The sequence below is a fragment of the Harmonia axyridis genome, chromosome 7 (genome assembly GCF_914767665.1).
Source record: "Harmonia axyridis chromosome 7, icHarAxyr1.1, whole genome shotgun sequence".
NCBI lineage: Eukaryota > Metazoa > Arthropoda > Insecta > Coleoptera > Coccinellidae > Harmonia > Harmonia axyridis.
Window position 1 is genome coordinate 6,352,598 of NC_059507.1, and position 144,179 is coordinate 6,496,776.

At 34.7% G+C, this 144,179-nt stretch overlaps 9 protein-coding genes and 1 long non-coding RNA gene across 17 annotated transcripts; 5 read left to right on the forward strand and 5 right to left on the reverse strand.

Moving 5' to 3' along the window:
- Positions 1-319: 319 nt before the first annotated feature.
- Positions 320-7,703, reverse strand: LOC123684625. The gene is made up of 3 exons (XR_006748163.1): positions 7,617-7,703; positions 7,310-7,546; positions 320-489 (listed from the first exon to the last, which is right to left on the reverse strand). It is a non-coding gene; the product is annotated as an uncharacterized LOC123684625 (long non-coding RNA).
- On the forward strand, positions 3,623-6,750 carry LOC123684624 (cytochrome b5-like). Of its 2 annotated transcripts, none has more exons than XM_045623942.1 (4): positions 3,623-3,792; positions 4,985-5,113; positions 5,452-5,528; positions 6,487-6,750. In XM_045623942.1, the coding sequence occupies exons 1-4, from the start codon at positions 3,673-3,675 to the stop codon at positions 6,530-6,532; spliced, it is 372 nt and encodes a 123-aa protein (XP_045479898.1). In that variant the 5' UTR covers positions 3,623-3,672; the 3' UTR covers positions 6,533-6,750. The 2 variants fall into 2 exon arrangements, with proteins under 2 accessions (XP_045479898.1, XP_045479897.1); XM_045623941.1 differs by lacking the exon at positions 3,623-3,792 and adding an exon at positions 4,121-4,396 and having other exon boundaries at positions 6,487-6,747.
- A 726-nt stretch (positions 7,704-8,429) lies between the features above and the next one.
- Positions 8,430-50,937, forward strand: LOC123684627 (prothoracicostatic peptide). Of its 4 annotated transcripts, none has more exons than XM_045623947.1 (5): positions 8,430-8,572; positions 49,093-49,220; positions 49,663-49,830; positions 50,198-50,378; positions 50,473-50,937. In XM_045623947.1, exons 2-5 carry the CDS (start codon positions 49,098-49,100, stop codon positions 50,562-50,564), a joined length of 564 nt encoding a protein of 187 aa, XP_045479903.1. In that variant the 5' UTR covers positions 8,430-8,572; positions 49,093-49,097; the 3' UTR covers positions 50,565-50,937. The 4 variants fall into 4 exon arrangements, with proteins under 4 accessions (XP_045479903.1, XP_045479901.1, XP_045479902.1 ...); XM_045623945.1 differs by lacking the exon at positions 8,430-8,572 and adding an exon at positions 9,869-10,118; XM_045623946.1 differs by lacking the exon at positions 8,430-8,572 and adding an exon at positions 16,499-16,631.
- Positions 50,868-53,728, reverse strand: LOC123684626. Its single transcript, XM_045623943.1, has 4 exons — positions 53,472-53,728; positions 52,288-52,496; positions 52,111-52,227; positions 50,868-51,053 (listed from the first exon to the last, which is right to left on the reverse strand). The coding sequence occupies exons 1-4, from the start codon at positions 53,580-53,582 to the stop codon at positions 50,888-50,890; spliced, it is 603 nt and encodes a 200-aa protein (XP_045479899.1). The 5' UTR covers positions 53,583-53,728; the 3' UTR covers positions 50,868-50,887.
- A 646-nt stretch (positions 53,729-54,374) lies between these two features.
- Positions 54,375-87,841, reverse strand: LOC123683955 (phospholipid-transporting ATPase VD). 2 transcript variants are annotated; one of them, XM_045622970.1, is made up of 12 exons: positions 87,581-87,841; positions 84,771-85,166; positions 82,381-82,830; positions 63,819-64,023; positions 63,226-63,412; positions 60,855-61,099; positions 58,694-60,772; positions 58,336-58,459; positions 58,010-58,272; positions 57,765-57,952; positions 57,623-57,705; positions 54,375-56,020 (listed from the first exon to the last, which is right to left on the reverse strand). In XM_045622970.1, exons 2-12 carry the CDS (start codon positions 85,154-85,156, stop codon positions 55,986-55,988), a joined length of 4,245 nt encoding a protein of 1,414 aa, XP_045478926.1. In that variant the 5' UTR covers positions 85,157-85,166; positions 87,581-87,841; the 3' UTR covers positions 54,375-55,985. The 2 variants fall into 2 exon arrangements, with proteins under 2 accessions (XP_045478926.1, XP_045478925.1); XM_045622969.1 differs by having other exon boundaries at positions 57,568-57,705.
- Positions 87,842-88,130: 289 nt separating this feature from the next.
- LOC123684268 (rab GDP dissociation inhibitor alpha) lies at positions 88,131-91,718 on the forward strand. Its single transcript, XM_045623453.1, has 4 exons — positions 88,131-88,596; positions 88,847-89,201; positions 89,315-89,583; positions 90,646-91,718. The coding sequence occupies exons 1-4, from the start codon at positions 88,246-88,248 to the stop codon at positions 91,000-91,002; spliced, it is 1,332 nt and encodes a 443-aa protein (XP_045479409.1). The 5' UTR covers positions 88,131-88,245; the 3' UTR covers positions 91,003-91,718.
- A 1,288-nt stretch (positions 91,719-93,006) lies between these two features.
- Positions 93,007-94,265, reverse strand: LOC123685251 (charged multivesicular body protein 2a). The gene is made up of 3 exons (XM_045624892.1): positions 93,984-94,265; positions 93,620-93,930; positions 93,007-93,486 (listed from the first exon to the last, which is right to left on the reverse strand). Exons 1-3 carry the CDS (start codon positions 94,149-94,151, stop codon positions 93,276-93,278), a joined length of 690 nt encoding a protein of 229 aa, XP_045480848.1. The 5' UTR covers positions 94,152-94,265; the 3' UTR covers positions 93,007-93,275.
- Positions 94,266-94,306: 41 nt separating this feature from the next.
- LOC123685248 (beta-alanine-activating enzyme) lies at positions 94,307-99,272 on the forward strand. The gene is made up of 6 exons (XM_045624886.1): positions 94,307-94,602; positions 94,844-95,164; positions 95,216-95,718; positions 95,934-96,759; positions 96,821-97,133; positions 97,207-99,272. Exons 1-6 carry the CDS (start codon positions 94,433-94,435, stop codon positions 97,852-97,854), a joined length of 2,781 nt encoding a protein of 926 aa, XP_045480842.1. The 5' UTR covers positions 94,307-94,432; the 3' UTR covers positions 97,855-99,272.
- Positions 99,273-101,641: 2,369 nt separating this feature from the next.
- On the forward strand, positions 101,642-108,062 carry LOC123685250 (venom allergen 5 2-like). The gene is made up of 5 exons (XM_045624891.1): positions 101,642-102,026; positions 104,236-104,400; positions 106,605-106,695; positions 107,395-107,545; positions 107,604-108,062. The coding sequence occupies exons 1-5, from the start codon at positions 101,886-101,888 to the stop codon at positions 107,935-107,937; spliced, it is 882 nt and encodes a 293-aa protein (XP_045480847.1). The 5' UTR covers positions 101,642-101,885; the 3' UTR covers positions 107,938-108,062.
- Positions 108,063-108,314: 252 nt separating this feature from the next.
- LOC123685249 (WD repeat-containing protein 26) lies at positions 108,315-120,966 on the reverse strand. 3 transcript variants are annotated; one of them, XM_045624889.1, is made up of 10 exons: positions 120,379-120,966; positions 119,806-119,959; positions 119,564-119,748; positions 119,215-119,449; positions 118,180-118,339; positions 117,938-118,113; positions 117,685-117,863; positions 117,411-117,627; positions 109,593-109,764; positions 108,315-109,268 (listed from the first exon to the last, which is right to left on the reverse strand). In XM_045624889.1, exons 1-10 carry the CDS (start codon positions 120,558-120,560, stop codon positions 109,210-109,212), a joined length of 1,719 nt encoding a protein of 572 aa, XP_045480845.1. In that variant the 5' UTR covers positions 120,561-120,966; the 3' UTR covers positions 108,315-109,209. The 3 variants fall into 3 exon arrangements, with proteins under 3 accessions (XP_045480845.1, XP_045480843.1, XP_045480846.1); XM_045624887.1 differs by having other exon boundaries at positions 119,803-119,959; XM_045624890.1 differs by having other exon boundaries at positions 108,315-109,370; positions 119,803-119,959; positions 120,379-120,965.
- Between the last annotated feature and the right edge of the window lie 23,213 nt (positions 120,967-144,179).

The window sequence follows — 144,179 nt, forward strand, 5'->3', positions numbered from 1 at the left end:
TGAACCCATTTTGGATACTTCATTATTTTGCCACCAGAGGACGCACTAGCTTTACCCACTTAAAAACTTTGAGCTTTTCCCGCAAGAGGGCACTCTTAGAAAAACCCATTTTGGGAGCTTTAGCCTCTTGTCAACAGAGAGCAGTACTATAACTTACATTTTTTAAAGATCAGCTTGTAAAATTTCAGGCGTTTGGATATTAGTATTTTGTGGGATAAACTATACTGTTGTCCCATGATCTCTCAATTTTTCTTTCATTTATTTGATTCCAGAAGAACCTTAATTTACTTATTTCTAGGGATCAAATGATAAAATCGAATTAACTAAATAATCAATTTTATTTTCAAATTGTCATTAATACACAAAAAATAATAATAATGTTCACATTTGTTTTATGGAAGTACTTTTGAAGCAAGAGGAACAATTTCGTCTTTGCTGATGAGCTTGCCTCTTGAGTGATGGTCTGACTGAATATTTGCATTGGGCTACCTACAATGAAAAAAAAACAGCATGAGAGATATTAAACAATATCAGACAAATTTATAGCACCATTAGAATGATATGAATATTTTAAACTGGCAGATCAGGGGTCAAAAAGAAAAATCTTCCAAACAAGATATGCATTCAATTCATTTGTACACCGCGTCACTGAAAGAGTGAAAGAAATTGAAGAAGCCAAAATGGGTAAATAGAAAATTCCAACAAATCTGATAAAACTGTTCTGGATTGTCTGAAATGCTTTTTGCGGCGAGCGGGAATGTTGAAATCTGACACCAAAAATTTTTTCAAAAGTTGTTCCTTCGGTAGGACAAGCTATCAACTGAATCCATCTTCAAAACGCATTTTGTCTATTTTGTTGTTGATTGTGCTTATTTATTTCATTCATAATGAGAATCGCGGACGTCATTGCATTGCTAACTTAAATGTAATCATACTCACACAGTTTCACCACATATAGTGGTATACCTATGTGACTCTCGATTCAGCTTGAAGAAATTGAATATAAATCCAGAATCCAGCCTATGTTGAAATCCATAGAATAATTTCTAGGATAATCTTATACTAGGAGCTGCGACAAATCTGAATAACACCGTGTAAAAATACGTGAGGCAGAATAATGGTTTATTTACCTCCGAAGGATTCAGTAAATATTGAACCATGGAATTCTCAGAATGTGAATTACCTACTCTCTCTGGATATAATCCGAGAGAATGCATCTAGCAACGTTTGTGGTATGACAGTGAATAATTTTCCCATGATTAAAAATCGATGCGAATTTTACCCATACACGTGGTATGAAAACGACACTATATAGATTCATATCTACAGTATGACGTGCATAGGGTTGGCCAAATTGGCCACTTTTGAATGGGAAGTCATATTTCTATACTAGATAGATAAGAACTGATGTCGGTGTCTAAGAACCAATTTTCATGAGGAGCTCATTCGCGACAATCACAACTGCATAGTTATTACCGTTACATAGTTATACAGGGTGTTTTTAGAAATATTGCTGAACCTTTTTTTTTTTGAAAATTTTTCATTTCTGTAAAAATATTCATGCAGTTACTTTTTATTTAGAATTCGATGACGTTCATTAAATTTACCGCAAACTGATATTTCATGAAATATCACTATGAAAATATTTTTTCAAAATATGTAGAAATATATGGGATGTCCCATTGAAAGAATATTTTCATAGCAATATCTCATAAAATATCAGTATGCGGAAAATTTAAAACGTCATCGAATTCTGCATAAAACTATAAGAATGTTTTTACAGAAAGGCAAAACTTTCAACAGAAAAAAAGTTACAGCAATATTTCGAAAATGAATATTTTCGAAAAACACCCTGTAACTAAGTAACGGTGATAGGTATGGAGTTGTGGTGTTCGAGAGTTTCTCTTGAAAATTGTCCCTCAGACATCGATATGAGTTTTCGTTTATCTAGAATAGAAATACTACTTCTCATTCAAAAGTGTCCAATCACCCCACGTGAGTCAAAATTTGCATTTGAGAGTAAATGTTCATTGTTTTAGCTCAGTGTACATTCAAGAAAAAAAAACAATATTGAAAAATTATAGAAAGAAATTGTAGAGCAATATGGCTTTCAAAAAAGTTGATTACATGATCTCAAAAAAAACTTCCTGGCAGTCCTTGTATTTTACATTTTTATTTCTTGTTTTTACACAGTCGGGTTCTCCTTTCCTGACATCCTCTACGCCACTGCATACAGAAACTATGGTGATAACAGAATCGGACAATCATTTATCAAACTACGTGAATCAACTTATTGGTTCATAAATATTTTCTAGGAAACCTCGATTCATTTGGTCAAAGTGAACTGCAGTTATCGGATATGTGTCGATTGCACACAAAACAGGATGATCCCTGATTTTTCGAAATCCTATTAATAAATTCAATTGTAAACGAACGTGTCTGATTATTCTAATGTAATAGTTAGAATGATTGCGGCATATTTAGATAACCATAAAAAAATTGTACTTCCGAGTCTATACGATAGGTTGAGGAAGCATTGGAATCCCTTTTGGGAATGAAAAAAATTTTTGGTATTCGATTTTAGAATTTTCATTAGCGAATTGCATTTCAGACCAAGCCGAACAATTTTGGTTTGGTAACAGGCTAATTGAGAAGTCCCCGGTCTACCATAGTAAAACACATTTTTTTTGGCAAAATTCGATTTTATTATTCAACATAGTTGCCTTCGAAAGCGATACAGCGATTATAGCGATCTTTCAACTTTTCGATACTATTTTTGTAGTACGATTTGTCTTTCGCTTCAAAATAGGCCTCAGTTTCGGCGATTACTTCTTCATTGGCGTTAAATTTCTTTCCAGCGAGAATTCTTTTGAGGTATGTGAACTGGAAAAAGTCGCTGGGGGACAGATCTGGCGAATACGGTGGATGCAGAAGCAATTCGAAGCCCAATTCATGCAATTTTGCCATTGTTTTCATTGACTTGTGACAGGGCGCATTGTCTTGATGAAACAGTTCTTTTTTTTTCAAATGGGGCCGCTATATAACGCTATATAATAATCGCTGTTGATGGTCTGGCCCTTTTGGAGGTAATCAATAAATATTATACCTTGTGCATCCCAGAATACTGATGCCATAACTTTGCCAGCTGACTGTTGTGTTAGTCCCTACTTCCACTATTTTACCTGTCATTGTGTTATAGATGGAAATTTTGAAGCAAAAATTCAGGATCAGATAGTACTCGATGAGATCTTCAAAATGATGTATCGCAACACCCCTCACCCCTTAAAATCAACGGGTTGTACTCGCCCCCGTTAGGGGGTTGCAGTTACAAGGATGCGAAAAGCGGAAAAGTTGTTCCCCCTCGAATCAGAAATTGACAGGTCAGAGCGATTTTCCAAATTTTCATTTTAAAGTCACAAAATCGAGGTGTAAAGTTTTCGTTGGACCACACTGTATATCTTTATTCTATAACAAATTTAAATCGATCTCATTGTTCTTTGAGGATTAAATATATTTTTGACAATTTGGGATCATTTTTTTGAGTAGTGTAGATTATTATCATCTTCCTCGTAAGATTATTATCATTATCTTCAGTTCAAATATATGTATAAAGAATAAATTCAATTGTTCTGAAATTCAGTATCCGCTCAGTTTATTCTGTTATTCTTCTCAATGACTGCAATAAAATTATTTACTAAAGAAGAGGTGTTGAGGCATGATGGAAAAAAAGAAAAAGATGTTTGGTTGATTATTGATAAAAATGTTTATGATGTGACAACATTTTTGAAAGATGTGAGTAGTGCTTTTTTGTTGTCAATTTTAATTTGGTTTGCATTTTAAAGGGTTCATGCAATATGCTAATTTTGAATGCAAATCTACAGGGTGATATTTTTTGTAGAAGAGTGCTCGCTTCTTTCTTCCAGTTTTTTATTTTCGGTGGACCACTGGTAGTTCAGAAAAAGATAAAAAGAAAATTTGGTCCAGTACTATCAGTACATTAATTAATTATGATATGGGGGAATAACCCAAGAGCAACGTTCTTGGTAGTAGATATAAGTATGTTGGATCACGTATTGGAATTCCCATTGAATCCAAGTTAGGAATAACCAATCTTGTCTTCAGACAAATGAATTAGTTGCTACGAGGTAGACGAATCAGATAGACAATAAATAATCTTAATCTTCTCTTGTGCGAATGTCTCGAAAATTGTGTTATTTTTCTGTGAACAAATTCGAGAATTAGTACTTGTTGTATTTTACGTTTGATAAGTTTTCACATGGAAGAAATAACGTATTATAAATTAGACGATATAGTAAGGAACAATGGAAAAACAACTGATAGGACGTGGATTCTTGTCAAGACTGATGTATACGATGTGACCCATTACATGAAAGATGTGAGATAAATTTCAATTTAAGATAAGCACGTAAGATACTTCTGTAACGATTCACTCCTGAAAATTTGATGCATTGCTCTAGTAACGAATTCATTAAGAACTAAGGTTGGAAAACTCAATTTTATCTCACGAAGGCTAAGTTACTGTTTTCATATGCCACCTGAATAGGTATATTTTTTGTTTATTACAAATTTTACAAACGAAATTTTGCGACGAAATGAATTTTTCGAGTTCTTTTGCATTTTATATTGCATTTTGATTTATTTTCGTGTCTTTTTTTTGTGAATCGAATTACTTCCACAATTTTCGTTGGTTTATCCTGAAATTTTTCTGCGAGTGCAAAATTAAAGAATGATTATGATTTTTGCTCAATTAGTTCCGAAGAAAATCAATAAAATCCCCTCAACTTTGGAAGGCTGTTCATTCTTGAAAAAAATTATTCGAACATCTCCGTATATTTTTCATCGCAAAATAAGGTGGTAAATTACCGATTAGAAATTCTGTGATACCCAGTATGTACTCAAATATTCGACCTGTTATTAACTGGAATGTCGATACGATTGCTAAATTACCCGAAAATTCACACAGCATCCTGGTGGATCTGAACTTGTAGAGGAATATGCAGGAAAGGATGCAACCTCAGCATTCCACGAAGCAGGACATTCCAGTGACGCACGTAAGCAGTTGAAGGCATTGAAAATAGGCGAGCTACATCCTGTAAGTAGTTTATGTCAGCTTAGAAATGAGGAGTTTTTTGTGTTTTTCACTCTCAAAAAGTTCTATCTTAGCCTAATCTTCTGTATCTACCTAACTAAATGTAGAGATGTATAAAATGCAAAATACTAAATGTTTTTTCATTTTATATTTGAAATACGAAATGCAAAATAGTATTTCCAAAATATTTCTCATTAGAATAATATATTTAGGCGTACAACTTTTCTTCCGCCTTTTTTTTTTTGTGTTGAAATCGAAGAGGAATTAATATAAATAGTATGGAATTTATTCCGTTTTTCAATATTTTAATTCAGCTTATGATTGTGTTGAATTAATTTCAGGATGAGCGAGGAAATAACGTCAAAAAACCTACTTCAAAAGTTAAAAGTGAAAATGAGCCACCATCAGAAAAAAACAGGTGAGTCTTCAATATTCATGCATGGGATCGGTAAACATTTTTCTCTAATTCTGTGGTTATTCCGTTCATTCTTCCACATCTTGTAGAACAAAATCGTGCGAGAATATATCAGAAACGCACAGTTTTCATGGTTATTTTTTATTATTCTATGTTGGCACTCCGAACTTTCCGCTACGGCTTTATCTGTCAATTCATCAAATTGCCTTAAAGAAATCAGTTCTGCCAACCAACATTTTTCAATGCAAAAATCACTAAATTATATTTATGGAAATATTTCATTAATTTCAATGAAAATGCAATGAATTAGAGAAAATAATGTATAATACTCGTACAGAAGGCTCATTCTACCACTCGTTCATTCCAAAACTCGCCACTTCGTGGCTCGTTTTTGAATTTTGAACTCGTGGAAGAATATCAATGCCTTCTGCACTTGTATTATAAATTACTATTCTGGTGTAATCTTTCGCTGTTGGGTAAAACATTTTAATAGTGAGGTTCCTGAAGAGGCACAATTCTAATTCGCACAAGTCTAGCTATTGAAGGATTGTGGTGGTCATAAAGAGAACATGAGGATTCATCTGTCAAAATACGTAAATTTGTAAATTCGTTATTGTCTAGTATTTTTTCTCTTTTCTTCTGGGAAATTTTTTTGGGTAGGTTCTTTGGGGGTTTGCACTCTGCAAAGTGTCAGTCATTTGGGAAAACGTCTCTTGTAGTTATCGAAATATCATATAACAAATATATTAATTTTTTAATGACCATTTTTACTTAAGCCTCTATTGGGGAAGTTGAGTACAGAAATTTTCAGCTTTTATACAATGAAGTATCTAAGTATAAGGTCCACGGGCTCTTTGATCAATACTCGGCATTAGATTAGAATAAAAATAGCAAAGTTGACTTTCAACATGAATTCGAATATATCGCCGATATGGTATGACTTTTTATTTCTTTATTTCAGAAATTTTCTGGATATTATATCATGTGGTTTGTGTGGAAGAAACTGATATCCTACGATATAGATAGTTTTTTTTTATGTCTCCACTATTTCTTGGGATTACATAACTCCAGGAATTAAAAGGAACTAAATTGAGTTCCTAGGATTGAGAATGATTGATTGAGAATGAGAAGATGATGGAAAATAGAACATACTAATCGATTAATTTCTAAAAATGATAACTTTTTATACACCTACATAATAAAGGACAGTTTTATATTAAATATCCTTTTTTGATTTTCCTCCCGTTCTGTTTGTTAGTGGATCTAGTTACAATTATGGGATGAAATTAAAGAAGGCTCCATTAGAACTACATTCTCAAATCTGTTTGGGAATACACAGGATGTACCAAAAATGTATATAAATGACCAAATAGGTTTCTTATTATGGGACACCCTGTTTTTAATTGAATTTTCTGCTTCTATTGAATGAATGAACCCAAATTTTTCATAGTTTCGAAGTTTCATATGCTTAAAACATACCGTTTTTTGAGATATCTCTATTTATCATAAATTGGAAGGTCTTTGAAAAAAGGTAATAATTTCGAAACTAATGAATTTATTTTAAAAATATTTTGGTAGTGAATTCTAGAAGAACGGAGGTTAGTATTGACTTTTTGTTAATCATTGAGAACTCTACTGGGTGTTCAAAATTGGACGATACATTGATGACTTAATCAAACATTAATATCCATAAATTTCAGCTTTTAACCGTAATAGAGAGTCGCGTCAATAGTGGAACACCTGTATATAAATATCTATAGTACACAAGGAAAGATTCGTCCTACCGAAGTTATTCCCTGTATCCTATTGCTTGCCATCCAGCAATTGCCAGTAATCCACTTGTTGGCAATCTTTGCTCCGAATTCCATTTTTCGGCGTAAATCCACATACGGAAAATTCTTCAGGGAATTGAAATAGCAACGAATGGAAAGAGGGACGTCTTGAGGTAGAAACCAGAGTTCCAGAGGATGTAAGTCATCTTGGATAAATCTCCATAAGAACTATTCGGACCCTCTCAAGAACTGCAAACAAATAAGTTGTTGATATTTCATAGAATGAAACGATGTGAGATGTTTTATTGTTTCCGCTGACCTCTTAATAATAGCTTAGTAACTAACCCGAATTCATCATTTTATGACCCCTTGTAATGTCATGATTACTCATTAATGAATGAATTTCATAGACAACCGAACATAGAAATATTCAGCAGCATTACCAATGATGTCACTTTACTGAAATGTGTTTCACATTTACAATTTAAGCTCTATGTACTCACAATATTTCACTATGTAATTTCATAGAACGATTAAATTCCTAATTCAAATCAAGGCTCCATCGAACTGTCAAGTTTATTTATTTACTCTATGGTGCTTTCGATTAGATACTGATTGTGACGACTACGTAAGAGAAAGACGAATTACAAGAAAATTCCTGATAAATATGGCATAATCTATTTAAACCGCATCCTTGAGTTTGCTACCCGAAAAGTGCCAGAATTTGTACGAGAAAATTCAGAATTCATAGCGTGGTGAAGGGAGAAGAATGTTTCGCACTATTCTGAGTCAGTATTTTTGGCATACTTAATTTACGAGCATTGCAGAAAATGGGCTAAATACTCTATGCTGAAAGTATTGAACATCAAGGACAATATTGATGTTAGCAGATATCACAAACTAGTAATGTTCATCAAACGACAAAAAGTGGGATATAACCCAAAAAAATCACAAGTGCTCGAACAAAAACATATAAAAGAGTAAAGTTTATATCGAATGATCCTGATAATACATTCCTGATGAAGAAATGTTTTTATAAAATGGAATTAAATCAATCGTTCAACATATTCAGATCAATACATAATTTATTAATATGATTTAATGTAATAACTATCTTTATTTGATTTGTAGGTCGCATTGATTTTCGGAGTAGCAGGCGCACTGACAAAAGATGAATTATATAGGCTGCAGAGAAAAGGTGTACAAAATAATATAGGATCGAAATTTTTGATGTCAGTCAATTCTCAATTAGGATATTCAGTGTGGTGGATAATGGTGAGCATACACTCTAACTCGAGAGATCACACCTCACACGAAAGAGTTTTCGTTATATATAGAAACTATAAATGTTCAGTACAGCCAGCAGGCATAAATACGTTTTCTAAATTACTATCAATAATCGTTCCCCATTGGAGCAACAGCATCTTTATTATACTGGTCATTGCTTTCGGCGTTTTTCTCTGTCTATTCTTTCTGACAGTGAACCAGATTTTTCAGCCTTCAAACGATTTGGCGGTTGCCCGGTTGGAAATCCACTTCTGTATCTGAAGGTTACATTGAAAACTCATTAATAAATAAAGTAGAAACTGCTGAAAATTCACCTCAACACACAGCTCCAACATATATCGTAAGGAACGATATCAATGTGAATTGTAAATTACTCAAAATGTCAAATGTCGATTATTCCGTCTATGAGCTTCTCGAATTGTTCAATCAGCAGAATAAGTATCAACCTCAGAGTAATAAACATAGATAGATAGATAGATATGTTTATTCTCATTGAAATAAACAGAGAGGGAGCATATGTCATTTTCAATAGGCAAATTTTGTCTCCAACATGAACTATCAAATTTAACATGAAGCGCGCGGAAATGAAAACATATCAGTGATACGATATTTCACTCAATTCGCGAGTTTCTCCACAAAGAACGCATTTCTTATATCCCATAGTGAATCAATGTTTCATATTTACACAAAATATATTGAAATAAATACCTAAATATATCAGAAATTCAGAAAACAAACTTCAAGCGCGCCAAACGACGTGAAACATCCGATGACACTAGGAGAGCAAAAGTTGCCAAACCTTGGTTTTCAGAAGGTAAATACAGAAATTAATAAATATTCTGCTTATTATAAATTCGACCAGTAGGAAAAATATCGGATCCCAAATATTCAAATTTGCATATTTAATCGGGAATCACTCAAATAAATATATTTCATTCAATATATTATATTCATTCATAACGATATAGGAAAATTGTGGATTTGAAAATATATCACAATCCGACAACGTAATCTAACAATGTTGGGGACATATAAAAATTGCGTATACTTCCTCTATCTACGTTTATTATTCTATGTTTCCGCCTGAGAGTTACCGTGTTCACGGCCGGCTGGACAAAATTAGACCCTTTTAAGCTCAAAATTCGAAAAATGCAGAAATCGTGTCCAAATAATAAAAAATAAGTCATTTTTCCACGTGCATCTCTGTCAACCGAAAAAAACAAAAGGAAGATTGGAAGGAGGGGCTTTTTCGGGAAGCAACCTGTGCGTAGGCCATCGTGAGTATCCTCCATAAGCTGTGTGCGGCCATACCGCCCTCTCAACAATTCCCTGGCGGGGTAACAAGTATAAAACCGGAGACGGAACTGATCAGAGCCGCTATATACGCTAGCAGCCTGTTCTTTGGTCCTGATCAACCCTTACGCCGGTTCCCCGTGTTGCGTTTTTGCCCAACAGCCAACACACCACCGTCTGGCTTGACCGTGCTACCGGCAAAGTTGGGAGAAGTTCGGAAAAACTGTGAAAATTCGAAACGGTGAGTTTTGATTTTCTTAACAAATAATAATAGTCCAGTTTTCACAGGAAAGTTTAGGGGTAGTTTTGATTTCTTCAAATTTATATGATTTTTGGGGGTGTTGAATCCAAATCTGAGGTTTTCCACCAAAATTTCGTGACGAAAATTTGAGAAAAATGAAAAAAAAAAAGAAAAAAATTTTTGGTGCTTTTTTGCATATAACTCGGAAAATATCAATTTTTCGTGAAAGACCCTTCCATACAAAAACAAAGCGAATAAAATTTCCTACAAATTTCTCCTATTGAGTTTTTTGTACGACAAACCATTCTGGCTCAAACGATAGTTCAAAATTGGTGTATCCCACTTTCTTCACAAATTATAATGGTCCAGTTTTTCATAGGATAGTTTTGGGGTTGTTTTGATTTTTCCGATTTTACATATTTTTTGGGGTGTCGAATCCAAATCTGAGGTTTGCCACCAAAATTTCGAGACGAAACATTGAAAAAAATGCAAAAAAAGTAAAAAAAAATCATATTTTGGCGGTTTTTGCATATAACTCGGAAAATATCAATTTTTCGTGAATGACCTTTCTATACAAAAACAAAGTAAATGAAATTTCCTACAAATTTTTCCTATTGAGTTTTTCTGTCCGATAAACCGGTTTGGCTCAAACGATAGTTGAAAATTGGCGTATTTTATCTGTCCCTACAAAAACCCACTTTCTTCACAAATTATAATCGTCCAGTTTTTCACATGAAAGTTTTGAGGTTGTTTTGTTTTCTTCGATTTCATGTCTTTTCGGGAGCCGAATCCGAATCTGAGGTTTTCCACCTGAATTTCGAGATGCAACATTGAAAAAAATGCAAAAAAGGTTAAAAAAAAATCATTTTTCTGCAGTTTTCTGCATATACCTAACTCAGGAAATATCAATTTTTCGTGAATGACTCTTCCATATAAAAACAAAGTAAATAAAATTTCTCTAATTGAATTTTCTTGTCTTTTGGCTCAAACGATAGTTGAAAATTGGCGTATTTTATCTGTCTCCACAAAAACCAACATTTTCACTTCAAAACTTCAATTTATTATCAATGGCATGTCGTCTACTCGAAAATTACCTCTTCCAATACAGTCCAGATAGATTTAAATTATAAAGCCATCTTCAGTTTAGAAAAAAAAAAAGTTTATTTCTTTATATTGGTTTCAATTTTCAATTAATATGTTGATGGAATAATACCGTCATAGTATTTATACAACAGAGTACTGAAATTACAATTGTTGTTGAAAAAGGTCAACCAGGAAAAATTGATATTTTCTGGGTTATATACAAAAAAACCGCCAAAGATCAAATTTTTTACCTTTTTTCGCATTTTTTGAAACTTTGGTGGAAAACTGGAGATTCGGATTGAGCATCCCAAAAATATATAGAATAGAAGAAATCAAAACTCAAAACTACTTCAAAAAGTGTTTTTTTTTCAGAGACGGGTAAAATAAGTAAATGTTCAACTATCGTTTGAGCCAAAACGGTTTATCGGACAAAAAATTTCAATCAAAGAATTATGTAGGGAATTTTATTTACTTCGTTTTTGTATGGGAAGGTCATTCACAGAAAATTGATATTTTTCGAGTTATATGCAAAAAACCGCCAAAAAAATTAGTTTTTTTACCTTTTTTTGCATTTCTTTCAATGTTTCATCAGGAAATTCAGGCAGCAAACCTCAGATTTGGATTAAGCACATCAACATACATATGAAATCGAAGAAATAAAAACTATCCCAAAAATTGGGTTTTTGCAGGTAGATAAAATACGAAAAATTTTCAACTATGGTTTGAGCCAGAACGGTTCATCGGACAAAAAAAATCAATGATAATAATTTGTGTGAAATTTTATATACTTTATTTTTGTATAGAAAAGTCGTTGTTGAAAAATTGATATATTCCGAGTAATATGCAAAAAACCGCCAAAGAATGAGATTTTTACCCCTTTTTTCATTGTTCCGTCACGGAATTTTGGTGGAAAACCTCAGATTCGGATTCAGCACTCTAAATAACATATTAAATCGAAGAAATCAAAACAATCCCAAAACTTGTGTACCCTTATGAGCACAAATTGACTGGACTATAGAGGTTATATAAGTCTACTTGATGAAAAAACCTTCACTATTTGATAAATACTTTTTTTGTCTAGAAATAAAATTCTAAATTGACAAAATATTGAAAGCCAACCAAAACAAAAATCAAATTATCCAACACTGTATAGGGTGTCCCAAAATTCGAAGCTCACTGTAAGCCTAAAATTATAAGTCTTATAAAACAAATCTTCAAGCCCGAGCTCACAAGTAGATTTAGAAGGCTATGGCCTAAAAATCCCTTCTGCGAATAAGCAACACTTCTAAAGTCTGTATATTATTCGATTCCTAGAAAGTATATGTCATAAATACATAAGACGTTTGGTGTACAATTTCGATTTTATTGCAGATGACATAAAAGATCGCAACAACAATAGTCTGAAAAATATTCCGGAAGAAATTCTATCGAAGTATAGAGATTTTACGAGTTCATTCAGAGCTTAAGTTTTAGCACACGTTTTTTCTTGGGATTGAAACATTTGATTTTATTCCTTCTTTCATTTCGGGGTATTTGTTCACCGAGTTTTGTTATATTGATTTTTTACTTATCTCACCGAATTCAATGGCCATTGAATGAAATAGCAACAGAGAGGATAAAAAGGATACATTTCTTTTTATTTGTAATGTTCGTAATGAAATGAACTTTATAATTTTCTGAGAAGGCAATGATTTCGAGGTACCTTTCTTGGGATTGGCATGGAATGTGCAGAATTATTAATTTTTTGAAAAATTAGTAAATCCCTGACGTGAAGCTTTGAGGCGCTCGTTGCGCTAATTGCAATCTTGGGGACCACATATACATATTTAAAGTTCTGCGAATGTAATTGGAATATGAATAAAGCGCTCAAAAGTCAAATCTATTGTTATAACGGGTGTTTTTTTTAAGTTTTTTTTTTTAAGTTGGCATTACTGTTCAAGATGGCGACCGATTAAACAGCTGTCAAGTGATTTGTTCTCAGTTTGGTTTGGGAATTCATCATGAATAGACTCACGCCTGAACAACACTTGCAAATAGTGCAATTTCATTTCGAAAATAATGGTTCTGTGCGGAATACGTATCGCGCACTAAGTCCATTTTATTTTGTTTAGCGATGAAGCGCACTTCTGGTTGAATGGCTACGTCTACAAACAAAACTGCCGCATTTGGAGTGAAGCTAATCCTCAAGTGTATGTCGAAACACCGTTACATCCAGAAAAACTTACTGTTTGGTGCGCTTTATGGGCTGGTGGAATCATTGGTCCGTTCTTCTTCAAAAACGATGATGGTCAGAACATTACAGTCAATGGTGATCAGTATAGAGCTATGATTACTAACTTTTTCATTCCTGAATTGAACAACCATGATGTCCAGGAGCTGTGGTTCCAACAAGAGGGCGCAACATGTCACACAGGTCGCGCCACAATCGATTTATTGAAAGACACGCCTAATTTCACGTTTTGGACCTGTGAACTGGCCTCCAAGATCTTGTGATTTAACACCTCTAGACTACTTTCTGTGGGGCTATGTAAAGTCATTGGTCTATGCGGATAAGCCACAAACCCTTGACCATTTGGAAGACAACATTCGCCGTGTTATTGCCGATATACGGCCACAAATGTTGGAAAAAGTCATCGAAAATTGGTCGTCTAGATTGGACAACATCTGAGCCAGCCGTGTCGGTCATATGCCAGAAATCATATTTAAAATGTAATGCCACAAGATTATCTTGCGGATAAATAAAATTCATGTCAATCGAACAATTCATCGTTGTTTTACTGCAATTTAAAGTTCTATAGCTATAAAAAAAACACCCTTCAGTTTTGACTTTGAGCGCTCTATTCATATTAAAAATCTTTGGTTCATATTTATTGTTTATATTTATTTTTATCAAATCATTTCAGTTCAATTACGGTTTTCTATCAATTATCATCAAAATCCTTTCAATAACTATCTGGTTTGCGATCTGGCCGAGCGAAATAAATACAATAATAAACTTTATTATTGTATTCATTATAATGGAGGACATATTTAATATGTCCTCCATTATTTTCCCAGTTATTCGTGTTTTCCATTAGGCCCGCAAATTTTCGCAGGTGTTTCCGTATTCAGAAATAATCGTAGGTTCGAATTAGAATTTCAATTTGGAATTGCAAATCGAATTAACATGGTAGGTATACGGATACGTCGAATGAGACAGCTTAGAGTTTGAAGCTTTGATTCGGCAGGATTTGGGATTAGAGCCATCGGCTCAGAATAAAATAAACACGCGAAAAGCTGATTCGACAGCTGGTGACATTTGTTTTTTCGATATTACGCCTTCGTCTGGGAAAAATCTGGAATTTTGTGATAAATCAAGGTATTCAAACGCAATGGATATGATTACCTTGATGGACGATTCAAGTTTGAAGTTGTTTCAAACGAGTTAAATCGTTATTTGCAAGGGGTTCATTTAAAAGGCGTTTTGGACATGCTCAACTCGAAGAATAAAGATAAATTTACACTGGTGTTTTGGAAGGTATAAAATTACTTGTTATTTATTAGGCGTGCAACTTTGCTTCCGCCGTTTTGCAATAGATGGCTGTAGCGGTAAATGGTGGTCGAAATAAATAGATCGTAGATGTCATACAATAAGCTTAGGTATTTGTAAACATAACGCTATCGAATATTAGTCGAATTGTGTCTGCATCATGAAGTTATTCTCGATAAAATATGTCAGCTTACGAGGCGAATTCTCGTCATTTGCGGGAGGTTTTTATTTTCTGCTTTAATATGAAGAAATCTGCTGCTGAGGCTCATCGAATGCTCTCAAATACCTATGGTAAGGCCTCTATTAGTGAATGAACGTACCGAGAGTGGTTTCAACGCTCCAAGAACGGTGGTTTTGACGTCGAAGACCAGCATAGCGGTGAAAGAGAGAAGGTTCTCGAAGATGCAGAATTGGAGGCATTACTTTATCAAGACTTGTGTCACACGCAACAAGAATTGGCAGGATCATTGGGAGTGATACAACAAGCCATTTATAAACGCCTGAAAGTCATGGGAATGATTCAGAAATAAGGAAATTGGGTGCCGTACTAGTTGAAGACGAGAGATGTTGAACGGCGTTTGTTTGCTTCTGAACAGCTGCTTGCAAGGTACATATGCAAGGAATTTTTGCAACGCATTGTGACTGAAGACGAAAAATGGGTTCATTACGATAATCCCAAGCGCAGAAAATCATGGGGATATCCTGGCCATGCTTCCAAGTCGACGGCCATACCGAATATTCACGGTTTTAACGTCATGCTCAGTATTTGGTGGGATCAGCTCGGCGTAGTGTATTATGAGTTGTTAAAACCGACTGAAACAATCACAGGCGATCGTTATCGAACGCAATTAATGCGTTTGAGCCGAGCATTGAAAGACAAACGGCCGCAATACAATGAGAGACACGATAAAATCATTTTACAGCATGACAATGCTCGACCCCATGTTGCAAAAGTGGTCAAGGCATACTTGGAATCGTTGAAATGGAAAGTTCTACCCTACCCGCCTTATTCTCTAGACGTTTCTCCCTCGGACTATCACTTGTTTCGATCAATGGCACTCAATCTGGCTGACCAGCACTTCCAGTATTATGAAGAAGTAAAAAATTGGATCGATTCGTGGATCGCTTCAAAAGATGACCAGTTTTTTCAACGCGGGATTCGTACGCTGCTCGGAAGATGGGAGAAAGTAGTGGCCAGCGATGGACAATACTTTGAATCATAAATGTATAATCAATTGTTTTTATAATAAAGCTTTGAATTTCGAAAAAAAAATTACGGAAGCAAAGTTGTTCGTCTATGTAATTTGCTGTTTCTGAATTTCAATTCACTATTCTGAATTACAACTTGGTTCTTCTGGATTCCAACTTCTGAAATTAAAATAACCATTCTCAAATCCAATTTTTACTGTCTGAATTAAACTTTTCTATTCTGAAATACATGTTTCTGAAATTGAACTTTGAATTTCTGAACTACATTTTATGAAAATGTGTAGTGTTTATAAGCATACTTTTTTGTTATCAATAAATAAGAATACATTTTTTGAAGCCATTGATTTCCTGAATTTTTTTGTTAAAATTACATGACCTTTCAATTGGCGCTTGAATGAAAATTGGCTCAAAAGCTCCGTAATTCACGTCAGTGCTTTCGTCAGCTATTTTTGGGAGATTATTATTATCGTGAAGTCGTCGTTGTTCATTATTTTATCTTGCTGATATAGAGTGTGGTTATGGTGAATAATTTGATAGTTATTTTATTTCTGGCGCACGTGATCCTTTCCAGTCTCCCTGGAATAGTTTGAATAACGTTCCATACGGTGAAATAGTTGAGGTTCGGGATTGAGACAATATTCTGCTAGAATATTCCGAAAGTTTAACTTGGTGGCGCTGACATTTTTGTTATGGTATGAGAGGGTTTTGAACTTTTTGGCTGGAATATTTCAATTGTTATTTAATATCAGGTTATACCGGAAGTTTGATATTATTTTCTTATTTAATAAATTATTTGAGTATGGAGTAGATAGTTTTAAATCAATGGGGTTTTTATAAATTTGAACATATCGGGCCCTACATTTAAGGAGGATTTTACACTTACATATTTCTTCAAGGAAATTAACGCAATTTTACATCCAAATTCGAATTTTCATTTCAATCTTGAATGGTTTCTGTCAAAAGATCAACTGAAACCTTGGCATCTTCAACAACACACATACTTTGTAATTTGTTTATACCGTAACCGACTGGTAAAATTTAAAGTTTTGATATTAACAGAAAAACAACTTCGAACGGTCATAACTACAGAACCCCTAGTTGGATTTTGCCCATTATCGACCTCATATATTGAATTTGAGATTTGAACCTAACCTGAAAAATTCAGATTTCTACGTCCTTCAGTTCGATATTTATCAATAGTTATTATGTGTATGAACGGCCGGAAGGACCGAGTCGAATTTGTCAAACTCTCAAGAGTAATAAACATAGATAGAGGGAGCATATGTCATTTTCAGAAAGCAAATTTTGTCCCCAACATGAACTATCAAATTTGACATAAAGCGCGCGGAAATGAAAACATATTAGTGATACGATATTTCACTCAATTCGCGAGTTTCTCCACAAAGAACGCATTTCTTATGTCCCATACTGAATCAAAGTTTCATATCAACTCAATAGATAAATAAATACCCAAATATATCAGAAATTCAGAAAACAAACTTCAAGCGAGCTAAACGACATGAAGCAACTGATGACACTAGGAGAGCAAAAGTTGCCAAACCTTGGATTTCAGCAGGTAGATACAGAAAATAACAAATATTCTGCTTATTATGAATTCGACAATTAGGAAAAATATCGGATTCCAATATTCAAATTTGCATATTTAATCGTGAATCACTCAAATAAATATATTTCATTCAATATAATATACATTCATAACGATATAGTAGAATTGTGGATTTGAAAAAATATCACAATCCGACAACGTAATCTAACCATGTTGGGGACTTGTAAAAATTTCGTATACTCCCTCTATCTATGTTTATTATATTCGGCACAAACCTGGTTTCCTTATAGTCATAACATTTATCATGTTATATCTTGAAGGTTTGATGTTATTCGAAACATTGTCAGATTCATTCAAACAACGTACGGCATAACACTTCTCGATATGCTTCAACTTTGCGACTTTAAACGAATATACGGAGAACTTTCAATTCACTTATAAGTTTACTGTGGCAAAATTATGCTCCATTCATATTTTCCTCAACATATCCCTCGGCAAGTCGAGAAGTTGCAATGTGTAGAATCACGTTGATCTCTATTCTGCACAAGGAAATTGTTTTACCGAACTACATAGATAAGAGAAATATTTCCTTGAATCGTCGAACACAATATGTGAATCAACTTGTTCTATGAACTTATGCGTTTCAGCAACTATTTTAACTCGAATAGTTCACTGAATAGAGCGGCTTTGATTTTGGATAGGTAGAAATACGTGTAGAAATTAAATTAAGTAGTTTCTGCTTCATTTCTTGTTGAGTGCATCATCAGAATTCTGCCTGTAGATGTATCAGTAATAATAATGCTTCATAAAAATTTTCACATCATTTTATGTTGATAACCAGGATAACAGGGATTGTCAATTTTGGCACCCCTCACCTATTTTGCGTAGACCTCATAGTTTTGAGAGAATTATTTTTTTTTTCAATTTTCTAAGGGTTAGGTATGGAAAATTTTACGAAAATTTTTGGACAAAAAATTTTTTCAGGTGAGATCGGAATTCGGCTCATCAGATACCATCAATTTTCGCACGCTCACCGATTCTTCGTAGTGCTCACGGTTTCGAAGAAAATTGAACTCGAAATTTGGGAAAATATTGAATTTGCCTCCAAAAATCGTTATATCTCCTGAATTATTCGTCATAGACCCCTCAAATAAAACGTTTTTTGAACATCAATTTACGATCTAAAACATACTGAGGTTTCAAGGGCGTAGCTTACGTCCAGGAGAATTTCATCCATTTTCTTCTCGAAAATTTCAGATTTTTACGTATTATTTCTTAAATGATGTACTGATCGCCCAACTGCAAGTATTTTCGTGATCTACATGGTCGAATCAAGCAATAAAATGATACAATATTCCCCTGAAGGAACTTTTATTTTTTTTCAATTTTCGAAAATTTTACGAAAATTTTTTCAGGTTAGATCGAAATTCGGCTAATCAGAGATCGTCAATTCTGGCACCGCTCACCGATTCTCCGTAGAGCTCCCGGTTTTGAGGAAATTTGAAATCGAAATTTGGGAGAAAATTGAATTTGCCTCCAAAAATCGTTATATCTCCTGAATTATTCGTCACAGACCCCTCGAATAAAAACGTTTTTTGAACATCAAGTTACGATCTAGAACAAACTGAGGTTTCAAGGGCGTAGCTTACGTCCTGGAGAAGTTGCAGCCTCGGGAATTTCATCAATTTTTTTTCGAAAATTTCAGATTTTACAAAACAGATCAGATTTTTAACAAAAGTAGTTACACTCACAACGCCATATCTCACAAACTAATGGTCCAACTTCTGTCAAATTTTGACACGTATCGTTGGGTGGTACTAACTAAAAATCTTATATGGATTTAATACTAGCACCGCCATCTGTGGATCAGACCGGGGACTTTTCAATTGGCCTAATATGTCAAAATGAACTAATTTGCCACAGAATTGGAGAAATAACTATTCTAAACTTTATTGGAGCGTGTATCTATCTATGATTTAAAGGCATAACCTACTGAACACAAATGCCATATGAAATGTCAAAAATAATGAACAGTGTTGCCATTTCAACCAATAGATCCTGCCTTCAATAGATCATCTCCTTCTTTCGACGCTTAGCCAATGGACATCTTATATATCGAGAAAAAAAGTGGACCAAAATGGAAATAACCACTAAATTCAATTTCCTTTATTATCATTTCCTTCCGCAGTTCGCAAAGTGGATGTTGCAACTCATTTAATTGTTCCTATTGTTTTGTTAACCTTTCCCGACACGGAAAATCAATTAAGATATTCAACCCTAATGGAAAATGCATGCCGTTTTGCAAGAATCAAGACCTATTCTGTATGCTGCGGATTTCTTTAGTTTTTCTCGAACGACACTCGGACAGAATTGTCGATCTGCAGCAGCTTTGAATGAAAATTAGGGTTTGTTACGAATTGAGGGTTGAATTCTTCGGGGCATTCGAATTTCCTCGTAGTCCCTTGTTGAACGATGTGAATCTTATGAATTTTCAATGAGAGAAAATTCGTACTTAGCAGTTGGGGGTTGATGTTACAAAGACTAGGTGGCCAGGCGTGAAAAAATTTTTCGATTGGGAAAATTCAATTTTATTGGTTTAATATTTACAATGATAAAACTTTGCAATCGTTTGAGGAAAAAATAGACCCCTTCTGCAAATGATTCTCTTCGGTCAGTTTCAAATTAGCCAAATTTATTTATTATTTGGCTTTAATTCTTGCACAAGCTGTATTTTATGGGCACATAATCCGAGATCCCTACTGAAATTATCCAAGTAGTCAAAGGACAAAGGCCAACAAGTTGAGAACAGCGACGTATCGATATTTCGGCGTCTTCTTCAACACTTCGCTCTACAGAAGCAATATTCTCTTCGGTACTCACATTTTTTGTCTTGTTGATAGTTTTGAATCGAAAAAAGTAAAATTAGTGCGAAAACGATCAATACGCTGTATTAGTAATGACGTCACACACCGCCATTTTAGTTCTCTTGTCAGTGTTCGGAATCCAAACAAACAAATTGTCATTCAAATTAGTACGTTGGCGTTGAAGAAATTGGCTTATTTTAATAAATAAGATTATTCAAGGAACGATTTTACTATTAATTGATAGACAGAAGGCACGAGATTAATGCCAGTAAGTTCGAACTTGAAGTTCAACTAATAAACACGGCTTTTTACAAAATCTGAGGAATGATACAGTATTCAAACTTACTGGTATTAACCTCGTTCCTTCTGTCTATCAATTAATACTGAAATCTTTCCTCAAATACTCTTATTTATGAAAATAAGCCAATTCCTTCAACAACACCGTATTAATTTGAATGACAATTTATTTGTTTGGATTCCGAACACTGACAGGAGAACCAAAAATGGCAGTATGTGACGTCACACTAATACAGCGTATTGCTCAACCTTACTGAACAGAATTGTCAAGTCATATTGACATTTTCAACTGTCAAACCATAGACACTTTTCATGCAGCTAAAGGAACAACAGTTAGTTTCTAAGTTAAATTTCTATGGACAAACCCGATGAACAGTTTCAATTTTACAACTTTCGAAACGAAATCTATACAGGAGGGCTTCGAAATTTACTTCCCAAGCTTTATTGTCTGAATTAATAAACCAATACATTCCGATATAATAAGCTATAAAACGAAGAATCATTAAACTGAAAAAGTGTACCTGAGATAAAGCTATACCACAGCATCCCATAATTGTGTAGGAGTATGGAGTAAGAGAGTTACATCGAAATGCAAATAATGAAGCTCTTTGTTTGAAATTTGAGGGTATTCTTCTCGTTCTGATCCAAAGAAAAAAAAGAGCAAGACGAATGAATATGCTGATCGAAGATTATATTTGGAAAAATGATATTGATCTCCCACGATGTGGAAATATACTGCAGTCAGTTGATTTTAACGAAGTACAAGTTATCCCAAATCCCGGATATTTGATAACGAAGCAATATTTCCGGTTTATCGAATCATATCGAGAAACGTACTATATTCTATCTGGCCTATAGAATAGTTATTTATAATTCAAGCAAGAGCGGAAGGTATTGATATTTTCCACGAGCTCAAAATTCGAAAAAGTGCCACGAAGTGGCTAGTTTTTTAATCAACGATTGTTAGAATGAACCTTCTGTACTAGTATTATTATACATTATTTTCTCTTATTCTCTGAATTTTCATTGAAATTAATGGAATGTTTCCATAAATATAGTTTAGTAATTTTTGCATTGAGAAATGTTGGTTGGCAGAACTGTTTTTTGAGTCACAAATTTGACATATAATAGAAAAATCCGTGAAAGAAGACTTCCAAGTACCAACATATAAAAATGAAATAAAGAGTGTTTTTTTAGAGCTATAGAACTTTAAATTGCAATAAAACAACAATGGATTATTCGATTGACATGAATTTTATTTATCCGCAAGATAATCTTGTGGCATTACATTTTAAATATGATTTCTGGCATATGACCGCCACGTCTGGCTCGGATGTAGTCCAATCTGGACGTCCAATTTTCGATGACTTTTTCCAAGATTTGTGGCCGTATATCGGCAATAACACGGCGAATGTTGTGTTCCAAATGGTCAAGGGTTTGTGGCTTATCCGCATAGACCAATGACTTTACATAGCCCCACAGAAAGTAGTCTAGCGGTGTTAAATCACAAGATGTTGGAGGCCAATTCACAGGTCCAAAACGTGAAATTAGGCGGTCACCAAACGTGACTTTCAATAAATCGATTGTGGCACAAACTGTGTGACATGTTGCGCCGTCTTGTTGAAACCACAGCTCCTGGACATCATGGTTGTTCAATTCAGGAATGAAAAAGTTAGTAATCATGGCTCTATACCGATCACCATTGACTGTAACGTTCTGGCCATCATCGTTTTTGAAGAAGTACGGACCAATGATTCCACCAGCCCATAAACCGCACCAAACATTCAGTTATTCTGGATGTAACGGTGTTTCGACATGAACTTGAGGATTAGCTTCACTCCAAATGCGGCAGTTTTGTTTGTTGACGTAGCCATTCATCCAGAAGTGCGCTTCATCGCTAAACAAAATTCGTTTATGAAAATCGGGAACAACGGCACATTGCACTATTTGCAAGTGTTGTTCAGGCGTGAGTCTATTCGTGATGAATTGCCAAACCAAATTGAGAATAAATCACTTGACAGCTGTTAAATCGGTCGCCATCTTGAACAGTAATGCCAACTCAAAGTTATATACCTTGAAAAAAAACACCCTATATAACCATGAAATCTGTGTGAAACTGAGATATTCCGCACGATTTTGTTCTACAAGGTATGGCAGATTCAACGGATCAGCATGAGTATATTATGATCTAAAAATGGATAGATTTGAATGTTTTAAATGAAGAAGTTGTGGTTGTTCGAAGAGATCGCATTTTCATTTCGTCACATTGTCTTTAATTTTCGAATTTTGAGCCTCAGTTCAATAACTTTTGAACGGGAAGACAAGAAACCTGAAATTTTCAGGTAATAAGGAAAATTTCCATTAAAAAAAATCCAATAGAGTTGAGATTTTGCTTGAAGATAGCATTTCCAAGTTTGATGCAGATTGAATGTTTCTGTATCGATTTAATTTCTAATGGGACAAAATTGATATTATATTATCTTCATTTCGAGATTCACTTAGTTTTATCATTTATCTTAGTCACATTTGGCACCTAAGAAAAATAGCTATCTGTAATACGCTCTCACAAATTAATTCAGAAATCTGCTGAGATTAATGATTTTCATTTTCTTGGCTATTTTTCATGGGGATTATTAAAATTTTGTGAAAACAATATATTTCCTCGGTCTTGATACCAAATACATCTCGAGTAATCAACGTTATCTTAAATGGTTACGCTGAAGCATAATTTCAAATTAGGGAGAAAAAATCTCGTTAAACTCGATTCAAGTTAATTTTCTGTGGCGAAAATGAATAAATTATAAATTCCGATGAATTGTCCAGGGCTTCAGATTTTTTATTGTTTGTTTACGAGTTTGAGCAAATGTTGGTGTTCCTCCTAATAACAATTCAGAAGATTCTAGGAGTTATAGAGATATATCGTAGATAATATGATGAAGAACATAGTTTATTTGTAACACACAACTATTAATTATATTTTTCAGAATAAAATTTTCCAAAATACGAAATAGTTCACGTGGTGTTGATCAAATCACAAAAAAAAAGATTGATAATAATCAATCTTCTTTCAATCATAGAAAAAGTGCTTATTGCTTATCAACCACATCAACAAGATATTAGAGAAAAACATAGACATTCTATATTTCTGTTCATAGAATTCAAAAAAGCATTTGACTCTATGAATATACAGTTACTTTTAAATAAACTACATCAAAATATGTTCCAGACGACTGTGATTTGGTTTATTAAGTTCATAGTCAGAATTGTCACATATTATGTATATGTGGATGACTGTGAAAATGAACGGATTGTAATAAATACTGGTGTACCACAAGGTTCAGCCCTGGGTCCAATCCAGTACCTCTTCTGATCTTAGGTTTATATATTTTAAGCTGTGAATATACCTATAAAGGTATGTCCACATATTTTAAACTGTGAACATACCTTTATAGGGAAGATTCATTTCTAGATTCACTTGTGAATCACAGTGAACTAGAGTAAATAATGTATAATACTCGTACAGAATGCACTCTAGAAGGAATTTCAATGCCTTCTGCACTTGTATTATAAATAATTATTCAACAATTTACTATGAAAGTTTAGAATGTTGAGAATAATTGATGAGAAGCCTATGCTTGTAAGTAAACTATGTGTACATTTTGCAGCCATATTTTGTGCAGAAAACTATTGAGCAAAATCGCTTCAACCAATGTAATTCCATCGTAGAATTTAATTCCCAATACGATCAAACTTTTTAAGATTTAAGGGATGGAAAATGTCTTGCAACATGGGGTGTATCCGATGAACTTCTGTTATTTTCGCGAATTTATAACGAGTTGAGAAGGAACAATCTCATCAGTTCTCAGAGAGGATTGAATTAATTTTGGCAGGATAAATCAAAAAGTTTCGAATTTCGATGGAACTTTGCTGTAGTTACTGCAGTCCTCGACCCTTTTAAATCTTTGATTTAATAATTTTAATTGAACTTATCGCATGAAAATATGGAGGATTGGTAGATATTATTACAGAGATATATTGAGCTATATTTTAAACTGTCCATGGAAAATTGTTTAGAAGAGTCTTATTTTCTGCAAATGCTTGTTCTCCATTTTCACTCAATGATTTTCAATGGGATTATTAATGAGATTCATTGCGAATTATATTTTTCTGAGTCGTTCCTCCCAGTTTTTTAGGATCTTAACACAAAGAAAATTTGAAAAATACTTACGTTTTGACAGAATTTCGAAATTTCATACCTTCAAACTGTTATTTTACCATTGAATAGTCAGTATATTTCGTATATACCTATCTAATAATTCAAAGTGACCTGCCTTAAAAACAAAGAAGTAGGGAATATATCCCTCAAAATTTTCTTCTAACTTGAGCATTTGAAATAACATGAAATTCTGTACAAAAATGAAATACGAACTCAAATGAGATTCATCCACGTTTTTCTGCTGCTTCAGTAATATAAGGATAAGATATATGAATTAAGGTGACAAAATATATACACCTGGAGCACTTACCACATAATGTATTGTAACATTACATTCTGTTGTACAGTTTGACAAATCATCAGGTACTTCAGCAGGCTCTCTCCAGACAAATTGTGGGTTTTCACTGGAAGATGCATGAGAGTTCAACGAAATGTGTATAATAACTCATGAAAGGGATGATTTGGATGTAATCCATATGCTTTTTTGGGGAGAGGGTTTATTTAACAAAGATCTAGAAAAATTCGGCAGGTAAGAACCTTGAAGTAATAAGAATTCCAACAGAATACTTGTCCCAATTCCTGAAAAACTTATCAATATAAAGGGTGTTTTTTTTAGAGTTATAGAACTTTAAATTGCAATAAAACAACGACGGATTATTCGATTGAAATGAATTTTTATTTATCCGCAAGATAATCTTGTGGCATTACATTTTAAATATGATTTCTGGCATATGACCGCCACGGCTGGCTCGGATGTAGTCCAATCTGGACGTCCAATTTTCGATGGCTTTTTCCAACCTTTGTGGCCGTATATCGCCAATAACACGGCGAATGTTGTCTTTCAATTGGTTAAGGGTTTGTGGCTTATCCGCATAGACCAATGACTTTACATAGCCCCACAGAAAGTAGTCTAGCGGTGTTAAATCACAAGATCTTGGAGGCCAATTCACAGGTCCAAAACGTGAAATTGGGCGGTCACCAAACGTGTCTTTCAATAAATCGATTGTGGCAGGAGCTGTGTGACATGTTGCGCCGTCTTGTTGGAACCACAGCTCCTGGATATAATGGTTGTTCAATTCAGGAATGAAAAATTTAGTAATCATGGCTCTATACCGATCACCATTGACTGTAACGTTCTGGCCATCATCGTTTTTGAAGAAGTACGGACCAATGATTCCACCAGCTCATAAAGCGCACTAAACAGTCAGTTTTTCTGGATGTAACGGTGTTTCGACATACACTTGAGGACTAGCTTCACTCCAAATGCGGCAGTTTTGTTTGTTGACGTAGCCATTCAACCAGAAGTGCGCTTCATCGCTAAACAAAATAAAATCGACGTAGTGCGCGATACGTATTCCGCACAGAACCATTATTTTCTAAATAAAATTGCACTATTTGCAAGCGTTGTTCAGGCGTGAGTCGATGCATGATGAATTGCCAAACCAAACTGAGAATGAATCGCTCGACAGCTGTTAAATCGGTCGCCATCTTGAACAGTAATGCCAACTTAAAGTTATTTACCTCGAAAAAAAAACACCCGTTATTTGGTTGAAATATGCTACCCAGTATCCTAGAGTTTGTTCCATATATTGTTCCCACGCTGATTACAAACCGAAAAAATTTTTGAGTTGAAGAAACATTAGTTTTTATTTATAAAAATATCCAGAACATGCTTGCCCAATAACACATTGGAAGTGGACAGGTTGATATTTCCACGATTCAACAGTGATACAGAAAATACGATAGAATCGGACATACGAGACTAGCGGCTACTTTTGTTTCTTGTTTTATGGCCCCTGTCGAACTGATTTACGATGGGATTACTGCCGTGAAAACATGTCGATCTGGAAGTTTTTAGATGCGGGAAATACAGAAATATGATGGCTTGCAACTCGTTCATCAGATGATGTTTAATCTCCCCCTTTTTTGTTTGATCGGATATAATTTACAATCGAGCAATTTGGGAAGACTCACATAAGTGATACTTATGAGAGTCAATTTCGAATAATTTTATTTTTCCCCATAATGAAATGAACTAATCAGATGACACCAATTTGGTTTTATTTTAAACAATAAACATCTCGAGAAAAGGAATTCCTCCTTTTTTGTTGGATCGGATATAACGGGTGGTTTTTTTTGAGGTATATAACTTTAAGTTGGCATTACTGTTCAAGATGGCGACCGATTTAACAGCTGTCAAGTGATTTATTCTCAGTTTGGTTTGGCAATTCATCATGAATAGACTCACGCCTGAACAACGCTTGCAAATAGTGCAATTTTATTTCGAAAATAATGGTGCTGTGCGGAATACGTATCGCGCACTACGTCCATTTTATTTTGTTTAGCGATGAAGCGCACTTCTGGTTGAATGGCTACGTCAACAAACAAAACTGCCGCATTTGGAATGAAGCTAATCCTTAAGTGTATGTCGAAACACCGTTACATCCAGAAAAACTGACTGTTTGGTGCGCTTTATGGGCTGGTGGAATCATTGGTCCGTACTTCTTCAAAAACGATGATGGCCAGAACGTTACAGTCAATGGTGATCGGTATAGAGCCATGATTACTAACTTTTTCATTCCTGAATTGAACAACCATGATGTCCAGGAGCTGTGGTTCCAACAAGACGGCGCAACATGTCACACAGCTCGTGCCACAATCGATTCATTGAAAGACACGTTTGGTGACCGCCTAATTTCACGTTTTGGACCTGTGAATTGGCCTCCAAGATCTTATGATTTAACACCGCTTGACTACTTTCTGTGGGGCTATGTAGGTCATTGGTCTATGCGGATAAGCCACAAACCCTTGACCATTTGGAAGACAACATTCGCCGTGTTATTGCCGATAAAAGGCCACAAATGTTGGAATAAGTCATCCGAAAATTGGACGTCCAGATTGGACTACATCCGAGCCAGCCGTGGCGGTCATATGCCAAAAATCATATTTAAAATGTAATGCCACAAGATTATCTTGCGGATAAATAAAACTCATGTCAATCGAATAATCCATCGTTGTTTTATTGCAATTTAAAGTTCTATAGCTCTAAAAAAAACACCCTCTAGTGTTCAATCGAGCAATTTGGGAAGACTCACATAAATGACACTTATGAGAGTCAATTTCAAATAATTATTTTTCCTCATAATGAGATGAATTTATCAGACGACACTAATTTGGATTTATTTTCCACAATAAACTTGTCTGGAAAAAAATGTTTTTTACCCTCTATGGATATTTTTAAAATTCTCAAAATCCATATTTTGATTTTTTCTTCACGTGTCGCGATATTTTGCGTTCAAGGAGTTGATAATAATCCGTAGACTTGAAATTTTACATAACAATTCCATTTTATCTTCCTTGAATAGGATCCTCACTAGATTCTGCATGAAAATTCGCTCAACTATTATGGAACATTATCTCAATTAAAGTAATATAATCAAGAAGAGAGCATAGGAGCTAAACGTGGGTTTCATCCGACAAATTTAGACAAACCCAATTAATATAGATTGCGAGGAAGCTCTGACAATCTGCATTCATTTGCATGTAGATTTCAGTGTAAGAATTAAATGATCTAATGATTCACAGTGCTTGATGCTGTCAAATTTTAAATTTAAACTGACATACAGCTAGTTAATTATTACATTCCCGGAATTTTTCTCTGCGCCCTTTGAAAGCGCAGGCTTGTTATTACAATTTACCACTGAAAAACGTTGAGGTGGTTTAGAGTGAGTTTATGCAACATCAAATAGCACAATCAACAAGTATAATTTGGATGTGGAATAATTTTATAACAACCAGAGCCGGACAAAATGTATGCTCGGCTTTAATTAAAATATAAATTAGGTACACACACAAAATACTATTAATCTGCTAAAATTTATTATTATGGCAACGAGATCAATACAAAAATCTACATCAAGTTTGAAAATGTTATCTTCAAGCAAAATTTCAACTTATTAGAATCTGTTGTTACTTGAATATTAGAAATTATAACGGGTGTTTTTTTCGAGGTATATAACTTTAAGTTGGCATTACTGTTCAAGATGGCGACCGATTTAACAGCTGTTAAGTGATTTATTCTCAGTTTGGTTTGGCAATTCATCATGAATGAATAGACTCACGCCTGAACAACGCTTGCAAATAGTGCAATTTTATTTCGAAATGAGATTGCCGTTGTTTCCGATTTTCATAAGCGAATTTTGTTTAGCGATGAAGCGCACTTCTGGTTGAATGGCTACGTCAACAAACAAAACTGCCGCATTTGAAGTGTAGCTAATCCTCAAGTGTATGTTGAAACATCGTTACATCCAGAAAAACTGACTGTTTGGTGCGCTTTATGGGCTGGTGGAATCATTGGTCCGTACTCCTTCAAAAACGATGATGGCCAGAACGTTACAGTCAATGGTGATCGGTATAGAGCCATGATTACTAACTTTTTCAATCCTGAATTGAACAACCATGATGTCCAGGAGCTGTGGTTCCAACAAGACGGCGCAACATGTCACACAGCTCGTGCCACAATCGATTTATTGAAAGACACGTTTGGTGACCGCCTAATTTCACGTTTTGGACCTGTGAATTGGCCTCCAAGATCTTGTGATTTAACACCGCTAAACTTAACTTTCTGTGGGGCTATGTAAAGTCATTGGTCTATGCGGATAAGCCACAAACCCTTGACCATTTGGAAGACAACATTCTCCGTGTTATTGCCGATATACGGCCACAAATGTTGGAAAAAGTTATCGAAAATTGGACTTCCAGATTGGACTACATCCGAGCCAGAAATCATATTTAAAATGTAATGCCACAAGATTATCTTGCGGATAAATAAAATTCATGTCAATCGAATAATCCATCGTTGTTTTATTGCAATTTAAAGTTCTACAGCTCTAAAAAAAGCACCCTTTACCTATCCTGAAAATTTCAAGTTTCTAGGAAAGTTATCGTGTATAACGTATGAGGTTGCTTCTTTAGTTTAAGAACATTTTAAGAAATTACAGACATTGTGACGAAATGATAGATACAATGATGATATAATATCCTTAATTGAAATACATTCCTTATGTTAGCAGGTACTTATATTTTATAACGTAAATTATTGAATCAAATTGACGTCATGGTATGTTAGCCCAATCGTGTTTCATCACGTGATAATAGGTATAAATTATTATGAGAATATCAATCAATATCCATTCATACCGCCAAATAGTCTATTGAATTAGTCTCCTAGGAACTATTAATATGTTTGTTACAATAATGCCTGTTTATATCTTCGCATAACCAAATCTCATTATCATCCACAAAGAGGAACAACGAATAAAATCAATCTTACCAATCAATCACAAAGCCGAAGATAGCTATCGATTAGGAAAACCAGAGGGTCTTCATATCTCAGATTAATCTCATAAAATTTTTATGATCTACAAACAAATCCACATATCGTACATAAGTGTTGGTGGAGAAAACTCCCATATTCTAGAAATCAAATCAGATATAAAAACGAATGTTGCAATTTGCCTTAAAGGACATGTCAATATTTTCCCCAATTCTATTTTGTGAAGATTCAATCTGAGCGATTGGTTTTGTAGTTTGCTGAGGATTTCAGTATCTTCTAAGTGAATTGAGGGGTAAATTATCTGTGAAGTTTATTCTCGTTGCAAATTGTATCGTATATTCTGTGGACAAGTGAATTGGATATCCTTATTCGAAACAACTCAAAAACTCTGAAAATTTTATTTTACACTATTGCACATTATTTCCACTTACCTCAAAGCATACAAACATTGAGAAGAAGGCTTTATAAAATGAAAAACTAGATTATTCTGGACCACGAAGTAATAAACATAGATAGAGGGAGCATATGTTATTTTCAGTAAGTAAATTTTGTACCCAACATGAACTATCAAATTTGACATGAAGCGCGCGGAAATGAAAACATATCAGTGATACGATATTTCACTAAATTCGCAGGTTTCTTCACAAAGAACGCACTTCTTATGTCCCATAGTGAATCAACGTTTCATATTTCCCCGAAATATATTGAAATAAATACCTAAATATATCAGAAATTCAGAAAACAAACTTCAAGCGCGCCAAACGACTTGAAACAAACGATGACACTAGGGGAGCAACAGTTGCCAAACCTTGGACATCAGCAGGTAGATACAGAAAATAATAAATATTCTGCTTATAATAAATTCCACAATTAGGAAAAATATCGGATTCCAAATATTCAAATTTGCATATTTAATCGGGAATCACTCAAATAAATATATTTCATTCAATATAATATACATTCATAACAATATAGTATAATTATGGATTTGAAAATAATCACAATCCGACAACGTAATCTAACCATGTTGGGGACATGTAAAAATTGCGTATATTCCTTTCTATGTATGTTTATAACTCTATGGTCAGAACCTTATGAGCTCTTGTTTATTGATATGCCAATTGCACTGTCGGACCACCTAACTTTAAATAACTATATGTGGTCTCCAATTTATTTTTTGTTATTTTTCGAAGAGGTGAACACAATGGGCCACCGAGATCTTGTCATTTAACACCTATAGAATTTTTTCTTTTGGACCACGTGAAAAATAAGGTCTAATCCAATCCTCCAAAATCAATTCAATACCTTAAACATGAAAAACCCCTAACTGAAATGGTAAATATTCTGATGAACCTTTGAGGACATTGATCTCAAAATCCGGAAGCCTCTCAAAATTTCAATCAAAATTCACAATCTAGATTTGGTTTCCCTACAATCCAGTTACCCTTATTTTTCTTTTACTCAAATAAACCTCACCTATAAGATCTCTTGAAATAAATTGAATAATTAATGGATGCTCATATTTTCATGAGAAAGACCCTTTTCTCATTCTGAACATATTTCAGCAACTGCATGAGAATTAATTAAAGTCTTCATTCAGCTCGAACGAAGAGAATCAATTTGACAACGGTGGTCACTTTTAGGGTTTCTTGTTCCCTTCTTGATTGTAATTACCCGAGAGATGTTTCATCTAAAGCCAGATGGATCTCGATTGTCTTCTTCAGGGTCATGTTTCCCGAGCGGTACTATATTCCTCCACAATTAGGAGGTCTTTACTTTCAATATTGCCTTTGTACATGGCCTGCTTGCTTTTACGTTATGTTTAATTCGAGTACAATAGCAACTCAAGCCTTAAGTTGAAACCTTCTCAGAAATAATTGCTCTTCTTTTTTTCTAGCCTAGTATTGTTATTTTCGAAGGAATTTAAGAATGTACATTGTGCAGTAAATATAATTTCAGTACATCTATATCTCATTAAAATTTACGGTTTCACAAGAAAGATAATCAAATATTCTACTTTCTGCACTGATTGTCCACTTTCGGCTGGTTTGGTTTGGGAACGATCTATTGCTGGAAACAGAGTGCTATGATTTGAAGTATTGTCTATCGCTGGCCAGCGTACGAATCCCGCGTTGAAAAAACTGGTCATCTTTTGAAGCGATCCATGAATCGATCCAATTTTTAACATTTCATAAGACCGGAAGTGCCAGGCCGTGTGCCATTGATCGAAACAAGTAATAGTTCGAAGGAGCAACGTCTGGAGAATACTGCGATTGGGATATGGCTTCCCATTTTTGTTGTAAAATTACTTTATCATTTCTCTCGTTTCAATGCTCGGCCCAAACGCATTAATTGCGTTCGATAACGATTGCCTGTGATTGTTTCAGTCGGTTTTTAAAACTCATAATACTCTAGGCCGAGCTCTCCTTACTAAATACTCATGGAACCGTGAATATTCGGTTTGGCCGTCGATGTGGAAGCATGGCCGGGATATCCCCATGATTTTCTGCGCTTGGGATTATCGTAATGAACCCATTTTTCGTATCCAGTCACAATACGATGCAGAAATCCCTTCCGTCTTTGCCTTGCAAGCAGCTGTTCTCAAGCAAACAAACGCCGTTCAATATATCTCGACTTCAACTTGTCCGGTACCCGATTTCCTTGTTTCTGAATCATTCTCAGACTTTCAGGCGTTTCGAAATGGCTTGTTGCATCACTCCCAATGATTCTGCCAATTCTTGTTGCGTTTGACACGAGTCTTGATCAAGTTATGCCTCCAATTCTGCAACTTCGAAAACCTTCTCTCTTTCACCGCCATGCTGGTCTTCGACGTCTAAATCCCGTTCTTGAAGCTTTGAAACCACTCTCGGCACGTTCATCACTAATAGCGGACTCACCATAGGTATTTGAGAGCATTCGATGAGCCTCAGCCGCAGATTTCTTCATATTAAAGCAGAAAATTAAAACCTCCTGCAAATGACGAGAATTTGGCTCGTAAGCTGACATGTTTAATCGAGAATAACTTTATGATACAGACACAAATCGACTAATATTTCGACGACGTTATGTTGACAAATACCTAAGCTTATTGTATGACATCTACGATCTATTGATTTCGACTACCACTACAGAGACTTAATACACCACAGTGGCAACAAGCGTGGTCTCGTTTTTGATTTGCTGAGACTAAATATGGCGGATGTTTATTTACATTCTCCATTTACCTGATTTTTGGGATTTATTCAAAATGTAAGGCCCATTTTATTTAGTCACTGTAGTATTCTTCAGTTAAATAAATTTGTTCTATATAGAATCAAATACTATAAGGCCCAATAATTTTGATTTTGACGTGTGTCAGTTCAGTTCAGTAAATTTTATTCTTAAAATCTATGGTTCTATGTCCCCATTCGCCATCATTAGGCTCAATTTGAACCAATTGTCGCCACTATGTTTAATTAAGTCACTATAACTACAACTATAATGACTTAATTAAACATAGTGGCGACAATTCGTTCAAATTGAGCCTAAAAATGGCGAATTGGGACATAGAACCAGAAAATTTGAGAATACAATTCACTGAATTGAGTGAATTGACACACGTCAAAATCAAAACTATTGGGCTTGATAATATTTGATTGTATATGAAAGAAATTTATTTAACTGAAGAACTTTACAGTGACTAGATAAAATGGGCCTCACATTTTGAATAAATCCCAAAAATCAGGTAAATGGACAATGTAAATAAAAAGCCGCCATATTTAGGCTCAGCCAATCAAAAACGAGAACACGCTTGTCGCCATTATGGTTTATTAAGTAACTGTAATTTCGACTACCGCTACAGCCTCTTATTGCAAAACGACAGAAGCAAAGTTGTACACCTAATAACACAGATGATTTTTCGTGGAGCGAGTCCGGACCTGCACCGGTTGTAAGGAAAGAAGCGGAAAATGCAAACACATTCCTAAGGGGTAAACCGGCGGCAACAAATCCGTTTCTCAAACTTGACAACTTGTTGGATTCCTGTCAGGTTTGGCGTGGTAATTATTTTCGAATACGCTGCACCCTCCGGTAGAAAATTGTATCGTTAACTCGGAATTGATGGGGGCATTATTTATGAGGCAAAAATGGGAAGAATCCTTTTTCCGCGCCGGCCGTATGGACGGGATATATTTCGCTGGCGATTGGGGTTGATTTTTTTATTATTTCTATTGGTCTGTACGTGATCTATCAAATCTTGATCGCGCATTGTCAGGATTTGATTAGAGTTATAACGGAGACGATAGGAATAGAATTGTGGAAGGGGTTCATGCACGGGAATTTGATACTTGGAAAACGTTTTTATGAGGTTCAGATGAAGTATGGACCCCTCATTATACTAGGTCTATTTTGATGCCGACTTTCATGACTATTTCTGGCCTGATTCCTGACAAATGTCTAGTAATAACTTATATCTCCAAAGTTCCGGCACAAATATGTAGTCCAATCATTTTGTAGTTTTACCTGGAAAGTTTTCCGGAAATTTTGAAAATTCTTCTTTTACCATGTTTAACAAAATTTTACCGAACGTCATCGTCGAAATCATTAAAAACCTCTCTCATTTTCTCGATGACTGTAGAATACTTCATCGGTGTTTGATAAAATTTTCTGAAATGACTCTTAACAACTCCCAAAACTAGTCTCTGTTGAAGATGAGCACAACAGAATACAATAAGAGCGATCAAATTGCCACGCAGCAGCACGTGTACTATTTCGAGCAATGAAAGTAAACAAATCGACACATACTATTTCGATATACGATCAATTAACAAACTGTAATTCTTCAAAAGGACTGGTAAGACGATAAATTCCCTGCTCCCTAATAAATTTCTTTGAACCTGGAAAATCCCTGTATTTTAGATATATTTTGGTATACTTCAAGTAATCAGTTACAACCTCAGAGTAATAAACATAGTTAGAGGGAGCATATGTCATTTTCAGTAAGCAAATTTTGTCCCCAACATTAACTATCAAATTTGACATGAAGCGCGCGGAAATGAAAACATATCAGTGATACGATATTTCACTCAATTCGCGAGTTTCTCCACAAATAACGCAATTCTAATGTCCCATAGTGAATCAACGTTTCATATCAACTCAAAATATATTGAGATGAATACCTAAATATATCAGTAATTCAGAAAACAAACTTCAAGCGCGCAAAATGACGTGAAACAACCGATGACATTAGGAGAGCAAAAGTTGCCAAACCTTGAATATCAGTAGGTAGATACAAAAAAATGAATAAATATTCTGCGTACTATAAATTCGACAATTAGGAAAAATATCGGATTCCAAATATTTAAATTTGCATATTTAATTGAGAATCACTCTAATAAATGTATTTCATTCAATATAATATACATTCATAATGATATAGTAAAATGGTGGATTTGCAAAAAATATATAACAATCCGACAACGTAATTTAACCATGTTGGGGACATGTGAAAATTGCGTTTACTCCCTCTATCTATGTTTATTACTCTATGGTCACACCGAGATGTAAAAATGCTAATTTTATTAAACCTCCTATGGATCACACTAGTCTGTGTGAATCATAAATAAGAAGTGATAGATGTGCGTAGCTTCAGCCAATGAAAGTAACCGAATCGGCGGAACGTGGACTATTTTAGCCAATAGAAACAACCATCTCGACACATTCTGGTTCCAGAAACGATCGGCTAAATATCTGGGTTTATTTGAAAGTACTCTTAGGCAATAAATTTCCTGACCCCAAATGAACTGCTGAAAACTTATATAACCGAAATATTCTGGCTTCCTCCAAGTGACTTTAGATATACTTATACCATATGAGAGGTCTTCATAATTTGAAAATACTTAATAGCCAATACATTTCATACGTCATTTTTCATCCCTGTAATCCTTTCCATACACACATAAAGTAGTCCCAAAAGTAGGGATCATGCATGAAACTGTCTGCGTTATGCACTGTACGTCCGAGCTGAAGATCCATCGAACAAAGGGAACGTCAAAGTGGAAGCTTCCTGTCTTTTTGCAGATTAAATACGCAGACCAACAGAAATTCCGTGAAAATCCATCATACATACGTGCATATAGCTTTCCCGGACATGTGTGGCTTTATCGAATCCAATGTCTATACGAAATTGTTCTAGCGTGAGGAATTTTAATAGAAATGATAATGAAGGATCTTGCCAACGATGATGTATTGAACGAATGCTGTATGTTGGAACTAGACAAAGGAAATGTCCCAACTCAGTACAGCATTCATTCCACTGAATGTTGAAGGTTTGAGACAGAGTTTTAAGACTTTGCTAGATTTTGAAGTTAGAGGGCAATTTATCGTTTGTTTATTATTTGATAAGAGCGAATCTTTATTGGAAATGTTACATCATACTATTTATATATTAGGCCAATTGAAAAGTCCCCAGTCTGATGCACAGATGGCGGTGGTAGTATTAAATCCATATCAATGAAAATCAATGAAAACAATGGAAAAATTGCTTGAATTGGGCTTCGAATTGCTTCTGCATCCACCGTATTCGCCAGATTTGGCCCCCAGCGACTTTTTCCTAATCTCAGACCTTGAAAGAATGCTCGCTGGAAAGAAATTTAGCGCCAATGAAGAATTAATCGCCGAAACTGAGGCCTATTTTGAAGCGAAAGACAAATCGTACTACAAAATGGTATCGAAAAGTTGGAAGATCGCTATAATCGCTGTATCGCCCTCGATGGCAACTATGTTGAATAATAAAATCGAATTTTGCCAAAAAATGTGTTTTAATATGGTAGATCTGGGACTTTTCAATTGGCCTGTTCTGGAAAATTCGAATCACCATCATCATCATCATGACTTCTCCGTATGTACTACATTCTGATGTAGATCGAATTCTTCATCACTTTTTCATATAAATCTGGCTGTTCAATGTTGAATTTCAATTGCAAAGTTCATTATTTTGTGGAATAATTCACTAACATTCAAAGGAGAAGATAACGATAAATACCAAGTCTTTCAGTACCTACTCGTATATTCGATGGGGAGCAGAAGCATTCTCCTAGAATGACAGAAAACTGACTGGGAAAATTTATGGTTGCAGTAAACGCAGTCATTCGACTAAGAACTTAATTTCAATCTCTCCTTCAATTACGGCAAATTTCACTCTGACTCGAAATTTACTCTTCCTATCGTCATAAAAATTATGTCTCTCATGAGCAATTTCACACTAAGCATTTCTGGAAAAGTATTTATTTTAAGTGGGATAAGTGTTCACTTTTGAGGCATCTCACAAAACTTGTTGGAAGATTCATAAAATATTTCTCTAATTCTGTGGTTATTCCGTTCATTCTTCCACATCTTGTAGAACAAAATCGTGCGAGAATATATCAGAAACGCACAGTTTTCATGGTTATATTTTATTATTCTATGTTGGCACTCCGAACTTTCCGCCACGGCTTTATCTGTCAATTCATCAATTTGCCTTAAAGAAATCAGTTCTGCCAACCAACATTTTTCAATGCAAAAATCACTAAATTATATTTATGGAAATATTTCATTAATTTCAATGAAAATGCAATGAATTAGAGAAAATAATGTATAATACTCGTACAGAAGGCTCATTCTACCACTCGTTCATTCCAAAACTCGCCACTTCGTGGCTCGTTTTTGAATTTTGAACTCGTGGAAGAATATCAATGCCTTCTGCACTTGTATTATAAATAACTATTCTAGTTCAGGAATAGAATATTTTTTCATCAATGAACTCGAAGAGCAGGTTTCCATTGGTTACTGGGGTGTCGAGGGTGTTTTTTAAGAGCTTGAGAACTTTAACAAGACAAGAGGAATATTGTTGGAAAAAATTTATTATTATAATATGGTAGATAATTTGATGGCCTTCATTTTTTGTATATGTTATATAGTTCATTCGATCAGTCCAATTTGTCACTACTTTTTCCAATAAATCTGGCCGTATGGCGTTGATGGACACTTGGATATTGACTTCCAATGCTTCAAGAGCTGCTGGTTTGTCGGCATACAACTTAACATAGCTCCATAAAAATTAATCGAAAGGAGTTAAGTAGCAAAATCGAGGGGGTCAGTTAACAGGACCACTTCTTGAAATAAAGTTGTCACCGCAATGAATTGATAGTTGAGCTCGCTACATAACAAGTTGAGCCATCTTGTTGGATCCAAATATCGTCGATGTTTAGCTGAGTAGTCGGAGGACAAGGCCAACAAGTTGAGAACGGCGACGTATCGACCTTAGAGCGTCTTTTTCAACACTTCAAAGAAAGAATTATGATTAATAACCTTACTGAACCGAAATGTCAACACAGTTTGCGACATTCTCTACTGTCAAACTATAGAAAACAATAATCGAAACTTCCTCAGAGAAATAAACATAGATAGAGAGAGCATATATCCCTGACGCAACATCCCTATTGTTCACTCGGCAGAATGAGTATCAACCTCAGAGTAATAAACATAGATAGAGAGAGCATATGTCATTTTCAGTAAGCAAATTTTGTCCCCAACATAAACTTTAAAATTTGACATGAAGCGCGCGGAAATGAAAACATATCAGTAATACGATATTGCACTCAATTCGCGAGTTTCTCCACTTCATATGTCCCATAGTGAATCAACGTTTCAAATCAACTCAAAATATATCGAGATGAATACCTAAATACATCAGAAGTTCAGAAACAAACTTCAAGCACGCCAAACCACGTGAAACAAAGGTTGACACTAGGAGAGCAATAGTTGCCAAACCTTGGATTTCAGCAGGTAGATACATAAAATAATAAATATTCTGCTGATTATACATTCGACAATAAGGAAAAATATCGGATTCCAAATATTCAAATTTGCATATTTAATCGGGAATTACTCAAATAATAATATTTCATCCAATATAAAATACATTCATAATGATATAGTAAAATTGTGGATTTGAAAATTTAACACAATCCGACAACGTAATCTAACCATGTTGAGGACATGTAGAAATTGCGTATACTTCCTCTATCTATGTTCATTACCCTATGGAAACTTCTAACGCAGCTAAAAAAACACTGGTTATATTATTAAAAAAAAATAGTCGAACCTCATAGTTTGAGAGCTAGAATTTCGAAAAATACATTGTGATGAAAGGATAAATTGGTAGCTTCGGTAAACGAGCCCCTAAAAAGTGCAAGATTTCAAATTTAATGAATTTATCTTCCTTCCAGTGCCTGTGTTATTGATTCGCTCGACTGTCATATTATAATATAGTTGGTCATCACCGAGAGACACTTTAGCTCCTATTCATGTTAACGTGTTACTATCAGCTTGACAGCACCATTTACATCATTCCATTCACATATCCCCTGTCACCGTAATCGGGTTTATTGAAGCTGAATTATAGATTCGAACGATATATGAGATTGAACAGGAAGAGAACGTCGTGAGTATGGCATTTAATTTGATTTGTTGTTGATGAACATTAGAAAATGAAATATCGGTTTTACCAAGACCAAACAGTGATTATTTTCAATAGAAAATTCAACTTGAGATCAGGGCTGACGTTAGAGGTGAAACAGTGGAGTGATCGATTCAGGTGACTCTATTTGAGGGGCGGCAATTCGGCTCAGTTTGCTAGCCGCTTAATCATCCTTGATTCTTTGAAACAACTAAAGTTGTTCCGCTCCGCTGCGTTTGTCAACATTCCCTGCAATAAAATTTCCAAACCGCCTTTACTAAGCCACCTGTATAATAAATAACAGATGGCAGCCCAACCAATATGAACAGAAATCCTTTTTATCCTCATTGAAAGAGGGATAAAATTATTAAATAACGGGTGTTTTTTTTCGAGGTATATAACTTTAAGTTGGCATTACTGTTCAAGATGGCGACCGATTTAACAGCTATCAAGTGATTTGTTTTCAGTTTGGTTTGGCAATTCATCATGAATAGACTCACGCCTGAACAACGCTTGCAAATAGTGCAATTTTATTTCGAAAATAATGGTTCTGTGCGGAATACGTATCGCGCACTACGTCCATTTTATTTTGTTTAGCGATGAAGCGCACTTCTAGTTGAATGACTACGTCAAAAAACAAAACTGCCGCATTTGGAGTGAAGCTAATCCTCAAGTGTATGTCGAAACACCGTTACATCCAGAAAAACTGACTGTTTGGTGCGCTTTATGGGCTGGTGGAATCATTGGTCCGTACTTCTTCAAAAACGATGATGGCCAGAACGTTACAGTCAATGGTGATCGGTATAGAGCCATGATTACTAACTTTTTCATTCCTGAATTGAACAACCATGATGTCCAGGAGCTGTGATTTCAACAAGACGGCGCAACATGTCACACAGCTCGTGCCACAATCTATTTATTGAAAGACACGTTTGGTGACCGCCCAATTTCACGTTTTGGACCTGTGAATTGGCCTCCAAGATCTTGTGATTTAACACCGCTAGACTACTTTCTGTGGGGCTATGTAAAGTCATTGGTCTATGCGGATAAGCCACAAACCCTTGACCATTTGGAAGACAACATTCGCCGTGTTATTGCCGATATACGGCCACAAATGTTGGAAAAAGTCATCGAAAATTGGACGTTCAGATTGGACTACATCCGAGCCAGCCGTGGCGGTCATATGCCAGAAATCATATTTAAAATGTAATGCCACAAGATTATCTTGCGGATAAATAAAATTCATGTCAATCGAATAATCCATCGTTGTTTTATTGCAATTTAAAGTTCTATAGCTCTAAAAAAACACCCTTTATTTGACAAAGATGAAAAACAACACTATCTTGATTGGCAGCAAAATTCCACTAGGTGTAACATCATTTCAAACTTGAAGACTTAAAATGAATATATCTTTCAGAAATTCAATATCTACACACGATTATTCGTGGAAATTTTCCATACGAAAAATTTGAGATAATCAAACATGTCCACAACAATGGCTTCGAATATAACAAAGACCGTCCAATGCATCAACCTCAATCTCTTGCTTCCATTCTCGTCTGATTAAGGCCTCTTTGAGTTTGCTTTTCATGCAATGAAAGGTAATATTCTGATATTAGGAAAAATTTGAACGTGGTTTTGCCTAGAGATTAGAAGATAGTTATGTGTAGATTTAGGTTTGTCCTTTGCTACGGTTATAGCAGAGTTGTTAATTAATTTTTCATCCCAACTTGAAATTTTAGTGAATAGAAGCCCAGTGAATCCCGAATGAATATAATAAAATTCGCATATTCCAATGAAAAAAAAAATCATGGTCGAATTCAATTCTGCCTTCATAAAAACATTCTGTAACACTTGTGATCTCTTTTAATGTAAGGTTGTAAAGTATAAGACATATACACCGAGATAACTGAGATTCCTCTAGAGTGGGATGTAAAATTCTCATATATCCAGAAAAAGAACACAAAGTGCACATTAATAATGCAAGAAAGAGGTAACAAGGGGAAATATCACATCAGGCCATCACATCGTATTACCCCAGTTGTTTCAATTGAAAAGCATACGTAACTTGAAGGATTGAATTCTTCAGAATTATGTATAAGAAGTGTGCCGCATTGTGGTTTGTCACTTTTACTAATGAAACTTTCAAATCGTTCCAAAAAAATTATCTACTTGTAAAGGGTGTTTTTTTAGAGCTATAGAACTTTAAATTGCAATAAAACAACGATGGATTATTCGATTGACATGAATTTTATTTATCCGCAAGATAATCTTGTGGCATTACATTTTAAATATGATTTCTGGTATATGATCGCCACGGCTGGCTCGGATGTAGTCCAATCTGGACGTCCAATTTTCGATGACTTTTTCCAACATTTGTGGCTGTATATCGGCAATAACACGGCGAATGTTGTCTTCCAAATGGTCAAGGGTTTGTGGCTTATCCGCATAAACCAATGACTTTACATAGCCTCACAGAAAGTAGTCTAGCGGTGTTAAATCACAAGATCTTGGAGGCCAATTCACAGGTCCAAAACGTGAAATTAGGCGGTCACAAAACGTGTCTTTCAATAAATCGATTGTGGCACGAGCTGTGTGACATGTTGCGCCGTCTTGTTGGAACCACAGCTCCTGGACATCATGGTTGTTCAATTCAGGAATGAAAAAGTTAGTAATCATGGCTCTATACCGATCACCATTGACTGTAACGTTCTGACCATCATCGTTTTTGAAGAAGTACGGACCAATGATTCCACCAGCCCATAAAGCGCACCAAACAGTCAGTTTTTCTGGATGTAACGGTGTTTCGACATACACTTGAGGATTAGCTTCACTCCAAATGCGGCAGTTTTGTTCGTTGACGTACCCATTCAACCAGAAGTGCGCTTCATCGCTAAACAAAATAAAATGGACGTAGTGCGCGATACGTATTCCGCACAGAACCATTATTTTCGAAATGAAATTGCACTATTTGCAAGCGTGGTTCAGACTTGAGTCTATTCATGATGAATTGCCAAACCAAACTGAGAATAAATCACTTGACAGCTGTTGAATCGGTCGCCATCTTGAACAGTTATGCCAACTTAAAGTTATATACCTCGAAAAAAAAACACCCGTTAGTTCTTGATGAAGACAACTTTTTTTACAACATGTTATACAGTGCATTCAAATGCGTTCGAGATATGGTGGAAGGAGTCTACTTGACAAAGGTTACTCTATTCCTTGTACACTCCTTTGACCTTTGTAATGTAATCAAATATCGATAAGTAACTAACAAGTAAAAGAAAAATTCAAATTTTCGAAGTTTCTTATTTCAATCTGTAAAAAATTATTTGCATATTCGTTTCACAGGAGAGTAAGAGAGTCAATTTTTGACTTTCCTTGATGGGGAATTAGTGAAGTTAATAATTTCGTAAATTCAGAGAGTTTTTGGACTATTAGACCGACGAGGAGAAATACTTCTATTCAGTCTCGTGTAAAATCATGTTATCTAGGAATTTATCTCTTTGCCAAGGTTCCTTCCTCTAGAATTGGGTTTGTCTCAATTAAATTGCTATTCACCCTTGGGTCCCTTGGGATAGTAATAGATTCAAAATTATAAGGCAGGAAATAGACTAATAATTTAAAGGAATTTTATGCTAAACCACTTCATATATCAAAATTATATCCTTTCCTAGAGTTGCCCTAATGTAAAGTTACATGAAATTGCTAGTGGAAACAACTATATCATATTCTCCTCTCAAGATCTAATATATTCCTGGAGTGGCCACTTCAATGTTTATTTCCGGCAAAATGAACTCAAGACAACTCCAACCAAAAGTTATTTCCAGAACTAGCTGAGGAAAATATGAAGGAAAATTGTTGCGTTGGTTACAGGATACGATAACTTTCTTGGAATTTCCAATTTGGAAATTGAAAAAATTTAATCAGAGCAGTGACTTGGTATTCGGTGCTTTTGAGGGCTTCATTCACGCATCTAACGGGTGTTTTTTTTTTGAGGTATATAACTTTAAGTTCGCATTACTGTTCAAGATGGCGACCGATTTAACAGCTGTCAAGTGATTTATTCTCAGTTTGGTTTGGCAATTCATCATGAATAGACTCAAGCCTGAACCACGCTTGCAAATAGTGCAATTTTATTTCGAAAATAATGGTTCTGTGCGGAATACGTATCGCGCACTACGTCCATTTTATTTTGTTTAGCGATGAAGCGCACTTCTGGTTGAATAGCTACGTCAACAAACAAAACTGCCGCATTTGGAGTGAAGCTAATCCTCAAGTGTATGTCGAAACACCGTTACATCCAGAAAAACTGACTGTTTGGTGCGCTTTATGGGCTGGTGGAATCATTGGTCCGTACTTCTTCAAAAACGATGATGGTCAGAACGTTACAGTCAATGGTGATCGGTATAGAGCCATGATTACTAACTTTTTCATTCCTGAATTGAACAACCATGATGTCCAGGAGCTGTGGTTCCAACAAGACGGCGCAACATGTCACACAGGTCGTGCCACAATCGATTTATTGAAAGACACGTTTGGTGACCGCCTAATTTTACGTTTTGGACCTGTGAATTGGCCTCCAAGATCTTGTGATTTAACACCGCTAGACTACTTTCTGTGGGGCTATGTAAAATCATTGGTCTATGCAAGATTATCTTGCGGATAAATAAAATTCATGTCAAACGAATAATCCATCATTGTTTTATTGAAATTTAAAGTTCTATAGCTCTAAAAAAACATCCTTTATTTGAGACCACAAAACTATGTTGTGTTTACGCAAAATCGATACTATGGAATTTGTTTATATTGAGATATTAGCTATTCTTTTCTCCGATATTTTTCTTGAATTTCTTCTGGTTCTCATTATGCGATCAATGTGAAAATTTGAATTGCACTTCAAACTGCTTCTTATTCCTAACTGCATTCACATGATTACATATTTGAACAAACTCACAAGGAGATGCTTGAACTCTAACTTTTAATTGAGAATTAAAACATCCATTCAAGGTTCTTGTGGTGCCTTCAATAATATCGAATTCTACGTTTATTTTTGGTTTACTCTCTTAGAGGAATGTCCTTTGTCTATAAGCTTCTCATGTTTCCGAAAATCCACTCTTTACGTTCGAAGAGGGATATAGAATGTCATGATTTTCTTTGTAAACCTCATCATCCTTCTCTTCTTTTTTTCGTCATTCAGATTGAAATGAGATATCACTCATTATAGGTATATTTCTCTAGGTAAGTATACGAATATAAGATCATATCTACGAGGCTATTATAATTCTTTACATCCAATCAGGACCGTTGTTCTCAAAACAAATAGTCATTTTTACAATGAGAATATAAAGGATTTTTGCACGCGTTACAGAAAAAGCCGTAGGCGAGTTGGGAAACCTTACAAGCGCACAACAGAAGCTTTGAATTCGTCTTGTATACCTACACGTGATTTTTCCAATTATTTGGTTGATTTAAATAAAGTATATTGCCTACCAATGTGAGTCCCTACATTTTCACACACCTACCGAAATAGTTATTCATAATAACTAGTCTGTAAAGTGTGTCTTTTTTCCGAGTGGACTTTCAATCATATATGTTGAATAAAATTTTTTTCCTGTAGGTATAACAAAAAATGAAAAATTTTCTTCTATAGGGTTTTTTAATAAGGGGTTTCATTTTGATATCGAAAAAAAAACAAATAAAGATATTTCAAAAGACATCAATGGATGTTTATACCATTGTAAAGAGCAAGGCAAGCCATTAACGATGTTAAACGATATCACCCACGATAAGTTTACGAATTCTATCTTTAAGGTCTTGAATCGATTTCGGACCTTATCTTTTACATGGTCGCAAGGAAAAAAGTCTAAAAGTGTTAAATCACAAGATGTCGGTGGCCACCTCTTCGCGGAATATCACGGTCAAAAAACTTTCCTTGTAAAAATTCCATTGTTTCGTTGCTTGTATGACACATTGCGGCGTCTTGTTGAAAATAAACGTCGTTTGCATCAATGTCTTCTAATTCCTCATTTAAAGTTCTTCTTCGAAAACTCTTGAAGTATTCATTTTAGGTATAGAGTTTGCTTAGGTAACCCCCACTATTTTCGTACATAGGATCGACTGAAATAATAAAAAATATAGGTTCTAATTTGAAAATCATGAGTTTCGATGAATTTGAGTTGTCCAAGTTCAGGATATGTTTATAAGAATGAACACACTGTACATTTTTGGTCCAAACCGAAAACAGTCTTACGTATTTTCAGAATCGAAAAAGAAGAACATTTTTTCTAAAAAAGGGTTTTTCTGCTGTAATATTCAAAAAAGTCCTTATAGCCACAATTTTTTTCGTAAGAATACCATTAACTCATGAACCGTTGAGTTTTTACCCAAGGTATGACATATCGCCGAAATTGTCGTCAAAAAAGCTATCTAATGATGCAATAATATACTGGTTGTGCCATTTCAAATAAGGAAGTAGTAGTCGGTTTCCGGTATAACCGGAATTTGTAGAGATCTGAAAATATTTTAGGGAGAAAGATCATTGTCTCAAACCCCAACATGCAAATTTGCACTACAAAATTGAGATCAGTTTTCCATTAACGTCTAATATAGGGTGTTTTTTTTTCGAGGTATATAACTTTAAGTTGGCATTACTGTTCAAGATGGCGACCGATTTAACAGCTGTCAAGTGATTTACTCTCAGTTTGGTTTGGCAATTCATCATGAATAGACTCACGCCTGAACAACGCTTGCAAATAGTGCAATTTTATTTCGAAAATAATGGTTCTGTGTGGAATACGTATCGCGCACTACGTCCATTTTATTTTGTTTAGCGATGAAGCGCACTTCTGGTTGAATGGCTACGTCAACAAACAAAACTGCCGCATTTGGAGTGAAGCTCATCCTAAAGTGTATGTCGAAACACCGTTACATCCAAAATAACTGACTGTTTGGTGCGGTTTATGGGCTGGTGGAATCATTGGTCCGTACTTCTTCAAAAACGATGATGGCCAGAACGTTACAGTCAATGGTGATCGGTATAGAGCCATGATTACTAAATTTTTCATTCCTGAATTGAACAACCATGATGTCCAGGAGCTGTGGTTCCAACAAGACGGCGCAACATGTCACACAGCTCGTGCCACAATCGATTTATTGAAAGACACGTTTGGTGACCGCTTAATTTCACGTTTTGGACCTGTGAATTGGCCTCCAAGATCTTGTGATTTAACACCGCTAGACTATTTTCTGTGGGGCTATATAAAGTCATTGGTCTATGCGGATAAGCCACAAACCCTTGACCATTTGGAAGACAACATTCGCCGTGTTATTGCCGATATATGGCCACAAATGTTGGAAAAAGTCATCGAAAATTGGACGTCCAGATTGGACTACATCCGAGCCAGCCGTGGCGGTCATATGCCAGAAATCATATTTAAAATGTAATGCCACAAGATTATCTTGCGGATAAATAAAATTCATGTCAATCGAATAATCCATCGTTGTTTTATTGCAATTTAAAGTTCTATAGCTCTAAAAAAACACCCTTTAGTAGTCTGTTTCCGGTATAACCGGAAGTTGTAGAGATCTGAAAATATGATCAGTTTTCCATAAACGTCTATTAGGTCATCGCGGTGAATCACCCTGTATAGAGGAATTTAGTGGTGGTGTAGCTCATTATCACCTAAAGAACGAGAATCACACGTAAACGTATAATAGAAATAGTTTACCTTATTCGTTATACCTACATTGAAATATAAAGTTGCTCTGAAACTTCATCATAGCACATCTTGAGTGAAGAAATGATTTCATTACTTCGAGAAGATATATTTCAACCTCGATTTCAACAAAGAACCTCATTGGAATGCCTTTCACATAACTTCGAAACGATATGCCCTCTTCAAAGTGAAAATTACGTTTCGTTATCACAATATTTCTTCCCCATTTCATGCCGTTATTCAGTCTTTAGCGGGAGAATCGTTCTTTGATGGGGAATCGTATAACATTCCAGATAAGAAAATTCTGCGACTTCAGCCAACTATGAACAACTTTCGGTAACTTTCAGTCAATAATCAACTGGAATGCGAAGAAAATGCAAATTTGAACAAGAGTATTTATTATTTTTTAATTTCATGATATTGTGATTGCTAGTTTTTTCATTTTCAACCTCGCAAGTTATTTGATCAAATAAACTCATTTCATCGAATTAAATTTTCCTATTTAGGATTTTCTAAACAAAAAAAATATTTGGAGAGTAGGGATTTTTGTTTACTTACACCCAGAAGGATCTGTTTAAATTTAATTTTTTTTTTGGTAAAACATAGATAGTATAGCAAAGAGTAAATGATTGAAATTTGGAGAAGAAACGAAAGGTCTACAATTTTTTTTTATTAATTTGTTAATTTTGTGTTTATTCACCGCGATCATCTATACAATCCCCAACAAATCTCGGAATTGATACAATAAGATGGTTTATTTCTTCTTGAGGTATACTATCCCAAGCTACCTGTTCTTCAGTCTCGGAGTTGCCAAAGTGCGTGGAGGCTGGGGTAAATATCCAAGCCTTATACCCATGATGTTCCAAACATGCTCTATGAGCGAAAGATCGGGAGATCTGGGCGGCCATGCCAAAAGATTCACATGGGTCGCTTCGAAAAGGTTTAAACTAACCCTGGCAACTTAAGGTCGGGCATTATCTTGCTGAAATATTAGATTTTCGAGCCGGTTAAGGTGATGAAGAACAAATGCCTTCACTATTTCTTGAAGGTAACGCAGCGGTCGCAGCGCTGTCATTTTACCTACCTCGAATAAAAACTAAAGGTGACCTACTTTCATGTGCAATAGCACCCCATACCAAAACGTCTGCTGTTCGGTGTACTTGACGCTCAACATCAAACTGAGGTTCACGTCTTTCTCCCCGACGTCGTCTAACCCTTCTTCAGACATCATATGCACCCAAGGAGAATCGAGATTCATCAGAAAAGACGACCTGATGCCATTCCACATTCCAAAGTTGACGTTCTTTGCGCCACTGTAATCGTTGCCGGCGATGCTCAACCGTCAGAGGTAACACAAAATGGGGTCGATAATGCTGCAGTCCAAAAGACCTTATCCGGCAGTAATACTTTTCTCTCTACTATGAAATAAACAAACATTGTATATAGGTATATATATGTGGTTTCCAAGGACAAAATTGAAGTAGTGAAAAAAATTAACGAGTGCTCAAAAGCTCCAGACTTCACTTCAGCGGTTTCCTCATTCTTTTTTCGATATTCCATTTGAATTTTCTAAAAAACGATTGTGTAAATTTAAGACGGTCTTCGAATTTACTTACCATCTTCAATATTTCATATGTATTCTGTGACAATTTTTTTTGTCTAATTCTATCATTCTTTTCAGCAATAATGCGACACTTTTTTGCTTCAATCTCCCATAAACTACTAGGAGCTGCATTATTCGCATTTTACCTTCAGGCAAGTTTCGCTTACACCTTACCCGAAGAAGAAGCTGTAGATGACAATCTCAAAGTGAGTTTATTATAACTGAAAATTTAAGAATGTCACTCATAACTTTTTTGGAATGATTTTCTTGAGAAAACGAAAAAGTATTAAAAAAATAAATGCATGATTAGCAGAAACAACTTTCTCCTATTCCATATACCTTTATATTCCCCTTTTCTGATCAAATCAATATTTTCATTGGAATTTACAAGTTTTCTAAAATACTGGGTATATTATTCATTTAGAACAATCGAGAAAAAAAATGAGAATATTTTTCTCCAAAGTAGTCGAGATTCCATAAAACGTCCATTAAAGACCAGTTTATCTCAGTTATCATTGAATCATTAATTATTGTTTGCAATTTGAAGAATTTTTGAATTGGGAAATTGGGAATTGCTTAAAATTTGAATTCGTATTATCTTGTAACATTGTTTCATATAGATTATACTGAAAATTGAAATGTTTCTAGCAGATGGATTCAGACATGATAAAAAGGAATTGGAATAAAAATCTGAAAATGTGGGGAAAAAGAGCTTGGTCAAACTTACACGGAGGCTGGGGTGTAAAAAGAAGCATATCAGATGATTTTGGGCAAGACGATTTAGTAACAGAAAAAAGGGCTTGGGAAAACTTTCGGGTAAGTTGGTCATAAATATTTCCGAGTAGAATGAATAACATCCTTCTAAAGGTACTTCACTTCGATTTACTTTACTTCGGTTTACTTTACTTCGATGTACTTTACTTCAATTTACTTTACTTCGATTCACTTCACTTCGACTTACTTTACTTCGGTTTACTTTACTTCGATGTACTTTACTTCAATTTACTTTACTTCGATTCACTTCACTTCGACTTACTTTACTTCGATTTACTTTACTTCGATGTACTTTACTTCAATTTACTTCACTTCGATTCACTTCACTTCGATTTACTTTACTTAAATATACTTTACTTCGATTAACTTTAGTTGAAAATTATTTTTGAGTAGACTATAAATCTTACAGAACGGATGGGGAAAGAGAAGAGTTCCTCTTGAAGATTTAACACCTCAAGAGCTGTCCCTTCTAGAAAACGAATTGCAATACACCGATTTCGACAATCTCGAGGAGAATGATGATGAAAAACGGAGCTGGAACCAATTAAACAATGGATGGGGCAAAAGGAATAAGTGGTCAGAATTCAGAGGTAAGATCTGAAAACATAAGTCGTAACAACAAAAACTGTTCGATAAAATTTCTTGACTTTACCACAACGCTTGTTATAAATTAACATTTCACAGGTTCTTGGGGTAAACGCAGTCCCAGCCCAGCCTGGAACAACCTCAAAGGCATTTGGGGAAAACGAAGCTACAGCGAGAAGGCCGTGCTGTAAACATTTTAGATTCCTGGACTGAATAGGGTGCGCTATCAACTTGATTTCATTTGGAACTACATATACTTACCTTCTGTTCACCCTTACGAAGTATTCAATTGTATTTATAACTTATAGATCGAATGAACATGATATAATTGTAATTTTTGAGATTTGTTATCTATTTTTGAGAATATTTGTAAGTGGAAGAATCATATTATCAGATCACTGACGGTTATGTAGGTATTGAATTTCGTGGAGAAAATTATATTGTAAGCAGTAACACTGGTTTTCATTTGACCTAAAGAAAATAAAACACCAAAAAAAAATAGAAATAATTCGTTTTAATCAATGAAATACGTGGTGAATAAAGATGCCAAAGAAACTTCGCAAAGTTTGTATTTTCTTTCACATGGTTCCTTTCTTCTTCCATCTTTTTCTGCCGTTAACAACTTTGAATGAAATGTAGAATCATCAGCATCCATATCTTCGAAATTTCCATGAGATGGACTGGAACAAGAAAAATCAATCAATCAATCAACTCTAACTTTTCAGCTTTTTATCGTCTTTTACTACGCTCGGATTTTTGTAATTTTCGAGAGTAAACAATATTTTGCAATAGCTTGATTATAGGTATACTTTTAAGCCAAACTTTAATAAAAGAAATGTGTAGCAAGCGTAATAAATTGGGAAAAATATATTTTAGGAGTGTCGAAAAAAGAATCATTTTGCACGTTATTGCCAAGGCGACGGAGATGGAGTCTTACAGCTGTGATGAAGTGGATCATTAAGACAATAAAGATAATTGAAGGGTCAAAGTGGGCGAAATAAGGGTGACATCTTGAGTATTTGGGGATACGAATCGCAGAAATCATTAGCAAAAAATATCTAGATTCACGATGAGGTTTGGAAGCTCTATTTTGGAAATTAATTCAACTTACTGTGGAAAGCATTTTCAAATAAAAGTTTATATACAGGGTGAGTTTTAGACTTGTACATATTTTAACAGCAGATTCTTGGGTTCAGAATGGAATACTTTTTTCCTTTACAATTTTTTTCGATTCGGCTTAGATGAAAAGATATTTTATAGCCATTTCAAATTTTCATAATGAGCTATGCCGCCCCTGGAAATCTGCACACCAAAATCTAGAAAAATGATGCGATCCGATTCAGAGACAATTGAGGCATTTCATACTTAAAACCCACTCTGTAGAATAACAATACCTAATACCATAGAAAATTGAAAAAAGGAAAGCAGTTATGTGAAGTCAGTAGCTTTTGAGCGCTCGTCATTCGTGCGACAATTACACCCTCGGATAGTACTTATACCTATTATGTGGTCTTTAAAAAGCGCAACTGCGAGGGACCAAAAGCTCCTGCTCAGTGCTTTTCTCGTTTTAGCATTGTGAAAGCTGAAAAATGATATAAATGGATCATGGAAATTGAAATTATTCAGTTTTTCGATTGTAAAGTTTCTGTGTCATCTTGTCGTCAACTTGGCCCCAACAAAAATTCCTCAAATTACTTATGTACTTCTTCAGCAGAATGTTTAACTTTCAGTACTTACGTTAATAAGAAGTGCGCAATTTTTTCAAGCACGTTATCTTCTTTCTCAAAATCCAAAGGATACTTTGCAATTTCGCACACCATCCTAGCTAGACATTCTTCACCATTAAGATCCAAACTGAAAAAATCTCCAATAAAAAACTAAAAATAGGCCATATAGAGCACCTGAAATCTTTACCTTCTCAAGTAATCAAGAATATAATAGTAAATCTCAATTTTGCTTAAGTCCTCATTGTGAATTGCTTCCCTCTTTGTTAGATCGTGTACTTGGAGATCGGTAGCTTTCTTCGGTAAGTCATAGTTGCCTTGAAGACAGGCACTTAATAATATAGTGGTGCCCCCTTCAGCACCGTCTATGGTCAATGGTACACTCAAGCCATACGTAAACTGGAATGTGAAGTACCATTATACTCAGTGGGATGACGAGTGTTATAGCAGCAGAAAAAATAATTTCTTCAACTTGATGTTTTTGCAACAGAGTACATTGCTCTACCAAAGGTAGAGAGAGCTAAGGGATGACATCAATTTAGATTTTCCAATTTGAAAAACTTATTTCAGCCCATTCTGAACAACTTTGAATTAATGTCGGCCCTTGTCAGTAAATACTTGTAACACCCTTAACTTCTACTGATCTGCATTTGATGAACGTTCATAGCAGATCAGCGAGGTGCTTTTTCTGTATAAGGATTGGGTTTTTATTCCAAGCGGTGCATGCTGCGACATCTCTCGAGCAAACATCAGTCACCGACAGAATAGGCTAGATAACAGCATATTAATTAAAGAATTCATCACATTGGCAGAGCATTATGAGTTATTGATGGACCTCCATCAAAATAATCAAATTACAAATTGATGAAATTTCTTACAAATTGCAAAAACATCAAGTTGAATCAATTTTTCCTTCTGGACGTAACACGATTCAGATCTTTTTGAGTAGGTTGAGGTCAGAAGAAGCTGAAGTAGAACTTGTTAATTATATTCCAACGTTATGATTTGAAGTTGATTCTTTTGTGAGTAAATAGGTATAACAGGTTAAAGAAGATTTAACTCACTCAAAAATAAATTACTCTAAATGATCAGTAGATGAAGATATAAGAAGTCTAGAAATTGTGGTGTGACCACTCACTCTTGTAAAAGGGGAAAGATAAAATTGGCGATTTGAGAAGGGCATGCTTCTTGGAATTTAAGCAGTTTGTCGCTATTTCACTTGATATCTGCATCATTTCATATGGCAACAACTTTTTCATCCATTTTGGACCGATTTAAAATGCTCTACAGTATACACTATACATTAATGAAGGGCTTTTTTTCAATTTGCAAGCTTTATCTTATCGAAATTCGAATTTGTTGCGATCTACTCACTTGTAGAACAGTTGTGGTAGGAAAGAACAAAGATCTTTTCGAAATTTTTCCTCTGCACTGAACTTGTAACAAGGTACACAGAAAACACATTACTAACTTCAAACCCGTCATGATCACCCAAATGTCCGCATTTTAGAATATCGACGAAGACAAAAGAATTCTACACACGTTCAAATATTTGTGTAACATATTAGCGTTAAACGCGTGTCCAGGTCAACGGTTTGTCACGTGAACTCGCAGTTACTTTGTACATCTTATGGTTGGTTCAAAAGCAGAACGAAAAATAATTCAAATTTGACCCAATGATTTGTATTATTTTGTCTAGACTAGCTCTGATTCACTCATGCGCAAATCATATTCAAAAGAGCTTCAGTTCAGACTTCAGGATGATCTAAAATGCATCTAACAGCGGAAATTCTGCAACCAAACATTTTCCTTTATTCCGAAAGTGATCACAATGCTCTGTTAAACTTGGAATCAATTTTCAACAATTTATAACTTTGAACCTATTTGGACTGAATCTTCATGATTTTTTCTGTATGGTTGTATTCTATGCAGTATTGGCGATCATACATCTTGATATTGTAGAAATTCAATGCAAGGAACAAAGAGACAAAATCCCAATATTCAAATAAAGGTAGTAGATGCCGTAATTCGAACAATTCCTCCTCAACATCGCTTTGAGGGAAGGGGGTTAAACGTAGGCGTGTTTGAAATGATTTGCTCTAGTTCAGAGACAACTATTATTATGAAGCTGACACGTTTTCCTGGAAATTTGAGCAGGTAAAGAATGGTCCTTCACTTCTTTCTTATTTCAATTTTTTGCTCTGTCTGGAAATAGAATAGGACTCTTGTGGCAAAAAGTAGACACTCCGAATAGCATGAAATAGAAAAACACAAAAGACAAATACAAGATTTTTATTTTTCTGGAAAAAATAATTATTTTAATTGACCAATTATTAGAAATTGGTAACTTTTATAAAATTTACCTAAGTACACAGTAGTTTACAATTATATAATTTAAATATTCAATAATTTGAATAATATTCTTTTTTTAATGGCACTCACACATTCTATTAATCACATATCGGGTATATTTAAACAATTCCGCTAACAAGCATGTTACTAATTTTTCCTATAAAATTAGAGATGCATAAAATGTGTATCTATAAGAAAAAAAATTGATTTAAAATAAAATTTCGTACTTAGGTCGAGTCAAAACAGCTCAATAATTGTCATATAAATAAGAATAACATGTCATTAACGATTTTGTTATAATGCACAATCCATAATATAAAATAAAGATTCAGAGAACTCTCCATATAATTCGTCTGTGAGAATTACAAACAACCATAAAGAATTTAAAACAATTCATCATCTGGTTTCCTGATAAATAATTATTAAAATAATATTTGCTTAAGTTGAGGGAGTCGAAATCGGGGCCCTTCGTACAATATGACTTTTCATAGAGGATTATTGTGTGATGATTATAGTATAATTGTATATAAAATAATTTCAGGAAAATTTTTATCTACATATTGTACATGTACTGCTAATAGAAGCTACATTTTTACATCTACAAAAAATATTTAACAAAAAAATTACAAAAATTAAAATAAAAAAAAAATCATGTCAGGAAAAATAATTGAACAATATGTAATTATTTCTCTGAAAATATCTGAAGTTGTATAAATGAAAACAGGAGCAAATAACTATGTTATATCCACAAAATAATATGAATTAGATATATGGAAAATTCATGAAGTAAAATATAGAGCCGAAAAATGAAATTGTCATGCCTGACTCACACTAACTAAAAACAATTGAACTTGGTAATAACAGAAGTGCTTTTAAAAAAATTAGTATCCCAATTCATTACATGTTGAAAATAATAATTGTGGAATTATTTAATCTTTTCAAGCATTTTTTCAAAATCACCGCATTGTGCACCTTACTTCATCGAAGTGGAACCCGTAAAAAAAGTTAAAATCATAATAGCTCGAAAACCCAGAATGAATATAAAAAAATGTTTTCAATTAAAATTTGGAATAACCTTTCAATTGCACAGTATGGGAGACAAACTTTAGATGGAAACAGTACGAAGAGTTTCAAATTTGCTTATAGTTGAGCAATCAAGAGTTCATACAAATGAGGATGTATAAAATTCTGGAATAGGAATTTAATATGGAAAGTTCGTTCCATTTGATCACTTAAATTTGAAATAAATTTAATACATTTAGAATAAGGTTTTAAATTATAAATACTTCATTGCAACACTTAATATATAATTTTTTTTCTAAATAGTTTTTTTGTGCAGGCACATTACCCATAGAGAACATTGTACCATAATATGAAAAATGGCGGAAGAACTAAAATAGTATATGTAAAGGGCAATAATTTTAATACGTTGGTCCCTTACAATTGGATCACAGCCTTTAAAATGCAATAATTGTCGCGCACGTTTTGCAGTAATTGGCGCTAAGGTCACTTGTGTGTAACTTCAACCAACTGCTGTCAAAGTTTGATGCGTATGCCTGTAATCGGTGGCCCTAAAATGGAAAAGAATAATATACACATTGATCAAGCTTAGTATTCAATCGTCTTGTTCGAAGCTGCATAATGTTATCAATATGTTCTAAAGATTTTCTAACAAGAAGATTTAAGATGAAAGATATATGAATTTAATTAACACATAAATCGCCATGATATCAAGCCAAGCAAATGACGAAAGAGGTTTGGAGTAGTTCAGCTATTCAATAGAATATTTACACTCGGTTTGAACGAAAAGTTTTAAGATTCACTCAAGAAATCAATACAAGAAAAAAATGCATTAAACTTTCTCTTCTCTAAATAATTGTATGGAAACATTAGGAAACAATATATTTGTTAAAAACTAATTTATCTTTGTCTTAAGAAAAAGAAACAAAAGAGATTTCATGGTACTTTCGGTACAACTTTTAGGCCCAGTTTCACCAAATGCTTTAATCTTGACTTGGCTCTTAAGTGAGGCCTTAGATCACGATTAATGTAATGTAGCGTTTCACCACACTCCAAAGCGCCATTTAATCGACCAATCGCGATTTAGCACTAATCGGCCATTTTTGGAGGATTATAACCTTTTAAGTTGAGATTAATAATTATTTATCAGATGGAACTCTTGTTTATGTAATTATTTTCCCGGAAATTTCTAATTTTTGGGCCAATTTTATCAAAATATGACTATATGTATAGGCTCAATATTTCCCGTTTAAAATACACGTAAACTTTGTTTTTGTGTTTTATGAAATTTATTGCAAAGAATAATTTATTGATATGTTTGATTGAAATATTATTTAAGAAGCAGTTAAACTTGTTAATAAAAATAAATAAGTTAATAAAATTACTTATATAGTTTTTTTTCCAGAATGTGTGGTTTTATGAAATGGGATAATTTCTTTTTAACTTCTGCAAGTTTCCGACTTTTCGAAGCACATCACTCGACATTTTCGGCAAAAATTAACTTTGTTTTTTGTTTACAAGATGACAAATGATTTGAAATGTTATGAGTTATGAATGAATGACACCTGACACCTAGCGCCAATGGTGGTCATCACTGCTAATACGATACAGAACACTATAATAACTTTTTGTTCACAACGTTGCCAAATGGTTTGAATATTTAATCGCGATTTGGTTAATCGCGATCATCTTCGGACGGGTTGATGCATGGTGAAACAGAAAACACTGTTAAGCCTGCTTTAGTAACAAGCGGAGTTTAATCAATCTGGGATCAAGTGCTGTTTGGTGAAACTGGGCCTTAGGATGCCCAAATATAGGTTATACAAGTTTCATTGTCTGAGATGAAGCCCCAAATACTACTGGACTAATTGAGATATCGAAAAATACAAGAACAAGCACATAAAATTTCAAATCATCCTTCAATAAAAACCTAGAAATCCAAAATCCATCGATAGATATGAAACAACTGAAGAATGAACCGATGAAATGAAAATATAGCGATTTCTAATGCGGTAATGAAGGAATGAAGGCAGGAAATTGAAGTATCTTCAAAGCGTAAAAGTTTCAAGAACTACCCAAAACATCTTTCAACAGCTACCTGTATATGGACGAAGCAGACGTCGACCTTGACCAAGAAACAAGAAATCCCTCACCTCTACCTCGTCTTTTCATGGAGATCAGGGCTCTGGTGACATCATTGGGTGAAATCATGGTCTGTATAATCCGAATTGTGAACCTAGCAGAAAAATTCAAAAATAAGAAACAACAGTTACAGATAAAATAAAAAGTTACTACCTGGGAAGAACTGCTGCAACACAGGATAACAAAGTGACCAACCAATATGTAGGTCTCAGCATGGCTGTCTGGATAATCCAGTATGTACTTGGCAAGCCAAAACAGTTAACACACAAAGAATTGTATAGGAGAGAGTAGAAGTAGAATGCACCTATCGATAATATCACAGAAGCTGCATGTAAAATGGTCTGAAAAAACAATCATAAGTCAATTCTGCAGATGAAGGATTTATTTTGAAGCTTTACCCAAGATCTAGTTTCAATGGACGCATGAAGTAGCATTACAAACATACAACAAGTCGTCATTGTTGTACCGAATTCGAACATATCTATGTCGGTATCGGCATAAGCCCCTTGGCAAATGAAAAATATGCAAATACTTTGGTATATTGCATCTAGGGTAGTGAGCCAGAAAGAATAGGATCTGTAAACTTTTCCAACTCGGCCCTGTTTATACAAATAAGGCCTTTCTTTCAATAATTCCTCAGGGGCATCTTGATCATACACACCTATAATGAATAAAATGAAGATAACAACTGGTGTTTGATTACAAGGCAGTCGATTAGTCTTACCTATAGCTAAAGGGGGCAGTGACGTAAAGAGGAGGTTATAAAGCATAAGATACATCTGATCAATCATGACTGAGCCGGAGAAACCACAATAAAACTGATACCAAAGAATGAGGAACACAAAAGCCTGAAATACAAAAGAACATCTGATAATTTCAAATTAAATAAGAGAAATAATAATCAAACAAATTTTGCATACAGATTCAATAATTTTCACATCAAACTTCACCTACTATCATTGAGTATTGAAGTACGGCCTACTTCAATACTCAATTTGTAAGAAAAAGTTACCCCTCTGAATTTTTAATGAAAACTTATTCGCAACTAATCCTAAAATAATTCGCTGACAGCTCCTACTTACAGCATTTTTATAGAAGAAATATAATACCATCCTGGACAGTCTATCATAACTCCAGTGACCATGCACCAACAAGAACTTCTCCAAATATTTGAACCTAGGTAGAGAAAAATCTGCCGCCATTACTGCCTGCATACCCTCCTGTCCGGATATACCAATACCAACATCAGCAGTTTGTATCATAGACACATCATTCGCACCATCACCAATTGCCAAAGTTCGCATTTTTAATTCTTCCTTAACTACCTTAACTATATACGCTTTCTGTAAAGGCGTGGCCCTACAACAAAGCACTGAATTGCACAACGTAGTCAGTTGAAGGAAAGGCTTAGTTAATTTAGATCTACGATCCAAAATGAAGGTGAGCGTCTTTCCATCGACAATCAAAGCACGTCCGGAGTCTTGGTGGACACTTCGAGAACACGCGGCTGAAGAACTTGGGCGCATGTAGAGCATGTCTCGCAGTGACTCCGTTCTGCTTCTTTGCTTTTCGATTTCGCCCAAGTAATATAGGATCTTTTCTTCCGCTGCTTCTCTTGTCCGGGTCATGAGATTAAGCAGTTCCATTTGAGGGGAGAACAGCTTCGCCGAGTACGATACATTGACAGCTGTTTCCGGTTTATCACCTGTTAGCACCCAAACTACGATACCAGCCGAAATCAAAGCCTGCAAAGTTTCTGGGACACCTTCCTGAAGCCTATCTTCGATTCCTGTGGCACCTAATATTAGCAAATTCGTTTCTATAGAGGAATAACTATCTCTGAGCTTCTTCTCTCTCTTTTCGAAAGCACTCATTGTTTTTTCGGTGTCCAAGTGTTTTTGGTACCACTCGTTGTATTCTCTTTGACTCAATACTCTTTTTGCCATCACCAAAACCCTTAAACCTTCTCTGGCATAAGCGTTCAAGTGTTGTTGGGTTTTGTTTATTAATTGTTTTTGTTCCGAGTCATCTTCAGCCGGAGCTAAACAAGGAAGTATTGTACTGTCAGCTCCTTTACAATATAAAATGATCTCTTTAGTCACTGGGTGTTTCACGATAACTGACATGCGCTTTCTACTAGAATCGAATGGTAATATGTTCAGAATTTCGAAACTCAACCGCTCTTCGTCTGGTAGATCGACTGTTACGCTTGTGGGAGTACGGTTGATAAGTCTGCAATTGTAATTGTAAGCAGCATCGACTAGAGCTAATTCGTCTGGACTCTCTGCTTCAAATATAGGTTTGAATTCGTACGGCGAAGGAGTAGCAGTCTTGTTCAGTTTTACCTTCTGCTCATCAGTCAAATTGCTACCACCAGCGTTTTTTCTTGATAAAAAGTTTATTGTTGGCAAGTTCAAAAGTTTGGGTCTTGTAGTTTTGACCTGAACCGGATATATGTCAGAAGAAGGGGAACTATCTACAGAATCTATAGGTGTAAGTGTTGAAACGTGTGCGGTATATTGATGAGACTGAAGTGGAGGTGAAGGTGTAACTGATCTAGACTCCTCTAACCTCAAATATTTATCTCTGTGTGATGTCATTGTGATGTGTTCGCTGCCTACTACGTCTGGTTTAGGAGCTTCTTGGTTGTCCTTCTGGGAGGAGGAATACATGCCTGGCATAGACTCGATTATCCCACTGGCATTCATGAGATCGTGGTGTGGATGCTGAGAACAAACCACGGTATTGCATATGGCCAAAAGTAACAAGAACTCCTGTACTCTATGAGCATGTATTTGTCGAGTTGAATACATGTATTCTGTGAGTGTATCTTGGTGGAGGTCACTAAATAGCTCGGGGTTTATAACGACGCTCAGGGAATTGGCGGTATTCCCCTTTTTTATACTTTGCAATTCGGGATGGTTGTAGTCTACCCCGTTTATTGTACACCTACGAAATATCATCTTATTCTCAGTCAAGGTCCCCGTTTTATCTGAAAAAATGTACTGGATCTGTCCTAGTTCCTCTGTGATATTCAACGCTCTACATTCGACTCGTTTACTGAGAGTAACGTCATACAGGTCGACATCACGATGGATATGGTATATTTGCATCATTTTACACAACTCTAAGGTGACATAAAGAGATAAAGGTATCATTATCTGAAAAAAAGAATTCGGTTACTCCACACAAATTTCAAGTTACATATTTAATTTGTTTGGATTAAGAAGATAGATCACTAACCTGTAGTATTATCACAAAAGTGAAGAAGGCCAAAATAGATTCTGTAGTATCACTATAAATAGATTTAAAAGGTTCGGGTATATTGGGATAGGTATTCAACCATAATTTACATCCAATAGCTCCAATAATACATAAAAATATCAGGATGAAGACACACCAGATCACATCTTGGTTCATTTGTCGTTCTAATGATGATCTTTTGTATCTGGGACCACCGTTATTCAACATTGCTTTCGTTTCATGTCCTAAAAGGAACAATTAATATAATCAAATGAACTAAACAACATTTTATAACATAAATTCATTTGCTTTTAACTAGAATCTAGACTACAGGTGCTTTTAACTAAGTTTATTGTTGGATTAGTTGAGTAGGCGCCCTTTTATATAACAGCCATGGAACAAAATATAGGTCAATCACTCTATTAGAGCCCGTTCACATGACGAGCGGTTTACGCGCGGTTTGAAACCGCGCGTTTACAAGTACATGAATTTTCTTCGAAGCGTACACATGCCTCCGCGCGTTTTTATGGACCGCGCGTAGAGCGCGGTTCTAGAGCTTGCCCGAAGTAACCGCGCGTTGGCGCGCGGTTTGAGATCATAGGTTTCTAATGTAACCTTTCAGATGACCGCGCGGGCACGAACTGATAGATGCCAGAGACGTATTTACGTATTTTCCTTCGATCCGTTCGGTAAGAAATATTTCAAAATGGAACCGGACGCTCCTAAATTATTCATAGATGAAATTGAGAATTTTCCTGTAATATGCGACATGACAAGTAGTGTATATTCAGATAAAACTCAAGGAGACGGGCTTGGGAAGAACTCGTCATCATATCCTGTGAAGGAGATGCTAATGAAGAAAAAATATTTATTATGTGACCACATAAAAATGATAATAGCTCTTTATTTAGAAATCATGAGATACACGTAGAACAAATACAAATGAAGAGAAATAGTATCAAAATAACATTCACCTACCACTTAACAGCAGAAATCTACTATACTAAGTATATGGTTCTAATTATAATTATTCAACAATGAATTAAATATTATATTCTTAAATGGTTTATAATTATTTATTTCTTTGATTTCATTAGGCAGTCTATTGAAAAACCTTAAACAACTGTATTCTAGCTGCTATTTGTGTTGAATTTAATTTACTTTTTTTTTCTGTCGAGCCACGTGTCCTGCCCACTGCCACTTCAATTCTGCAACACGCGCTATAATATCTACGACTCTAGTTCTTTGTCGGATTTCTTCATTCCTTTTTCTGTATCTGAGACTGACATTGAGCATAGTTCTTTCCATCGCTCTCTGCATCACCCTCAGCTGGTTTGCGGTCTTCTTAGTTATTGCCATAGTTTCCAGGCCATATGTCGCTACCGGTAATATGCAGGCATCGAAAACTTTCCTTTTAAGGTTTATGGGATGTCGTTATTCCTGAATATATATTTCATCTTTCCAAAAGTCATCCAAGTTAGCCTGATTCTTCTTTTTATCTCTGCTGTTTGATTTTCTTTGCCGATTCTTATTGAGTGTCTTAAATATTATATATTCATCTACATTTTCAAGTTGTGTGCCGTCAATGTTTATGTGTTCTGTGGTGTTGTTGATAAGATTGGTCTTCGAATCATTAATTTTCAAACCGACTTTATTCAGAGCATCAATAAGTTGTTTTAACATCTCGCTCAATTCCTGCATGTTGCTACTTATTAGGACGATGTCATCGGCAAAACGAAGATGATTTAAGTAGGATCAGTTTTAATTGATGAATAATAGAAACTATTCGATCTATAATTACCTATCAAAACTTAAAAACGTTTAATTCTCACCTAAATCTGATACTGAATCCAGATTCAAATCAAAATGTTGAATTCAAACTGAATACGGGCCGTTACGGCAACGCGCGGTCACCGCTTGGCAACCGCGTTCCATGTGAACGGTATCCAATTATCAACCGCTCATTCAACCGCGCGTAGACCGCTTGTCATGTGAACGTGCTCTTACTCTTTATGGCTTCTCAACTTCAAATTGAATATAAACAACCCCCAATGTACACATTGGAAGAAGTCCATTCACTATATTTAAGTTGTTAAAAAAGTATAGGGACGTGAGTTTCAGAAAAAAAATCCTACAATAATTATAAGATGACTTTAGGAATAAAAATTTCAATCATTGTTTTAGAATCCAATCTTATTGATATTTATTAATGTAACATTTGACATTATTGGTTCTCAAGGTGACAAGACAGATAAAATTCAACATTTTATGTAAATTTTCCAATTTAAGTTTTAAGAACACTTTCATTTATGCAATTTTTCAATGTTATTTAGCCAACTACCTAATACTGTAATAATAATGAATTCATTACCTGCATATACAACAATTCCCTCAACATAGTCAGTATTTTTTAGAAGGCACTCTCGCAGTATAAAATTTTCTGTACCTACAGGCACTGTTTCTCCAGATGGATGTATAATGGTACCTTGAAACCTATATATTTTGGTTGTTGGCGCATCAACCTCGATTGTACTCTTGAATTTACAAGGGGAGAAATCCTGAGGAAAAATTATTTCGTTAATAAATGTTTCAGAGACGTTTTTATTATCTAAGTTGAACAAAATATAAAGGGCGACTATATTTTCGAAAAAAAACATTCTATAAAAGAAGATGTGCATTTTTTTGGTAGGTTGATATGTGTTTTGACAAATAGTGAGAACCTACTTATTCTGAAAATGAATTTGAATTAGCTGCAGGTTTCCAGGGGTGGCATAGCTCATTATAAAAATTTGAAATGGCTTTAACTTGTCATCTAGGCCGAATCGGAAAAAATGGTAAAGGAAAAAAGTGTTTCTTTTGACCTCAAGAGTATACTCTTGAAATATAGGTATAATTCAAAGGTTCGCCCTGTATATTCATAAGGACAGAAAGAAATTGAAAGTGTCGACTAAATTTAGACTTAACCTTTTCAACGAAACCTCTGGCCACTTGACGCTGCTTGAGGTTGGTCTCTCCATCCAAGTGGCCTGTGTCGATGTAGCAACAGCCACTTGGATCGCTGGATTTCAAAAGCAAAATGTCAGCAGGAACCACCTCGTTGTTTGAGAGGTGAATGAGATCTCCGACGCGCACATCTTTCCACAGCACCTTTCTGTATCTCATGTCCTCACTGAAAGTAAAAATAGGTATTAAATTCATGATCTATCCAAATGATAGCAATAGTAGTGAATATATGCTCATAGAATTTTGTTTTATTTTATAATTTATAAGAGTTTGTAATTGTTGTTACCTACTTCTGAATAAACTTTTTCTTTCTTTTCAGTAAATTTTTTTTCGGGTATTTTGGTCGTCTGGTATCTTCAAGAGTGATTTTTTATTGCTTATTTCCAAGTAGCTAGTTGGTTAAATGAGAATATTCCAAATAAATGAATATGCCAAAGGGGCTAATGCCATGGCTACCTCATTCACCAGATCTCAATACGTTAGATTTTTATTTATGGGTACATACTGCTTCTCTATGTTGAAATCACATCTCATCAACACTTTAACGATTTGTAAACGTCGTTGAAGCGTGTATCTTTCCATGGTAATGGCATAACCTTCTGAACACAAATGACATAAAAAATGTCAAAAATAGTACACAGCGTTGCCATTATAACCATTCTAATAAATGTATGTATGTATTCAAAAACCCTTTATTACCGGATTTGTCCTGTCGATGAAGAAATTTTTGACAAATCACATACCCAAAAGTGAAATGAATTCAGCACCTCCACGAAGCCAAGTTCAAACGAAATATCACACAGATGATTAAGAATTATTTTTATGAATTTGACCTCATCATTTTTAACCTTTTGAATAAATGGATCATATTCTCGATCTATAAATATCAATTCGGTTTAGCACCAGATTTCATGCAAATAACTCTTTTGTTTGGTTTCCGGTGAGATAATAACAATCCAGATCCTACATAACAATTGATTTGTAGATAAGCTGTGATCTGTTTTACTGGATACGTATATACCAAAATTCGAATGAAGACACTTTGTGAATTTTCAAGACAATATATAACACAAAACAATTTTTTCAATAACTTAATATCATAATTCGAAGAATATTCTCAAACTAATCGAAACATAAAAATGAATCAACTTAAAGCTATTTTTATATGCAAGATATTTATGAAGCATAAGTTACTACAAGTATTTCTCAAGATCAGCTGAGTTTTGAGTACTGGACATAAATCTCTTCGTGTGTTTTTTTAATGGAATATTATGAAGCGAGGGAACATTTCCAATAACTACATCAATGCATAAAATTAAGCATTAAATCTTTAAGGGTACTTAATTTGATTTAAGTAGGTACATAGTTACTCAACTCTTGATGTTTACAGTGTATTCATTAAAAATGAAAATAATGAAATAAATCCTGGTTCATTGTTCACTTAAATCTTTGCAAAATAGAATCCTGGGTCCAATTCAGTAGACAACCTTCACAATACATTTTAGAATGTATATCCGAACTACTTTAGACTATATAACTGGTGGCCTTCAACTTTTCACCAAATATCTTTGACATTTTAGTCAAAATATAACTCAAGAAACAAAGGATACCTAGGAATCTTAACGGAACACAGAATATTCATATGATGAAGTTGTGTTCTACTTTCGAAAGTTCTAAGAATTCTTGACCTCATTTTTTAACGAAGTCTTCTTATTACAATAATTTGTCTTCAGTCATACAACTGAATATTTGATCTAAAAATATAATGGTAATGATCAATTAAACGAGCAAAATGTAGATTTGCTTACTATTATATTTCTAAACAAGTTTATTTGTACATAGAAAGCAGACGTTTTGTGAATTATAGAAGAAAAAAGTTGAAATTTAACATGATGGTTTATCGAAACCAAAGTCAATGTTTGGGCTGTATTGAGGTATCAATAATTATTAAAACTGAATAATATTATATAATATCACCTGAAATATTCAAACAATAGAATATTATTAATCACTTTTATAGGTAGTGGACATTTTTCAATTATGTAGTTCCAAGAAATATATGCAAATGAAAGCGAATACTTTTGACTGATAAAATACAGCATTATGCATTATACGTATAAAATTATCTTCAACTATTTATTAGTTCCATCGTAGGTTATCTGAAGGATTCATGAATAAAATCTATCCGTTATTTGTTCATGGTTTAGGATAATGAACCTTAGGAAATCGTTCGAGGAAAACATCTCAACATACACTGCTCCATCTCAAGTGTTTTGCGTTTTTTCAACCGATAAAAATATCAGCCGAAGAATCTGTTTGACTATGTTAGCGCAAGGTTTCCTTAAAAGAGCATTTTTCGTGAAAACAGTTGTTTCAAGGCAATTCAGTGTATTTTGCCATATATAGTGTTGCAATTTGTAGAGCCTTCATTTGTGCATCTTATGAATCGAAAATATACAGGGTGTTTAATTTGACATATGGAAGATTCTGCAAATTTTCATTTACAAAATTTGGCAACCTGTTAGTCATATCCTGTATATCACTGGTCCAGTTCAGATATACCGCTTATTCATGTATAATATCCGACTAAAAATAAATTCCAATGTGACTCACCATAACTTTGTAATATCAAATATACAGAGTGACTAATATTGAAAAAAAAACCTTCCATGTTAAATATCTCGAAAACCATCAATATTTTCGAAGACAAGGTTGGTATGAAGTATGAAGTACACTGCGCAAAAAAATTAACGCACATTATGGAAATCTTAAATTTATTCTACAACTGAAGGTGTTCTCAACGATTATTATTTTTATCAGAATTATGCATGCATATGTTATCCACTTTCAACGTTTTTCTTCAATACAGATGTTTTTTCCCAGCAGGAATAAAAAAAGATGAGATTATCAGATTTTGAATGTATTGGCTATTGGCTCCATTCTGCAATCAGTTGTTCTCGATCAATTCTAGTGATCAATAGTTTTTCTTTCATTTGATTTTCTACACTCGATCGCTATGCAACGCGAAACACGCAATTTGACCCAAGAGGAATGTGCCCAAGCGGTAGTTTTGCGAGAAGAAGGGTGAACATACACAAGAACTGCAGAAAGGTTTGTAGTTTCCCATACAAGTGTGTCCAGAATGTTGCAGCGATTCAGGGAGACAGGTATGAATGTCCGAAGACCAGGACAGGGTAGACCACGGGTAACAACTGCCATTCAAGAACGTTACTTGAGAGTTTCTTCGTTGAGACAACGGTTTGCAACCGCTCGCCTCCTTCAAAATCAGCTTGAGCAAACTCATGGGGTGCAAATTAGCACTCAGACAATAAGAAATCGCCTCAGAGAATATGATTTAAGGCCTCGTGTCGCGGCAAGAGGCCCTGCTCTTACCCCAGCCCATCGAAGGGCGTGTTTGGATTTTGCGAGAGAGCATATCCATTGGGAAGAGGCTGATTGGGAAAGAGTTCTCTTCACAGATGATGAGTCTAGATTCTGCCTCTACTATTCTGATCGACGTTCCCTTGTATACAGACGTCCACATGAAAGATATGCTCAGTGCAATTTCCTGAATACTACTGGTTTCGGGGGAGGATCGATTATGGTATGGGGTGGAATATCTTTGACTGCTCGCACAGACCTAGTGGTCGTTTATAATGGAGCTATGAATGCTGATAGGTATATAAGAAACATTCTTGAAGAGCATGTAGTGCCATTTGCCCCATACATTGGTGAAAATTTCATTTTTATGGACGATAATGCCAGACCCCATCGTGCGCGCATCGTTCAGGAGTACTTTGAAGAGGTTGAAGTCTCTCGAATGGAATGGCCAGCAAGAAGTCCAGATCTCAATCCGATTGAGCAGGTTTGGGACAACCTCAATAGAAGGCTGACAAGTTCAGAAAATCATCCAGCTACTCTTAATGACTTAGGAATCCAACTCGGAGAAATCTGGGAAGGATTAGATCAGAACATTTTAAGATCACTCATTTTGAGTATGAACCGTCGTTGCCGAGCTGTAATTAACGCAAGGGGTGGAAATACCAAGTATTAAATCACTTATCAGCATTCCAGTATTTTGAAAATTGTTTATTTCTCTTCTTTCACATAAGATTCGGTGAAATCCTGAATTTTTCTTCCATTTAATGTCTCTTGTTTCATTCAAAACCTTCCCGAGAGAACATAAAAATTAAGTTATAAAGTCAATGTAGAGTTAACTTCCATTAAAATTGAGATTTTCAGAATGTGCGTTAATTTTTTTGCGCAGTGTAGATAGATGTTATTTTTCATGTTTATTGTTTTGACAATCTGATTTTCTTTTGAACCCTGACGTTATGCCATTGCTAAAATAAATTAATTATATTAGTTATATCAAACCAAACCTATTCTGAAAGTATTAATTGAAAACGTCAAATAGTAATTATGATCAAAATGATACATCGACAATATCTTAGAGAGATTTGAAAGCGCTTCAAACAGTAACAAGAATTTTTCGGTTGCTACCGAAATAATCTCACCAGCTGTGACATTATTCCTTACTTGAAATGATTCGACTATAACAACTTCAAATGTCACTTTGATCGATGCAGAAAAAGATAATTATTTTTTTCACTCAACCCTGATGATGAGTGATGACTATCGAGCGTAACCATGATGCCATTGAAAGCAATTGCAAACGGTAAATCTAATTCATATTATTCTTGGTTATCGCACTCTACAAGGATCCCGAATATAATATTACACTCCCTATGCCAATCGCAAAAAGAAAAACCCAAATAGATCTATATTCGACAAATAGATCTATTTTGAGATGAAATTATTTTCGCCTTAGTCTAGTCTACGAAAAATATCGGCTACCTTGGTCGTTTTACAGGAATCGTAAAACATATATTGATGTTTTAGTAAGTATAATCTAAATATAATAATACGAGTTTCATTGCCTAACTCGATAATTTCAGAGACATTGTAAAATATACATCAGAAAATATGGGTAGATGGACGCAAATGAAATTATACAGTGTGTTTCAAAATAATATCTCGACATTCAAACATCGAATTTGAAGAGCGATTTTACCAAAAAAAAATCTAAGATACAATGTGTTGAAAAAAAATTACTGGTGGATCATTAACATTTCATTTTGTTCTTGGAACTACTATAATTCAGCGATTATGTCAATCGGAAAAAAATTCAAAGTGTCATTTTTATGAAAAATATTAGTGTTGTAGAGAGATTATTATTTCAATAAAATTATAGAGAAATCTGCGTGGGATTTACTTATTTTTCCTGGAAACCAATGTGCCACTGTGTAGGTTTATAAATACAGATAACAATGAGAGAACAACTACAATAGGTACGTGTTTGAGGAAGAAAGTTTGTAAGAACTTTTTTTTAATAGAGACTATTGAGACATTATTTCGAAACAACTTGTACTTAGTCACGTATTAACACACATGATATAAATAGGTTAAGAATTTTTCCGAATTATATTCACATCTCCAATCAACAAGTATGTTTCCAAAAAAAACCTATCTGGAATAACAATGAGAATTCTATAAAATCTTTTCCAATTTATCAGCAGACTCAAAATTCTATAATTCGAGAAAACAAATCAAATTTCACAGTTTTAAATTATTTCCAACAACGCAAAACATTGGAATGAACGAGTGGTAGAATGAGCCTTCTGTACGAGTATTATACATTATTTTCTCTAATTCATTGCATTTTCATTGAAATTAATGAAATATTCCCATAAATATATTTTAGTGATTTTTGCATTGAAAAATGTTGGTTGGCAGAACTGATTTCTTTAAGGCAAATTGATGAATTGACAGATAAAGCCGTGGCGGAAAGTTCGGAGTACCAACATAGAATAATAAAATATAACCATGAAAACTGTGCGTTTCTGATAATATATTCTCGCACGATTTTGTTCTACAAGATGTGGAAGAATGCACGGAATAACCACAGAATTAGAGAAATGAATATTTTATATCATCGTGATTTTATATCGTATGGGTGTCCTAAAATGATCTGCTTTCTTTGTTTCTTATTTGCAGCCCTTGAAATTATAGATGGGAATCTAAAAATTGAAAATTCAAGAAAAAAAAAATTAAGTCAGTACAACTAAAAATTCAATTTACAAAAGATTGCAGATTTTCTCATGTTGCTATAATATAAAGATCGTTCCTGAGTTACATATATTTATTTTGGAAGTTAACATTCGAACACGGAAAATACTAAAACGAGGACTAACAATATTAAATTATTATATGAATACATAAGGAATTATCCGATCTCATAACTATTATATTCAAAACATCTAATAGATTGAATTCCTTCAGTTCATTCAACATTCACAAAGCCGCAATACCTACTTTATGTAATATGCAGTGAATAATGAAGTATCGCAATACAGATTTTTGTATAACTTTCTAGGCATTTTCTCCGATTCCATTCACAAGTTCCTCATCCATGCATACTGATTGTAATTCAAATTTCGAGCCCAATGAAGAAAATAGTTTTGCTCGAACATATCAGTTTTTCGAAGCGTATTCAACCCACACTCTGTTGAACACATGGATTTATTTTTTATTTAACGAAATAATCTTATTGTGTTCAGCCATAGAATTGGATAGTTATTGAATGAACGAGTGTTAGAATTTTTTTTCTCTAATCCGCTGGTTTTTTATTGAAATTGATGGAATATTTCCAATTAATATCGTTTGGTGATTTTTACATTGAAAAATGTTGGTTGGCAGAACTGTTTTCTGTATTACTAATGTGACAAATAATAGATAAATACGTGACAGGAGAGTTCCGAGTACCAACCTATACTAATGAAATATAACCGTGAAATCTGTGTGAAACTGAGATATTCTCTCCCGATTCTGTTGCCATAGAATTAGAGAAATAAAAACAGATATATCATTACGGGAAGAAATCCAATAAAGAATCTTGAGATTCTTCTTGCGAGATTTTTCTTATTCGGTGGAGCGATGAGGACCTTTACCGAGACAACCGATGATATCCGGGTTCCTACGCAAGAAATTTCAAAAGGTTGAAGTGTAAGAACAAGAGGAAGTAAATTCGGTTACTCGCCCAAGCAGGCTGCGTAGAAAAAAAATCGATTTGACATTCTGGACAGCCTTACGAAACGAATCTCTTCATGCAAAACAAAGGTGATCGAACTAAAGTTAGGTACACACTACGGGACTTCGTATTGATCATATTTTAACCTGCGTTGAATCTTTCATTCTTGTTGCATCGCACAATAACTTTACTACTACCAAATAAAATTAATCTCTCAAGAAAAAGACGGGTGATATTTTTTCTGGTAAAGTGTCCGCTTCTTTCCTCCAGAACTTTTTTTTGGTGGACTACTGGTAGTTTAGAAACATGTAAAAAAAAAAAACTAGTACTACACTACTTGATTCCTTGTTGTTGTATTCGCTTTTTGAGAAAAAAACAATTTTCTAGTAATCCTCAGAAAATTCCAAATTATTATATAGACCCAGTTATTAAGCTGTGATGAATAAATTAATTAAAAGTTTTGGTACTTATTTAACCAATCTGTAGCGAAGATTAATAAAGATTCGATAAACTGGGTGTAATCTTTTCGAAAAATAGGACCACAAGAGTCATCCTGTAACAAGTAACTCTCATTTTCCTTTGTAAAGGGTGTTTTTTTTAGAGCTATAGAACTTTAAATTGCAATAAAACAACGATGGATTATTCGATTGACATAAATTTTATTTATCCGCAAGATAATCTTGTGGCATTACATTTTAAATATGATTTCTGGCATATGATCGCCACGGCTGGCTCGGATGTAGTCCAATCTGGACATCCAATTTTCGATGACTTTTTCCAACATTTGTGGCTGTATATCGGCAATAACACGGCGAATGTTGTCTTCCAAATGGTCAAGGGTTTGTGGCTTTTCCGCATAGACCAATGACTTTACATAGCCCCACAGAAAGTAGTCTAACGGTGTTAAATCACAAGATCTTGGAGGCCAATTCACAGGTCCAAAACGTGAAATTAGGCGGTCACCAAACGTGTCTTTCAATAAATCGATTGTGGCACGAGCTGTGTGACATGTTGCGCCGTCTTGTTGGAACCACAGCTCCTGGACATCATGGTTGTTCAATTCAGGAATGAAAAAGTTAGTAATCATAGCTCTATACCAATCACTATTGACTGTAACGTTCTGGCCATCATCGTTTTTGAAGAATGATTCCACCAGCCCATAAAGCGCACCAAACAGTCAGTTTTTCTGGATGTAACGATGTTTCGACATACACTTGAGGATTAGCTTCACTCCAAATGCGGCAGTTTTGTTCGTTGACGTAGCCATTCAACCAGAAGTGCGCTTCATCGCTAAACAAAATAAAATGGACTTCGTGCGCGATACGTATTCCGCACAGAACCATTATTTTCGAAATGAAATTGCACTATTTGCAAGCGTTGTTCAGGCGTGAGTCTATTCATGATGAATTGCCAAACCAAACTGAGAATATATCACTTGACAGCTGTTAAATCGGTTGCCATCTTGAACAGTAATGCCAACTTAAAGTTATATACCTCGAAAAAAAACACCCGTTACATTAAATTTAGGAACACCCTGAATAATTGTTTGAAAACTATAACTGGTTAGTTTAAAACTGCACTCTTCGAGAAACTTCAACTCGATTTAATCAGATTTCAGCACCTCTGACTGTGGTTAATCTTCAATCTACCAAAAGCATGCATCAAATTCTTTTTCAATTACCAAAAAAATCTCCTTTCTCCAGGTCATGGACTAACCGATCTATCGTACCACCTGAAACTGTCCCGGCGACAAGTCCGAACGTGGGTGACCCGCCTTAGCCGAACTTGAAGAAACTGGGGCACCTGCTTACCCAGTGCTGTAATGAGGAACCGATTTCGTTGCCTGCTCGATTAACAACGTTGTGCAAACCGGTGGGCGTAAATTTACCATTTTTTTTACGTTGCATGACGTACATGACACATCGATTAGGTCCGTGAAAATGTTCTGTTAGGTCTTTGTCCGCCTGCACTGCCTGTCATACCAGCGTATTTATGTCATCGGTTGTAATTCGAACGAAGATAACGAGGGATTTCGTTTCGATTGTTCTGAAAGAGAGATAAGTTATTGGCGACCAAAGGTCGTCTGCAAGTATTGTCGTTTTGTTGAATTTTTAAAATATAATAGAGTCGTGCTTAAGCGTTTCGTTTTTTTAAGGCCAAGAGTAATGAAGTTCAAGGATAAAGAAGATGAGTCGTTATTCACCGTGATTTCGTCTATGATCGCAGAAGAGTAACGTAATCATTGGAGATCTATGATCAGGAAAAGCATAATAGTTACTGCTCTAATTCTGTGGCAAATCCGTTCATTCTGTAGAACAAAATCGTGCGAGAATATGTCAGATTTCAAGGTTATATTTCTTTATTATATGTTGGTACTCGAAACGGATTTCTGTTCGGGGAACAATGGCTCGAAAATTATACCTTGAAATATAGTTTGATTTCGCCAAATCTATATTTATCACCGGAAATTTCCTCTCGAATTGATTTTCTTGTTTACCCATCGATGCAATTCGTACTTGAGAAACTTTATGCTTCATCGAAGGTGTATTGGAATATTACTTGCTTCCGATGATATTTACTATTGCGAAATTTCAACGCAAGACGGCAAATATCAAAGAGGCTTATTATTTCCTCTATCTCGTGGAATATCTCAAGCAATAAAAAAAGGTTTTACCAACCAAAGTTTTCGTACTGCATCCTTGACGGTCAAAACTTGTGAAAGACGACCTGTTGAAAAGTCCCATAAAATAAAATGTATCGGTGTAACTTGAATTTGAAGATACAACGTGGGATATCAATTGATTTCCTAACAAACTGCAGAAAAATTTTCTAATAAAAGACTACAGTTAAACTGAATACTATATATTTTGTAAAGTTTCAGAGTTATGAATTATTGAATATAATATTTTCGACATCATCATAATCAAAGAGCTGTGATTTTGACTTTTGAGATATTAAACTGAGTGTTTTTACTTTATGTTTTGCTTACAACTGCGGTATGTTCCTAGAACCTATAAATCGGTAAATAAACAAGTGTGCCCAAATTGCTGACCACATGTCAGTTCTTTTGGTTTATTATTTCCGATACCAAACTTTTGTCATCGTTCTAAAAGAATTATTTGCTTTGCATAGTTTTATTTTCTGAATCTGTAGAAATGGAAATTCCAATAAAAAAAAAGTCAGTTCGTTATCTAGAATTTTTCTTGGAAACTATGGGCTATCTATCCTACTCAGAACTAGATATCATCATGCAATCGATCAAACTCTTAATAGGAACTCATTGACGATGGATTTTCCACCATGAATTGGATTTATTGATACTTATGTTGATATATGTATTCTATTCCAAGCTACATGTTTATTATGAAACATGTAGCTGTGAACTAATAAAATACGATAATTCACACATCAAATTAGTAATAATGTTTTTCGTTAATTTATCTCAGATAAGGTACTGTTTATATTCGATCTATCTGTATACAAAATCAGATTACCCGGCCTGGCTTACGAACTGACATAATTCAATGACTTTCGATTAACAGATAATATGTATAAACATAGGGTAAATCGACATGAATTTGATATTTTCAGTGTATGTCCATCATATTGCTCTTTGAGTAACTTACGATAGAATCAAACTTTTAGAAATCATTTCAGTGTTCCTTAAAATCATTATGGTATAGGGTTTTCAAAAAGAGATTATTATTATAATGGCAACACTGTGCATTATTTTTTGACGTTTCTTATGTCATTTGCATTCAGTAGGTTATGTCACTTAAACATGGATAGATACCCCCTCAACAACATTTAGAAATTGTTTTATCGAAATCGGGACTCATTTGTAAATATTAAGAAACATTTAAGAGGAAATACTCAGCTAGTTTTTTAATGGACGAGTGTTAGATTGAGCGTTCTGTACGAGTATGATACATTATTCACTGAAATTTTATTGAAATAAATGCAATATTTCCATGAATATAATTTAGTGATTTTTGTATTGAAAAATGTTGGTTGGCAGAACTGTTCTCTGTATGACAAACTTGACAGATCATAGAAATCCGTGAGAGGAAAGTTCCGAGTACCAACATATAATAATGAAATATAACCATGAAATCTGTGAGCAACTGAGATAATCCCGAACAATTTTGTTCTACAAGCTATGGGAGAATGAAGGGATTTGCCATAGAGTTATAAAGAAAATATTTTTTCCACTTTCTGGGTTACAACAGTATTTATTCACTAGTTGATTTTTATCATAATAAGAACCGAAAATAAGGAAATTTGCGATATATTTATAGACGAAATAACCTACTAAAACGTGCAGGTAGTGCAATCGTTTATGGGAATGCATATTATTCACGAAAACTGATATAGCAGAAATATAAATCTCTTCATAAATACACTTTTGAATTTTGAGTAATTAGGCGAGAATTAATTCATTCAAATCAGGCACCATGCAAAAAATGAACCTCAGTTAGCAATCACAGACAATGAATGGAATCGTAGCACCTTCAACCAGTCTTCGATCTATAAAGTGGGATTACCCTTCTTGACACTTAATATACTATTTACCTCCATAAATAAATAACATAGAATTCACGGAATCGAATTCGTTATAATGTCGAGTTCAAACGCATATTATGGTTTGTTTCAATTGCCTGATCGTTGATTAATGGAACAATCGAAGTTTTTCCAATATAAACTTTTATTGTAGATGGACTGATAAGGAAACAACTCCAAATTGCGTAGTCATTCTATTCAGACACATACAATTCTAGTCCAAAGCTCATCAGGAAGTTCTTTTAAAATCGATAGCACAATTCGAACCAAACTGGAACAAAACCATAGCAAAAACGTGCTTTCTTAGAGATACCTATACTCATACTATATACAAAATACAAATAAATTTGTGGACACACTAGGAGCTTTTGATTTCAGTGATTCAATGATTCAGTGATATACTCATACTCATACTATACACTGTGTCCGTAAAGTATGGAACAAATGCAATTTTAGCTAAACAGACCATTTTAAGAAATAATCCTGAAACACGTCGATTTTTGATTTTAATTTACCGTATTTTAAAATAATAATCTAATAAACAGGGTGAATTACTTTCGAGTAATGACGTTACCGTCATTTTTTTTTAATGGATCAACCCCATTTTGTCTCAATTTTCCGATTACTCTAGCTGAGCTGATTCCAAAAATGTATCACATGTTGATTCCAATTGGTACAGGGTGGACAAAAATACAATAGTTTTGTGTGTGCTCATGAAGTAACGCGTAACATTCTTTATTAGTTAAATTAGCAATATTATCAAAAATACTTATTGTCTAGCGGCAATTAGTTTGAATGGAACACATTGTAGTTTGTTACATTTTTAGATTAATAAAAAATGTATCAAAATAAGAAATAATTTCTTTCATATTCCGTCTGCTAGACCACAAGTACCAAACCAAACATGTTTGTAGACAGCTCATTTTTATTGATCTAAAAATGTAACAAACTACAGGGTGTTACATTCAAACCAATTGCCGCTAGACAATAAGTATTTTTGATAATACTGTTAATTTAACTAATAAAGAATGTTACGCGTTACTTTATGAGCACACACAAAACTATTGCATTTTTGTCCAACCTGTACCAATTGGAATCAACATGTGATACATTTTTGGAATCAGCTCAGCTAGAGTAATCGAAAAATTGAGACAAAATGGGGGTGTTCCATTTAAAAAAAATGATCGTGACGTCATTACTCGAAAGTAATTCACCCTGTATATTAGATTATTATTTTAAAATACGGTAAATTAAAATCAAAAGCGACGTGTTTCAGGATTATTTCTTGAAATGGTCTGTTTAGCTAAAAATTAATTTGTTCCATACTTAACGGACACAGTGTATAAACAATTCAAATAAATTTGTGGATACATAAGGAGCTTTTGATTTCAGTGATTAACCTAGTTTTGCAATAATTTGTCATATTTCAATGTCGTGAAGATAATAACGTGTGAAATAGGTCTTGTATTTCCACTAAGAATACATAATTGGAATCTTTGTCAAATTTCACAAATATTTCTTATTTAAATGAGTAATCACTGAATGGTAATAAAAATAATTGAAATAATACTCATGAACTACAAAAGAATGTTTGTCGACTATCAATATGGTGTTCCGTTGCAGCTGAGCTCGAATTAAAAGATTAACCAAATTCTTATTGGAAGAATATTAAGAAATTGTTCGTCTAAGAGACCAGCTCCCAATTTGTCATTTAATTATTATTCATACAAATGACGTAATGATTATTTCGGCACTATTTGAGAAAGGAGAGAGAGATGTGAACAGCCTTGCTTCGAATGTATATCCTTTGTGGGTTCTGGTTATAGCACAATAGAAACGAAAGCAGTGTTATCTTCCATTTCGTCACTTTATATTTCCCAACCGATGTTACAAGTAAATGGACTATTTATCTCTTGGGCAGATACCTTTGTTGTTGCGGTTATCTATTTTGAGACGGAGAGGAACCCTAGAAATTGAGACAATGTGAATAGAATAGGAAGAAAGGCAACTCGATACCTGTCTTCATACTAAATATACCGAATATCATTTGTACTCAATAAAGTAAGAAAAATAATAATATGGATACCGGTATAAAAGTTTCAATAACCAAGATTGACTTCATCTATTGGGATTATATCTTCAAATTATCATTTAGCGAAAGATTACGAATTTTAGACCGGAAATATCGAAAATTCGAGCAAGAGGGCGAATTTGCTGATAAAGTTCTAGATTGGTGCGCGATATCAACAGATGGGATTCCCAGACTATCCGGGAGAAGTAAGCGAAGCTGTGGACAATCAAAGTAACATTCAATGGTAAACATTAAACTGATTAACAAAAATGATAAATTTTATCCAACATAATCATTCTCGAAAGGAAATTATGTTTTGAATGGACTAAACTTCTTGTTATTTTATTGAAAAAAAAACTCTCAATTAAACCTGTTCTGAGAAGGTGCGGTGAAACCATGCTTTATTTTTAAAATTTATGAAAAACTTTTAAGACATAACAGACCAATTGAAAAGACCCCGGTCTACTATAGTAAAACACATTTTTTTGACAAAATTCGATTTCATTATTCAACATAGTTGCCTTCGAGGGTGATACAGCGATTATAGCGATCTTCAAACTTTTCGATACCATTTTTGTAGCACGATTTGTCTTTCGCTTCAAAATATGCCTCAATTTTGGCCATTACTTCTTCATTGACGCTAAATTTCTTTCCAGCAAGCATTCTTTCGAGGTCTGAGAACAGGAAAAAGTCGCTGGGAGCCAGATCTGGCGAATACGATGGATGCAGAAGCAATTCGAAGCCCAATTCATGCAATTTGGTCATTGTTTTCATTTTCATTTGTTCATTTTAAACGATCCGATAACACTATATAATAATCGCTGTTGATGGTCTGGCCCTTTTGGAGGTAATCAATGAATATTATACCTCGCGCATCCCATAATACTGATGCCATAACTTTGTCAGCTGACTGTTGTGTTTTTCCTCGCTTTGGATTCGGTTCATCGTGTGCAGTCCACTCAGCTGACTTTCGATTAGACTCCGGAGTGTAATGATGGAAAGATGTTTCATCCATTGTCACATATCTTCGCAAAAATTCAGGTTTATTGCACTTAAACAGCTTCAAACACTGCTCAGAATCATTAACACGTTGTTGCTTTTGATCGATTGTGAGCTCGCGCGGCACACCTTTTGCACACAGCTTTCTCATGTACAAATATTCGTGAATGATATGATGTACACTTTCAGATGACATCTTCACAATGTCTGCTATCTCGATCAACTTCACTTTACGGACATTCAAAATTATTTTGTGAACTCTTTTTATTTTTTCGTCGGTGACAGCCTCTTTTGGGCGTCCACTGCGTACGCCGTCTTCGGTGCTCATTTCACCACGTTTAAACTTAGCATACCAATCAATGATGGTTGATTTTCCTGGTGCAGACCCCGGAAACTCTTCATCAAGCCAAGATTTTGCTTCAACTGTATTTTTTCCCTTCAAAAAGCAATATTTTATCAGCACACGAAATTCTTCATTTTCCATCTTTTTTCAAATAACAAAAGTAGTAACACTCACAACGCAACATCTCACAAACTAATGGTAGGACTGCTGTCAAATTTTGACAGGTATCGTTCGAAAGTTGGTAGTTGGTACTAACTGAAAGTCATATGGATTTAATACCAGCACCGCCACCTGTGCATCAGACCGGGGACTTTTCAATCGACCTAATACGTTAGTAATGGCTGAAACAGTTCAATATTCCTAATTATGATAGGAAATGACATTCCGAAATGGAACCTAATGGAAAATTATAAACCGAACGAATCAACTCCCATATAAAATTCCAAATAGCCTCAATATTCGATTGAACTTTCACTATCCGTATGTGGTATGTCCGTTAACGAATCTAGGGTGTATTGAATCGATTATGATCAATATTTATGTAGGGCATACTAGAGCCCAGAGCACGCTCTAGTCATGGATTGCCTGGATATTTGATGAATGAGATAATGGAATAATTTGTGTGCGTCGGGATTTCACTTCAATACGTATAGCTTCAGAAGTGATATTTTATTGAGTTTATGTAATAGATTTTGTTTTATTGATGAAATGACGGTCAAGGTGAAGCGCGATACGAAGAATTTTCACCTTGATTTTTATGTCGTGGGATTTACAGGTTAGGTCAGATTTTCATGGTTAGACTCAGAGATGTATGAAATTCCATTTTTTGTTTTTGTGGGCTTGTACTAGAGAATAAAGTACCTAAAGAGAAGGGGAATAACGGCTTGACTTGATATTCAAGCTTCTTGGTTGAGCTTAACTTGAAATAAAGTCAAGTAGTAGTTTTTCAATGTCAAGTCAAGTATTTATTTATTGAGTTTTTTTTTCGAGGTATATAACTTTAAGTTGGCATTACTGTTCAAGATGGCGACCGATTTAACAGCTGTCAAGTGATTTATTCTCTGAACAACGCTTGTAAATAGTGCAATTTTATTTCGAAAATAATGGTTCTGTGCGGAATACGTATCGCGCACTACGTCCATTTTATTTTGTTTAGCGATGAAGCGCACTTCTGGTTGAATGGCTACGTCAACAAACAAAACTGCCGCATTTGGAGTGAAGCTAATCCTCAAGTGTATGTCGAAACACCTTTACATCCAGAAAAACTGACTGTTTGGTGCGCTTTATGGGCTGGTGGAATCATTGGTCCGTACTTCTTCAAAAACGATGATGGCCAGAGTCAATGGTGATCGGTATAGAGCCATGATTACTAACTTTTTCATTCCTGAATTGAACTACCATGATTTCCAGGAGCTGTGGTTCCAACAAGACGGCGCAACATCTCACACAGCTCGTGCCACAATCGATTTATTGAAAGACACGTTTGGTGACCGCCTAATTTCACGTTTTGGACCTGTGAATTGGCCTCCAAGATCTTGTTATTTAACACCGCTAGGGATAGGAAAAATATCGGATTCCAAATATTCAAATTTGCATATTCAATCGGGAACCACTCAAATAAATATATTTCATTCAATATAATATACATTCATAACGAAATAGTAACATTGTGGATTTGAAAATATTTCACAATCCGACAACGGAATCTAACCATGTTGGGGACATGTAAAAATTGCGTATACTCTAAGAAGTCTAAAAACATGGTGTATGCACTAGTCAATTTTTGAATGCAATGACATTTGACCAAATTGAAAATATTAGTTTTATTTCGTGGCGGCGCCGCAATGTCATACTTGTCATTTCGATCTTTTTTCCTTTGATTTTGATAGGATACATTAATTAAAACTCGATCCTGGCCGATCAGAAGCGATGTGTAACCGAGTATGATCGTGCAAAGTCGTGAAACAAAACACAAAACGTTCACTAGAATGAATTCGAATATGTATTTGAAATAGAGAGAGTTCATTGGAGTTGAGGTGTTCATACAATTTCAAGAATTGCTTACACAGGTCATAACTATAATGCAAGATACATAGGTACAAAATTTCGTAAAACTCATAAATAATAAGAATCTGTCATAATTTGTGAATAGCGCTACCTACAGTTGACTTAACGAAACTTAACTAATATTTTCAAAATTGACAAAACAAAATCTAATCAGTCTATACACCAGGTTTTTAGACATCTTTGTATACTTCCTCCATATACAGGGTGTTCTGATTTGTTTCCGACAAAGTGAAATGGGTGAAAGATCACATCATTTTAAGCAAAAAAGTTCCTATGAACATGGGTCCGGAAATGCTTCGTTTCCGAGATATAGGGTGTTGAAGTTGAAAAACTAATTCGCGTTTTCTTTAATATGTTTTGACTGCTTCGAAATCCTTTCATGAAATTATTCCTATTCAAATATTTAATTCAAATTTATTTTGAAAATTTCTAAGGCGAAATGCATGCGGATTTTGTATTGCCCACTAATAAGAAGAAGTGGTATTCTATGTAATTGTTGTTTTTAAGTGTTCTGAATATTCTGTTTCTTGAAATATTGAGTTGTTTGGATGATTTACGAACACTGAGTTTTTTTATTTTCTTCGAAGGTCTGTAAAATCCTATTTCTCTGTAGATGATTTCTTCTTTGTATGCTTCGTTCGGGCCTTTGGTAACCAAAACCATTTTCCTGTATTTGTTGATAAGCTATTGACTTAGTTAACTATAATTATAATTAATGACATCTAAATCTGACATGATTATTCTGGTTTTCCATGGCAACCACAATAGATTTAAAATGGCTATACACAATGACAGATTTAAAGTGCGTTAGGTTTAGATGTCATTAATTATAATTATAGTTAACTAAGTTAATAGCTTATCAATAAATACAGGAAAATGGTATTGGTTACCAAAGGCCCGAACGAAGCATACAAAGAAGAAATCATCTACAGAGAAATAGGATTTTACAGACCTTCGAAGAAAATAAAAAACTCAGTATTCTTGAAACATTCCAACAACTCAATATTTTAGGAAACAGAATATTCAGAACACTTAAAAACAAAAATTACTTAGCATACCACATCTACTCATTAGTGGGCAATAGAAAATCCGCACTCATTTCGCCTTAGAAATTTCCAAAATAAATTCGAATTAAATATTTGAATAGGAATAATTTCATGAAAGGATTTCGAAGCAGTCAAAACATATTAAAGAAAACGCGAATTAGTTTTTCAACTTCAACACCCTGTATCTCGGAAACGAAGCATTTCCGGACCCATGTTCATAGGAACTTTTTTGCTTAAAATGATGTGATCTTTCACCCATTTCAGTTTGTCGGAAACAAATCAGAACACCCTGTATGTTTATTACTCTACGATCCAACCGAATTGAAAAATTCGAAAAGCGCACATACCTGTTGTAAATCCTGCACGTCGAATTGTTGATCCTCTGGTCGCTAGCCCTCCTCCTCCTGTCCTCGAACAGATCCTTGACGGCGGTCACACCGAGCACAAACAGAACTGGTATCATCGCGATCTCTTTGCCGAACGCATTGATCAACGGGAACCAATTGAGCAAAACGATAAATATAAAATACAGGTTGGCGACCCGATGGAACTGTTCCAGGAGGTTCCTGGGCAAAAACGACAACAGCGTATATTTCGTCGTCCTTATCTTATTGTCCATCCGTCGACCGTTCGGGTGCTCCTTCCTGGGGGTCTTCGGGGGCACCACGTGGTTGGGGACCACTATCCTCGAGCGTTCCTCCAGGTCGTTCTTCGGCTGCCGACGCAGCAGCACGCAGAGCAGTCGTTCCCAGATGGGCGGAGGTGCCGTCCTTCTCAGGGTGTAGATGGACTCCGTCCTGGAAATAGATTGAGCCTTCAGTATAACCCAGAAGGTATTGTGAAAGAAGTCAAGAACCAATAGCCTCAGAGAATAATATATTAGGCCAATTGAAGGGTCAGCTGGCAAGGTTATGGCATCAGTGTTCTGGGATGCGCAAGGAATTATATTCATTGATTACTTCCAAAGGGGTCAGACTATCAACAGCGATTATTATATTGCGTTATTGGATCGTTCGAAAGATTAAATCGTTAAAAACGGCCCCATTTGAAGAAAAAAAAGGTGCTGTTTCATCAAGACAATGCGCCGTGTCACAAATCAATGAAAACAATGGCAAAATTGCATGAATTGCGCTTCGAATTGCTTCTGCATCCGCCGTATTCGCCAGATCTGGCCCCCAGCGACTTTTTCGTGTTCTCAGACCTCAAAAGAATTCTCACTGGACAGAAATTTAGCGGCAATGAAGAAGTAATCGCCGAAACTGAGGCCTATTTTGAAGTGAAAGACAAATCGTACTACAAAAATGGTATCGAAAAGTTGAAAGATCGCTATAATCGCTGTCTCGCCTTCAAAGACAACTATGTTGAGTAATAAAATCGAATTTTGCCAAAAAAATGTGTTTCACTATTATAGACCGGGGACTTTTCAATTTGCCTGTTAAGGTTGGCGAAAAAGTAATTTCGTTTTTTCTGCTTTATTTCATTGATTCATAAAAAGTGTAACAATCATCAAATTTAAGCCATTCTATTGGATAACTAGCTGCCAACGAGAATCCAATGACATTCTCATAGAAACCTTTATTCCTATTGGCAAAAACCTCAGACAACCAATTTTCACAGGCCTCTATTGAGGCCAAATTTGTACCCCTTAGCGCGTTTACCATGACAAGAACAGTTGGTAGTCACTTGGTGCCAGCTCCAGACTATGAGGTGGATGCATAAGAACTTTCCAACTGAGCTCCCGGAGCTTCTGCGCGTCACCAAAAATGTGTGCAGCCTAGCGTTGTACTGATGAAACACGATTCCTCTCCTTTTCACCTATGCTGGTCATTCAAACGGTCGAGTTGTTCACAGTAGATGACAAAATTGAAGTTTGACCGTAGCTAATATTCATTGTCAATCCCACCAAACACACGACAAGACCTTCTTAGCCTTCAATCCTGGCTTGATCACGTTCTGGGCCACTTCGTTGGCTTTCGACCATAATCTCTGTCTTTAGACATTGCCGTAAGTGGCCCATTTTACATTTCTAGTCACCATCCGCTTCAGAAATGGGTAAATTTTGTTGCAATTCAGCAGAGATCCGCAGATGGAAATTCGGTCCATGAGGTTCCTCTACATCAGACGTGTGGCACCCAAACATAGAGATTTTTGTTAACTAGGCCTTCAGCAAATGGTTGAAAACGTTTTTATGATCGATGTTGGGCTCCTGAGCGAAGCTATGACGGCTGACAAAGCTGTCTATCTCGATGTTTATCATGCTTTTATCTACATTCGCCTAGAGCAGACTCTCCCCTACTTCTGAGTAATTGCGCTGAATCTGCCCTCGCTGGAAGCTCACTCAATTCTTGTCCGTGCATCAAAGGATTTCGTTCATCCAGATTCGCTTAGTGTAAACATGGTCCCCATAGTTGCGCGAGGAATGAACTGAGAAGAGTTCTTGCAGCTCATCGAGGTCTTCACAGACCGGGATCTTGTGGTATCAAAAAAAGACATAAATTATTTAAATCGAAGTAAAACAGAAGATGCGTGTACGGAAATTAGTTTTCAACCTAGCTTTCCTATTTGTCCAATAAGAGGAAAGGCGCACTAGCGCAAGTTTTCGCCCTGAATTGCGCTCTGTTATGGGTTGCGCGGTTTCACTCAAGGCGAGTATGTTTCGCGAGGGAGTTTCGCTAATATTAACACAGGTGAAAATATCTCTTCTGAGCCAGTTCGTTCGTGAGCTGGCCGAACCTACCTGGAAGCCTGTCTGGAATGACCCTTGGCGGACGACCTCGCAGCTATAGCTGCTTCCCCCTCCACCTCCTTGTGCCCTGGCGGTAGGATGAAGTCGGTCTTCGAACCCACCCGACTGTGCGTAGGTTTTATGGCTCCAGAGTCCGTGATTTGGCCTTGGGAGAAGGCCCTCTGGTGGCCACGGCCACCCTTGAGGGCTGACGGCCTGGAGCCCGGTCCGAGCTGGCCCGTGAGCGAGGTGGCGCCACCATGACTCACACTACGGAGATGGCCTCGGGGCTCCGCTAGTTTCAAGTCTGGAAAGGTATACGTAGAGCATTCGGCGCCGGTTGAGGCACTTGCTGGTTGATCCATCGTTGGATTTTCTGAGTTTGCTGTATTGGACATATTGGGAATCCTGAAAAAATACGATCTTATCAGATATAACGATTTTAAGTAACCTCAAAAAAGTACCGAGAATGAATCATGAAAAACTTCGACTGCCAAGCTAGAATTACGGGAATGTATCCAAGGGCAAACTCTTGAATGCAGAAAGCACTGTGTAGTGAAGTAACCAAGACAAAGACCAAAATTAAATGTGCATTTATTTATAATAAAAGCGAAGAAGGCGTTTTCCACTAGTTCAAAATTCGTTCCTTATATCTTCTCTTTGATTATACATTATTCTCCCTAATTCATTGAATTTCCATTGAAATTAATGAAATATTTCCATAAATATCGTTTAGTGGTTTTTGCGTTGAAAAATGTTGGTTGGCAGAACCGTTTTCTGTATCACGAATTTGATAAATAATTGATTACTGATCCTAGTAGGTCGAGAATCAGATCTAAAATATCGAGGAATGAAATTCCAAAAAAATTATATTTACAGAAATTGAATAAGCAAAATTTAAAGAAATTGTTGTACTTAATAAAATATTATCACTGCGTTTTTTTTTAATATGACCATTTTACTACATTATCACCCAACAGCGCTTGCTGCCCAAGTGGTCTAGCAAGTGGTAGGCACAGGTTAGAAACTGAAAGGCAATAAAGATTTTTTTTTCATTTGCTAAGGCACTTTTGCTCCATTATTTTCGATAATAAATCTCTCATAAGTCCTCCATAAGCATTACTTCAAGGGGACACCATTATGTATTTCAATAAAACCTATACAGATATAAATAACAAACAATTATGTTACACATGTACGGTAAGTTAGGGGTTCTCTGACAATTACCAGATGTTTGACTTATTGGTTCAGGATTTAACATTTAACGAATATCGGTTTAGTTCTAAAGACTTTCACAAATGAAGTATTTCGGAATATTAAAAAAAATGAGGGAAGCACTGACTTGATGTCAGGAGCTTTTGAGCGCTCGTTCATTCGCGTTAAGATGCAAAAGATGGATTGAAGAAAATATCCACGCGCGGATGCAAACCAGCCTTTGTCATAACTGAAATGGAATTTAGGGCACAAAGCATTTGTCCATTCAACAAACCATTTGACAATCTATTCTTGCTAGATACCTACATAACTAATAATTACATATAATAGCCTTCCTAATCTGTCCAAAGGCGAATGGACTTCGAAAATTACTTATAATTGTTCAACTGACGTTAGAGTCTCATCTTCAAATTCATTGTTATAATTATCAGCTAACTGTACTTATCTAAATTAATTACTGACTATTCTTTTTTTCATATTATGAAAGAGGCTTGCAACAATTGATAGTTGCCACAACAAAAATACAGTAATTGAAAATGAAGATGAAACCATATTTGTTATTCTTAAAAATAAAAGTTTAGAATCTATGGAGGAAAAAATGTTCATTTTCCTTGTAATAAAATAATCGAAATTCGAAATATCGTGAAACTATTTGAGTTTCTATATCGTTTGAAACTAATGGAATAATATTGAAAACTGATCTTAAAAGAAAAGCTTTGGGAGATTAAGAAAGGCGGAAGGATTGTGATTTATTATTTCTAATAATAAACTGCAGAATGGTTGAACCTAATAGCGGGCTTTTAGTTTTTTCTTGTTCGTTTTTAAGAACAATAAATCCAACCCATTTTTGAAAGATGTGCTTAAAATTTATGAATGTACAAATTAGAAATTTCGTTTTCAATTAAAAAAACACTTGGTACTTCATGGCAGCCCGAAAACATTAAATTATTAACTTTAAGTATTCTCATTTATTTGGATCTTGATTATATTTTAAGATGACGATAAAATTTTTCAAAATTTATTTCTAAAACAAAAATAAGAAATATCTTTATATACATAATTTAGATCTTTATTGTACCGTTTTACATTCTGCATTGAATAATATTATGGCTAAAATATGGGCATAACTGTACATGAGGGTATCAAATGTTTACCAGAATTGATTGTTTACCAAACATCGGTTCAAAAGAATGAAAATCAACAAAATAAAATAACAATTCCCATCTTAAGAGTAGGTATCAGTAATAGGGTATGTATACTTATTTCCGAATATTCTAATGAGGTCAAAATGAAATGAAAACAACTATGTAGTCTGCAAAATTAAAAACGTTCGCTCAGTAAAAAGATTTTATAATGGTCTGGGCAAATCTGGTTTGAAATCAGTTCAATCTATGTAATTAATTTTACTACTTGATCATAATAGTAGTAAATTGATAATATTATTTTCGGCCAATGAGGATTTGATCCCGTAGAAGGGTTCAACGGACTATAATTCATTAACTATTAAACACAGATTGCTCTAGAATTACCTGAGATTCATTCTTGACCTTTAAGAGTGCAAAACAGTTCGAAAAATACTTGCTCCGTTATTACAATCTCCGACTCACCTTATGTCTCATAATCCTCGAGATTTCAGGCACAATTCTCTATCCAAATTGAATTGAAACATTCACACCAACCTAGACTTCTCAGAAAAACATTTCTAGCAAAAGTATAACCACCACACTGCGAGCTACACATCGAGATAAAACGTTACCCCGATTCAAAACACAAAGCTCGAGGAAAATACTAGTAAAGGCAGGGAGTAGCACGATATTATAACACCAAACAAGAAACGAGTAATGTGGATTGAGGAATTCAGAAACTGTCAGTGTCAGATTTGTCAGAATGCAATGACAGCACTGATCCAACTGAACTAAATCGATTGTTTTATCAGAACTACGATAATATCATCAGTCAAATATTTTACTGCCACTTTGAAAGGATAAAAACTAGATTCAGATCGAATACATTTTCGTGCACCATTCTAAATGGTTCAAATATTGAAAATTATTTATAAATATTGCAATATTAATAAGGAAATTTATGAAATGGATTATGGCAGTTGGCAACATTTTCATGATCCCGTCCGCCCGTCCCCGAACGTCATTTCATTGACTTGTCATTTTCCTATTAGAAATAGGAGTCGTCAAAGAGCCAACCACGCAGAGGTCGCAAAAAGACAAAGTGTTATAGTTAATTTGTGGCATATTTAACCCGTTAGATCAGAAATATGGATGAAGAATACGACGCCATTGTTCTTGGTACCGGTTTGAAAGAATGTATTATCAGTGGAATGCTTTCAGTTTCTGGGAAAAAAGTATTACATGTCGATCGAAACAAATATTACGGGGGAGAATCCGCCTCCATTTGTCCTCTTGAGGAACTCTTTTCTAAATTTGGGGCACCGGCTCCCGACGAATCTTATGGACGTGGTCGGGATTGGAATGTTGATCTCATTCCCAAATTTCTAATGGCAAATGGGTCATTGGTTAAATTGCTAATCCATACAGGAGTTACCAGATATTTGGAGTTCAAATCTGTTGAAGGAAGTTATGTATATAAGGGAGGCAAAATTGCAAAGGTAATGACGTTTTCTTTGCAATCGTGAAATATAAGAATAATTAACTGTAAAATTATTTCCGTCAAAATGTCATAATCTCATTCCTTTGACGTGAATTGGGCAAATGAGAAAGAAAGACAAGTTAATTATTCTTAAACAAGCTTAATGTCAATATTGGAGCTATATAATATGTCAATGAATTACCTTTCTGTATCAAATAGAAAAGGAAAACTGACGCTCTCAATTAAAACATTTTTTATTTCCTTCTAAGGTCCCTGTTGATCAAAAAGAGGCTTTAGCTTCAGACCTAATGGGTATGTTTGAAAAAAGACGCTTCCGTAACTTCTTGATCTATGTACAAGATTTTCAAAATGAAGACCCCAAGACTTGGAAAGATTTTGACCCTAATACTCAAAATATGCTTGCTCTATATACTAAGTTTGGTCTAGACAAAAATACTCAAGACTTCACAGGTCATGCATTAGCTCTATATAGAGATGATGACTATTTGAATAAACCAGCTTTAGAAACCATCAATCGTATAAAACTGTATTCTGATTCATTGGCCAGATATGGAAAGTCTCCATATCTGTATCCCATGTATGGCTTAGGTGAATTACCACAGGGTAAGTGTCACAATTTCATGTACTTTCCATTGTAATAATTTTGAAAGCTTTTACTTTACATACGATAAATACAAGGTTATAAAAATAATGGAAAAATTGTATTTTTCTGTTAGGTTTTGCTAGATTGTCTGCCATCTATGGGGGTACATATATGCTGGACAAGGCGATAGATGAAATAGTTGTAGGTGAAGGAGGAAAAGTAGTGGGGGTAAAATCAGGCAACGAAATTGCAAGATGCAAGCAAGTTTACTGTGATCCCACCTATGTACCAGACAGAGTAAGGAAGAAGGGGCAAGTAATAAGGTGTATTTGTCTTTTGGATCATCCTATTCCAAACACTAAAGATGCTCTCTCAACTCAAATCATCATTCCCCAAAAACAGGTCAGTGCCAATAATGTTTATTACTATAATTGATCAATTGGCTTTTTAACATTATATTATTCCGTCACAATCTCTGTATTTTTCGAATTTAGCCAGGTGTGGTCCCAAACGACAAGGTTTGACTCTCTGAAGACAAAACCGCGGTCGAATTCAATTCTGTTCGTCCGTCCGTAAACACAATAATCTCTAATGCCGCGGTTAGCCGTTAGAAACAAGTTTTCCTCTTAATTTCCAAACTGTAGTTTCAAATGAGATGAAATTTGGCAGTATTATGTAAAGCAATTTCAGAGTTCCTGCGAAAATTCGTGTTAACCGCGTTACCAAAACCAGAAAAAAAAATCAAAAAGAATTTCGGAAAAAGGTCTGCCTAGATGAAAAATTATAGCCATTTTGAATTTTCATAATGAGCTGTGCCAACCCTGGAAACTTGCAGCTTATTCAAATAACGTCATTTTCAATGCCAAAATTTGAGACGTGGCAACACAGCAAATATTCATTTCTGTGCTTTTTTTTTTAACAGAGTTGCATTTAGCCAAAATACCCAATTTTTAATTTAACTGATAATTTTTTTTCGGAATAAATTACCCGAAAACAGCGTATTATACGAAAATATATAGAGAATATTTTTTTCAAAATGGTCAAATATTCATTAATGAGAGTTCAACTTACCTACTTTTATTAATTAAAAACTATATTCTGAAAATCATTCCATTTGGTATAACCATTTGCTAGATATAACTGAAAAACACATTTTTTATGGATTTTCAACAGCTTATATTTCTTCAACCAAGCTGAATCAGAAAAAATGGTAAAGGAAAACAGTATTTCTTTTGGCCTCAGGAATCTTCTACAGAAATATATGTACAAGTCAAAAACTCTGTATATCACCCCTGTAGAGCAAAAAGGAACCAGGAGAGCAGAAATACTGAATTTTTGAACTTATGTATAATCAATTTATAATTGGTTATACAGAAAACTTTTTGAACTTATAGTTCAAAAAGTTTCTGAACTTGCCAAATTGACTAGAATCTTATCACCAAAAATTTTTTCACTACTTTATAGGTTGGACGAAACTCTGATATCTACGTATCACTAGTCTCGTACACACATCAGGTAGCTGCTAAAGGTTGGTTCGTCGCCATGGTGTCAACAACTGTAGAAACTGAAAACCCCGAACAGGAGATTAAACCAGGTTTAGACCTTCTGGGAGCTGTTCACCAGAAGTTTGTTTCAATTTCAGACTATTACGAGCCAACAGATGATGGTCTACAATCACAAATGTTCATATCTCAATCGTATGATGCAACTAGTCACTTTGAGAGCACTTGTCAGGATGTGCTTGACATTTTCAAGAGGGGTACTGGTGAAGAGTTTGATTTCTCCAAGATCAAACGTGATCTTGAAGATGAGGAACAATAAACTGGACGTGTTCTTTGAATCTCCAGTTATACATTATATATTAAAAATTCTTATGTAGCATTATTATATGTGCAAAAGTTCACTTTAATTTGTGCTTGATGACTTCTGCTTGTTAGGGCCTGCTAATAGATTTGTGAATATACAAAAAAGTTGAGTTGTGGGTCTACAAGCTTGGAGTCATACATAATTGTCCCAAAAAAATTGTTGATCAAAGATACACCAGTTGATGGATGTTTCAAACCGCACTTTACCAAGTTTTAATTTAAACATTTTGCGTCTATGGATACATTTAGTTGTTATTTTAAAAGCACATCGATTGTCTTGTTTGAATTTCGCTATGGTGTAAAATGCATTCCCACTAATTGTTTGTAAAAATTGTGTAACAAAGATTTCAAGTTTAAAGCATACATCCTATTTTTAATTGAAGTAGTATGAATCGTACAGGGCTGTAAGTCTTTTTTTACTTTTCCAAAATGTATTTCTAGCATTATGTTTAGGTGCATGTTTCTTATTGTAAATGTACTTTAGCAAGTAACAAGTTTCTCAATCAATTGCTTGAAGCCATGCAATAAGTTGGTATGTACTTTGGTACTCTATATTCAGTAAAATCATTCAGAATTCCATTTGATGCTAAAGTAGATTTCATTATTAGTAAAACTATTGGTGATAAGGCACATTGAAATGTAAGATGGTTCCAATAAATCAGATTTAAGGAATAAAGTTGTATTAATTTAATTCAGTACTTTCCCATGATACAGAGTATGCACTTCTGCTTGAGACTGAAAATATTTGGGAATTAATCTGCAGTCTGCTGGTTAGAGAATACATTCTCAGGTTCAAAGGTACAATTCTACTGATGGTTAACCAATTGAGATGGAGGTGAACACAATAAGATCAATCAAAAGAGAGCTCATAAAAAAAACTCTGTCACTGAAGCCAAGCTCTTGCGGACTTCATATTCATGTAGATTTTTGCTTCACTAAACTCAATTCATTCTTCTCAATTCAAGATTTCCTGATTTGCACATAGAATATCATTCATCACATATTTGGAACAAATTTCTTGAGGATATGAGAAAGCATACAAAAATATTAAAGGCGTGGTTAATAGGTTAGATTATTCGCTTTCTCCACTGAAGGGGGCGGAGCTATGGATATTATCCATACTCCTGCATACGGTACTTCAACAAGTTGCCTATACCATTAAGAAGAGAAACAAATTACAAGAGATTCAAAAAACAACTGTTCTCCCTTCTTCTGGAACTAGAACCATATACAATAGAAGAATTTTTGAGATAAAAATTGTATCAAACAGATTATTTTGACGATATTTCGATTCAATGCTTTCACTTGTGAAATTTGATTATGAAATAAATGGCATTTATTATTATATTATCCCTTCCACTTCTGAGAGATTTCGTTTTTGTAAGATCTCTTGCTGGTAACTAGGCGGTATTGGTGATTCTTTTCTTTTGTTAATGTAACTGGTCCGAATAACCACTCCATTTTAGAAAATTTATAGGATTAAATCGTAATCTTTAGTAAAACATGTCCAAGCTAATGATAGTAACCAATAGGTATTTGGTTATTAAGTTAACAAAAAACTTATTTTCTTCTTTTATTTAACAAAAGAGACAGAGAGACAATAGTCCACACCATCTGATTACTGGCAATAGATCTAAAAATGATATTTCTCAGAATGGGAGGGGACAAACCCCATAGCTCCGCCTCTCCGGTGGAGAGAGTATAAATACCACATCTGTAGAGAACCGTCATTCACAATCACATATGAGAAATTCAGCATTGAGTTACAAACTACGACCTAGAAACCTTTAAAAATGCTTACCACAGTAGTAACAGAAGGCAAATTGAAATTTTTTATGCTCACAATTACTTATATTGACTAGTGGCAATAAAAATCCCAAAAATTATTTATAATACCCAATATAAATTTGACATTTTATTTATTCTATTGAGGATTCCACAAGAAATGATAAAAATTAAAAAGTTTCAACATTATATATTCACTATTTTACATTTCACTTAAATAATATTTGTGTAAAAATTTTTATTTCTAAGCACAATGTATAAGGTGTGTGGCTTCCACAAGGCTTTATTTACGTAAATAAGGAATATCAATTCCATTTCAATCAATAAAATTCATCTTAGCATGAGTAAATTAAAGTTTTGTTGAACCCACTGAAAATAGCAATATTTTTGGGGAGAACGAGTTAGTTAAAAAAATAAGCATTATATTCTCTGGATATTTGACTACTACTCTCTTCTCAAATTATCCAATCGTGCTTGTAAATCGGCATCGATATCTGAAACACTGCCTCCACCACCTCCACCTGCCACTGCTGCTGCCGGGACATGATGTTTTTGACCAGCTGCAGGTATAGCCCCACCAGCATCTGGTAGATTTGAGAGTTGATCTGTAAGTTGTAGGCCTAGTTCATCTAAAACTTGACTCACAACAGCATCACTGAAAGAAAAAATATATGCTTGAGAAGTAAATATAAAACATATGCTTGAACACTAAATAAAAATGTTTTCATCAGTATTCTTCACATTAAAAGAATACCATACACAAAAATTTAATCTAATTTGTTACATACCTTTCTTCTTCATCTGCATCATCCTCCATAGCATCATCAATAGCGTCATTCATAACTTCTTCTTTCATGTCCATGATTTCAGATTGCTTTTCGAATTCTTGAAGAATTTTTTGAATTTGTGGCAAATTAAGTTGCCTATTCATACTAGCCATAGCTCGAGTAACACCCTTCATTGCTTCAGCCATTGTATTTTGTGATCTTAGAGTCTGAATTTTCAGCGATACAGCTTGAATATTAGCTTTCATCAACATGAACTTCTTAACATACCTCCGGGTCCTTACAAGATCTCTTGCCATTATTTTGACAGCATCCTAAAAATTTTTGCTGTAAACCTTGATTCTAAAGTAATTTTGGTTAATCATACCATTTGTCCTTCCTTGGCTAATTTTTTGATATCCATTATAATTTTTTTCTCCTGTTGTTCCATTTTCTGTTTCTCCCTGTCCAAGTCCCTCATTGCCTTGTTAAGAGCTCTTTGGTTTTTACGCAATAATTCCTCTGGACTTAATTTCTTACCGAATAACCACTCCATTTTAGAGAATTTATAGAATTATAAAGTAAGGAAAATTGACTTCAATCCTGAAAATACCAAAGTTAATAACAGCATTGACAGCAACCAATAAGTATTTGGTTAATGAGTTGACAAGAAACGTCAAAAATACGACCTTCAGTTTGGCTGGTTTGCAAAAAAAATTGGTAAACAAAAACACAAGTTGACAATGAGCGAATAAATACCAAAGATAAATCTGTGACATTTTAGAATTTGGAATTCTTTTGGATTTTCTACAGAAAGTATCCGGAAAATAACTGAAAATGAGTATTATGATGTGTTGTGAAGGGAAAATTCTTCAAATATTATCTTATGAAGATACTGTCAGATATAGCCAGAGTTTAGAAACATTTTTCAACCAAAATATTCCCACGAAAAGTTATATTGCTATATTTATGACACACAATATATATATACCTTCTTTAATACATAGGTGAGTCAAAAATGAAAATTGTCCTTTTTAGCTTTTCGGGTTCCGTACTTTGAAAAAGCATTCAACTTAAAGATGATATTTTTGCTGAAATAATTCATGTTGAGACTCATTTCATGAAATTTTTTCATGCAACTAGCTTTTTTGAAGGTATTTATTTATCACATGTTTATTCACCTCTGACAACCGTGCGGAACCCATTTTTTCTTCTTGAAGATTTAATTTTTAACATTGAATATTTTAGTATTAAAAATTGTGGCCACATATTTATACCCATAAATAAAAATGATTCGAAGCAAGAAATAGAAGATCTAGTCAGAGAAGCAAGTATTCAGTATCTGGTATCCCTTGAGAGCAATGAAGAATCATTTGAAAATTTTCATTTGTTAAATAAAATAGTTCTAGGAAGTGGAGAAATATTTTTATGGAAAAATGAAATTGAGAGAAAACAATGTCCTATAGATGATTCTTTAATATGCATCTTATCTACCTCTGGTACTACTGGAAAAAGAAAATTAGTTAAAATAGAATCATATTGCATTGAGAAAAATGTGAATAATCTTAGGTAAGCCAAAAAAAAGTTTAATAAATTTTTCACCACCAAGGAGCTTTTCAGCAACATATTCAACTTAAATAAAGATGACGTGATATTTTATGGCACTCCACTAACATTTGATCCATCTCTAGTAGAACTTTTTCTTGCTTTCGAATCAAAAGCTACATTATTGATTGTTCCAGATGAAGTCAAATTGAACTCGGAGAGACTTTTCCAAACATTATTTTCTAAAACTGAAGAATATAAAAACATCACATTTCTTCAGACTGTTCCTTCTTTATTTACAAGATGGACAGATAAACAAATTCAGTATATAATAAAGAAAACCCAACTGAGGATTTTAGTTTTTGGAGGAGAACCTTTTCCCTCCAAGATCCTAACATATGAAAGATCCTTGAGAATCTTTAATATTTACGGAATAACAGAAATTTCTTGTTGGGCTACTATTTACGAGGTTCAAGATGATAATGAAGTATTTATCGGGAAACCTCTAGAAGAAACATTCTTAAAAATATGTAATGAGGGAAAAGAGGTTCAGGAGGGTTTTGGTGAATTGGTCTTAGGTAAATATGACAATATGTTACAAACAATATACATTTACATCATATTTTTACATTAACAAAATGCTGCAATAAATTCTGACTGAAACTGAATATTTTAAGAATTTTATATAATGTGCTTCATTATACAGATTACAAATATTTTTTAATAACTTAAAAACTAATAGAACCATTGAAATATTGTAGAGAAAATAAATATTCATCCACCTATTTTTAAGGGAGCAAAACGAGGCATTGTTACGTAAATAATGAGATCAAGAAAGTTGATTGGAGATTTACAGGAGATCTTGTTATAAAAAACAGTCAAGGAATAACGTATATTGGCAGAAATGATAGTAAAATAAAACGTTTAGGACACCAAATTTTTTTGTATGAATGTGAAAGGAAAATTTTCAATGAAATGGGACTAACCTGTAAATATGTATGGCATGCAGAGGACTGTAAATTATTATTATTCATTTCGATTCCATTGAATGATCTTGGAAATCGAATCAAGATATTAGACAAATTGAGGCTGAAACTACTACGGTTATTATCAAAAGAAGAATTTCCTGATTTCATAGATCTTATTTCTACATTTCCAGTTACCCAAAATGGAAAAATTGACATTGGAACTTTAATTGAAATCTACAAAAGAAATAATGAAAAAGAAAGGAAAAAAGAACCATCTGAGGTGATCCTTATGACAATTGCTAAATATCTCGGCCACAGCTTAAAGACTATTACCAACTTGAAGAATTGTACGTTTGAAAATCTTGGAGGAAATTCGATTTTGTATATATTGCTAACAAATGAACTCAAAGATATTTTGGAGTATAATTTACCTTCAGAGTTTCATTCGTTACTATTAAATGGGAGTTTAGAAGATTGCATGCATTTTCTTGATAACTTTCAAAACTTAGAAAATGAAAAAAGGAAAATTTCCAGAGACGAAGACCTTGAAATTGATACAAAAAGAGCAAAATATCCAGCTGGTGTTGAAATTGTTTGGAAATTCAATTTGTTCGGATGTGTTGATGCTACCCCATTGATCTTCAAAAGACAGTGAGTTATTTAGTTACTTATTGCAATCATATCTTACTCATTTTAATATATAACTTTGTAGTGGGAGAGTTTATGTTGGAGTTGGAAGTTTTTCAAATTTTTTTGTGATATTGGATGCCTTAACTGGTGAAACAAAATTCCTTAAACAATTTCCGGATTCTTTAGGAAGTGAAGCTGCTATATCACCTTGTTTGAATTACCTTTATTTTGGATGCTTCGATGGAAATTTGTACTGTATAAATTTGGAGGATTATAGTGTTGCTTGGAGCTATGAAACAGAAAAATCAATTAAATGCCAGCCTGGTTTTTGTTTGAACGACAAAGCCATAGTGTTCGGATCTTACGATAAACACATACACTGCATCAAAGTTGAAGTAAATATATTTTTATATTATACTATCAATTTATTCATTTTTGTTATTATTTTGATTTGACATGTTTTTTCAGAATGGAGGTTTCATCTGGAAGACATTAATTCAAGAGAGTATAATTGCAGTACCCATACTTCATAAGGAAAGGAAACAAATTTTAGTTACAACTTTATCTGGTTCTTGTTTATCAATTTCCGAAGAGACAGGAGGAATTTTGTGGAAAATTAAACTCAAATATCCGATATTTGGTACACCTGTTTTAAAAGAAAATAAACTGATATCATGTGACGTTATAGGAAATGTTTATTTTATCGATATAGAGTCGGGTAGTAAGCTTTCGGAGACCAAAGTGGATGGTGAAATTTATTCTTCAATCAAATGTTCAAATTATCATTTCATTATTGCATCAACCAAAGGAATTGTATCCAAATGTAAATTGATGAATAACAACTCCAATTGTGATGTTGACAACAGTTTAGATTTGGGGTCTTCGATTTCTTCAACACCAGTTATTTTTGAAATTGACAAATATGTACTAATTGGGATTTTCACTTCAAAAGGAGATTTTTATTTGATTAATTTTGAAAATATGAAGATTCTCACTTATTGGAGGTGTCCGGGTGAGGTTTATTCATCTTGTATTTTCAACGATTCCAAATTATATGTGGGTTGTAGAGACGATAATTTATATTGTTTAGGATTACAAATTTTTGAGTTTGAATAGGAAGTAATGGATTTGTTTTTGTCACAGTTAAAATTTCACCTCTCAATTAAATGAATATGACTGTGAAGGACAAATATTCAAGCAGAAAGTAAAAAATGTAATATAAATATACTACGGAAATACACAAATAAAATCTCTTGTATGTTCATTTCATTGTATCTATTCAACTTTCTCTTATTTTTAGAATACTACAAACCTAGAAAATTCCATCAAAATTTTGATCTCACTTGATTTTCAGGAGATTGCTAAAATGTTTTTGTAGAATATAAAAATTACTTCGAAGATATCGAGTTATTTCCCTGAAATCTTAAGCTTTATAAGAATGAATATAATATATAGGAGATAAGTATAGGAATACTTGTGATACATAAGACTTTTATTTTTCATATACAGTTATAAAATATCACATAACATATATAAAAATGCACTTTCTCTCATTTTATCTTGTTGAATAGGTATAGTCTATTTCAATAATAATAAAATTTGTAACAAAAATAGTACGATTTAGCAGAGGTTTTTCAGTCGAAATTTTATTTTTGGTTATTTAAAACCTATTCTGATTCATTGAAACGAAGAATTTGTATATTTCATTTCTTGTAGATAAATCCAGCTTTGAAAAAAGTTGTTCTGTATATTTTCCTTAGACCTATGATATTTTGGCAAAATACAATCTTCTTTTCAAATTATCATTCGTCTAGTTGTTATACATGCCTTCAATAAGAAAGTCCATTCTTCTATAATGTCTATGTTGCCACCATTCTGACCCCAGCTTGTAAGTGCCCCAAAAAATTAAAGATACTATCGGCAAGGAAAAGACAATTGCTACAACTGGAACTATATACTTCCTTGATCGTTCTCCATATTCATTGATAATCTTATGATTAATAGGTACAGTAGAAATCATACTTTCATTATTTTGTTTGGTAGAATTATCTACTGAAGATACACTTGAATTAGTATCTTGAGAAGATTGAGTTGTAACGATTGTTGAAATAATTGTCACAGTTGTGGGGGGATTTACTCCTTTTTTTGCTACACTTGACGTGCCATCATTTTTCTTGGGGAGAACGTAGTGAGTATTGTTGGTACCAATTTCTATTATAGTATTAGGAGTTGAACTGGGACTTTCGACAGTAGAGTCAATCGGTATATTTTCCCGAGGATGGTGAGTTATTTGTTTTTCAGGAGCACTATTAAAGTCAGTTGCATTGGTTTTTGTAGAATTACCCTCAATCAATAGAGAACTATTGTTTTGCGCACGTCCTTGGATAATATTAGTGAAAAACATGAATAAGCATACATATTTGAAATATACACCTAACATTGTAAGATTTCCAAAAATTGAGCATATGTTGAATATAATAACATAAAAATATCAAAACATTACGAAAATAAATTTTTGATTGATTTGCATGAAATGTCATCGTGACGCATAGAAAAGCAAATGGAAATTTTATCATCAGATGAATTCATAAAACGTTAGTTCCTTACAAGATTTATAAAAAACAATTAAAGTCCTCATAATTTTAATATTTAGTAAATGAAAAATAAAATTTATATTTATTCAGTATTTTGTACTGATTACACTGACAGAACTTCTATGGTCTTAGTAGACCACGGTCTATGGTCCCAAGCACAGATCACCATAGAATATATAATTCTGTTATTCTGTATTCCAGGACTCTATGATCAAATCCACAGAATATATATTTTCTAACATAGAGATATATTCTGTTGACAAAGCAACCATAGAAGATAGAACTATAGAACAGAGAATAATGGCTATATTTACATGGAGATTAGCTGATTTTTGGGTGTTTACAGGTGGCAAAACCTACCCTTGAATCGAGGATAGCTGATCGTACCATATAGATCTCTTGACACTATATTAATAACATAAATTATAATTACGTATAATTCGGACAATTAACTCCGAATCGTAGTATAATAGTGAAAAGTTGAAGAAGAATGAATATACGTAGTAGCACAGTTAGCTTTTAATAAATACGTATTTGTATCAATATTTACGGATGAAACTAATGTCTCAGAAAATCGTTAACAATAAGATCCTGATATATTTTTGCACATTCTTCCAAGATATTGTGGGAAGTAGTACCTACCAGTGGGGAAAAAATCCTGATGACCATCATAAGATAAAAATGTAGCATTCCCTCTAAATATTCAATTTGGAATTATCTTGCCCTAGAACTCAGAAAACAAAAGCAATACTATTAATTCATTTAATTTTTTTAAGAATGATTGCTCCTTAGTGCAAAGATTTAAAAATATGGGAAGAATGCGGAATGAAAACCTTGAAGGCAATTATATTTTAGTATGATTATTTTTATTCAATCACGAATTCGATAGGTATTCTTAAATGCCAACAAATAATTTATGACGATTGCATGCGGAAGACGATATTGGATGATAGTGTTAACTGTGTACCTCACCTTGCTCCTTCAATTTGCTCCTATACAAATTTTTGAGCATGTTAAACAGATAAAATTTGAGAAAAAAAACTGACGTCAGGAGAATTATTTTTATTTACGACTCGTATTGGAAATTTAAGTGGTTATTTTGCATATTTAAAAACTAAATTCCAACCTAGTTCGATCTATTCTTAGGGAAATATTGGACTTTTTTTTCGGTATTTTGTTTGAATTTCCTATAGTTGTGGTTGACGCGATTAACATAAAATGTTGTATAAAACATTATTATTATTCATCTGCACAAATATTTTGAAACCGTTATTTTCCAAAACGTTATATTACCGTTTTTTTTCGAACCGCTATTTTCTATACTCAAATATTTTTTCTAAGCAACCAATCATACACGAATACGTTTTGTGTGTTGCCTACCCAATTATACCTCAGTTCCTGGTATAGGTACCTCTTCGATCTCATATGACCAAATGAATGATTTTTCATTCGAATTCCATTTCACACACGAAAATAGCATCCATACTCTGAATTTCGTATCAGGAACATATGATGAATAAGGAAGTATCCGGGTCTCAGATCATCTCTAAGCAACCAATCATACACAATCACGTTTTATGTGTTGCCTCTTCAATTGTACTCCTGTTCCTGATATACCTCCTCGATCATATATGTTCTTGTTACAGAATTTTGTACACCAACTGAATGATTTTTCGTTCGAATTTACCCATTTCAAACACAAAAATAACATCTAAACACTGAATTTCGTATCAGGAACATATGATGAATGAGGAAGTATCCGGGTCGCAGATCATCTCTAAGCAACCAATCATACACAATCACGTTTTATATGTTGCCTATTCAATTGTACTCCTGCTCCTGATATACCTCTTCGATTTCATATGTTCCTGTTACAGAATTCGTACACCAAATTCTTGAATTTTACCTACGAAAATCCCATCCATATTGAAAACTTGTAAATTCCGAACTAAAAGAGGTATTGACTAATAATACTTCACTTCACACTGTAACTATACAGAGTAAATTTTATTAATAAAGTTGAAAATAAGATGAGCAACACTTGAACTAACGAAGAAACGAAAATAAATCTCGTAAAAAAAAATCTCTCAAAACATGCAGGTACATTGACATACCTAATGTACCACAAACACATTAATAAATCACCTTCAAGAAGGATCACTTAAATCATAATTGATCGCACATGAAAGAACTCAATAGCAATACTTATTCAAAGTGGTAATTACTAATTATAGTTACAAATCTTCAGTCGTTCTTTCTTTGTTGTTAGTATGGATCAATTAAGTTTTTATTATTCGTTGATGGAGTCTTCGCCTGAAGCTCCTCACCTACAACAATGAAATCGAGATAGGTATCAAGGTGAAGAATGAAATATAGCGATTATTAGCTATTATTTTACCGCATCTTTCAATAAAACGCCGCAAATTATTAGAAATAAAAACGGTTTGGAATTGGCCAGTTTTTATTACTCACTATTTTGTACTCGAACAGAGTACCTACAATTTTTGTTGTGGTAGCAGTTCGTGAGCGCAGTTTCAGTGATTAATAAGGAAAATGAGGAAATTGATAGTGATTATAGTGCTTGTGGTCGAGTTGTTGCCTCAAGTTATTTGCGAGGAAAACAAATATTGTCAACTTTATTGCGACTTCTACACAGAGAATGTTACTCACACTGTTTGCGAAAGGGACTTGGAAGTAAGTACTTCGATTTATGAAATAAATTTTTTAATATCGAAGAAAATTTACCAACGGATCTAGAAAAAAGTCAAAGGTCTGCAAACGCTTTGTTTACGGGATCGGAATCTGCAGGGTGTTAAAGTTTGATTTTTTTTTCGTAGCACCTTTACTTCACAAGATATTTAACTTATATTAGTCATAGATATTCCAATTTATAGATTTCATCATGTGATATGCTGATTTTGAATGCAAATCTACAGGGTAATTTTTTTGGAACAGTGTGCCTGCTTCTTTCATCCAAAACTTTTTTTGGTCGATCACTGGTAGTTTAGAAAAATGTAGTAAGAAACTTTGGTTCGGTACTATACTTCTTGTTTTCTTGTAATTTTGTCATATCTCACTATCGATTTCGAGAAAAAAATTTAAAACAATTCTCTAGTAATCCTCTGGAATATCCAAATTATTATAAAGGTTAGTAAGCTACTGTGATGAACAAATCAATTTTGGTACTTTCAGTCAGTTTTGGTACTCATTTATCCAATCTGTAGGATACAAGAAACACCAGAGGTAACTCGAAAACAAAGTGTTTACGGGCCCAGGTTTATAGGACTTTTTTTTTCTTAAAATGATCCAAGGAATCTCTCATTCCTTTGTTCCTCCAATTCAAGAGCACCCTCTATAGAATAACAATTCAAAGCTTTGTCAGGCTTTGTGCAATATTTTGTGTTAATAGCTTCGTCAGAAACATCATCTTAATAATTTCCCAAGTCACAAAAGCTGCAGGAATACAGGAAAAAGCTGTTCCGCTCTGAGGGAAAGCACTAAAGAGTAATCAGGAGCTTTTGTGCGCTCGCTCATTTAACGCGCCAATTGCACCCTTGGAGACCACTTAACTAGATATATGTATATCGGGTGTCCCAAGGTGAGTGGCCTATTAGATTATTATGGAAACTATTGATGGTAAAGATTTCAAATTTTGTGGATAGATATTTGGCCATGTAAGGTACATTTTCAAAATAATTTCACATTTCCAGTGTTGCCGGATGTACGACAATTTGGCAACAACTTTGTTATTTTGAATGGGACATCCGGTATTTCTATTTTTTTTATGATACTCCATAAAATATTGAATCTATTCACTCTTACTCTCGAAGATAGGGATGGAAAAGTACTTTTCCATCCCTATCTTCGACGGTTTTTGAGTTATTAATTATTTTTCGAAATTTTAGATCAAATTGGCGTATTACGAAAATGACTCTAGTTCGCTCAATATTTGAGATTTGAGTCAGAAATTTTGCAAGTCGTTAAATATTGATCTGATTTGTGTCACTGCTTCTGAATTATGGTTGCCAATAATACAGGACACCAAAAAAAATCATCATTTGCCAAGTCACAAAATTGTAAAAAAGTCTGTGTAAGTGAATAGAAGAATTGTAGAATGTGTTGAACTGATTCCAAAAATTGAAAAATATACTAGGTCTAATTTGAAAAAATAGACTTTTTTACAATTTTGTAACTTGGCAATTGATGATTTTTTTTGGTGCGTCCTGTATTATTGACAACCATAATTCAAAAGCAGTGACACAGATCAGATCAATATCTAACGACTTGCAAAATTTCTGACTTAAATCTCAAATATTGAGCGAGCTAGAGTCATTTTCGTAATACCCCAATTTGACCTAAAATTTAGAAAAATAATTAATAACTCAAAAACCGTCAAAGATAGGGATGGAAAAGTAAGAGTGAATAGATTCAATATTTTATGGAGTATCATAAAAAAAATAGAAATACCGGATGTCCCATTCAAAATAACAAAGTTGTTGCCAAATTGTCGTACATCCGGCAACACTGGAAATGTGAAATTATTTCAAAAATGTACCTTACATGGCCAAATATCTATTCACAAAATTTGAAATCTTTACCATCAATAGTTTCCATAATAATCTAATAGGCCACTCACCTTGGGACACCCGATATATGTGGTATCTAAGAATGCAATTGGTGCATGAATGACGAGCGCTCAAAAGCTCCTGATTACTCTTTAGTGCTTTCCCTCTAAGCGGAACAGCTTTTTCCTGCATTCCTGAAGCTTTTGTGACTTGGGAAATTATTAAGAAATTCATAAGAATTGAGATTAAAAATTAAAAAAGCAAATAAGTCAGGAGCTTTTTCGCTACTCGTCATTTTCTGCAAAATCTTTGATTTTTCTCGTGTCGAATTATTTTAGGAATGTGGACCAAGCCCAGACTGCGGCGAGGATTTTCAAGTAATCCATTTAGATGATTCAACAAGACAATACATCCTCGATCTACACAACTATTTCAGGAATAAAGTAGCAAGTGGCAATGAAACCAGAAATGATCAGCCATCAGCTGCTAATATGATGGTTATGGTGAGTAAAACCAGTGAACAATAGGAAGAAACCGATTCAATAGAATGATTTAATTGATAAACCTATAATTTTGTTTTTACTGCTACCATAACATCGCAAATTCCTTCAAGTCATCATCAAGGTCAACTTAAGACTCCACAAAAGATAAGCCCCAGGCCTTGCTGAAAGTTGTTGTTAGAGTCTGCATTCCCCGGGCCAATTTGAAGATGTACCATCACACAGGCCATCAAACATTTTGGCTCAAGCGATTTTAAAACTGTTCCTTGTTAATCTTTGGTTGTATAGAATCAGGGGCGGATCCAGGGGGGGGGCCATGGGGGCCATGGCCCCCCCCTCGCGGACCTTATAAATATAAAAGTGTATCCTGAATTACCGAAAAATATGCACTTATTTAGTTTGTAATATTTTTTTTCCAATAGATAGCTCCGATCGGATTCCACTACATGGCGTTAGAAAGATGAGATTTCGTGCCACATTATCTTTTGCGACAGTTTTGTGATTAGTTTACTCAGTAATTAAACCGAGCGCTTGAATTAACAAGCGCTCGTTAAAGATGGACAGAATAACAGAGAAAAAATAAGTTTTATTTGAGTTTTTCTTCAATAAAGGCGAAAATGCAAGCCAAGCGGCTGAAAATTTAAATAGTGTTTCTGGTCTTGATACTGTAATAACCAATTACGCGCAATTTTGGTTTCGTCGATTCCGTTCCGGTAATTTCTGTGTCAAAGAGGCATCACACGTTGGAGACTAATTGACGAAAATATTGACAAAATCATGGACATTTTCGGGTCCTGTTTCCATTGCTCAAGAGTTGAAGATTGCACAAAAACCGTTTGGAACCATTTTCATAAGGCTGGTCTCAAGAAGAAGCTAGATGTCTGGGTACCACACGAGTTACCGCAAAAAAACCTCTTGACCCGAATTTCTATCTGCGAATCGCTGCTGAATCGCAAAAAAATAACCCCATTTTGGAAACGGTTGGTGACTGGTGATGAAAAGTGGATGACTTCCGACAACGTCAAGCGAAAACGGTCCTAGTAAAAAAGCGGTGAGCTATCGGAAACGGTCAGGAAAGTTTTGCTGTGTATTCGGTGGAATTGGCAGGGAATTATCTATATAAGCTGCTCCCCTAAGGAACAAATATTGACTCGCAACGGAACTGTACTGTCAACATTTGGACCTTCTGAATGAAGCAATCGCCCAGAAGCAACCAATAGGAGAGGTATTGTGTTACATGGGGACAACGTAAGGCCACACATATCGATAGTGACTCGCCAGAGGTTCTTATGTATCCACCTTATAGTCCGGACCTGGCCCCAAGTGATTACCACTCTTGCTGTCCATGGCAAACAATTTTGCTGGTGAAAAATTCGTTTCAACAAAGGCTCGTGGAATTCGAATGTCTCAATTTTTTACCAATAGCGACTAGGGCTTCTATGAGAGAGGCATACACAAACCTTCAAAATAGCTACAAGGTATAGAACAAAACGGCGCATATTCGACCGAAATCGGATCATTCTAACTGTGGTAATTGAAATCTTGATTTTATTCAAAAATAATGATTTTTTTTCTATACCTCATACTTTCTTGTGCCCTAGTTTTCTCATGAAATAAATCTACATATATTCATGAAATTGTTTAAACTTGTGTTTTGTACTACAAAAATTTCGGAAACTGAATTTGACATGATATACTAAAATACATTTTTCTATAAAAAAAAACACGTGTCTCGATAGGCACCAACAAAAAATCCGCTATTTTGATAATCGATATGAGCCGTGACTTTCTATGGCCCCCCCCTCAGACATCGCCTGGATCCGCCCCTGTATAGAATCCGGAATAGCCCTCAGCATAAGTTAAAACTGTAGAGTTACTCCGTCTATGTTGAAGGATTAGTTTAATCTGGTAGTAGTAAATGTAATGAGCGGTGCAACATAAATGACTTATTTAACTCGAGTTAAAAAATTATCTTGGATTACATTCTTCGGCAATAAAAACATTCAAAATCAGTACTCATTTATCAATTTTATGGAACAACCAAAGCAAGTCAAAATAGCAAGAGAAAAACTCTCGAAAAAAACTAGAGTTTTTAAGAACCTGCACTACTAGGGCATATGAGATTATTATAAGACCTATAAAATGTTGTCTTCCAACAATTACAAAAATTTTTGGTAGTATATTCAAATTTTTCGCTTTCTTTTCAGAAATATAATAAAGAGTTGGAATATATAGCCCAATGTTGGGCTAATGCATGCAATGGGAATCCACTTATTCATGACCATTGTCGAAGAACAGGTAATTATATAATTATTTGATTTAATTAAAATGCCCCCTCACAGTAAAGTATTTCTGGTGGTTGGTCTAGTAGTAGAACCACCGTTGAATGTGCCTTGCAAATAGCATTGGGAAACTCTAACAAGGGCTACACATAATGTGTTATGTAGTGTAGCCCTTGTTCAGGTTGTGACCTGAATCCTAATTCGTGTACAAGTTCTAATTTTGTGAAAGCCTCATGAAATATTGTGAGCTCATTGGTTTTTTGACAAATTCTATTTGAAATGCAAGACAGATTCTTTGCTTGACATTTGTATCTAACGAAAAAAAACGGACTCGAGATGAACTGACGACAAAATAAAGCATTGTTACCAAACTAAGAAATTACAAATTTTACACTATGGTTTATTATTTCCTCATAGAATGGAATATCTCAAATCTTTAAACAAAATAAAAAAAAAATAGGGACACGGTGGATTCGAACACAGGTTTTTCGCGCAACGTTCTAGCGTCATGATAATCATATGAAAATAATACATTCAAAAATTCATAACTACGAAACTGTAAGTGCTAGGACTCTGCAGTAAAAAATATGTTTTTCAGTATCGTTGTAGCAATATGTAGAAGGGAACTTCTTGAGAAGATGTATACCGTAAAAGAATTTTTTTGTTGTAATTGTTCTTGATTTTGCCATAATTTAATGTTGTTTGCAATTTTCAGAGGAGTACGAACATGTAGGTCAAAACTTGGGTTTTATAAATTCTTCATTCGCCGACTTTGATCTCAAGAGAACCATAAGAACATTAGTTAATTTGTGGTATGAGGAAGTTGAGATATTCCAAAATGAGTGGGTTAATCAAACAGAAGATAGGTAAGAAACCTCTGATTTTTTTGCCAAGACTTTCTTCAATACTTGATTGATTTTCCAGAGGTCCTGACATAGTAGTTGGCCACTATACACAGATGGTATGGGCCGATACCTCTGAAATAGGTTGTGCTACCACATATTATACTACAAACTCAAGCGATACAACCTGGCATCATTTATTATTGGTTTGTAATTATGGACCTGGAGGAAATTATTTGGGTTTACCAGTTTATGAAGTTGGAGAACCTTGTAGCAATTGTCCAAGACACTTGAAGAATAATAAAAAATACAAGGGGCTTTGTGGTGAATCTGAATATTTGCCAAAAGGAAATAAAAGTTTTTTATTGGAAAAGTTAGTGGACGGGACAATTTCGTTTGATAATGAAATATTGTAAATGTTTATAACAAGTTCACTTAAACTTTTATTCATATTAGGAAATGAGTATGTTTTGATGTGAATGATAATTGTTGTCATACTGCCCGAATGGAATAATTTTAAAGAATATATTTTGATAAAATATGTACAAATTTGTTCTACATCCCTAGTTCTCTTCTTTATGAATTATTTGAAGAGGTGCATTAAATTTGAATGTTTATTGCATTGTAAGACATATTTAGTGAAGGTTTTTTTTTTGTAAACAATTTATCCCAAACATTTTGTTATTGGCAATATTTTTGAAAATTGATCAATACCTTTAACATTCATTAATATTCTTCAAACTTGACTATCATAATTGTGTGGAAGGGGTAGTTTAATGAAAGTAAAGACTTGTAAGTTTAATTCATATATTGAATAAAAAATTACATGATATCTTCATTTCATATTATTGCTTAGAAGCAGAAAACCTAAAAATAAAATTGACAACATAATAGAGTTAACGAATACTTGCACAAGTCGATTTATCACGATCACTCTCTATTAAAGACATACACCAAGTAAGATCCAAGGACCTTCAAATTCAACTTTAGTCATAATCAAATATTTGATAATTTTTTTAGGTAATCAAAAAAATTATTGTAAATACGTGTCCTCAATTTAATGAGCGACAATTTTTTTTGCATATTTATAACCCAGAGTAAAAAGTTCTGATAACCAAGATCGATTTCAGTTAATTCATCCTTAAAGATTTTGTATTTGACACAACTGAGACGAAAACATGATTCAAAATAACAATCTACTTTGGTCTACTAATTTATTGCAACAAATTCCTCATAAAAATTTTAAATTAGATACTCCTAATTCTAATTTTGATAGTATTAATTTCAAATTGAACACAATAGTTGATTTAATGTATCAAAATTTCGTAATTAATTTCTTGAAATATATATTTTTTGTGCTGAAATCAATATAAAATCAAATGAAGAATAATCCAGAAAACATACAATTATATTAAAAAAATTCTACTCAGATAATTAGAAGGCAATTTCAAAATTGATGTAAAAACTGCATGGATATTTCTGGTAAAAAGTAAACGAGTATATCGCACGAATAAAATCTAAAACTAATGAATAATTGATTATAAATTATTAAACCCACTTTAAAATATAAAAAAATTCATTAGATATTAGAGCACACACTTCTACGACCACTCATTGATCTAAAGTCTTTCGGCAAATTGATGAAGATGGTCATTCAAGATGTGTTCAGTCTTCGAACCCGTTTTGTACTATGACACCATATCAGTCCATGTGCCGTTGTTTATGGAGTCGTTATTCGAAGAAGACACTGAAACCACGAGGCACTAAAAATGGTGAATCACAATAAAGGAAGTAATATTGGCCCATTTTTTGACGTGTCTTGAGAAATTTTGTCCAGGCATAGATCAGACTGAAAGCATATGTTTTTCACTTCTGTAATTTGGCTGTTTTTTTTCAAATTTCTGTTAATAATGGACCAACACCAAACAAACACAAAACACACAAAAGTTCCATTTAAAATAAAAGGGGTTAGTGAAAAAGTGCAAATTTATAGGCAGTTAGCAATTCCCACATCCAAATTAATATTGAAAAAAACCTTAATTATATAAAATATTCAAACACAAATTATTACCTGTGTGCTTAGGCACCATATTTTTAGGACCCCACACCCGAACAGTGAAATCATCAGACACAGATACCATCATCTGATGATAAACAGGATTCCAAGCTACAGCATTTACTGTTCGAGTATGACCTTTCAAAGTTGCTATGGGATCTTCATTTTTAATATGCCAGATATATACCTGAAGAGAAAATTCAATTAAGAGATGTAATAATAACTTTATTGTTGGAAAAAATCTGCCAATGGGCATGCTTCGTTGTCCTTTGCCCCTTAAAAGAAAACATTCCAATAGCATTTCACATTTTATTGAAATCAGACTAAAAGAATGTAATAGTTATTTATAATACAAGTTCAGAAGGTATTGATATCCTTCCACAACTTCAAAATTTAAAAATGAGACCCGAAGTGACAAATTTTTTAATGAATGAGTCTTCTGCACAAGTATTATACAGTCCATTCAGGAATTATTGACATCGAAGTAGGCCATGAACGTCTAGTCCTGGCTTTATTTCTGGTTACAAAAATATCACTAAAATTTGCTATGGTTCATCATAAAAATAACCAGTTTAAATTATTTTCATTATTTTTGTATCCGAAAGATCCTGAATTTTCGAAATTACGAAGGGACGCATACAGTCATGATTTCATAAATTGAAATTCAGATTATATAATGTAAAAATATGGTGAAATGCTATCTCATTTCAAGGAAATCCAATAAAGAGATATCTATTATTAATTAATCATGGCGGCAACTGATGCAGATGTGTCAGATCGAGATGGTGAAGATTTTGCAAATAATTATGAATATACAAGTTCAAAAATGTTCAAGTGTTGTTCAAAGTCAACTAAAACATGCATTTGTAAAAACTGTTTTTCTATTTTTCACGATAGTTGCGTGAAGAGGAACAAAAACGTTAAAATCGTCAGTGAAATGATCGTTGAGTGCTGTACTACGGCGAAGAACGACGAAATTAAACCCAACCCAGAAGATCAAAATGAAGAAGTAAATCAGCTGAAGCTAGAAGTAAAATACCTTAAAATACTAGTGGAAGAAATGAAGGATAAAAATAATGTTTTAAGCATAAACAATTCATTATTATTGGACAGATTGAAAGACCTAACAAAAAATGATGTAAACATGCCTGAAAAAAACAGATATCCAAGATCTGTTATAAACAACGATTCATCGTCTAAACAAGAACTTCAAATTCCCACCAATCCGGTAATTGCGCGCAATTATGCGCACGTCACAAAAGGTATTAGCACACAAACCACAGAACCCGACGTAAGTAATGTCAAAGTCAGAAATGACAGTCAACATCGAAATTATCAACATAAACAAAAACAAACATCTAAAACCCAATACGAAACTACTGAACCCAAAAATGAAACGAAAAAGATATCTCAAGAAACTTCTGACGAATTCAAAGTTGTAATGAATAGGCGAAACAATCGAAGAATAATATCTTCGAAAAACCTTGGCACGGCAAAACTTGAAGACAAAGAAAAAACCACGGGTTTCTCTGCAATCGAAAGAAAAGTCTGGATCTATATATACCGTATTAACAAACACGTTTCGGAACAGATAATTAGGGATTACATTAAAAAACAGCAAGATTTTTCAACTTGTAATATTGAGGTAAAGCAACTAGATGGAGATCCTAGCTTTAGTAAAAGATTTCTTGTAACAGCTCCAATAAATAAAAAAGAAGTGCTGTACGACCCTTCATTCTGGCCAGAAGGAGTAGGAATTAAGAGATTCGACTTCTCAAAACATAAAGAGTTCCTAAGTAAAAATACTTCCTTTCCTGGGCAATGATGAACACCAAATACTATCAAGTACAACATCCAAATGCAATGTATCAATTCTACACCAAAATGTTCAATCTATCAATAATGCGACTGAACACCTTGAAAAAATAGCACAGGATATAAACGAACTAAAGATAATTTGCGTAACAGAACACTGGAAGAGGAAAGAACAGCTCCGAAACCATAACATCAAGGATTTCTACCTTGCTAGTGCTTTCTGTCGTACTGAGTACATGCATGGTGGTAGTGCCATATATGTAAAGCAGGGCATAAAATTCCAAGAAATGAAGGACCTGGTCAGAAAATCGGTAGAAAAAATTTTGGAAATATCTGCAGTAGATGTCAAGATGGGCCCTAGGAACATCTTAATTTTATCAGTTTACACAACTCCAGGTCAAACAAAAGAATTCATCAAAAAATTCGAGGAGATTCTTCAGCTAATCTGCTGGACTAATAAAACTGTTGTAATTGCAGGTGACTTCAATATTAACCTTTTAGATAAATCTCACAAGAACACAATCTGCTTTGTGGAATTGTTAAACTCATATGGACTGAACGTTAGCATAGATGTACCAACAAGATCAACATTGGTTACAAAAACTTGTATAGACAACATTCTGATCAATCAATCAAACTTTACATCACAAATAATAAGAACACATATTTCTGACCACGATACAGCACAACTACTGACTCTTCAGGAAGAAATAGAACAAACAGAGGAATATCAATATAAAAGAAACATTACAGCCAATAATATCCAAGATTTAATCGAAAGACTGACGCTTTTAGATTGGAATGCTGTATATAAAATTCCAGAGAAGGAAGTAGATCAGCAATGGAGAACTTTCACAAATATGTTCAAAACAGAATTAGATTATGCTTGTCCGATAAGAAAAAATAAAACCACTGCTAGAAGACAACAAAAGCCAATCAATGATAATATTACAAAATGCAAGACCAGACTTGACATATTACACACTTGTAAAACATTCAATCCAGTCTTTATGGGAGCATACAAGGAGGTAAAAAAGGAATATGACAAAATGCTTAGAGATGAGAAAAGAGAAAGATATAAGCAGCAAATCCTTCAGTCTGATAACAAGATGAAAACACTATGGCAAACTGTAGCAAAAATCAAAAACAATACGAAAATCAACAAAGAGATTCCTGGAAATCCTTTAGAGATAGCAAATAATTTCAATCGTCATTTTGCAACAGCAGCTGAAGAAAAAATAAAACAGAACCAAAACATTCCATTTCAGAATGATATCACACGCAACAGTAACAATTTCAAATTTCGCCTGATAACTGAAGAAGAAACTCTTAAGATAATAGGAAAATTAAAAAACAAAAGTAGTTCTGGAATTGACGACATTCCAATGTGCACAGTTAAAGCCTGTATGAATCAGACAGCTACTCCATTAGCATACCTTGTGAATAACTCCATGAAGCATGGTGTATTTCCTGAATTGCTCAAAAAAGCACTCATAAAACCAATCTACAAAAAGGGTAAAGAGAATGAACCGGAAAACTATAGGCCAATCAGCCTACTGCCAGCATTCTCAAAAATATTAGAGCTGGCAATAAGTGAACAACTCGTAGATTTTCTTATAAATGAGGAAATTTTAAGTTCCACTCAACATGGATATGTGAAAGGAAAATCAACAACAACAGCAACATTCCAGTTCATTACTGATGTACTGAATGCATTGGAGGATTCCAAAGTGGTAATCGCCTTACTGCTGGACTTATCTAGGGCATTTGATACCTTGTTTCACAAATATATCCTAAATAAATTGGACAGTTACGGAATAAGAGGAAAAGAGAAGGAGTGGTTTAGGTCATATCTGTCAAATCGAAAACAACAAGTAATTATAGATGGTAATGGCACGAGAACTTTATCCGAGGAGGCATTGATTCAATTTGGAGTTCCCCAAGGAAGTATACTGGGACCGATACTTTTCATCATCTTCATCAACGACCTGATGAGTGTACTACGTTCTGATCCAAATACATCCATGGTAAACTATGCCGATGACGCAAGTTTTATATTGAAGGCGGACATCTTGCCCCAGATTGCAGACTTAGTACAGAGTATTCTCCAACAGGCTAATCACTGGTTTCAATCAAACAATTTATGTTTAAATGTAGAAAAAACATGTGCTATAATTATTAAAACCACACATGCAAACTTTCAAACACCTTCTCACATTCAGCTAAATGACAGTAAACTTGATCTTCAGACCTCAGGACGATTTCTTGGGTTAACTATAGATGAGAACTTGAACTGGGATGAACATATTACAGGCCTGTGTACAAAACTGGGATCCATTTGTTATTCATTGGGTGTTTTACGAAACTATCTTGACTCATCGTCTATGAGAGTTGTCTACCAGGCAACCTTTGAAGCCAAAATAAGGTATGGTATTATGTTTTATGGTAGTGGTAATAACATGAAGCAAGTGCTAAAGATGCAAAAAAGAGCTATTCGAACAATAATGAGAATGCCAAGCAGAGAAACATGCAGGGGCATATTTAGGAAACATGGACTACTTACAGCCATAGCGATACACATCCAAGAATGCTTGATATTTGTGTTCAAAAATAGAAACTGTTTCGAAACCAAAACCTCTACAAAATATGACACAAGAACAACTCAACTAAAATATCCAATACATAAGCTTTCACTCACAGAGAAAGGACCAGAATACAGGTGTATAAAATACTATAATAGACTTTCAAACCAGATGAGAGACATAACCAACCTCAAACTATTCAAGAAGGAAGTCTATAAGTTGCTGCTTCAGATTGAACCATATACAGTGGAAGAATTCTTGGTACATAATATTTGATATAAAGTAGACTTAAGATTATTATCTGACACTGTTTCACTTCAGGTAGACAATGTATTTGTACATGAACCTACTTTATTTGAAATAAAGCTCATTATTATTATTATTATTATTATTATTCATTTAAGAGTCGCCCATGAAAGATCCCATTGAAGATCATTAAAATATGCATATTCCTTTTCACCAAAGGCTCTTCAAAAATTGTTGCGTTACTGATGGACACTGGATACCAACCTGCTTGCAAAATTCTTATCAAATAACTCTTATGGAACATTTTAACTGTGGTGTCTAAACTGGTGAAGAAAACAGAAAAAACTGGTTGATAAATTTAAATAGTGTAGCTTAGTGAATGGAAGAGCCATATCATAATAAAAGACAGAAATAAAATTCAAAGAATCCATTTAGTATATGAAAAATTTTGACATCACAGTTGTACTGTAACTTTCAAAATTGGAACCAATTTATCAGCCGATCTGTAAATTATTTTCTAAAGTCACTATTTATTGAAACTGTTCATGACATGAATGATTGATTTAACTTGTATGAAAAATATAGGTACTATTTGTACTTGAGTTTTCTGTTTTTTATTGAAATGCGTTTGTACTAGTTTCTATTAAATTACATAAATTATTTTGCCCATAACAGCTTTAACTCACTCACTAAAAGCATTTTTGCATGAAATTATTTTTAATTTGAGAATTTTAAAATTTTATTGCATTCTATTATTATCTTCAAGTGGTTAAGAGGTGCAGAAATTCTTGAAGTTACTCTTCTGAATATATTTTTCGATTAAATACTCAGTAAAAATTCTATAAAGCAATTGGAATTTATTAGATTTTTGGATTACTCATTGAAGAACAAAAAACAGATATAACAATACTTAATTTTAATATAGAATATAAATGAACTATAGATGCAATGCCAAGACTTTGTTCAGCAATCCAATTATAAAATAATTCTCTCTATAAGATTTATATAATCCTTATGATCACCACTGTCAAAACAAAACATCCAGGTAAAAATCCAAATAACCAGCAGTCAAAATAGTGCTCCTTCTACTTATACCCTTGAATATACTTGAAAAACATTTTGTTTACTTTCTAGAGTCCACTGTTGAATAATGCTGGCATTTTCAAATGACCAAGTTTCCTCCAGATAAATGAATTTCACATTTTATTGCAAATATTCTCTGTATTCACCATAAAATCATACTCAACTTATTATTATATTTTTCTGTTTATCAATAAGAATTTTCCTTTTTAACTGTTTTGAACTTGTAACCAATTAAGTTTATGTAATGTTGTCTTTGATTGATTAAAATCCAGATGCTTTTTGGTCAAATTTCATCCAGGCTGATATATTGATTGCTTTTGGCTCGGCTTTTGGTAACAATCAAATCATTCAATGATTATTTGGAGATGAAATCGTATTGCACAGGTTTTCTTCCACTAATAATCCAGGTTGTAATGACTTGCCTTCTTCTTTTTTCAAACAGTACTGTGAGAAATACTCAAATAAACTAATCAATGTGTGTTTGAAATTGATACAACTTTTAAGTTTCAAAGTTTCTTCGATCAAATCCAATAACACAAACAAACTGAAATCTAACCTCCTGTCAATGACATTTCCAATGCCAACCCGAAATCTGCAATTCAAAATGTTACTGAATGAGCCAGTACCAACTTAATTTCGATTTTCCAAAGCCACCCGGGATGTCAATAATTCCTGAATGGACTGTAAATTATTTGCTCAAATTCACTGAATTTTTATTCAATTTATTGGGATATCATAAATATCATTTAGTGATTTTTGCATTGAAGAATGTTGATTGGCAGAACTGTTTTCTGTGTAACAAAGTTGACAGATAATGGATAAATTTAAGATGCATAGAATCCCTGGTGTGTGTACTGATTTGATTTTGTTGACTTTTTGAGATATCCACCTGTTGCTTTGGTGTTCTGCTTCACCATGGTTCTGTAAGGTGGCGCTCTTCAGAAATGTTCGAATTCCCGCTATCTGCTTGGCGCCGTTTAAAAATGAAATACTGATTTTGGACTTAACAAACTTTCACAATAAATTACAGTTCAGTTCCTATCGAATTTTTAATGAAATGAATGGAATATCACGACAGAGTATAGAAGATTGTTATGAGCATAGAATATAAAATATTATTGTTCTATACTCAAAGGTCACGAGAGCCGAGAATCGAGAGAAATATCAAATATAAACGATGTAAGCGCCATCTGAAACAGACGCGATCCCTCGAAATCAAGTAGGTATAATCAGAAAAATCACCCGTTTTGTCTGAAAGTTTTACAGGTATAAGTAGACACGCCAGGTTTTCTATGCATCATAGTACCAACATATAATAAGGAAATATAACCATGAAATCTGTGATGTTCCCGCACGATTTTGTTCTACAAGGTATGCCATAATGAACGAATCTGCCACATAATTAGAGAATAGTTATTTATAATACAAGTGCAGAAGGCATTGATATTCTTCCACGAGTTCAAAATTCAAAAACGAGCCACGAAGTGGCGAGTTTTGGAATGAACGAGTGGTAGAATGAGCCTTCTGTACGAGTATTATACATTATTTTCTCTAATTCATTGCATTTTCATTGAAATTAATGAAATATTTCCATAAATATAATTTAGTGATTTTTGCATTGAAAAATGTTGGTTGGCAGAACTGATTTCTTTAAGGCAAATTGATGAATTGACAGATAAAGCCGTGGCTGAAAGTTCGGAGTACCAACATAGAATAATAAAATATAACCATGAAAACTGTGCGTTTCTGATATATTCTCGCACGATTTTGTTCTACAAGATGTGGAAGAATGAACGGAATAACCACAGAATTAGAGAAACTCATATTCTACGTTCTGGTGAGAATAACACACGATCTGAGAGGCATTTTATCAATGATTTTTCCCACTTCCTCATATTCAAAAACAATCTATGAAAAGGATCAATTTGACAATTTCTACCATCTGTTGCAAAAAGTCCAATCTTTGAAATCCCCTTGATGGGAAAATTTCTGTGTACAGGTTACAGAATTTCTGTAATTTTTCGATTGAAAAAAAAAAAAACAATAAACCAAGATAATTTTTATCTGATATGGTAGTTATGATACTATTGACATCATCTCAACTTACCATGCTATCCTCACTTCCACTGGCAATAAAATCTTGATTAGCGCCACCGAAGGTTGAGTGAATGTTAAAATGACCTTGAGCAACTCCCCTGTACTTTCTGATGAGACATTTGTAATTAAGATCCCATAAGTGAATTCCCTGAGTAAGTACGTTGATTAGGCAAAGCCTATCATTTCTATCGACTGTGAAAGAGATAATGGCACGATCTTCGTGAAGTCTGTGAACAAATTAACCAGTCATTGTTACTATTGGTTTATTCATGTTAGCTACTTACACATCAGCATCTTGTGATTCTTCGAAGATGTAAGATCTGATCCTGTGGTGAGTATCAGATGCTAGAACCGTCTTTCCATCCTTACGACAATGCAATCCATTTACCCGGACACCGTCCCAGTTTTCCAAGATGTTGCCTTCCATATCACATTGATAGAAGTGTCCCCTAATACCACCAACCTAAAAAAGAACAATAAATGTAATATGCCATTGAATTTTCGAGTGAGAACAGGGAAGATGTTCCAGTTCATTACCACAAATTTTTTTCCCGATTTATGCCAAGAACAACAAGTTAAGGCATCTTCTTGAGATTGACAGATTTTAAGGAGTTTTCCATTCTCAACATTCCACAACCAAACTTCCGCACTCTCCTCTGGGCCGCAAGCGATGAGATGAACATTATCCGGACACCATGATATGTATGCAACTCCTAATCGAAAAATTTGAGAAAAAATTTAATTCCAAGTGATGACGATGTTATAAATGGTCAATTTACCGTAGTTGTGGCCTTCCAGGATTTTCCTAACAGAGAGTGTGCAAGTTTCAGGATGCACATCCCAAATAATCACATTATTATCTTTAGAACCCGTGGCAAGTTTTGTACCATCAGGAGAAAATTGACAGTACCATACTTCATCACAGTGATCATTTAGAACCTGAAGAATATTCCAATTACAGATATAGAAACACTAAAGTGAAATCTCAAGTCATTCAGATCAAATTCAATCATATATTCCTCCCATTAAATAAAACACTATTTTTCTTTAACATTTTTCCAGATTTGACTGTACAACTTAAACACTCACCCCGTATATCTATCTTATAATTTCAATACTAAATTCAATTATAATGTTTATCAATAACTATTGCAACAATTATACAATTAACTGATAACTTTGTCAATGACAAATTTCATTAATAAGCTGAATATATTGAAATGATGAAAATAAGTACTATCTGTTATCTCTCTGTAACAAAACTACCTTGAATTAGATATTATAAATTTGTCATGGCAATCTTCTTCTGGTGGAAAAGCATATTTGCAATAAAAGTTTGTATTTGGCAAATGGATCATATTAAATGATAAAACAATTTTCACATCAATAGAACCAATATAGGATGTTCCTAAATTGGAGGTTCAAACAAAAATGAGAGATTTCTCAGATCATTTCAAGAATAAACAAAGCATGGGTCTGTAAAAACTTTACTTTTGAGATAATGCATGATTTGATGTTGATAGTTTTCCAAAAAAAAAAAAAATACTGAATATTGCAACAGATCTAACTAGGTTGAAATTTGTTTGTGTTTGTGCATGTAAAATATCCAAAGATCATGCCAAATTTTCACAAGAATCATATTATCTGAACCTTTCATTTGGATAAATTAACACACAATAACGACATCATAATAAATCCATAAAACCGATAACAACTATAAAATTTGAGACTTAAGAGGGTTGTGATAAAAAACACCAAACCTATAGTAACCAATAAAAAAAAAAATAGTGTTTTTTTTATGAGATAGACATTACCTGAATTGTATGAGTTGGAAAATCATCCTTTGGACAAATATGGTCTGTTAGCAGTGAGGCAGTTTGCAAGGCAATTCCCTGAGATGTGTTGTGATAATCGCATTGAATTGTTTGATATTCTAATGCTTGAGAAAGTAAGGCATTTAAACGATGAGGAGGTAACATAACACTAGGGGGCAAAAAAGTTTGTAGTTTGTTCATTAATGTTTTTCGTGACTCCAATCCTTTTCCTTCCCTGAAATATAAAAGTTCAATGTATAACTTGAAAGAAAATATTCAAGTTATAAAAAGAAAGCAGCAAGCAGATATGAACAGAAATAGTTCTAACAAATTTTAAAATTATACTGACCAGCTAGCCCTTTCCATCAATTCTTGTGCGTTAGAACACATCATATAACTTGACAACTGATGAACACGATTAGTATTGTGCTGTAATGGTGTTAATTCATTTCTAAGAACATTAAGGGCATCTAATACCTTTCCATCTTCTAGGAATTCAAGGTATTTTTGCTCGAGAATGAGAAATTTCATTTCCTGAAAAAAAAAACAATGAGCCAAACTCGAAGAAAGTGTTTAAAAAGTACACACCACCATACTTTGAGAGGAACTAATGAGAGGTTGAAGTTCCTGCAAATCATTATCAGCCTTAGACCAATCTCCATCCAGAATATGATGCTTAAATTTAACAGCTGCGGGATGGTCTAATCGACATCCCGATTCCGAGATAAGCTGCTCAGCAGTTCGGCTGTGAAAATTTGAATCATTCAATAATTAATGCCGAAATGTTCAGTTTATGAAAAACTTCAATATATCTTTAGATCTAAGAAAATACAGAATAGATTGAGACGTAAATGACTCAGCAAATAATTTTGGATACTAATTTTGTAAAATAACACTCTCATAAATTAGTCTTTCCACAAACTGAATGAAGTAGATAAATAATAAGTAGTCATTTTAAGAGTGGTTCTTAATATTTCTATTTTTTTTATGATTCTGAGCTATCCAATAGTATAATTCGCTTGGAGTGTTCTGCATTCCATTTGAAAGACAAATGAAATATTGAATAAAATGCGATGGATGAAAATATAATGAGATGAGACGTTTCAGAATCTAAACAAAGAACAAAGGAAACCAAAACAATGAAATGGGGTCAAATGCACTTACGTCAATCCTTCATTTTTTAAATATTGCCCGATCAATCGTACAATTTCTTGCTTGGTTCTATCTAGCTGGGAACCATCCCCTGATCCCGAGCCATTAGAAATGTCCAAGTGTCCATTTTCCGTGGCGATATTATTACTCGATGAAGGAGTACCATTTTGTATGCACCCGTTACTATCTTGCATTGTGTCCAAATCACTATTACTCCTTCGGGATTTCTTACGAGGCGGAGCCCCACCGTCGTCCCCCGATTTTTCACTGGTAGAGGCCAGACTTATTTCTGAGATATTCACGTTCCTCTTACTTGCCACTGTTTCCAATAAATTCAGAAACACCTTTCAAAACACATGAATATTTTCACTTCATGTAGCTATTTCTATTACGTCACAGACAATTATCTAAATCTGATTGCTTGAAAAAATTTCTCCTAACATTTCCGATTTCTAAGTACGCATTATCTTCTTCCGTGATCTATGTTTGAGTTAATTGCTCACTTTTCTGTCACGTCAATTTTGTTCAACCCAAAAACAAAGATCAGCTGAAGCTAGAATTTCAGACATGCTCGAGTACTGTAAACAGCTGGTGAATTTGACCTCGAACGAAATAGTTCATTGCGCAGTCCGGAAACAGTCGGACATAAGGCTGCGCGGCAATTTGAATTTCCAATCAGAAAATGGATAACTCCTGGCAATTTTATTTTCTATAAGTCGTATCAAAAATCTGTAAATGTAAGTGTAAAACAAAGAGAAAAATAAGTATTCTTTAGAGTAGAATATTCTGCCTAAAGACTACCACTATATACCACTATTGACTATATACTATTATAATTTCAAATGTTCTTTTTGAATGAATACTTAAATATACACTCCTGCTATTTGTTTTCTAGTTACCTTATGTAATATTATGACAGTTGTTGTTTTGATGTCAAGTTGTTGAAATAACATGATTCTGATGTTAATTATTCATTATTAATATTTATTATTATATTATCAGGTAAAATATCACAGGAGCATAGAATATATTGATTTTACTTCCGAGCACAGAACACAAATAACCATCCGGGTTATGAGAGTTTTTTTGCGAAACATTACTTACGTCCAGTAAGTCGAAATTCGCTTCATTAGTGATGACGTCACACACTGCCATTTTTGGTTCTCCTGTCAGTGTTCGGAATCCAAACAAACAAATTGTCATTCAAATTAGTAAGTTGTCGTTGAAGAAATTGGCTTATTTTGATAAATGAGATTATTTAAGGAACGATTTTACAATTAATTGATAGACAGAAGGCACGAGATTAATGCCAGTAAGTTCGAACTTGGAGTTCAACTAATAAACACGGCTTTTTACAAAATCTGGGGAATGATACAGGATTCAAACTTACTGGTATTAACCTCGTTCCTTCTGTTTATCAATTAATACTGAAATCGTTCCTCAAATACTCTTATCTAGGAAAATAAGCCAATTCCTTCAACGATACCGTACTAATTTGAATGACAATTTGTTTGTTTGGATTCCGAACACTGACAGGAGAACCAAAAATGGCGGTGTGTGACGTCACACTAATAGAACGTATAGAGCGTCATACCACATATTAGTCTGTGGTCTTACGTCGAGTAAGTCGAAATATAAGGTGTATGCTCGAGTTGGTTTTCATTATGATTATACCCATAACAAACAATATTTTCTATTGATTAATAATTGAAAATTTAAGGTATAATTATTATAACAAATATTTGATGTATTTTTGTTTTGGGAATTTGTAGTGTTGGAACCCACTACTTGTGGCGCTGGAGGTCTCAAATTCTGAATAATCTTTCTATGGTCTTCTTTAGTAAGTCTTAAATACGTTTTTAGATTTTCAGATGTTGAGTGGACAAACTTTGACACATGATATTTGCATTCATTTTAAACATTTTTAGGTCTGATTCGTTTTCGTTTGAAAGTTGCAGACAAATATATAGTATCATAAATAAAAAATATAGTACCATAAATAACTATTAGGTAGATATATCATATATCTACACCCAAAATCTCAACATGGTTTCTTTTGTGATCAAGGAAATATCGAGCATTTTTTTTTGATATTCTTGGAGACAACACGAGCTTTTTGGGTTAGCCAATGACAGGTATCTAAAGCCTTGCGTTCAGCTCGGCTTAATGAATCTACGGAGGATCATCGAAAAAAATAACATCTAATTGATCATTCAAAGCAGCTGCCACAACTTCTGATGGCGCAGGAGATTACTCTACAGCTTTATAAAATCCAGAAATAATGACCGTACCTTCGCATCTTCGGTAGGCAGGTCCATATGACGCGACAGAATTGGCTAATGGCTGCGTTTTCCTCTCAATTTACAAGAGAAGACGTCGCAAAAACCTTTTAGGCATTAAGTGGAAATTTGCAGAAGAACATTGATGGCCACTCGAGTTCCACCCAGGTTTTCACCTGAGCCCCCTAACAAAAAGTTGCTTTTTATTTCCCCTTCAATTATCCATGGAAGAGTGATAAGCCCCGAAACAGTGTAGTTGTGTATCATTACCGAACCTATATGTTTCAGTGGAAAACCCCCGGAATTGAAAAAGCACTGCAAGTGTCTCTCATTTGTTTTATACGCTCTCGTTCATTTTGTTTCCACTTTGGCCGTCCGCTGGTGAGGTATAAGTTTTCTATTCTGGAGGATGCCAGATCGATAACCGAATTAGTTTGCGGATACAGATTTATCATTAAGCCTTTTTTTGTATTTCGCGGCCGAAAAAAAAATCGGTGTTCGAATCGTACGGCATGAGATTTATGGATAATGGACTCGCGCTGGATGAATGAGTCGGTGGAATCAATATGTTTCGGAAAGGATGTATACAAACGGATGGTTCTGTTAGAGAAATAACCGCTGGGAACCGTGCTGAACACGAGAAAAACAGGCTACAAATTTAACAAAGGGTTTTTATTATTTTCATAGCTATTCGTTTACTATTCAAGATATGAGAGACTGTTGGAATAGTTTTATTCATGACTGCTATAGAATATAGCAGATCCTATTTCGAAGGACCAGACAGCAGTCTAACGGAAAAATTGTCACCGGTTAATTTTTCCGAATTTTTCGTATTTTGTAAAGGGTGTTTTTTTAGAGCTAAAGAACTTTAAATTGCAATAAAACAACGATGGATTATTCGATTGACATGAATTTTATTTATCCGCAAGATAATCTTGTGGCATTACATTTTAAATATGATGTCTGGCATATAACCGCCACGGCTGGCTCGGATGTAGTCCAATCTAGACGTTCAATTTTCGATCACTTTTTCCAACATTTGTGGCCGTATATCGGCAATAACACGACGAATGTTGTCTTCCAAATGGTCAAGGGTTTGTGGCTTATCCGCATAGACCAATGACTTTACATAGTCCCACAGAAAGTAGTCTAGCGGTGTTAAATCACAAGATCTTTGAGGGCAATTCACAGGTCCGAAACGTGGAATTAGGCGGTCACCAAACGTGTCTTTCAATAAATCGATTGTGGCACGAGCTGTGTGACATGTTGCGCCGTCTTGTTGGAACCACAGCTCCTGGACATCATGGTTGTTCAATTCAGGAATGAAAAAGTTAGTAATCATTGCTCTATACCGATCACCATTGACTGTATAACGTTCTGGCCATCATCGTTTTTGAAGAAGTACGGACCAATGATTCCACCAGCCCATAAAGCGCACCAAACAGTCAGTTTTTCTGGATATAACGGTGTTTCGACTTACACTCGAGGATTAGCTTCACTCCAAATTTTGTTTGTTGACGTAGCCATTCAACCAGAAGTGCGCTTCATCGCTAAACAAAATAAAATGGACGTATTGCGCGATACGTATTCCGCACAGAACCATTATTTTTGAAATAAAATTGCACTATTTGCAAGCGTTGTTCAGGCGTGAGTCTATTCATGATGAATTGCCAAACGAAACTGAGAATAAATCACTGGACAGCTGTTGAATCGGTGGCCATCTTGAACAGTAATGGCAACTTAAAGTTATATACCTCGAAAAAAAAAACACCCTTTAGAATATGACCTCCTTAACAAGAAAGTCTACGGGCCCAACTCAATCCTATGAGTCGAAGTTGGAAAATGGCATTTCTTCAAAGTAACATTTATCGTAGGAAAACATCTAGAATGAAACACTTTTGCGCGACAAATATTGATTATCGTAAGGTAATAATTTCAGACTGGTTTTTAATGAAGATTATTGTCAGATATGGGATGAGTCTAACATTATTCGAAATGAAATTCTTTTAGTTCATAATCCACCCTGTAATTAAAAAAGTCGTTCGTGGAATTTTCCAATTTTTGTCATAACTCTTAGTTCCGGTCACTATCATAATGTCAAACACCATTGGCTTTGCTATGGCCAGCTTATGAGATACACAGGATAATATATTAAGAGGAGTGAGCGTTATTACAAAAGTTGTCGAAAAGTTGTATACAATAAAAATTTCATACAGAGTAACGGTAAGAGACACGTTGGCGTTCACTTATTGTTGTTTTGTCATTGTAGAATGAAAGACAGGGTGTTCCAAATTCGATGTTCACTGAGAGCATCTCAAGAACTATAAGCCTTAGAGAATAAATTCCCAAGGATCTCTGATCTCATTTTAGAAATAATAAGATATCAGAAAACAGATCATACATATCTTGATTCGTTCTCGAAATATAGGGCGTTTCTGAAAAATGACTGTTTCAAATATTTCGCTCCGAAATATTCGAAAAATTCCACTCAATTCAACTCATAACGGATCATAGATACCTATAGCGGGTTATTTGAAAGCCAATCTTCAAGAAACGCCCTGAAACTCGAGAACGAATTAAGAACTTTAAAGATTTGACCTTCCTGAGAACCTCAAAAAATTCATATTAGAATCGCAAGAAAATTCAATATTTCAGTGATCTGACCTAGATAAATCATAATAAATAACTCAGGCAGAATAGAACATTTTTTTTTCAATGAGAAGATATGTAGATGATATGACCGACTTGAAATCCTGAGAATGATGCAATTTCAAACTTTATTCAAAATTTCCTGTTGATCTGAATATCGAATAAAATTACTCAATATTTTAGTCACTCCAATGCTTCTTCACTTTCAAGATAAGTAACCAAATATTTGATTCATACAAACTCTCTACCTTTGCTTTCAAAACTTTAATATTGCATCAGATATTGCTATCGAATTCACACGTTATGCGGCAGTTCTTGAAAACCAAAATAAAATAAGTTTTAAATACCTCCGTCCTTAATTGAGGAGATAATGTTGCTAATTTCGACATTGAAGTTATGCGCAATACCAGTAAGAAGGATATTTAATTGATTTTTGCCGAGGTCCGCATATTTGATATTATTTTAAATGAATGTGAAGAATCAAGGAATCAAATATTATTTTCATTTATGTTTCAACACTCGAATGCTTCCAGAACAGCCAAAAATTTGTCGATTTTCATTGTAAAACGACCAAGCTTGAACAAGTGCAGATAACGAATCCAAAGTTAAGAAGATAACTTTCAATCATTCTCCTAATAACTGTGACATTGAATCTGACAACATTGTTATCGAAACGGTGGTAAACTCAAATAAAGATTTCGTGGACCAGAGTGTGGTAACTTCAACCATAAATACTTACAGAGTCCAATTAGAACTCGAGATTGATACGATTTGAAATGGATATAATGTCAATGACATTTCTTATGTCATTTGTGTTCAGTAGGTTAGGTCAATTTAAACATGGAAATATATACGTGTCAACAACGTTTAGAAATTATCGAATAGTTTTATCGAAATCAGTGGTCACTTGTGAATATTGAGAGAAATTTAAGAAAAATTTGAAAGTGACTTTCTAACACAAGATTACCAGTACTGAGCCACAGTTGTATCACTTTCAAATTTGTCTACTTTTTAAATTTTTTTGAATATTCACAAAAAAACACTGATTTTGACGAAGCTTGTTGATTAAATGACCTAACCTATACGCTCTATTAGTGATGACGTTATACGTAATATAATTCAAATTTGTACATTGTCCTTGAAGAAATTGGCTTATTTTTATAAATAAGATTATTTAAGGAACGTTTTTACTATTAATTGATAGACAGAAGGCACGAGATTAATGCCAGTAAGTTTAAACTTGAAGTTCAACTAATAAACACGACTTTTTACAAAATCTGGGGAATGATACAGGATTCAAACTTACTGGTATTAACCTCGTTCCTTCTGTTTATCAATTAATATTGAAATCGTTCCTCAAATACTCTTATCTATGAAAATAATCCAATTCCTTCAACGACACCGTAGGTACTAATTTGAATGACAATTTATTTGTTTGAATTCCGAGCACTGACAGGAGAACCGAAATGGCGGTGTGTGACGTCACACTAATAGAGCGTATTGAACAAAAATGACATAAAATGTCAGAAAATCATACAAAATAATATAGAAAATAAAACCCAACCTAATCTATTGAACATAAATGACATAGGAAATGTCACAAAACAATACACAGTGTTGCCATTATAAATTATAACTATTTAAGACAGTATCATTCGTATTGGTAAAATCCAACATAGCAGAGGGCTAACAACAAAAAATTTGGAAATTGCCAGTTCCGTGTGTGTTTTCAAAGTGGATTCAGTTGACATCTCTACTTCGCCATCCGTGACGTCATGCCTAAGCTAAAATAAATATACTATAGGAACGGGTTATAAGTTATACCTTTATCGAACGTATGTATAATGAATTATTTATCGTATATCAACACAAATGGTGAAACATAGCCGGCATCTTTGGGACTCTCCCGAATGTCAAGATATCTGGGAGGCATATAACCTCAATCAAATTTGCATTGTGATATAACGTGCACGCACAATCTCATGAAACCATAATTTATTCCATCAAATGCTTGTCTAATTGGGCCATATTGTGAAATTCCCTGAATGAGATCCCATGAAGGGTAACAGGACTAGAACAAAGGGTCGGCCGAGTCACTACAGCCCTCAAGGAACTGCAAAGAATTCATTATCAATCCCATATTATACAGAGTGCTTTAAGGGATCAGTCTGTCTTATACAACATGGAATTAACAGGCCAATTGGAAAGTCCCCGGACTACCATAGTAAAATCAATCAATCCCATATTATACAGAGTGCTTTAAGGGATCAGTCTGTCCTATACAACATGGAATTAACATGCCGATTGAAAAGTCCCTGGTTTATCATAGTAAAACACATTTTTTTGACAAAATTCGATTTTATCATTCAACATAGTTGCCTTCCAGGGCGATACAGCGATTATAGCGATCTTCCAACTTTTCGATACCATTTTTGTAGTACGATTTGTCTTTCGCTTCAAAATAGGCCTCAGTTTCGGCGATTACTTCTTCATTGGCATTAAATTTCTTTCCAGCGTGCATTCTTTTGAGGTCTGAGAACAGGAAAAAGTCGCTGGGGGCCAGATCTGGCGAATACGGTGGATGCAGAAGCAATTCGAAACTCAATTCATGCAATTTTGCCATTGTTTTCATTGATTTATTACACGGCGCATGGTCTTGATGAAACATCACCTTTTTTTCCTCAAATGGAGCCGTTTTTTAACGATTTCATCCTTTAAACGACCCAATAACGCTAAATAATAATCGCTGTTGATGGTATGGCCCTTTTAAGGGTAAGCAATGAACATTATACCTTGCGCATCCCAGAATACTGATGCCATAACCTTGCCAGCTGACTGTTGTTTTTTTCCTCGCTTTAGATTCGGTTCATCGTGTGCAGTCCATTCAGCTGACTGTCGATTGGACTCCGGAGTGAAATGATGGAGCTATGTTTCATCCATTGTTACATATCGATGCAAAAATTCAGGTTTATTGCACTTAAACAGCTTCAAACACTGTCCAGAATCATTAACACGTTGTTGCTTCAACTGCATTTTTTCCCTTCAAAAAGCAATATTTTATCAGCACACGAAATTATTCTTTTCCTTCTTTTTTCAAATGACAAAAGTAGCTAAACACACAACGCAATATCTCGCAAACTAATGGTCGGGCTGCTGTCAAATTTTGACGCGTATCATTTAAAGGTTGGTACTAACTGAAAATCACATGGATTTATTACTAGCACCGCCATCTGTGCATCAGACCGGGGACTTTTCATTTGGCCTAATATATCTAATGACTAATACTTCATGTTCAATTGTGTATTTCTTTGATTTTTTTTTGTTTAATTATCGTAATTGGAGTATTCCTGTTAGAACTTCAATTTATGTTAAATGAATAAATAAATAATTGAAAGTTATCTTCTGAACTTTGAATTCAGTTTTCTGAATACAAATCAAAACCCATAGAGGCCAAAGAATAGTATATGGATATATGAAGTCTCCAAGGGCGCAATTGGGCTATGAATGATTGTGCGTTCAAAGCCCCGACCACACGTTCCCAATTTTCGGTTTAATATTTTTGATGATAAACTTCATAAAAATATGTAAATTGGCCACGAAACTTCAGATTGGAATAAAATTGAATCAGTTGTGATAAAATCGACTAGTTATAACTCAAATAAACTGCATGACAAAACGAAAACTTCGGCACCATCAGAAACAACCAAAATGCATCACATCATAATAGTTGAGAAACTTCTAAAATAACAAGAATGGGATAATGCAGTTGGATAACAAGAAAATCTTATTCCACTGCATACGTTACCTATCGAATTGAGAGTTTGCGCCATATCCCAGAAGTGTAAAGTGGCCCTTAGTATGAATTTCAACAATAAACTTCAGCCAGCGCCGTAAACTTGAAATTTATAATATTATGAAACAAATGCGAAAGAGAATTGCGAGAAATATGGCATCGCCCACAATGAAAATAAAACCGCTCCTTTTGAATTCTCCATGACTGCGCTATAAAAATGCTGTTTTGTTCTTATTCCGAAATGGAACGAGACACATATATGACTCTTCTCACTTAAAAGGTTGTTTTTCGCGACATCTATCATCCGAAACAGTAAAAAGAATCTTCCAACATTTTTCTTCTCTACTGAATTGATATGAGGTTTGGTTGTCGTCGGGAATTGATTTAATGGCAACTTCTATGGGATGTTCGCATAGAAAATAACAGCCTTGAAGAGACTTTTATTATTTGTAATAATGAACCACTCGATTTTTCATTTTCCATCCGAGTGTATCGACGATTTTTGCAAATAATGCATCGGGAGTTTTGCTATGGTCATTTTGGGAATACCCCTCAGTGTAATAAACTTAGAAAGAGGGAGCATATGCCATTTCCGGTAAGCAAATTTTGTCCCCAACATGAACTATCAAATTTGACATGAAGCGCGCGGAAATGAAAACATATCGGTGATACGATATTTCACTCAATTCGCGAGTTTCTCCACTTGAACCTACTTCTTACGTCCCATAGGTGAATCAACGTTTCATATCAACTCAAAATATATAGAGATGAATACCTAAATATATCAGAAATTCAGAAAACAAACTTCAAGCGCACCAAACGACGTGAAATAACCGATGACAGTAGGAGAGCAAAAATTGCCAAACCTTAGATTTCAGCAGGTAGATACATAAAATAATAAATATTCTTCTCATTATAAATTCGACAATTAGGAAAAATATCGTATTCCAAATATTCAAATTTGCATATTTAAGCGAGAATCACTCAAATAAATATAACGGGTGTTTTTTTTCGAGGTATATAACTTTAAGTTGGCCTTACTGTTCAAGATGGCTACCGATTTGACAGCTGTCAAGTGATATATTCTCAGTTTGGTTTGGCAATTCATCATGAATAGACTCACGCCTGAACAACGCTTGCAAATAGTGCAATTTTATTTCGAAAATAATGGTTCTGTGCGGAATACGTACGCGCACTACGTCCATCTTATTTTGTTTAGCGATGAAGCGCACTTCTGATTGAATGGCTACGTCAACAAACAAAACTGCCGCATTTGGAGTGAAGATAATCCTCAAGTGTATGTCGAAACACCGTTACATCCAGAAAAACTGACTGTTTGGTGCGCTTTATGGGCTGGTGGAATCATTGGTCCGTACTTCTTCAAAAACGATGATGGCCAGAACGTTACAGTCAATGGTGATCGGTATAGAGCCATGATTACTAACTTTTTCATTCCTGAATTGAACAACCATGATGTCCAGGAGCTGTGGTTCCAACAACACGCCGCAACATGTCACACAGCTCGTGCCACAATCGATTTATTGAAAGACACGTTTGGTGACCGCCTAATTTCACGTTTTGGACCTGTGAATTGGCCTCCAAGATCTTGTGATTTAACACCGCTAGACTACTTTCTGTGGGGCTATGTAGAGTCATTGGTCTATGCGGATAAGCCACAAACCCTTGACCATTTGGAAGACAACATTCGCCGTGTTATTGCCAATATACGGCCACAAATGTTGAAAAAAGTCATGGAAAATTGGACGTCCAGATTGGACTACATCCGAGTCAGCCGTGGCGGTCATATGCCAGAAATCATATTTAAAATGTAATGCCACAAGATTACCTTGCGGATAAATAAAATTCATGTCAATCGAATAATCCATCGTTGTTTTATTGCAATTTAAAGTTTTATAGCTCTAAAAAAAACACTCTTTATTTCATGCAATACATATAATAACGATATATTCAAATTGTGGATTTGAAAATATATTACAATCCGACAATGTAATCTAACCATGTTGGGGACATGTAAAAATTGCGTATACTTCCTCTATCTATGTTTATTACTCTATGATTGGGAGTAATTTGCGATGTTTCATTTTGGATACCCATAACAACTTTGGTTTCGTGTTAATCTGTAGGTCAGTTGGTCTGTGTCTCCTCATCTTTGTATAGTATATTCTATAGAAATAGTTTGTGTCGATTTGGTCACTTTCATTGCTCGAAATAGTACACCTGCTGCTGCGTGGTAATTTGGTTTCTTTGTAAGTTGTGCTCATCTTTTACATCTCATTAATAGAAATGGTTTTGGGAGTTTTAAAGAGCCGATTAAAAAAATTAATTGAACACCGACGAAAGGGCTACTTTCAATGATTTAACGACTTTTGAAACAGATTTTTTCTAATTCAGTTACACCATAAATTAATCTTATTTAGAGAAAAACTGTAAGACATTGATATAAAGAAATATAAATTCAAATTGAATTCTATTTTATACCAATATCGATGTTTTTCATACATATGTATATCGATGTTTTATTTTATGTTTGTAGCTCTTTTTCCTTTCATAATTTTGATGATAAACGAAATTGGCTCCAATAAATTGTTCATCGCTTTTTGTTTTTCCAATGAATTTCATTACGTTACAGAATCAACCAACTATTCCAGAGAAAAAATACTCTTTTCACATTACATTTGGAACGCCCATTTATGAAGATTTCCGTTCAACATTTGCGGCTGTTTTTTCAATGTAGAGGCTGAGAATTCCGGTGCTGAAATATCATCCTCACACATATTCGGGACTAGCAAGAATCACTGCCATTATCTCTTGAACAATATGGCAGTAATGTTTTTCATAAATCAGCACCAAAGTTGGCTCAAACTGATCCGAGTCGAGATACAAGGCCTAAGTGAGCTTTTGTGCTTTCCTGAAGCTTTCCAGAGCTTTATAGTTGCCTATACGAAGCCGCAGACTCAGATCGAGCGGAGTAATGAAGTGAGTCTTGTGTGGCCGACCTACGGGCAATGCAACCGGTCGCAGGTCCGGACTTGGCCCAATTGTATGAAAATAATTGAATTTGTTTTCGCAGCGATTACTTCAGAGATGATAATTACGGATTCATCAAGCCAAGTAGCTTGATTTTAACCAATTACTTGACCTGAAGATCGAGCGCATGAAAAATGACATACACTGATCAACAATTGCTAGGGATCACTTATGAACTTCTCTTCATTTGTATTTTTTTCAAGTTATCTCGTGAATATCTGTACATTATATGTTCTCTAAAGAAAAAGTAAGATGTTTTGAGTTGATTATTTTAAAGTCTTCCTCACTTCATCGGCTCTTGTTCACAAAATCGATTATTATCTGTAGGCTGTTACAGGTGGAGTGAAAAGCAATGTGGTATTTGTTATTAAATCTGTTTTTTTCTCTCGTTCAAACACATAAGGTGACAATAATTGAAGAAATGAGAACAATATCAGCTTATCAGTTATGCCGAGAAGACGTTTGGCTCCTGTGCAACTGGACCAAATCATACGGTGGATACAGGAAGGTTTGTCCCAGCGAGAAGTGTCCCGGCGGTTGAATGTTTCGCAAAGTGTCGTGAGTCGGGCTTGGAATAGGTTCATCCAAAACGACTCAGTAGCTTATGTTCATGGGGGAGGTCAGCAGCGCAGTACAACAGCTGCCCAAGATCGTCTTCTGATCCTCAATGCTAGGAGAAATCCCACTTACCCGGCGTCGCGGCTCAATAGATCACTGAGAGTTCTAATTTCGAACCAGACTGTAAGACGACGACTACATGTTCGTGGTTTGAGAGCACGTAGGAGGGTACAACATCCCAGTTTGAATAGGGAACACCGGGTTCATCGACGGCAATGAGCTGAGGAGCACCGCAATTGGACACTTGAAGATTGGAGCCGATGTTTATTTACGGATGAGTCTAGATTTCGTTTGGTCAACTCCGATGGACGTATTCTTGCTTGGAGGGAAAGAGGTCGAAGGTATGCAGAACAGTTTATGGTACCCACAACAGCTTTTGGCGGAGGTTCTATATGTGTATGGGGAGGTATTTGTTTGAACCAACGCACAGAGTTGGTTGTTCTGCAGAACACCACCATTTCCAGCCAGAGATATCACGATATGATTATTGAACCCATAATTGTTCCGTTTGCGGCTGCCGTGGACGAGAATTTCATTTTAATTGACGATAATGCCCGTCCACACCGTAGTCGTCTGGTTAATGAAGCGCTAGAAACTCATGCTATTGATAGGATGGACTGGCCAGCTCGCTCTCCAGACATGAATTGCATCGAACATGTCTGGTCTGAGATGTCTAGACAATTGTCAACCTTAGAACAACCGATCAATAACCTGGAGGACCTTTCTAACGCTTTACGGGATATTTGGACGAATTTGCCCCAAAATTTTATAAATCGTTTGATCGAAAGTATGCCTCGTAGGGTAGAATGCTTGAGACGAGCTCGTGGGGGACCAACTAGGTACTAGCTTAACCGAAACTTCAGCCTTCTTGTGGTTTCATCATAAAATTTTTATGTTATTCAAACACAGAATTTTGAGTGTTCCTAATAAAGTCTTTTTTTCTCTCCAACATTCCATTTTTTCATTCTTTTCTCAAGTGAACCATATTATCAACTGAAAATACTCTGATATCTGACTAAATTCATAATCTTGGAGCGAGTATTTCAGAAATAAATTTAGAACAAGTAAGTGATCCCTATCAATTGTTGAGCAGTGTACTTGAGATTGACTTGAGTTGATTTCAGATATTTATTACTTGAGTTGATTTCAGATATTTATTACTTGACTTGATATCAAGCTACTCGATATTGCTTGAGCTTGATATGCACGCGTCGCTCGGCATATATTTCTACAATCTCGTGCGCGCTTAGACTAAACAAGGGGATTCCTCGAGCGCCGAGAGACTGAAGCATTCGCCAGCGTGACTTCATTAGTAGTTTTCTTAAATTTCTATGAAATCTATTGGTAGATTTTGGTAGTTTCAGTAATGTCTTTCTAAACTTGACTAAAATGGTCAAGGATTTTTTGTCAACGCCAGCATCTTCAGCTTCCGTTGAAAGACATTTTTCCAGAGCTGCTCTTACAGTTATGAAAACCCGCAATAGGTTAGGAGACAAATCTATAAAATCATGTGTCTTAGATCCTGGATGGAAAATTATGAAATCAAACATAGCCTGGAGGTTTTAAGAAACTTTATTTTTCAATTATTTTTTATTTCATTATGATTTATAGTGATTTAATTTATGTTTTTATTTCAAAAAAGTTAATACTTTCGGTTCTTTTATACAATAAGTTTAATAAATAAAAGTGTTTTTTGGAAAGTTCCTTTTCATTTCGTCATTTTTATATTGATGTGACACTAATGAAAATTTAAAAATGATGTCGTTGGTTGGTCCATTCTTTGTATAGCAACACCTTAAGGAAGAAGAAGACAGGAAAGAGACCCATACAGAGTCGAGTCTCCAGAATTATCCTAAACAGAATCTAATCAGTGAACACACCAGTATTTTAGACATATTAGTGGTGACTTTACCGTAGAACGATTGAATTTGACAGTCCAATCAGCGGCTTGAAGCTCCTGATTGGTTATTCAACAAGAGTGAGAAATAGGTAGTCAGTTTTCAGACCACAAGTGGTTGATTTTTTGCGATGAGTCTATCGATTTATTTCATTACGAAATCGATTTACTTGGAAATACCGAGAATCCTCGCATTGAGTGGCTTTTGACATTTTTTGTAATAAAGGTCGCCCAGATTAATATATTACCCTGTGAATCTCAAAAACTGGTCATAGCAAAGCCAATGCTATTTGACATTATAATAGTGTACCCGAACTAAGATTAAGGGTGAATTATGAACTAAACGAATTTCATTTTGAATACTGTTTGACTCAGCCCGTATTTAAAAATAATTTTTATTAAAAACCAGTCTGAAATTATTACCTTATGGGTACACATATTTGTCGGGCAAAAGTGTTCTATTCAAGATGTTTTCCTACGAGAAATTTTACTTTAAAGAAATACCATTTTTGAACTGTGACAACCTGTATCTCGAAAACTAGTCGTTTAACAAAGTTCCCAGAAATGTAATAGGAGCAGGGAATTTATTGTCTTTATTGTTTTGAATAAATTCCAGTAAGACTGTTGGTTTGTCTATAGAAATATATAGTTTGTGTCGATTTGGTTACTTTCATTGCTCGAAATACTACACGTGCTACCGCGTGCTAATCTGGTCGTTTTGTTTGACTTATGAATTTTTATTGAAAACCAGTCTGAAATAATTACCTTATGGGTAAGCAATATTTGTCGCGCAAAAGTGTTTCATTTGAGATATTTTCCTACGAGAAATGTAACTTTAAAGGAATGCCATTTTCGAAATTCGACAATCTGTATCTCGAAAACTAGTCAAATGATTTAGTTGGACCAATAGACTTTCTTGATCAGGAGGTCATATTCTACAAAATACGAAAAATTCAGAAAAATTAACATGGTCCTTCAGCTACCGATTTATTTACTGTGAATCTTGCAAAAGCTAGTCTGTCAGGATGTTCTTGGTTGAATAATTCACATGTTCTCTAATGTGTTCTTGGCTTTCCTCCATATCCAAACTTCTTCCTTAATTTTATCCACACAATGTATTAATGTATATGAGAACAATGAAATTGCCAGTCCAATCAGAGTCAAGAATCGAGTTCAGATTATCGATAATTTCAACTTGACTGGATCTCCTGATTGGATCATTCAACAAGAGCGTGAAAAATCGAATTCAATGAAATGACAATAATCCACATATAGATATTTTAATTGCAATCCAACTGAATCAACATCTAGCTTTATCCAACCATGAACTAGCAAAAAAAAAACAATTACGAACACCTAAAACCCCCCTCCACTTCTATGTGAGACAAATCGATGAGCGGGTATAAAGGATGCTGGCTCATTGTTTGAAAATTCATTCACTGTAATTTTCTCGAGTAGCGAAAGTTCTTATTCCCGAACTTCGAATTTGTGTAGTAATTGTAGCACAAATTCGTATATTCGAGAAGTACGTCGGAATCGAAGAAAATTATCCTTTCATATCCTTTCGTTGGGAAAATTTTAATCAACAAAGTTTCGCTCCATCACTCTCTCGAGTAGAATTATTTGAAACCATTGAAGCGTCCGTCTGGAGCATATTCAGCAGTCGGGGATCACGTCTGTTCCAGGGATAAATTTCTGGGGAGGCTCTATTGGGACAGAACCGGATTCTGTACATGTGACCTTCAATATGTTACTTATTTCGAAGATAACGAGCAGGTAATTGATATAAATCGTGTATTGGTTAGAAATAATCAGTGAGAGGATCCTAACCCACTCGTGAGATGGGAATACCACAGGGCGCAGTACCTCATTTATATCGGAGAAATGTTATCCATTGATATTGGCGGTAATTTTGATTGGATAAGATGAATGGGATGAACTGCTTAGAGCAGCTGAAATCGATAAGCAGCACTTGCAGAGATGGATAAGTGAAAATAATTTGAGCGTCAACATAAAAAAACAAAACAGGCCAGCCACATTTTCTATTCACTATTTGGGAGTATTTCTTGATCAGTATATTAGATGGGAAGTACACACTTGAAGGATCGATGTAAAAAATGTTTTATATGTGCTCTGTCAAACTACGAATAACCTTTGTTCACTAAAAGTTCACGAATCGATGGTAGAATTAATATTGCGTTATGGAATAGGTATATGGGGTGGCGCTCGCAAATAATTGAACGTAAGAAAAACCTCCAGGAACCATCAACAGTGAATATTACTTAACGTTATTGGATCTGTAGGATTTCACATATGCCTACATATGCGTTTCGTCCCTGGCACACACACCGGACTCATCAGTGTGACTTTGGTATACTTGTGTGTGCCGTGTCACAGACGCTTGGGGAATTTATTATTATCGGGAGCCGCCGGGACTCGAACCCGGCACCTTGTCGCATCTCGGTGAGTGAGTCTACACTCTTATCCTCTAGGCCACCGAGTGCTGTGTTTATTGTTACTATGTGGAGCTTTATGAGAAGCCTCCACAGATCCATGGAGTGCAGAAATAGAGAAAAAGGTCCTCAAATGCAAAGGAAAACATTTTCCTTTACCTTCATGTCACAAATCGATAAAAATCACGGCCAAATTGACATTCCCCTGGTGATTATTGACTTTTTGCCAACTTCAAAATAATCCTCCACTGAAAGAAATTTGATTCTAATGAAGAAGTGATCCTCGAGGTTGTAGACCATTTCGGAAGCAAAGATGAAAATGTATTGAAAAGTTGACTATGGTGATGAAAAAGTAAAATTTCTTGGATATAATGTGTTTTCACTGGTAAGATTCTGGACTCACTGAGTAAAGTGTTATTTAGGAGAACAACTTCTGGTAGTCCTCCAAATAACATATATACATTCATCTTTTCTGTTTACAACAAAATTAAGGCCACATTTTAGGCACTGCCAAAGCCACGATGATCTGAACTATTTTTGTTATCATTCCTACTTGACCCTGTAGGGAAAATGTTTTTTAAGCAGGTGGATTTCTCATAAACGAATTATTTTATGAAAGGTCGAACAGTATTATCTTCCGTTGACTTTTAGAAAGGATAAACGGACCTTCAGGAGAGGAATTGAGTAATTAATTGACGGTCATAGATTCGATACAAGCTTTGGACGCTTCTATCTGGTAGAAGATTCGTAGTAGTCAAGGGATTCTCTGACTAATCGGGTGGTGTGTATTTCCTCTTTCCCAATAGTTTTCAGAGCAATTCAATGAAGATATTTCCTCAATGGTGACAGGTTTGCCTCACGATGGAAATGGGTACATTTCCTACAGAAACTTTGAGCTTTTGTATAATGACTTAAGTCTGACGACTACGTTAATAATCGAATGAAACAAAAGGACATTTCCATCGAACCATACCAATCGTTTTGATGTGGATTCAGCTTAACCCCCTTATCTGACACAATCTTCGGAACGTTATTTGAAAATTACAGATATCTTTCTCTCTCATTTCCCGAGAACAAACGCGCAATAACCTTTGTGCCAAATATACAAGGTTTCTCATCCCGTCCACAAATTTTAGCAGTTCACGTTCTGAATAGACCTTTTGCTCTCCCCTCCTTGCGAAATGAAAAGCTCTTTAATAAAAGTCGTTTTTCTCGACGGTGCAACCTCTCACCTCGCAATCAAGCAGAAGACGTTTGAACGTGGGGCGCGTAAACACTTGAAATGCCTTAATTACACATTGTCTGAGGGCGCAGCGGGGTTGCCTCTTACATCAGCCCTGTTCCAGTTGTTCAACAGCGTTTAACGTTGGGAAAAAGCTGATCTAATTGTTCAACAAACATTTCCTTATATATCTACTTTATTTTCCCAATTTTCGACGTCGACGACCGAGTTTTCCCAGCCCACGGGCAGTGGCGACGCTAGCTTTCAAGAATAGGGGGTGAAGGGGCAAGGAGGGACCTTAATTTCTGGAGGGAATCGAAAAAATCGAAGAATAAAGAGATATAGAAATTATTATATGTAATCAGGAATATTTCATGAAAAAACGATAGTGCTGGTGACGAAAGAAAAATTATTGAACATATTTTCAAAACAAAAAGAAAACTTTTTATGAAAAACTATATATTTATTTATGTAAACCAATAACAAAAATTAAAATTATAAAACATGTTATATAAAATAAATAAACAGATAAATTAACTCAATAAGTGAAACAGATAATATTGAAAAGTATAGCTATTCATGAATCACGAAATATAAATTCAGCATGTTCCTAAATTGGAGGAGATATTTCCCTCAAGTTCTTCATAACAAGCAGCTAGTTTCAGCAAATCTTGATTATTTGAAAAATTCTGATGGCCAGGCTGTAAAGCACTCAATGAAGAAAAGTTAGGTTTTTCATCAGATAACCTTCTTCTCAGTTCTCTAAGTAGAGTGCAGTGTAAAAGCATTTGGCTTTTAAATCATTCTCGACTTCTTACCAGTTATCTTCTGTCTGAAGTTAAGTGAAAATTCTCTAAACTGTGCAGGTAGCGACTTTTTATATTTTCAACTATATTCTCATTAACATCTATTCCAGTTTCTTTGGTGATTTGCTCAACCCTTTCCCAAATATTTCCTCAAAACTGTTCGATTCTGTCATATTTGATAATTGATTTATTGACTCTACTCTACGAGAGTGTAAGCTTTTAAATATAATTTAAATCCCTCAATTGTAAATAACTTGACAGCTTCAATAACTCTAACTAACAGTAATCCTAGAATCTTCGAAGGATATCATATAATATTTATAAATATGAATATACGGGAAATGTATCGTATATCCGAATTCACTTGGAGGAAGCTAGAATATTTCAATTATTATACAAGGACTGTCCAAGTTTCCAGAAATTCATTTCGACTCGGGGAATTTATTGCTGAACAATGAAAAAATTCCTATTATTAAGTAGATAGACTCTGGAACCAGAATGTGTTGATTTGGTTGTTTCTATTGGCTAAAATAGTCAACGTTGGTTACTTTCATTGGCTCTAGCTACGCGCATCTATCACTTTTCAGTTACCTTTCTTATGATTCGCTTATACCAGTGATAAAGTACATTCAATGTCACTTGAAGTATGACAAAGTATTCCTAATATACTTCTGGCCCCCTCTCGCGTCACCACTGCTGACGGGGAGTCAGTCGAATGAATATTTCGAATAGAGGTGGAAGTTTAATCTTCGGAATGGAATCAGTTGGTTTGCTGGGTAACCTCGGATTCATTCAATATGAATATGCACAACACTTTTCAGTATTCATGTGGAAATAACTGAAATATTGGGCTGAATTCTCGCTCCGACTGGATATGGAATTTTGTGCTCTAGAGTATTAGAATTGACAGATTGGAGCTCATGTTTTGCTGGTATTATAAATTGAATATGGAGTTTGTGTTTCCTCTTATTCATCTGTTGACAGCTAGCTTACAGGGTGTGCATAATCCCAGTGTTTGTTAGACGTTTTTGGAGAATTTTGCTTGTTTGTGATTTGAAAATTCGGATTATGATATTGAATACTGATTAAATCGTTATAATTGGTTTCATTTTGCATAGCCTGCTATCTTGACAAAGTAGTAAACTCTACTCCATTACTGAAAATGGAACGTTAGACGCTTCAACAATCCATTAAAATTGTTAAAACCATGAAAATGTTGTAGTCACAGTTCGCAAAACTTAAGCACTTCTGGATAGTCGTATAACACTTTCTCGGCCAGTAATAGTGAAACTGGTGAAAAAAAACAGTTACTGTTATTTCCCAGAATCATTATTAAGGTGATATAATCTTGAATATATCATCTTAAGAATGATTCCGGTGGATACGAGTAACTAATTTTGTCGAGCAGTTGTGAATGTTACTTTAACTGCCAACAGCTTTGGCTCTAATTTATTATTATTATTTAATGAGTAAGAGCAAAAGAAATTCTATAAAGCTCATAAAACAGAAAAATATACACACGTAAAAATCATGATCGGCAAAAAATCAAGTTCATTCTCGCAAAACCATGTCCAGTCTGGCTTTGAACATATTCACACTCCCCGACATGACCACCTCTCCAGGCAACTGATTCCACTGGTAAATCACTCTATTTGGAAGGAAATGCTGTCGGCAGGTGCTTCTGAACATCTCCCTTTTCAGCTTAAGCTCGTGCCCCCTAAGACGATTTTCGCAAGCAAAGGAAAAAAGGTGGAGTTGAGGTGCCATGGAGTGCCTTATAACTTGATAATCTCAAGATGATATCATCATTATGTTTTGAGTAGACTTAGCTTCGTATTATTATGCACGTTCAATGCTTACAATATACATTTTGAAGCCCACAATTTACCGCAGAATCAGGCTGAAAAATTAACGTAAAGCCATGTTTTCTTTTTAAAATCCTATGAAGAAACTTGTGCCAAAACTTTTAGGACATACGTTAAAAAAGAATAATTGTTTTCACTAAAATAGCCCCGAACATTCTGAGGTTCCACCTTGTTGTAAATACAGGAAATGATGAAACTTTCTGGAGAATTATCGGCGATGTTCCCACGCGTGAAGTTGAACCGGCCCTGTCGGGAAATGGTTGATGAACAGAGTTGATGAGAGAGTTTTCCCTCGCACGTTACCCAACTGCCGAAACTTTATGTTTTGCCTCGTCACTATATCTGAGAATAATTCTCAAAGAAAGAACTACCTCGAACTTTCCCATTATCAAAACCTATATAGGCATACACTAAATAGATGGAGTCCAATGTTTCTTGGGACCGAAATGTTATTTTACAGCCCTTCCAGTGTTGAGATAATGAATTGATTTATAAGTGTATTATGACGGAAATGTCTTGAAAGTTGAGAAGTGTTCAGAGTCGAGGGAATAAAATCGATCTTAGGGTTCGATGGTTAATGCTACGGAATAAATTATGGTTTTGTGAAAGTAGGTTAGTTATGTATAATTCATGGTTTTTCCTCAAACAGACTAGTAATTCTTTGAATTCTTACAATGACAGGAATGACTGTATTCTTTTTTTTGTGTTGAAGACATCAATTTTCAGTTGATGTAGATGTTTCAGGAAATGTTTCGAAACAAAATGTCCCTATCAGCATATACTTAATGAATAAAGCTTGCACTAAGTTAAAATTTTTCAGTTACCACATGTATTGGTCTTTGCAAGGAATGAAAATGTCATTTATTGACCTTTTTAAGAAATTGAATGGTTACAATGATGACAAGTAGTTCTGAGTGAAGTAGTAGATGGTCGGATGATAACTGGACAACGCTGAATAGTACCATATGGTACTACCCATATGGACAGTCACAATGGAAGTTTTGTTTGGATTACTTTTTGGAAAGAAAATGAATAGAAATGTATGTTTCTTCTAGTGTAGTAGGTACAACAGAATAATTCTACATTACAATTTTAAATAATATACTATTGTTTTTTTGTTTACTTCAAAACTACAAATTTGAACATAATGAAAAACTTGGATGTGGAATATCGATCTCAAGTTTCATACAGAATTTAATATTGATTTCGTAACCAGAACCATAAAAAACTAAAAAAGATAAAAATTACCCCATATTTCAGTGGCATAAACTCAATTTTTGTTGTTGATATGAAATAAGAAAGTTCGTGCACTATTTCAAGCTGATAATATAATCAAAATCATAATAAAATCAAAAAGAATATTGGCAAAGGAAAACCCAATATTCCTGTGACAACAAATCTGATCAGAAACCCAGAAAATTGAAGCACAAAATCGAAAAAAACGAGAAAAGAACTGAAGTGAAGAGTTTCATTCATTCTTACTCCAATTGTTCCCTTGCAGCCAATATAAGGTTATGTGGCCTCCAAAGGCCCAATTGGCTCATGAACGAACGAGTGCTCAAAAGCTCCTGATTCACGTAATTATTGTCGTCACTTTTAATATTTTCACATTTACCACTATAACATTGTATCTACAAAATCTCATAGCTCCTGCATCCCCTTATGTGTTTGCAACAAAGTTCAAGCGATAAAGGGACATTTTATCATCTGAGATGATGAAAAAGTTATAGAAAAAAGGGCAGATGACTGAAGCAATAGGGCCAAGCTGTCTCCATAAAAAGGCAATATAGTTGCACCATGTATATCGGCATATGTAGATGTGGCGGTCAATTGTACCCCTCGATATTACATGAATATGCTAATTCGGACACTGGAGACAAGCATGATTGTTACATTTACATAGTTAGCTGATCAGCAAGCGAGGTCCGAAGTTTATGGCCACATGGTATTATTTTGCGGCTGATTGCCTTTTTCCAGCTAACCGTGAAAATCTCCTCTTACATTGAATATTACATTCTTTTCTAGTACAGTTTTTCGAGAGGATTGGATGGATGAAAATGTATGGAGTAGATGCGAGAGGAATTTCCATGAATAATTTTAGGATTATACGGGAAAAATTCGAGGAAAATTGAGCTAGAATCATGCAGTTATCAAACAGGCAAATAGATGCAGCTGCCTCCAGAGAATATAATTTGAATTAGTTTGTTTTGATTGCATGGATACATGATCATTGGAAGCTTATTGAACCCGTAACCTCGAAGTTCAACGGTGTTAAATCTTGTGGTAATGATGGCTGAAGTCGAAGACGAAATTGGAATGGAAAGAAATTGAGAAAGCTCTTTCTTTTGATAGATCGTTCGATATAAAGGAGTTTTTTTAGGGCTATAGAACTTTAAATTGCAATAAAACAACGATTGATTATTCGATTGACATGAATTTTATTTATCCGCAAGATAATCTTGTGGCATTGCATTTTAAATATGATTTCTGTCATATGACCCCCACGGCTGGCTCGGATGTAGTCCAATCTGGACGTCCAATTTTCGATGACTTTTTCCAACATTTGTGGCCGTATATCGGCAATAACACGGCGAATGTTGTCTTCCAAATGGTCAAGGGTTTGTGGCTTATCTGCATAGACCAATGACTTTACATAGCCCCACAGAAAGTAGTCTAGCGGTGTTAAATCACAAGATCTTGGAGGCCAATACAGGTCCAAAACGTGAAATTAGTCGGTCACTAAACGTGTCTTTCAATAAATCGGTTGTGGCACGAGCTGTGTGACATGTTGCGCCGTCTTGTTGAAACCACAGCTCCTGGACATCATGGTTGTTCAATTCAGGAATAAACAAGTTAGTAATCATAGCTCTATACCGATCACCATTGACCGTAACGTTCTGGCTATCATCGTTTTTGAAGAAGTACGGACCAATTTATTTATTTATTTATTGCCCATTTAGGATACAAACAGTAAAAAATTTACCAACAGAGTATCCACTTAATATTATAATAGGTACAGAAACAACTCGCTGAAATAAAAGGAAAAAAAAATCCCCCTAACCCGACATGAAAAAGTGTTTTAAGAGTTTTTTGAACCTCGTAAGACCAACCGAAACAATGTCAATGCCACTATTTAATTCAAGACTATTATAAGTAGCTTGAAGGCGCCGCATCGGAGAGTGC

What these genes read in the sequence shown, in the direction of transcription:
- LOC123685248 (XM_045624886.1), top strand. Translation starts at nt 94,433, where the DNA reads ATGAGTATTATGATGTGTTGTGAAGGGAAAATTCTTCAAATATTATCT. An exon ending in ATACCTTCTTTAATACATAG is followed by an intron (nt 94,603 to 94,843) that starts GTGAGTCAAAAA and finishes TGAATATTTTAG; the next exon opens with TATTAAAAATTGTGGCCACA. An exon ending in TACACTGCATCAAAGTTGAA is followed by an intron (nt 97,134 to 97,206) that starts GTAAATATATTT and finishes ATGTTTTTTCAG; the next exon opens with AATGGAGGTTTCATCTGGAA.
- LOC123683955 (XM_045622969.1), bottom strand. Translation starts at nt 85,156, where the DNA reads ATGTCCAATACAGCAAACTCAGAAAATCCAACGATGGATCAACCAGCA. An exon ending in CCAGAGGTTTCGTTGAAAAG is followed by an intron (nt 63,413 to 63,818) that starts GTTAAGTCTAAA and finishes ATTTTTCCTCAG; the next exon opens with GATTTCTCCCCTTGTAAATT. An exon ending in ATTTCTTCTATAAAAATGCT is followed by an intron (nt 58,460 to 58,693) that starts GTAAGTAGGAGC and finishes TTTGTATTTCAG; the next exon opens with GCTTTTGTGTTCCTCATTCT.
- LOC123684627 (XM_045623947.1), top strand. Translation starts at nt 49,098, where the DNA reads ATGCGACACTTTTTTGCTTCAATCTCCCATAAACTACTAGGAGCTGCA. An exon ending in CTGTAGATGACAATCTCAAA is followed by an intron (nt 49,221 to 49,662) that starts GTGAGTTTATTA and finishes AAATGTTTCTAG; the next exon opens with CAGATGGATTCAGACATGAT. An exon ending in TAAGTGGTCAGAATTCAGAG is followed by an intron (nt 50,379 to 50,472) that starts GTAAGATCTGAA and finishes AACATTTCACAG; the next exon opens with GTTCTTGGGGTAAACGCAGT.
- LOC123684624 (XM_045623942.1), top strand. Translation starts at nt 3,673, where the DNA reads ATGACTGCAATAAAATTATTTACTAAAGAAGAGGTGTTGAGGCATGAT. An exon ending in TGACAACATTTTTGAAAGAT is followed by an intron (nt 3,793 to 4,984) that starts GTGAGTAGTGCT and finishes AAATTCACACAG; the next exon opens with CATCCTGGTGGATCTGAACT. An exon ending in AAATAGGCGAGCTACATCCT is followed by an intron (nt 5,114 to 5,451) that starts GTAAGTAGTTTA and finishes AATTAATTTCAG; the next exon opens with GATGAGCGAGGAAATAACGT.
- LOC123684626 (XM_045623943.1), bottom strand. Translation starts at nt 53,582, where the DNA reads ATGACGGGTTTGAAGTTAGTAATGTGTTTTCTGTGTACCTTGTTACAA. An exon ending in CTACCACAACTGTTCTACAA is followed by an intron (nt 52,497 to 53,471) that starts GTGAGTAGATCG and finishes TTCACATTCCAG; the next exon opens with TTTACGTATGGCTTGAGTGT. An exon ending in ATTCTTGATTACTTGAGAAG is followed by an intron (nt 52,228 to 52,287) that starts GTAAAGATTTCA and finishes AGATTTTTTCAG; the next exon opens with TTTGGATCTTAATGGTGAAG.
- LOC123685250 (XM_045624891.1), top strand. Translation starts at nt 101,886, where the DNA reads ATGAGGAAATTGATAGTGATTATAGTGCTTGTGGTCGAGTTGTTGCCT. An exon ending in TTTGCGAAAGGGACTTGGAA is followed by an intron (nt 102,027 to 104,235) that starts GTAAGTACTTCG and finishes GAATTATTTTAG; the next exon opens with GAATGTGGACCAAGCCCAGA. An exon ending in TGACCATTGTCGAAGAACAG is followed by an intron (nt 106,696 to 107,394) that starts GTAATTATATAA and finishes TGCAATTTTCAG; the next exon opens with AGGAGTACGAACATGTAGGT.
- LOC123685249 (XM_045624887.1), bottom strand. Translation starts at nt 120,560, where the DNA reads ATGCAAGATAGTAACGGGTGCATACAAAATGGTACTCCTTCATCGAGT. An exon ending in TTCCAACTCATACAATTCAG is followed by an intron (nt 118,340 to 119,214) that starts GTAATGTCTATC and finishes AATATTCTTCAG; the next exon opens with GTTCTAAATGATCACTGTGA. An exon ending in GAATCACAAGATGCTGATGT is followed by an intron (nt 117,628 to 117,684) that starts GTAAGTAGCTAA and finishes ATTTGTTCACAG; the next exon opens with ACTTCACGAAGATCGTGCCA.
- LOC123685251 (XM_045624892.1), bottom strand. Translation starts at nt 94,151, where the DNA reads ATGGAGTGGTTATTCGGTAAGAAATTAAGTCCAGAGGAATTATTGCGT. An exon ending in TAGCCAAGGAAGGACAAATG is followed by an intron (nt 93,931 to 93,983) that starts GTATGATTAACC and finishes AAAAATTTTTAG; the next exon opens with GATGCTGTCAAAATAATGGC. An exon ending in GATGCAGATGAAGAAGAAAG is followed by an intron (nt 93,487 to 93,619) that starts GTATGTAACAAA and finishes TTTTTCTTTCAG; the next exon opens with TGATGCTGTTGTGAGTCAAG.
- LOC123684268 (XM_045623453.1), top strand. Translation starts at nt 88,246, where the DNA reads ATGGATGAAGAATACGACGCCATTGTTCTTGGTACCGGTTTGAAAGAA. An exon ending in AGGGAGGCAAAATTGCAAAG is followed by an intron (nt 88,597 to 88,846) that starts GTAATGACGTTT and finishes TTTCCTTCTAAG; the next exon opens with GTCCCTGTTGATCAAAAAGA. An exon ending in CTTAGGTGAATTACCACAGG is followed by an intron (nt 89,202 to 89,314) that starts GTAAGTGTCACA and finishes TTTTTCTGTTAG; the next exon opens with GTTTTGCTAGATTGTCTGCC.